We start from the raw sequence: 113,055 nt of genomic DNA, 5'->3' as shown, positions 1-113,055 counted from the left end.
GACGGACCGGTGGAGTTAAAATACTTAATTAATTAAACGTAACCGCCATCATTTCAATTCATCAGGCATATTAGTTTAATTAAGTGTAATTTGACAGACTGTTTCTAACCCACAGGCTGATCGAAACACACCAAAAGTCTCGTACGAAGGCGAGCGCAGAAGGTACCAGCATGAAGCATGATAAAATATTATAAAAATAGTAAATAATATTAAGGCTTTTACCAAACAGCTTTAAATTTAAAACTTACGAAAGAAAAGATAGCAGCGGAAGAGAATCTAACTTACAGAATATTTTTTACTAGAGAATAAATAAAACAAACTAAATAAGTTGAGAACTACTAAGACGTGAAGACAAGGCGCCACATCGAGCCTACCGATGTGAAACCTAGTTACCTCCTATACCTGAAATAGGGTAAACAACAAACCCTGAGCAACTAATACTCAGCAAGACTTACCCAACCAGCTAAACCCACATACCTAGACATGCAAGATATTTGGCTGGTGGTTATTTTGCAGAAAAACAACTAAAGTAATTCCTTACTTTCATTATTTTAGTCCCAGGTTCTATATAAATTAACTCTACCCTAATATTTGCATGAACCAACTATAGCGAACATGGTGGTGCAATAAAAAATAATTCATTGTGTCCATCATCTATAATTATCATTTCCATCATAAGACTACTATGTGACAAAGAGATCCAGGCTCTCATAACCGCGAGACACGGTGAATCGATTCGATTTAACCTTGCAAGGTGGACCTAACCAACACGGCACGTATAAGCCCCATCGGACCACACGCACCAACCCTTCCCCTCCCCGCCTCGAACTACAGGACCGCCCCACCATCATATGGTCAGCCGAGCTCAACATGAGACCACCAAAAATAATACATGCATCCATATTTCTCTGCGACTACTCGACTACCCCAGGAGGTGAGATGGAGTCATGTACTTTCGAAGCAAGGCACTACTAGGCTTACCGGTTTCGACTACCTCCTACTCCCGACATGCGGTTAGTACAATTCAATCTCCAATCAGCACTGCCGACAACGGGCGGTCCTTAATCGACACAGACGGGACTAAGACAACCAGGAACCCTGTCCTGCTGCCATACCTATATATCATCACCATTCCCGTCCGGTCTTCAATTTCCATATCAACTTCAATATCTCATGTACTGGAATATAAATATATCCTAATTCTCGCGAGTAACCGGAAATTACTCGACTTCTAAATATCATATATCTCGCGAGTGACAAGAAATCACTTGGCTTCTACCGAGAATTATTAAGCATATCATTTCTATCGTCATATACATATTAGTATAAACTCAAGGAAACCTAAGGATCATGCAATTAGGGTTCCAATCAACTCCTAAAACGTAATGCACAAGTAATAAATACATATATAGGTGTCATAATTTCAAATAATAGGAGGTGCACCGGGGCTTGCCTGAGGGTAACACTAAGTTAGTGTTAATATTAACAAGGCCTTTGGCCCTTCCAACTATTGGGTCGGGTCTTCACGAATCCCCTCTCAATCCTGCTTCACCGATGCTGAGCTTCACGATCCATCTATAGTCGACGTTCTCACCACGTATTCTATACGAATGCATATGAAATGCCAATTAATGTACATGCATATAAATAACGCGGATATTTTTTCACAAACACGAAGCAATTATCGACTCAGTATAAACGCTACGATTCTCTTATAATTACGACTGTCAGCCCTACTACTACCGGTCAGACCGGTATACCAAACCGGTCAGACCGATCTGGCCTGTGTGCGACTCGAGACTAAAAATCCGGAGTATCCGGAAGTATTCTCGGAGTATCCGGACTTCCAAGTCCGGAATATTCGGACATAAACTCGGAGTAGCTAAACCACTACAAACCCGGAGTATCCGGACAAATGGCCGGAGTCTCCGGACCCATACCGGTCAGACTGGTCCAAGCACCGGTCAGACCGGCTGGCCAAAAATAAACCCCAGCTAAGTCATATAACACTGGTTTAGCTCTCTAATTTAATTTAATCTGATTCTTCTTAATTGTAAGCTATTCTTTAATTTCCAAATAAACCAACACATGAAGAATTCACTAACACCTCAACTATGTTTTCTAGGCCGGAAACTTGTATAGTACTACACATGCCTAAACTAAACCACTGCCTCGGTTTTATAATTTTCGGACTAACATATTTGCCGAAACTAATTAAATGAGTCTAAACACCACTTAAACTCTACTATGGGCAAAAAGGACATTTCGCAAGAACAAACATTTTTCCCTTGTAGATACAGACGTAATCAATCTAACAAAACTAACTTTGTATTTTTATCATTTTTCCTTAATTTATTAGGCAACCTGCAAGTTTTCGCTGAAATAATAAAAATAAAAAACCAACCACCGGAGACTCCGGGTTTTACCCCAGATTCTCCGGACACAATGTCCGGAATTTCCAGACGCTCATCCGGAGTTTCCGGAACCCCTAATCCGGAGATTCCGGACTTATATCCAGAGTTTCCGGGCAAACCTAAACAAAAGGCCAACGATTGTGCACACCATGGTGGCCGACGACGCGAGCGACGCACGGCATAGAAAAAGGGCCGGGGAAAGGGTGGGGAAGATGGAGGAACTCACCACGAACCCATTTGTGCGGTCGATTTGGGCGGAGGAGGACCGAGGAAGCGGATCGACGAAAAAGGGCGGAGCTCGGACGGTGCTCCCATGGAGGTCAACGGTGGAGGGCCGATTCCAGCCGGAAAAAGCTCGAGCGAGGCTCATGGAGGTGTGGAGAAGGTGCGAGGTGTGGTTGGGAGGGCTCTCATGGAAGGGATCGACGAACGGCGGCCGAAGATGGCCGGGGCGCCGGCGTGAGCGAGCTCGCCTCAGCTTGAGTCGAGGAGGAGGAGGAGGAAACGAGAGGGAGAGAGTGAGAGGGTGAGATATTTAACGGTTGTGGGGCCCAGAGGACAAAATAAAATGAAATAGAAAAATTCAGATCCGGAGTATCCGGACAATACCGGACAGACCGTTTTCAAATAGATGGCGGACTGTCCGTGCCCCCTAGCGGACCGTCCGCGGAGAAGACAATCGGACATCCGATCGGCTGATCCGGAGTATCCGGACTATCCGAGCTAATACCCGGACTATCCGGGCCCAGGTTGATTCCGAGGAGAAAAATTGACATTGGGTTGATTTGGATTTCAAACGTGGCTCGAACCGTTATTGAAAATCATTTTAAAAGTTATTTCCTTCTCGCATAAGTTAACTTGCTAGCAAAAAATTTTATTTAGCGATCTTTTCAAGAGTGTTTAAGGCTAACAATCATGTTAATCGCGGATTTATCCTTAATTACGAGAAATTAACACCTGGGTTGTTGCAGTTACCAAACGAAAGCATAAACTCCGTAGGCACATCGCCTGTCGATCTGGTCTTGACGCTCTCTCGAACGCTTCACTTGGAAAAGCAGAACGGAATGTTACGCTTCACCGTACGATTCGGCCAGCTGACTGAACATGCGTGCGCAGGACGCGTCTTCCTCGACTATACCAGCCTTTGTTTCAACAAAAGATTCCTGAGGTTGTCGTATTTTAGTAGTAGTATTTTGCAGCTGTTCAGCGTGCATGTTTGGCAAGGGTTTTGATCAGAAAAGGGTTACTTTCCACATTGTTAGACCGCGATGACGGTACTACAACAAAAGCTGGAAAATGCAAGAGCTTTCCAAGAGTTTGTCATATTTTACTTGGCATATCTTTTATTTTCACAACTTCTAAAAAAATATGTCAAATAAAAAAAGAGTTTATCTCCAACAGTTTGGTATAATTCACTTGCCAAATTCAGATCTAATCTCCAGCAGTTTGGCAAATCGAGTTGTCATCTTTGATTTTTGGCAAAAACATTAAAAATACTCCTCCAACAGTTTGGCAAAAGACTTGGTAATTTTTGACAACTTGGGAAAAACCAGCCTCCAGCGCGCAAATATACGCACGCGGTACGCGGTTGGCATCGTGATTTCTAGTCAGGTGGGAGGGTGAAAAAAGAAATAAATAACAGATAAGTTGCTGATTTAAATTTTCAAGAGTTGGAAGGGCATAAATATAATTTTGTTTCTCTCTCAGGGTTCCTGATGTAAGTTAGATCTGAGTTTGGCAAGTGAATTATGCCAAACGGTTGGAGATAAGCTTTTTTTTATTTGGCATATCTTTTTAGAAATTGGCAAAATGCAAGATATGCCAAGTAAAATATGACAAACTGCTGAAAACTTACATCAGGAACCCTGAGAGAGAAACAAAATTATATTTATGCCCTTCCACCTCTTGGAAACTTAAATCAGGAACCCTTCTCTGTTATTTATTTCTTTTTTCATCCTCCCACCTGACTAGAAACCACGCTGCCAACCGCACGCCGCGCGCGTATATTTACGCGCTGGAGGCTGGTTTTTCCCAAGTTGCCAAAAATTGCCAAGTCTTTTGCCAAATTATTGGAGGAGTATTTTTAACGTTTTTGCCAAAAATCAAAGATGACAACTCGATTTGACAAACTGCTGGAGATGCTTACCATCGCATTTCTGATCGCGACTCAGGGCACACGACTCGCCAAGGGTTGCTTGCTTGTTAATCTTTTTTTTAAAAAAAAATACTTGCTTGTTTGCAGCTGAAGTCAGACAACGAAGAACGGAGCAAACTGAGTTATGCAATTCCGTAGGATGCAACTAAGGACCGGGCTCTAAAAGGACCGGTCTCTAATCTTTTATAATTTTGAATTAAATAATTTAAAAGTATTGTTGGGCTGTGAAAGGCCGTGAAAAGACTACTAGAGTCATGGCTCATTACTACCCCTAGGCTTGAGGGGGTGGGAAGACACATAGCTGTACAGTCACATTCTGGATCATCTCTCTTTGTTGCTTTATCTGAAACACATAAAGTTGGAGCAACCATAGAAACATGAGGGGGTGTTGTCCATTAGTTTGTGTAATGTAAAGCACCCCAACCAGTCTGCATTGGTTTATAAAAAGAAAAACAGTTGGCATTTTTGACTTTCTGTACTAGCAGCATATACCTGATAGCTGCAAACCAAACGATCACAAACAACAATGAATACAAACCGAGAATTGCAAAGGTACTAAAAGTAGCACCGCACAACATAACGCGGCCTACTGAATCTGTACAGGCGTACAGCATGAGCCATGAGGAGGCCTCTCCAAACAGCCGTAGGTGGCTCCGATCGAGTGATCGATCTTCCTTTGCCTAATGCCTACAAGAGCAAGATCAGGCCACTAGCAAAGCTGAAAGATCAGATGTTTGACCATACAGATGGCTGGCATCAGCTACCCCCCTCATCGCTCTCGGAGTTGTGGGCATCGCTGTCAAGAGTCACCCACCCCATGTTGCCTGTCGCCGTGACACATGGCTCATGAAGCTGGGAAGATCAGTAGGCTCTCGACGTCGGTGCCACTAGATTCTCTCACTGACCCTGCTCATTAGTATATTTGATTAAATTACCAGTGGCACAAAGCTCCAAGGATTTATAGGAAACGAACAAACCATATAAGAAATCACGGGCACAATGCCTGTCTGGCGGCCTCCTACTCACATTCAGGATTCTCACTGTAATTATTTTTTAGATACTAACGTCAATTGCTTTTAGCTTTGGAACTTTTGTGAATTGTGTTTATTCAAAAAAAACTTGTGAATTGTGGATACTTTCCTCAACCCTTGCTTCACTCAAGCGAAGTGGGAAAAAAGAAACGGGGACCACAATGGGGTTGTTTTTAGGAACACCCCAAGCTAAAGCAACTACACCGGGTGGGCAGCACCTCTGCTCTTGCTTTGTTTGGAACTTGCTTGTCACACAGCGAACAATGAAACGAAGGGAGTGGATGTCACACTAGAATTCATCTGGCCTGCTGAATATGGGCATCTATAGGTTAAATTGACCTACTTAGCCAGCGTGTACATTAAGCCTGTCTTTGTTGGAGCAAAAGATTCCTGGACCTGTCTTGCTATATATTTTTTTTACAGCCATCTGAAGTTATCTTGCATGTTGAGGCTTGAACTTTCAGTGGGAAACATTTGCTTTCTTCAGATTATACGATCACCACTACGGCGCTACCGCAACATTTTCAAAATGCGTAAGCTTGTAAATCACATTTCTGATGACAACTCTAGCACTCAAATTTGTTTCATGGTGAGGACTGTAGCTCAATTGGTCGGCTCGCCAGGTGAGCAAGCGGCCGAGCACGGGTTCGATTCCTGGGAATCGCAACCCGCGTGCCTCACCGGGTACCGAGGTGGTGTGAGTGTGTACTGGTGTGTGTGCGAGGTGGTGTGCATAAGCCTCAGCATGACGCGTTCTGAGACTTCTCAGGCAGTCTCGTCTGCACTGAGTCCGGTCAGCGTGGGCGCCCAAAATTCTTACATGACTCCCTAATGCTCCTGGGTGCTTTCAAAAAAAAAATTGTTTCATGGTCTGCCCTTTTCTGCTTATCACAGTTTTATGAACTAGACTCGTCTTCCACAAGAGAAAAGCCAGCCCTGATGTCTGAACAGACTGAGCTGCATACAAGAAAGGCACACCAGTTCATTACTGTTGCTTCACTCAAGAAAACACCACATGGAGCAAATACAGGAACACCTGAAGGCAATCCACCACCATACCGAATGTCTACTATACTCGCTTGTTTGCAGCTGAAGGCAGACAGAGAGCAATGAAACAAACTGTCACATTACACTTGCACGACCATATTGTACAATATGACCTACTCGGTTTGTGTAATGTACAATCTAGTCAAGTGAATTTCCTTATGCATTGAGCGGACCTCTTCATGAACCTGTCCTTGGCAATAATATGATGCTTTTATCATGTTGGTAAGAGTCTCAAACTTTAGATCAGAAAAGGTTACTTTCCAGATTATTAGACTGTGACAGCATCACAAAACTCCGAACAACACATAAGCTTTGCAATCATAATTTCCAATCACCACTCTTTGCACTCAAAAGTGATCCCACTGGCAGTCCTTTTCTGCTCACTACATGTTACTTTACCTAAAACACATGAAACTGGAGCACACGGGGATACATCTATCTCCAGCGCACTGCAGGAAGTTGGCATTTCTTTACCTAATAGTAGGCTAACCCACACAATCACAATGAAGATGGAACTGAACAAAACAGAATTACTAAGAAAGTAAACTAGCACCGAACAGAATCATTTGACCTACTGAATTTGCACAGCATAAAGCCTCCTCGAATAGTCGTGCAATATATTTACATGTACCTGATCTTCCTCGTAGGTAGCTCCGATCGATTTCTCAATCCTCCTTGCCTACTAGAGCAAGATCAGGCCAGTAGCATAGCTGAAAGATCAGATGTTTAAGAATACAAATTGCTTCAGCTAAACCCCCACTCGTCTCTCTTCCCACATCTGATGTACACATGAACTCTGCAACCGTGTATCTATATCTCATCTCGGTAAATTCAGCTCCCTAACCAGCCTAACTCTAGTTTACACAATTGAGCACCAGAAACTTACAGAGCATGGAACCAGCAATTCTCATCCATTGCAGATGGCATTGAGGAGCACATGGCCCAGCATCAGGTCCACGAAGTACTGGTGCCCAACCTTGCCATCCCGCCACACCAGCCTCGCCGGCGCGCGCCCGTAGTGCACACCGTCATTGCAGCGGTTATCATAGTGCCATGGGAATGTCATGTCGAAATTGTCGATCACCCCGCCGGTGAGCACCCCATGCCGCCTCATCTTCTCAACGAGCACGCCATTGAACACCTCCATCTTGCTCGGATTGAATGCCAGGTCCCTAGCATAACCCCCAGTCGCGATCGTAGTACGGTAGAACACCCTCGGCACGGCGTGGCCACGAGCGCGCACTTTAGCCATGACATCCGACCAGAACTGTGCCGCGAACTCGGCGCCCTGGGCATAGGCACGGACGCTGGTCCAGTAGCACCCGTCGTGCAGGCCGGAGTTGAGGATGACGACATCTGGGACACGGTCACCGGACACGAAGTAGGACCGGATCAGCTGCCGGAACCCCCTGTTCCGGAGGGAATGCAGGCCGAGGTAGTTCATGGTCATGTTCCAGTGGCCGTTGAAGATGCTCGTGATCCTCAGGGTCCCCGGACCGCCGCTGGGGTTCGTGAACACGGCGTCAAAGCGGCGCGTCACGACGGACGTGTCTGTGATGCCGAGGACGAAGGTGAGGAGGTTCCGGATGGTGTCGACGTGGTTGGAGTCGCCCCAGAAGAAGAGCCACTTGCCGTCGAGGCACCGCCACGCCGCGTCGGCCGCGAAGAGCCTGAAGGAGCAGTGCGCCGAGTACACCCACCCGTTACTCTCCAGCGCGCCGAGCGGGCCGTGGCACCACGGCGCCTCGCACGGGTGGTCCGGCTCCAGGCACCGGTACCGGCCCGCTGCGTCGACGTCCTCGCAGCCGTCGTTCCTGGCGAGCCGCGTCCACCGGCCGGACCAGGCGTCGCGCGCGAAGTCCGCGGAGCGGCACACCTCCAGCGCCGGGAGCGACGCGTTGCCGCCCGGCCGCCGGAACAGGAGCGGGATGCGGCGCAGCTCGGCGCGGTACTTGAACCTGGCGGAGGAGAACTTGAGCCCCTCGAAGCTGCGGAAGAGGACGACGACGGTGAGGCGGAACTCCCCCGCGGCGAAGCGGGGCGCGACCTGGAGGCGGACGGAGTAGGAGCCGTCGCCGCGGTCCACGACGGGCGGCCGCGACTTCCACGCGGCCCCGGAGAGGTCGACCTCGAAGTAGTCCCCGCCGAGGCAGCGCCGCCCGCCGGCGCCGTCGAGGGCCCAGAACGTGAACTCGTGGATCTCGCCCGCGCCGAGCTCCGCCGCCTCCCCCCTCGCCGCGGCGCCGTCGAGGGCCGGGACGGAGATGTTGGCCGTGCGCGCGTCCCGGCACGGGGAGCCCCCCGGCGCGAGCCACCGCGCGAGGAGGTCGTCGGTGAAGTTGGGGCGGTCCGGAACGGAGAGCCACGCGGGCGGAGAACCGGCGCTCGCGCCCCCGCCCCCGACCCCGACCCCGACCCCGATCCCGACGTAGCGCAGGTACTGGCGCCGTAGGCGCCGGTGCGCGCCCGCGCCGGCGAGGGAGGCGTCGGCGGCGAGGAGGACGATGACGCCGAGGAAGGACGCGAGCGCGAGCTTGGCCGCGGAGGGCCCGGGCTTCTTGGTGCTGCTGTGGTCGCCGCCGAAGCAGGAGGAGGTCCTCCTGCCGGGGTCGGCCCCGAGGTGCGGCTGCTTCTTGGCGTCCCCGGCGGCGAGGGATGGGTGGTGGGGCGGCGAGAGGTGCGCCGACATTGCCGGGGCGCGGGGGGGTGGAGGCGCTTACCTGGGGCCGGGCGCGGGGTGGCGTCGCATGCGCCCGCCCGCGTGTGCGAGCCTGGTCGCGCGGGGGGGAGGGGGAAGCAAGGCAAGGGCAAGGGGGCCGCGTCGGTTGGGAAGGGATTGCCGGATTGGGATTGGCGGCGAGGCTGGCGCGAGCGGGCGGCGGAGGATTTTCGCTCGGGTTTTGTTGGTTGGACACCTTGCTGCAATGCGGCTCGTCAAGAAGACAGGGTGGATGACGGCGTCGACACGAGTCAGCCCGGACGCGATGATAAAGGGCATGTGTTTTACCATCCGTCGTCTGATTGGAACTGATGGCGGGAGGATTGCAGTCGGGCCATAAATTCATCGCCTACCGAGAGTACCAACAGGCGTGATGGGCTGAGGGCAGGGAACGGACAGGTCCTCATAAAAATCATTAAAAGTACGAACAGTGACAGACGGTGCCATGATTTGTCATTTGTTGATGGATACGCGTATCCAGCGGGGAGCTAAATTTTAACAAAATCACATCACATATTTGAATGTACAATGATAATAAAACTAACTGTATAATCTCCGGACTAATTCGTGAGATGAATATTCTAAACCTAATTCATAATTAGCTCATGTGAATATGTGTGCTACAGTTAATATATATGCTAATTATAAATTAACTAGGCTTAAAAAGTAGCTCTAGATATTTGTAATTAGTTTTATAATTAATTAGTGTTAGTCCTTCCTAACATTTGATGTGACAGTAATATCAAAAAAAACTGATGTGACAGAGCTAAACATTACTCGTAGGAAATTGTCGTGTGACTTTTGTGGAATTACAATTCAGAATGGGTCTTAAGCAGCAGTATTTGGGCCTTGTTTAGATGCGTAAACTTTTAGATATAAAGTATTGTAGCACTTTTGTTTGTATTTGATAATTATTATTCTGTCATGGGTTAATTAGACTCAAAAGATTCGTCTTGCAAATTATAGATAAACTGTATAATTAGTTATTTTGTTTAGCTATATTTAATATTTTATGCATGCGTTGAAATATTTGATGTGATAAAAAATCTTGTAAAGTTTTAAAATTTTAAAGGCAACTAAACAGGACCTTGTTCTTCCATCCAATAATGCGCACATCATAAGAGATGGAATCGCACTTACTAAAGATGGTTTTTTCCCATTTCGCGTTGGTTCCACGTAGACCGGACCACCCAGCACCTACTTGTGAATTGTGATGTTGATGAATCGCGTTGGGCTGGCAAGCTACTCCTGACCAGGGTTTTTTATCCCGACCGGTTAACCCAAACCGCCGGCCACCGGTTCCGGTTTACCGAACCGGTTGGACCGGTAACCGGTGGAAACTGGTTGAATTCAAATCCAAATTCAAATAAATTCAAAAACTCCCGTGCAACCGGTTCCGACCGGTTTACCGGCCGGTTTTACCGGTTTACCGGTCGGTTTGACCTGTTTGAATTCGAATCCAAATTCAAAAGCTCCCGTGCAACCGGTTTAGCGGCCGGTTTGACCGGTTTACCGACCGGTTTCACCGGTTTAACGGCCGGTTTGACCGGTTTGACTGGTGGGCCTTAATGGGCCGGCCCATTTTTTCTTTTTCTTTTTTGATTTAACTTCAACTCCCCGCAAACTATACTAAATGAACGAATTTTTGAGAACATTTGACACCATTAAATTCGTTGCACCTTGAAATATTTTTAGGATTTTTTTTGAGATTTTTCCATTTTTTGAAATTCAAATTTAAAATTTGAATTTGGGCCGGTTAGAAACCGGCCGGAACCGGAACCGGTCCAGGCCGGTAAGACCGGTAACCACGGTAACCGGACCGGTTCCGGCCGGTTTTTTTAACCCTGCTCCTGACTCCTAGCAGCTCACCCGGTTGGCAATGATCCTTGGGCCCTGGCAAATCGCCCTGCCGCCGCGGGTACGGACGAGGGAATGATGAGCCGCTGCCGCCGCTTCTATCTGCGGCGGGGGGCGCAGAGGATCCTATGCCATCACGTGGCGGGCCCCTCTCCGCCGTTTAAGCCTTTCGAGGTGCACAGGTGGTGTTGGTCGGCCTGTCCAGTCAATCAATCCATGGAGAACCGCGCCGGGGGGGCGGGCCGACCCACCGGCTAGGATCCATCAATCCATGCCTTCCCTTCCGTCCTCGCCTCCCCGGCGGCGCGCTCGCGGCTACCCTGACATGGCAATTCCGGCGCGTGAATGGTGCGCGGCAGGGGATTTGCGGCGCCGGAGCGCGGCGGGTTGCGGCTGTGCTCGGGCCGCCACTTCCAAGACCAATAGGAGACGCGGTCGCTCCGAGTACTAGGGTGATGGTAGGGATGGCAACGGGGCTCCGATCCCCGATCCCGACGGGGATTTAATCTATTAGGGGATCTTAACGGGTCAAATTTGCTCCCCGTGGGGAGTTTAACGGGTCAAATATGATCCCCGTCGGGTGAAACGGGTGAGGAAACGTTTCATACGTCCCCGTCCCCGTTACCCGTTGGGGAACCCGAATAATCCCATAACAGACCGAAAAAAGCCCAATAGAGGCTATGAGCCCAGCCCAGCTCCTAGCAGATGTATATAAACTTCTTAAACCCTAGGTCGTCCATCCCATTCCCAGTTCCTCACTTCCTCTCCGCCCCCAACCCCAAATCCCGTCGGCGCGGGCGCCGCACAGCCGCACAGGCCCGAGACCGAGCGCCCGACGGCCCGAGCGTCCGCCCCCGAGGCCCCGACCGCCCGACGCCGCCCGAATCCAGCTCCGCCTCCCTCCGTCACACGGCACCGGACGCTGCCCGCCAGCTCCGCTTCCCTCGCTGTCGGACGCCGCTCGCCCGCCACACAGCTCCGCCTCCCTCGCCGCCCGCCGCCGCCCGCCCGCCACCCAGCTCCGCCTCCCTCGCCGCCGGACGCCGCCCGCCCTGCAGGCCGCCACCCAGCTCCGCCTCCCTCGGCAGCCGGCCGGCGCCCTCTCCCCTCGAATCGTCGGGGATATTTCGGGGACGGGGTACCCGTCGGGTGCTTGATCCCCGCACGGGGACGGGGGCGGGGAAAAATCCCCCCCGCGAGCGGGGGACGGGGATGGGGATGGGCCATTTTTCCACTATCGGGGAGCAGAACGTCTGCCCGTTCCCCGGCGGGGATAGCCCCGTTGCCATCCATAGGTGGTGGAATGGAGTAGGTTTGTGTGTGGCTGGCGGGCTTGACCGCACGACGAGCAGCCCGTTTGCGAAGTGGCTCCGGCTTTGTTTGTTTGGTTCCGGCACACCTAGAAATATAAGAGAATTTTGAATGCATGAAGTACTAAATAAAATTTATTTATAAAATTCTTTTACAAATAAATACAATATTGCGCGACGAATCTAATAATTCTAATTAATTTATAATTTATTATAATAATACTATAGTAATCATCCTTTAATTATACTCAAATATCTCATTTAATTCGCTCGCGAAATAGCACAGAGTTATGAATTGAGTTTTATAAACTGTTTTTATTTAATAATATAATTAATGGTCAAAATTTGCTACATTAGCCTAGCACTGCTACCAAACAGCGCCCGATTCTTTCGTCGTTCACATGCGAGCTCGACGACATTGGGTAGCTAGCTTTCTGCTTCCGCCGGTTGGTCCGCCATTCATGGGGGGTGGGAGCGGTAGGTCTGGGGTTGGTTGGCCCGGCTGGACGGTGGCGAGTTTCGGTGGCCGTGTACGTACGGTGACAGGCCGGTTGGCGAGCGTTTCTTCGTTTCTTGCATGCAGGCGGAATGGAAAAAGGATTGGAGCCAAGAGTTCGGCATATCGCAGCCGGTGAGTGGTGATCGCGGCCGGTCGTGCCTGTCTCGGCGGCCGGCCGTGCACAGGTACCACCACCGTACCAGGAGTTCTTTGCGCCGGAGCGTCGAGAAAAAACTAAGACTTTTTAAAAACAACTTACCGCCGTACCAGGAGTTCTTTGCACCGCAGCGTCGAGGAAAAAACTAAGGCGTTTTTTTTTAAAAAAAAATCTCTGCAAGCACAGATAGCACGCTTTGTGCCTCGGGGCGCAATTCTTGTTCTGGAGCCGGCCATTCGTAGAAAAAGGACGCTCGTATTTTCGTGTTGTCAAACAGAGAATGGCATCGGCCATCGGCATCGAGTGCCCCATCTCAGGGGAAAAAAAGAAGGGAGGCGGCAGCACCGAGTGCCGACGCTCCCTGTCTCAAATTAAAGTGTGAACCGAGGGAATGGCACCGGCTCCTGATGCCCTCCCTACTCGCGTGATCACGCCACTTGCGCGGGGATTACGGGACGGCTTTACGCGCAGGAGGGGAAAAAAGTGGCTTCTCCTCGCGAAAGAAGGGCAAGGGGATGACGGGTGACGCGATGTACCCGTCGAGGACCGGTACCGTGCTCTTTATGGCGCCGTTATACTCCCTCTATTCACTTTTGATAGCTGTATTTCAAAAACTTAAATGTTCAAAAATGATAGCTATATTTACTATTAGCATGGGTATTGGCAATAAATAGCACTAGTTACAAGGAGTTCCTAGTTAAAACATTGGAGGACCAACAAAAAAGTATGTGACATTTATTAGATTGATAAGCACACTTGTGATGTCCTTGGTCATTGTGTCATATGGAAATATATCTATTAAAACTGAATGGAGGGAGTAGTTTTTAGTTCCGGGACCTGCTCGCTGCGGGTGGACCACCTCCCCTCCCGGGTTAGTTTTTGTTCTCATGGGATTGGCTTTGCCTGTGTGGCAGTCCTGGCATGATATTCCTGTTCATGGTTCCACGAATATTACGGCGCTGGGTGGTGGATCTGCTGCCTGCGGGGGCAATAATGATTGTCCCTCCCCCGTAGTCCTCGCTGAGGCGAGCGAGATGTTTTTTTTTTTGAAAAACTAGCGAGATGCTTTCGTTGTCAACTCCTTAACGGACTGCACGGCGTGGCGTACCATGCCAGCGTCACATGGCCCCCGTACGTACCGCGTACCCGTGGAGTACTATGACTTGAGTAGACGAATACAACAACGCGGTACCGTACGGTACCACACATGTCACCACGTCATGTAGCCGCGAGTCATGGCGACGAGCACCCCGTGTTTGCGTGTAAAAGATACATACACACACACACACACACACACACACACACACACACACACACACACACACACACACACACACACATCTATTGTTTGAGATAAAAGAAATACTATACTAGTTATCATACGTTCACGCCGAACATAAAAAAAACGTGGATATATGTTGGAAAGAGACCTAACAATTCACTATTTTGTTAGAAATCGAGTTCTTCATTGCACCCAAACATACAACAGCAAGAACACAGATGTAGAGAGGAGTCTCTTCTGTATTGATTCTTTTTTTTTACTCAGTTACAACTTATATATGAAAGGGACCTCCTATTTATACAAGAGTTGATATGAATACAAATAAAGCTACAGCATTTGAACTTATTGATTTTTTTCATCCTCTCATTAATTTGGCCACCATTCAAATGGTCTGTTTGGGACGGCAGCTGTGTTACTTTTTCAAGAAAAATGGGAATTAAACCCGCCAAACGCTTTGCATTGGACGTGTGTTCGCTGCCCGCTTGCAACATTAGATCGCGGGATTTGAACTAGGCGATGAAAAATCGCAAAAGCGACCTCCGAATCGCGTTACGCTTGTAAGCGCCGCGTTTTTATTGGGCACGTGATCCGAAATAGGGCCAAAGTCTCTTATTCATATACTGTCTTTTTTAAATTTGAATTACATAATATTCCCCTCTCTAGGTTGTGCGCAAATATCGGCGCCAGATGCCGACCCCGACGATACCCTGAAAACGTGGAGATGTGGATCCACCAGGCCGGAAGAGCCCTTTTTTCATTTTTATATTTTTTAAAAATTAAAATTTCAAAAATATATGTCCGTTTTCAAATATTTCAAAAATATACCCCGGTCGCCCTCCCATAGGGCGACAGGCCCAAAGTGTAATTTTTTTTCTTCAAATTTGCAACGAAGTCCCTGGAGAAAAAAAAGGGGGGGCCTGTCGCCCCGCCCCCCCCCCAACGGGCGACAGGGGCCTGTCGCCCACCCCTCGGGCGACAGGACCCTGTCGCCCGTTGGGGGGGGGGCGACAGGCCCCCTCTTTTTTTTGACTTTTATTTTTCCAGGGACCTATTTTGAGCTATTCGAGCGTGTATTCGTCATCATCGTCGGCAAGATCTCGGCCGCTAACTCCTACCGCACGTAACTTGTCCTTCATTAAATCACGGGAAAAAATCGCAAGAACATCCCTTATTTCACGAGCATTATGGAACCCACAAACATAATAAGTTCACATCAATAATATCTATAGAAACAAATGACAAGTAACCTACCACAATCATAAACATCGGATACAAATAAGCGGTCCACAGCTATCTCATTACAAATAAACATCATATATATCTAACCACCCCTAGGGCGTCGGACCCTCTTAGCCCTCTGCTGGGCACGGACATGTCCCTCGGAGTAGGTGAGAACATCCGGAGACCTCACCTGTCGCTCAGGACGCGCAAGGGGCTGCGGTGTCTGCTGCTGAGAGATCCCAAGTGGTGCTCCTCCTAGCTGTGAATACCCCAAGACATCGGGGTCACCTTGCGCGGTAGGCTCTTCTGGACTCAAGCTGTCGAAGTCGTCTAAGGTGAATGTCTCGTTATCTGGTCGAAAGGAGGAAGAAGAAGGTCCGGCGCCCGCATCGGGGTAGAATCCTACGCAAAAAATGTGGATGTTAGCGTACGCTCGTATATTTCGTAATGACATGTAGAAACCGAAATACGAAACATAAATTAACCTGTGTACGCCGGTATCTGTGGCCCTGGTACCATCCCTGGATACGGTCCGCCAACTGGTGCTGTCCTTCTAAACATTCCAGTATGGCCGAACGCAGTAGCTGGATCGTATCCTGTATGTGATATTAGTAAATATGTAGGAACACTTGATGTAATTTTAAAGAGATATGTACGTTACCTGCACTTGGGAAGAACTGCGACGTCGGCCCGTGCATGGTCGACGGACACGGGAACGACGACGAGGCCTGAGACGACCCGTGGCCGTCTTCGTACTGCACACGGCTTCCGAAGCTGTGCGCTACCTGACGCAACTGATCACGTTGCCTCGACCATGCCTCTGTCTGCTCAAACTGGGTCATTCGGGATCCGGCACGTACCCTCGTCAGGTAAGTCGAGCAGTCCGTCTCCATCATGTTGCAAAGGCGAAGCTGCATCAATTCAGTAAAGTTACAAACACATGAATTATCTTATGAATATGATTATATATATATATATATATATATATATATATATATATATATATATATATGCAAATATGATCAAGAGACTCTCCGCGCCAGCTAGTGCCTCCACGTGGTGCCGGCCATAGCCATCCTGAGGACTCGCCTGGTGTGGATGCGGGTGAGTGTCAACAAAAACCAGACGAGCCCGAGTCCGGGGTAAGTACCAGGTGAGGTAAGCCCTAAATGAGCTGTCTGTGTGTGGTCCTGTTGGATGGACCAAGAGCTCGTCTGCCTGTTCCCATTGGTCCACCCACGGCTGGATCTTGGTGAGCCAATCATCAGAGCACGGCAAGCCACTCCTTGACAACCTACAAAGTGGATTACGAAGAATCGTTAGATTCGACACGAATGTATGAGCCAAGTTCATTCATAATTACCTGTGGTCCTGGCGACTGACACGCTCCAACGCGGTGGGCACTGGAAACTCCTGGCGCTGCCCAAACTGTCTCCTGACTCTCCAGGGGCAATATGTCTCAACCGCGATGTCATAAACCAGGACGGCGGAAGTAAGCCACAGGCTCGCATTCGCGGAGCAGTGCGAAGACAGGCCTGCTGGTGCACGTCTAGCCACAGCCTCTGGGCTGTAAGGCTCCCAGATAACGTCCTCGGGCGTCAGCATGTCGAGCTCCGAAACAAACTCAGGATATGCGCGTCTAACCCGCGCATGTGCCCAGGACCTCTGCATTCCGAATAAGTAAAATTAAAATTGCGCTAATACATCATGTAACAATGAATAACAAAATTAGATTTGATACGAACGTACCTGACGCCAGATTCAGATAGTTCCCATAGTGGGCCACTCGTCCTCCTCGTCGCCGTACATGCCTCCGTGGTAAGGCTCGTGGCTGACAAAGGGCCGACCAACGGCTAGCCTCTCGTAAGACCAAAGCTGTAGCAGTAGTGGGCACCCTGACAGGATAGCGTTCCCATGTGTCTTCATGCAGCCGTCACAGAGTCCACGGTAAGTGGCTGCAAGTACCGCCTCACCCCAGCTGTAGGGCGGTACGTCCTCGTCCCCATCCGCAATCTCCCGTGCATACGGAAGGAGAATCCTATCGACCGAGTTGCCATGAGTGTTGTTGAACATGATGTAACCAAACAACCAAAGTAGGTACGCCTCCAGCGATCTAGTCACACTGTACCCGTCGGCATCCGAGGCCAAAAGGGCAGGCTGCATAAACAATTAAGATTAATGGTTTCAACCATCAATGGAACATGTGAATTGTAACAATTAAATTTATATTTGGAATGAATACGTACTGTAAACTGTAGGAACCAGGTCTTCGAAGGACCTGCTGCTCGCGGGTCCGGGTTGATCGGACCTACTTCTTCCACGCGGTCAACCAGGGCAAAACGGGCCTCCAGCTCATCCTTCCATGAGGCCGCCACCACACGCGGACCTACAGCCTCCCCGACGATAGGGAGGCCGAGGAGGTAGGCCACGTCCTGCAGCGTAGGAGTTATCTCCCCACACGGGAGGTGGAACGTGTGTGTCTCCGGCCTCCATCTGTCAACGAGCGCCGTCAGGAGGGATCGGTCGAGCTGAATAGGCCCAACCTCGACAAGACGGCTCAGAGTCAGTAGGCCGGCCTCACGTAACCTGCAAAAAAACAAAAAATGTCGAAACAAAGGAATACCGGCGAATACATAAGTCATAAACAATAATATTTCATTACATACCGGTCACACCAATCGTGGTGTATAGAGATCGCCTCGCTGGGTGGACGAGGACGTAGCACCTCTAGGGCTCGGTGCTCAACAGCTGCAAAGTAAGACCTGTGGCTCGAGTCGATCACTGAGTCTAGCAAGGAGTCCATCTCCATACCTGCATTCAAAAATATATGAGAACACATAGGTAAATATATATTTCATACAAACTGGACACATAAATACAATAATACTTCATTACATACCTGCCATATTTCATTACTACATATTACAAATAATGAAATACAATTGTGGATCATGACACCGAATGCCTTCCACGAGCAATTCTCGCCGATGCTCGTCTGAACGTAGGAGGTGCTCCATCTCTGGGATTTCCGGAAGGACCGACGTCAGCAGCATCGTGAAGTGCATTCTGAGGACACTTCTTGTAGTTGTGACTCAATGATCCACATTGGCTGCAACGCTTTTGTGCCTTGCTTGCTTCCGACTCGTCCATACCATTCCGAATACGACGTGTCTGACAGCGGCCTTTGCCTTTCTTAGTGGCTGGATCAGGAATAAACATCTTATTCTCATTATCCTGAGTGAAAGGCCCCACAATTCCAATCCCGTATACCTCATGTCCCCATGTGAATACATCTGCTTCCTTGCTGAAGTACGGTGAAACAAATAGTCCTGGCTGTAACGCAGACTCTGCACATGCCGCAATGAGATGGGAGCATGGCATATGCAATAACTTAGGCTTCATGCAGGAGCAGAATGCTTTGCCATCAATTGTAATCAAACTCTCCTGTACCACTCTATCTCTACGGATACCACGACCACTTCTATCCTTACATAGAACCTCAAATCTATGCTCCATTGTACCTGTGGATATGACGCGGTGCAGTTTTGCCTTTTCAATCTTCTCTTGCATATATTGTGTCACTCTTTTGCAAAACTGAATTTGGGGGTTGCTGATGTTTATGCTTGCAGCCGTGTAACGCTCTCTGAAATACTTCATGCACCCATACATGATGAACTCAACAATTCCCACAAGAGGAAAGGCACGACAAGAACGCATAACCATATTGAAACACTCTGCATGGTTCGTTGTCTGAATACCATACCGTATTCCGTTGGTATCACAAAGGAATGACCATTTCTCCTTAGGTGCACCTCGAATCCAGTGTGAAAATGGCTTCTCAATTGAATCCCTAGCCTCTGCAGCCTGACTCGTGCCTGCTCCTGATGCCCTTACCTTCACTAGCTCTGCAGTCAACTGATTAAGCATCTGCCATAATGCATTGAATTTTCTCTGTTGATTTTGGGTGCACAATCTCTTAAACAGGTTCTTAAGATCCTTGTTCTTGAAGTGTTCATAGAAGTTTGTACCCATATGCCTAATGCACCACCTGTTTTGGACATCAGGCCATAATGGAGGCGTTGTCGCAGTTCCACGTTGCAATTTCAGTATTGATTGCAGGATACCTGCATGCCTATCACTAATAAGGCACACATCTGGACGTGCAGCAACAACATGATTCTTCACTCATTCAAGGAACCAATACCAACTGTCTATGTTCTCATTCTCAACAAATGAAAATGCGAGCGGAACAATTTGATTGTTGCAATCTACACCGATTGCGGTGAGTATCTGACCTTTATACCTTCCAGTCAAAAATGTGCCATCAATGCAGATCACCGGAAGACAAAACTGAAATGCTCTAACAGAAGCACCTATGCAAAAGAAGGCTCGTTGCATAATTCTTTGTCCCCTAGTCACGGCTGGTAAAAGGTATGTGTCATAAAAGCTTCCAGGATTTCTAGCAGCAACCTGGGATAACATACGAGGTAGGTTATCATATGATGCCTCGTATGTGCCGAACCGCATCTCGAACACCATTTGTTTAGCCCGCCATGCCTTCAAATAACTGATGGTGTACTGGTAAGTCTGCTCAATGTGTCGAACAATCATTTTTGGCTCATAATTTAGGTTGTCCATAATAAACCCATACATTTGCTTTGCAACAAAGTCGCATGATATATTGCGATGCGAGGGAAGAACTTCTGACAGCAAACAAGTGTGCTCTGTGACAATGGAACATTTCCAGTTTGACTTCCATTTTCCCTTGAATGCATGTACTCGCCATGGACATCCAGCATTCACACACTTCACCTCATATTCTTTACTGCCAGACTTTACGACTCTGAATTCTCGTTTCAATGAGATTGCCCATAGTCTCACAGCATCTTTTACGGCTTCAATGTTTGGATGTGTTGCACCTTGCACTACCTCATTCCCTCTGTACTCCCACTCCTGATTTCATACATCTTCTGCGACATGACTGCCAAAACCATGCTCTTTCCACTCTTTTGGCAATGAGTACTGCTCGTCATCAGATGAGTCATCATATTCTTCCATCTCTATTGCGGTTTGGTCTTCTGCCTCCATCTCGTCCACAATGCTATGCATCCTTTCTCCCTCATCAGCAAGGCCCTGTGGTCCCATGTTTTGGTTCTCTGTCTCTTCTGACTCATCTTGCTCGACATAATTGGTCTCTCTTCGAATACTCGGAGTTCCTTGATCTGCACAATGTTGGATTTCATTTTGTGTCTTCTCCTGAATTTGAACAAGAATGGCCAGAGGCCACCCACGCTCTAGAGCTGTTTGCATGTACTTCTGCCAGTCATCAGTGCTGTGTATCATCATTAATTCCCATAATTCACTTTCTACCTCCCAATTAACAAGAGACTGGACAGTGATCACATGTGTCAACGGATCAACATGGAACCCACGCTGCAGCCACTTACATATGGAACCAAAACTCCTTTCCAGAGGTTTATCTATGCCGCTAGATGTGTGCTTAAAGGCAGAAAGATCTACTCCATTTGGCCCATACATAACATTGTATTCACCATAAAATACTTGAAACTGCATCTTGCTCGACATATCTGTATATCACATAATACTTATCGAGTTATACTCTTTACTTCACTACCTTATTCAATAATCCGTAAAAACTATGTATGAAATTCAATTACAACGTATAAGTATTCATAACTACGTGATGACACTCAAATTCTATACTGCATAAATGGTTCTACTAATTTTCTACTACGTAACTACAAACTAAAGTATCATTGAACTCCTACTTAAATGGTTCTACTATAGCAATAATTAAATCAAATTACTCATATTAAAATACGTAGTACTTAAATATAACAATATTTAAACTAAATGTACTAACCTGCAGATCACAAGTGCTGAATCCGGCAGGGCTTCGCCGCTTTCCTTCTCCTCACTCCTCTTTTTTTCTGGATTTTTGGTGGAATTTTCGGACTCAAATGAGGAGGGAAGGGGAGGGCTTGAGCTTATATAGGGGGGACCCCCGGTCGCCCGCAGGGGGGGCGACAGGCCCCCCTGTCGCCCGCGGGGGGGGGGGGGGGGCGACAGGCCCCCTGCCGCGCCCGTGGGCTGGGCCCAGCGGCGGTCGCCCGTGGGCTGGGCGACAGGCCCCTGTCCACCCCCCAACGGGCGACAGGTTTTTTTTTTATTTCCAGGGACCTTATTGCGAATTTAAAAAAAAAATTCACTTAAGACCTGTCGCCCTATGGGGGGCGACCGGGGGTATTTTTGAAATATTTCAAAACGGACATATATTTTTGAAATTTTAATTTTTAAAAAATATAAAAATGTAAAAATTCCGCCGGAAGAGACGAGGCAGCAGCAGGTGGATGTCCCCTCAGTTTCTTTGTTTTCTTTAATGGTGATGTCACCTCAGTTGATATTGGGCCCGACACCAAAAAGGAAGCCTCGGCTGCGGTTGTATAGAGCAATCAACAAGACCAGCTCAGCCCAGCCCAGCCTAAGGCCTGCCTAAGCAGGCGGGCACCGGGCGGTCTGGTCTAGAAAGAAAAAAAATTCTTTTTGCCTTCCTAAACTTAGTCTGTTTTTCTTTCTAAATTTTGAAACCGACCGATCAGCTTCCTCGGACTCCCAAAACCGGTCACATGATCTCCTTGGGCGGGTTTGAGGGCAATTTTATTTTATTTTTTTATGTTTATTTTTTCTGAATTTTTAAAAATCATAGTAAATCACAAAAAAATCATAAATAGAAAATCCAATTTTGTTGGACTCCATATGAGTAAATATACGCAGTGAATATATTATATGGTATACTTTAGTACATTTTTTGACTTTAGCTTTAGATATACACATTTATGTAATTAATTTATAGCTTTTCGTCGTCCAATTATGGTGAAATTTTTATGGCGGACTAATCATTATATGATTGAGCTGTAGTAAAAAAATTATATTTATTGGATAATTTTTGACTGATCTATAGATTTATCTATATAAACTAGAAAAATCTATAGAAAAATCTAGATGGATCTATAGACAAACCTAGATAAATCTATAACTTAGTCATACATGTTCCAACAATCATAATTTTTTACTATTGCTCAATCATATGATTAGCCCGTCATAAAAATTTCACAATAATTGTATGATGGAAACTGTAGCTATAAATTAATTACAGAAAAATATATATCTAAAGATATAACAAAACATGTGTACTAAATTATAGCATATAATATATTCACTGGGTATATCTAGTAGTATGTGGAGTCCAAAAATTTTACACCCCGCAACTAATCGAGGCCAAAATTGACTTGTTTCGACTGAGGACACATAGGCCGACCACGTCAATTGGACTGGAACACCTAGTGGGCCAGAAAGAAGGTCGTGCTCACTTAAGGCCTGGCACAGCCCAACTGGAGGAAGACGCGACGAATAATGTGCGTCCCCAAGAAACCGACCCAATCACAACCACATCACACATGCCCTGCTTAGGAGACCGACCCAATCACCCAATCGCACATCACATGCGCCGAGCCACGAATCTTCTTTTCTCGCCCAGAGCCAGAGAAAAAGCCACGTACCCAAATCATATCTTGCTCACGGCGGGCTGGTTCTTTTTTTTCCTGGGCCCATTCTCTCATATCTCTGGTATATTGAAATGAGATTGGACGCAATTCTCGCGCACCATCATCAGTGGCAATCCTTGCGATGATAATGACCTGATCCCCAAAGCCACGTCGTCGATCCGACCGCTCAGGAGCCGCCCGTGACGATGCCCCTCTCCCGGCTTCCACCCATGAAGCGAGAGATCGACTCGATCCAGCTGCCGCCTGCCGCGATTGCCGGCCATAGCGGCGATCGATACGTGCCGCCGCGGTGCCGGCCATCCACAGCAGAAAAGTATCAGCCGCCGCCGAGGCCAAAGCGCGCGCGCGCGCGCGCCTCCACCTGTAGCACGTCGCGGCCCGCACGTAGTAACCAAGGCATGTCCCCGACACATGTTGACCTCGCTCGGATCCCGAGACCCCGCCGGGATCCCTGCCGCACCGGCACCGACGACCCGCCCCCGCAGCAGATCTACCATTCGTTCCATCATCCAACAACCTCTAGTAGGAGACTCCTAGACACACTGTGCCGTGCCCTCTCGCAGCTGGAGGTAGCCTGGAACTCGGCAGGCAGGTTGCCGCACGAGCTGTGGGGGAGGAGGGGGAGCCCAGGCGTGGGACAGCAGCCAGCGGACGTCACCAACTCTCAGGCTCTCTCTCCCATGTCGCGCAGGGGCGACAGGGACACGGCCCGGCAGGTCGCGGATTCCACTTCCAGATCTGGATGCGTACATACATGTCCCATCCCAAGAATCCACGCACGCACGCGCGCACGACCCGCGCGATTCCATTCCCTCCCCCACTCCTCGCGCCGGGCACAGAACAGAAATGGGATCAGCACGCAGGGCGAGGCATCTAGTAGCACCACCAATCATTTGTTCATTGACATTTCCACTCTCTTCCATCCAGCACTAGTACTAGTAGTACACCAATCGAATTCACTTCATCATCTTACAAAAATGGTTGGAAGAAAGAAATAGAAAATAATTAATAAATCGCCCGATTAAAAAAAAGGAAAGGAACTACGGCGCCACCAGCCACTATGCACACAGATTATTTGCGCGGCGGCGCCCCCGGCCCATGTTCCTCCCCCCCCCCCCTCCCTTGGCTTATTATTTACCATATAATACCAGTGGTAATAATAACTTAAATTAATAATTAATTAAACAGATTAACTAATCCGGCCCGGCCCGGTCCCGCTGGCACTGTTGTTGCACTGCATCTGGAGTTAGTTGTGCTTTTTTTTTTCTCGTTTTTGATTCATGCCGATGATGAAAGGTTCAGGTCTTCACATCAGGCGCGCTTCTTGGCGGGCCCGCCGGCGGCCAGGGCGTTGGCGCCGGCCTGCGCCGCCCGCGCGGCCTTGGCGGCGGCGGCGGCGGCGGCGCCCCTGTTCTTGCTCTTCTTCTTGGGGTGCGCGGCCCCGGGCGTGGACCGCGGGATGAACACGCCGGTGCCCTTGCTGCCGTGCTGCTGCCACGCCGCCGCCCTGGCGGCGCTGTCCCCGCCGTAGCTGGCGCCGTGGTGGTGGTGGTACAACGTGTAGGGCGGTGGCACCAGCAACGACGAGGCGCCCCCCTGCTGCTGCCGCGGCGGCACATGGCCGAGCGACGCGAACCCCTGCGCGGAGCCAGCCAATCAAGTCAGTCGAGATCGTTTTAGCTGGACTGGATGGTCGTGTCGAGGTGGTGCTCGCACATGACGCGATGTGATCACGGAAAAACTTTATCATAAGTCTATTAAAAAAACCCAGAAATAATGGAGTGGCCGATAGCTGTGAAGGATCATCGATGGAGCAACTAGGCAGGCAGGCAGGAACATGACTCATGGGCTCATGGCCACTTACGTGCGTGCCAAGGTCTCTCGGCGCCGGATCTTGCCACGGGTGGACGCCGGCCGGGCCCCGCCGGAGGGGGCTAACAATTCGCGCCGGCCGCCGGTGACAGCGCGCTGCTGGCTAGCAACTGCCAACAGCGACGGCCGGCCGGCCGGCACGGGTCGCATGCATGGCGATGCCATGATGACGGGCGGGGTGTTGTGTGCCAGCAATAATAAAAACGTCTGATCCAAGGCTCCAAGCAACGTCGATGGCTAACTCCCCGATCGGAAAAGGCTCAGGAAACAAAGAGAGAGAAAAAAAAGCAGGTGATTATTCTTTTCTTTTTCTGAAAGGAGCAAGTGATTATTCCTGGCAATCATGCAGGGAGGAGGCAGAGCAGCAGGGGGTACGTGACGACCAATAACAATTAACCTAATCGAGTGCCTGGGGCCCATGCTAATTGCAACCGGGCGCCGTGTCCGAACGGGAGTGTGAGAGAGGGGGCATGATTAAGCTGGGAGATTACTGACTAACTGGAGTTTTGGAGCCGCTAAGCACGGCGGTCGGGGGCCGCATGTGCGGCCGGCGAAGGGGATAGCCCGCGGCGACGCGGGCGGCGGGCAGCCACTGAGCCATGCGATGCGTCGCGGCGGCGGCGGCGCCGTGGTGGGAAGGCGTAGCTTGCAAGTTTCTAATTCAGGAACGGCAAAGGAAAGTGACACCGGCCGCTGGCTCCCAGCAAACGCCTGTGCACGTCACGGGCGTGCTGGGGACTTGGGGCCCGGCCTGGCTATAGCAATTAGCAAGCTCATGCCTGGGAGAAGATTAGCTGTGCCATTACGACTGCTGTCACTGACCCGTTGCGGCGTTGCGATCAATGATCAATCGGTGTCCACTTTGACAACACACTGTAGACAGCAGGCTTCTACTGTACTACTCAACTGGGAGAATTGCGCGTTGCTATTGCTATCCACGAACACGGCCGACAGAAACAGTTCTTTTTACACGGCCGACGCTGGGATTTCAAAGAATTTTGAAGATCCGCTCAAGATTCAGATGGAATTCGCGTGATTTCTGCTCAAAGGAATCTCCGCAGTTTCCATCCGGGGCCCTCGAGGCCACCAGCAGCAGCAGTTCACCAGCAGAGTGTAGCAGCAGCCTAGCACTGCTGCTGAGTGCTGACTGCAGAGGCCGGGCCGGTGGCGGGCGGCCCAGCTGAGTTTGGCGGTAGTTTTGGCGAATTTTTTTAATTTTTATATTATTTTTTCCGATTTATCAAAATATATGCTGAATTTTTTTTACAAAAAATATCATCGTGCCGCCAGTTGAACTATTTTTGTAAAAAAAAAATTGGCATATATTTTTGACAAATCGGAAAAAAATAATAAAAAAATCGCTTTTGGCAATGGTCAATTTTCACAGGAAAAAGGTGTTCTGTTTCCTCTCCCCAATTCGAAAGGCGCTCGCTGACGTACTACGACCACTGTGCTTGTTGCGAGTAGCTCTAGCTCCTACTACCCTGTGCTTATCTTCCCAAAATTCTACGCGCATGCGCAAGTGCCCCCGGAGATGCAGATACCCCAGATGCACGCGGTGTTCGGATGCTAATGGGTCGAGGCCGCTGGTACCACAAGCAGGCCATGATATCTTTCAAAAAAAAAAACAAGCAGGCCATGATCGAGATGCCCCCTCCTCTTTGTCTTGTTCTTGGTCCGCTGGCTGCGGATTGGGTGGGAGGAAGACGAGCGTCCATGGCGTTTCGTTGGGTTCGGTTTGGTGAGGTGGTGTGCAGGTGCGTGCGGGCATGTGTTGGGGGTGGTGGTGTGTGTGGTCTGCACTCCGCACCAACCAACTACCGAGAAGCTCCGGGAACGCAACAGAAGCTAGCTGGCCCGGGCGGCTGGGGTCTGGACCTGAACCGACCCTGACGAGTTACCACACGTGCATGCACGTGCCTGGTGATGGGAGGAGGAGCAGGGGCTCACCGTGAGGGGCGCGGCGGCGGCGGCGGCGGGGATGAACTGCGCGGCGGCGGCGAAGTCGGCGGCGCCCTCGTCGTCGTCGGTGATGAGCAGCGATATCCGCTTGCTGAGCTCGGCGAAGAACACGTCGTCCTCCAGCATCGCCTCCACCTCCATCGCCTTCGCCTTCGCCCTGATGCTGCCCGGCTTTTGTGCTGTGCCGGTGCCGTGCTGTGCTGAGGCGGCGGCGAGAAGCTCGGAGAGCAGCGGCACCAATGGACGACGAGGAGGAAGAGGGGCAGAGACGGAGGAGGAGCAGAGCTGAGGCTTTGTTGACTGCGGCTCTCTCGCGGCGGCCTCTGGGCGCTGTGTTCGGCCGGGGGGGGGGGGGGGGGGGGGGGGCGCTTTAAGGCCCTCCACAGCGTGGGAGTAAGACTGTCCACAACGGGGCACTCCAAACGACTCGGTACCTCAAATATAAAGGTTTGAAAGACCGGTATGTGCTCCAGCGTTGCCCGGTATCCGAGTCTGGATATTTTGGGGACCCCCGGTCGCCCTCTACATTCCCAGGATCCTCCATCGTCTCTTTCCCGTCTCTCGTGTCTCTCTCCATTTTTTTCTCCAGTTATTTTATAGTTTTGAGGGGAAGAGATAGTTGGAGAGGAAAATATAAAATATTGTATAGTGGGGTATAGGGGATGTGGTATGAAATGTATTGTTGGAGAAAATTTTAATATGGAGTGCGAAATCTGTTTAGAGGAATGAGAATATTTCTTTTAGAGGATGGGTTTTGGAGGAGACGGCTGGAGACAGTCTAATGCCATGAAAAATTGTGGACCCCATGACTAGAATGAGCATCGATGCTCCGCGAGCTACAGCGTGTGGAATACTGGCACCGGAGCTGAGGCCTTTGGTTTGAGGCAGCACAAGTAGCGCAAAAAAATTGACCAATAATTAGAGGTACTAAATAAAGTTAATTTATAAAACTAATTCCACAATCATGCGCTACTTCGCGAGACGAACCTAATGAGGCCTTTGACCGCACGATTAGAGCATGGTTACTGTAGCATCACTATAGCCAATCATCAATTAATTACTATCATTAGATTCGTCGTGAAAAGTTACACCCATCCGTGAAAAAGTTTTATAAATAAACTTCGTTTAGTACTCCATGTATGTAAATTTCTTTTTTCAAAAATCGTGTACGATAGGTATGATAGAAAAACCAAACAAGGCCTAACTAGTACTGCGGGACCTTACATAAAGGTCTGCACAGGTCATGGAGCATAGAGGAGTGTACCTGAGCAGCAACGAGTAAATTTATTGTTGTTTAAGGCCCTGTTTAGTTTCTAAAATTTTTCCTACAGTATCCGTCACATCGAATCTTTTAATATATGTATGAAGTATTAAATATAGTTGAAAAAAATAACTAATTACACAGTCTAACTGATTAGTACGAGATGAATCTTTTAAACCTAATTAGTTTATAATTGAACATTTTTTATCAAATAATAACGAAACGTGGTATAGTAACTTTTCGCCAACTTTTTGCGAACTAAACGGGGCCTAAGATTTGGCACCGGAGCCTCTACTTGCCCCGCTCCTATTTTTTCTAGCATCGCAAAGAGTTAGCATTGCCGGCTGCAGTGTGCATAGCGATGCCTAAATTGGAGGGCCTAATAGCGGCCGCCCTTTTCCTGGTGTCAGCTCGGCCGGGGCTGTGCGGTGGGGCCGCTCCCCCCCGGCGGAGCAGCTGGCCAATCCCCGCCCGGAAAGGTCGTGGGCCCCACGAATGTGGGGGCTCAGTCCCTGCACATGTTCGCAAATCGCAATCCGCTCCGCCCTCCCCGCGGCCTCGCCCCAGCCAGTGCGCGCCCTCATGACCTCATCGTATTCGTATCCCCCCGCCACCGGACGGCGAGAGCCCGCACGGCCCCGCCTGTCAGCAAATACTACTACTCTTGCGACCACCTTTTATTCCTTTTTTGTTTGCTCTCTATATAAGCTTATCCCGATACGACCGGGGCCTATAAGCGGCCCGACACGGGGTTGATAGGCCGGCTTGAACCGCAACCGCTCGATTGCCCGCTGCCGTCCGATCCTCCTCTCCGGCCGCGCCGCATGATCGTGATCGCATGATGACCGGACCCGTCCCGTTCGGCAACCTTCGCCGGGAAGTTAACACCGGCCGGACGCGTAGAGCGGCGGCATGAGTGCATGGCGGTGACCACTCGCCCCCTGACCCGAGAAATTTGCAAAAATAGGACCGCAAACATTGGCCTTTGTAGTTTTGCTATTGGCCCCACATTTTATAGGCACAGATGGTTCAACCGTGTCATTTACTGGGAGTGGCAAATTCACAAGTGGTCAGTGTTTGCAGTCTTAATATTGCAATTTTCTCCCCTGACCCGGCATTATCCATCCATCCATCCCCTGCGCGAGAAGAGGAGGAGCGGATGAGGCCGCTCCGGCGCGGAGCCGGCCACCGAAGCGGGCCGCCGACTCGTCGTGGATGGAACCCGCCGCGGTCGGGAGGGGGAGGGGGCCCCCGGGATCTCCGGTGCCCGCCCACATGGTGGCCCGGCGCCCGCCAGGGTGGCCGCCCCTCTCGGCGTCAGGCGGGCATGCTCGTGTAGGCCAGCGCGCTGGCAGGCACCCGTCGCCCGCCGCGGGCAGGGGAAAAGGGGCGCCGTGTCACGTCCAGCGAGCAGGTGGCGGCGGCGGCAGTACTAGCAGTACCAAGTACACCGCCAGGAATCGCATGCCGATGCGTGTCGCCCCGCCCGACCGCGGCGTCCTGATTGGCAGCCGAGGTGGTGCTCATTATTGGTGGCGAGGGATGGAAGAATCACCGCTAGGGAGAGGAGAGGGCATGTGCTTGCGGTGGTGAATCTTGGCTGGAATCGCCGGGATTAACCAACCAGTGGTCGCCATCACGGACCAGGGCGCGACTGGCTCCGCCGCCAGCCGGCTGGTTCCTATCCGGAACGGAATCCCGGATCGGTGGACCGGGGCGGGGGCGGGCAGAGGCCGCGCGCGCTCCACGTCGACCTGCTCGTCCGGTACTCCCCCCACTGGGGTCCGGGGGAGGTCAGCGTCGGAGGTGGTGGAGCCGCAGCCGCAGCCGCGCGCGGGGGCCGCCCACCCGCTTCCACCAGCCGGTGACCACTTCGGCGAGCCGGGTGTGTGTGTGGCTGCCCGCGCGTGCGCTGCCGGGGACGCTGGTTGGACAGCCGACGCGCCGGGGGCCGCTCGTTGTTCACGGCGGCGGGGCGGGTGCCGACGATGGACAAGTAGATAGCGCCCGGCGGGGTGGGGGTGGCGCGACCTGACCGACTGTGATCGGGCGATGGGTGGACGCGAGCCCGGCAGTTCAGAGCTGGCTGGCGCGAGTGGGGTGGGGGTGCCGTGCCGGCCTCCCGCGTACGGATCGCCGGTGTCGTCTGACAAGAAGAGCTGTCAGTGACGAGGTGACAGGGTGCGTGCTGCGCTGAGCCACTCGCCGACTCGCGCACGTCCTTCACCCGGCACCCGTGCGCTGGTGCTCCAGCTATCCACTGCAGTTCGTGGTGTTCCTCAGCGTCTCGTCGGCACACCCGGCGCAGCGGTCGGCGGCGCTGAATTCCGCCCAAGAACGCTGCCTTCGCCGACGGATGCGCATTTTTTATGTGCCGTGCCGTAGAGGAGTTTCGACATTTCGTCAGGTTGACTTGCGTGTGTGGACGGACGCCGTGTTTGCCGTGCAAACGCTCCCGATGAAGGGGTGCACCGCTTGGCGTCTGCAATTTCTTTTTTCTCGAGAGATACTTTCCCACACCATTTGCTAGTTTGCCGACACCCTGGAAGAGATGAAGCTCACTTCAAGAAAAAGAGCAACTTCTTTAATATGTCAAAAATGTGGGGGTATACTTTTTAGCTCATGGGTGTATGAGCTGCATGAGAAGAAGGAAATAAGGTTTAGTTTTTAGCCTAGGAAGTGCTGGTTTTCGATTCTGGCTGAAGAGCACTTGAGATCAAAGAGTAACGTTTGGAAAGTCAAGATAAGAAGTAAAAAAGCGGGATCGCTTCGTCTGTAAGAGGTTTTAATGCACTGATTCACCCGCGAGGCATATTTCCGAGTTGAGGAACATCTGTTTGTGTGTGTTCCGCTTTACATTTAGGCTTTAATAAGTTCGAGCCTAAAAAGCATGTAAATATAGGCTGTGAGTTATGCCCCGCTGTCTCCGACATGGACCCGGTGAAATTGAATTCTCCGTGAAGATGCGGAGTACCAACGGCTAGACGGTAAGACCCCGTGCATCTTCGCAGTGACAACCTTGATCGAATGTGTAGGATAGGTGGGAGGACATGCTACGACGACCTTTTGGTGCTTGATAATGGTATCACCAAATGGCTCTCTATTGAAACCAAAAGTACGAGGAGATGTTGCCGACAGTACCTGTTGTGGATGTTGCCATTTTTCTTAAGGTTGAAGGGTGTCTGGCCGTGTGTTGTGACTTTGTGATTAGCAAGTCTCTTGGATTGGATCTACGAAAAATTTGGACCAAGTTCCATTATACGAGCTTCCCAAAGGGATGCAAGTTAGTAGGTCGGTACAACCGTACAAGCCGATCCACTGAAACTGTTTGGTTCCCATTTATACTCCTATCTACATACAAGCAATCTGCATACATCAGAACACTGTGCAAGCGGCCTAATGACCATGAACTGTGCTATTTATGTGGTACAATCTGTTTATTTTCCCCCCGAAGACAGGCGATACGGCAATATGTCTGTACGATGAGCCTCCCACACACCATCTCAGCTCATTATTGAAACATCCACAACATGTCCAGCAACTGGAGAAGCAGAAACCAACGGCAAAAAGGAATTAAAATGTTGAGACGATTCAAATTTACTCAAATTTTTTCAATGTGAGTTATGGCCAGGCAATCTTGGGTTTTCCACATAGGCATAGGATAGGCTAAAAATAACATTAATTGTGCCAAAACTTTGGTGGTACTGAACTAATCAGACCTGATAGTTATATGCTTTGCAGGAGATATATTCCACTGCTCATCTGACTCTAGTAACTAAAACACCCAAAGCTTTGAGTTTAGATTCACTCAACGATACAAATTACTCAAGGATTGAATCACCTGATGAAATGTAATGAAAAGACAAAAACCAATGTACGTTCAAAAAAAAACAATGTTCATTGTACTTCACGAAGAGGTAGGTAAAACTTTACGGCAGAGTAATGTAATTGTATGGCACATCAAATGGCAAAATTTTGAGTGGTTTAGATCTTTCATGTTGTTTTTTTCATAGTTTAAACAATATAGGTATCTTGACTACTGGAGCAGTTCACCAATTTCATCCATAATTTTCAAATACGTACTAACTCTATTCCACAACCAAAAATAGGGGTGGGGTGGAGCTACTTACTGCACACAAACATCAACTCAGTGCGTAGATGGCACATAGCTTTTTAAGTTCATTACAAAATATGTGTACATATGCAACAGATCGCAAATGAAGTACCTTAACATATTTAAAGCTAGGTTCAGGAGCACTAGTGAACTTCACTCACCTTTTCACTCCATTAATCTCAGGACAGCAGAGGACCCTAAGCAGAAGCAATGCTTTAGTTCAAACTTACCTGGAACAGAGCACACCAATTTTAACTCCCAGATTCCATATCAATGGTCTACCACGTAGCATGAGTTCTACCCGGGTTGATATATCATGTATCATGTAAGCAGTACAAAGAAGGTCACAGTAATGTGGTAAAAATGTTTTGTTATGCGCACAGAACCATCAAGCAACTATTAGGCTTTGCTACCAGATAGATTGGACAGAAACATCACCAATGCTTTGGCAAAAGGAAAGGCAAGTGGTTGTGGAATATGGAAAGGCATGACAAAAGTCTGTCAAGCCAAGTATAAACAAGGTGTCAAAATTAGCTTCATCAAGATCCAAAACTACGCCAAGGATTGGTTTCAGATGCCATGTTATAGATATACTATAACAAACAGAAAAAAAAACAAGAAATCAAGTGCCAAGTGGCGATCTTCACAATTCATCACGAGACCACATCATCACAAGTTCACAACCATCAACAGAACTATACACTTCAAGACTCATGTTGTTTACAGGATTATGGACAATTAGATAATATAATGCAGCAGCAGCAGCCATACCATCAAAGTCTCCTTTATGGCTCAGGACTTCTAACTTTGATCTCCATTAGTTTTTCAACAGGCTGTCTGCATATGGGGCATTTATTTGACTGAAATCGTAGAGTTTTTGCACATTCACTGCACAAACACTGCACAAGAAAGGACCAATCAGACAAAACTTTTTAAGGTAATGAAAGCTAGATCTACCAGAGAAAAGTACGATACAGTAAGTTCTCACCAAATGTCTACAAGGCATAACAGCAGTGTCCCTTGGTTCTGTCAAGCAGATAACACATTCCTTTCCCGTGTCATCAGCATCAGCATCAGCAACATCCGCTTCTGTGGAGTTGACAAGACCGAAAATTTCCTGTAGCTCATACCTCACTCCATCAATCCACAAGATTTGCTTGATAACTTTGACTCGAAGGTCATTGTTATGCTTCTCCAAAACAGCAAGAGTAATCTGTGCACGAGTGGAGTTTACTGACGGGCCACCTTCATCTGGAGATGGATATGCTTCTGCATAAACTACCAGAGGGAATACTTCCCCTGATGGATTTGAAAGCTCATCAAGAGAAAAGAATCCCAAGTCAACACCAGATCCAGAGGGCTGGATGAACCTTTGGGCTAACCCTTTCTGGAAGGGTATCTTTGTTGGCGTCTGTAATTCTGGGTATACTGAAGAAAAACTACAGTCTTTTCCTTCCTTGGCAAAGTAATATATAGTCACACTGCAAAAGATAAGGAATTAAGGATATATTCAACTGTGGCCCCTGATCTATAACCTTACATCGTAATTAAGCACTCATATTAGCAGTATTGAGCCCTTGAACTTTTCCTAGCATAATGCCATTTTTAATAACAATTGTAAAAAAAATACCCCACTCGTATAAGTTTGAGAGGGAAATGATGCAATTTTGGTTTTGAAGAAAAATGTTTCTCTTACTCTCCTGAACCATGGCTGGGAGCTGGTTAACGGGCAGCTACATGTCCAATTTCCAATTTTCTTTTCTTTTTACATCAAAATTTCAACAATCTAACTGCCAACAAGATCCAGCAGCAGCTATATTTTTTCATAAAAAGAACATCAAAATGGCATACTTGGGGTTCCCCTGAACCCACTGGAATTTCTAATTCCCAGCAATAACACCAGAATTTTGAACACTGGTTGCAATAAATGTTGTACAGTTAATGGGGTTGAAAATGAAACAATAAGTGATCCGTAGTAGTATAACAAATAACACCTCCCATCATCAGAATATCCTTCTGGTTTAAGCATATGATAAAATTGAAGAAGATATATTCTACTACTCATTTAACATTACTAGCAAATCATTAACTTCAGGGAGTAGTACTTTAGTCACGCTTAACTATTTGTTGTCTTCTTTTTCTCCCAGTGATTTCTTATGAAAATGGAAAATAAGTTACCAATCTACAAGATTGAAAGTATAGTCATAAACCAAAAGTTGTAATGTCTAAGTCTCTGATTGCAATGAAGCGCCTATAATTTTCTAAATGAAAACATATCCATCTTCCATAACTCCAGTTTTGGTGTTCTCTTTGTAAAGCTGCTGGGTCTCTACTCAGCTACTCGTACTACTGGGCTTTCCACAAAAGGAAAGAGATGAGTCTTGTCTAACAAAAGTATATGCAGAACTTACTAAATTCTACTAATTTTTTGCTCCCGCGATGAACCCAACCCTACATCTCAACTTTCCGTAAGCAGTAGCTACACAATTCAGGTCAGCCCAAAAAATGCAACAGCGCCATTGCAGCAGAGAGCAACAGCAGCGCGACCCGAAAATCACCTGCCGTCGGTCACCGCGTCGAAGGTGAAGGCGACGAGGCGGCGGTCGGGGTCGGCGCCGTCGGGCTCGAGCCTGATGGTGTCCTTGTGCAGGTTGACGTAGTTCTTCACCTTCTGCGCCTGCTGGTGCTCCACGTACTCGGGCGGGGGGCCCGTCAGCGCGAGCGGCTGCGGCTGCGGCTGCTGCAGCGGCGGCGGCGGTGCGGGCGCCGGGTGCCACGGGCCGTGGTACGCGTGCGGGGGCGGCGGCTGGGGGTGGTAGTAGTACGAGGAGGCGGGCGGCGGCGGCGGAGGGGGAGCCCGGTGGTGCGGCGGGGGAGGAGGCGGGTGGTGGTGGTGATGGTGCGGCGGGGGCGGGTACGAGGAGTAGTGGTGAGGCGGCGGGGGCGGCGGCGGGTAGTAGTCGTCCCGGCGGCGGCGGCTCGACGAGGCGCCCATGGCGCAGCGCGGGCGAGGCGAGGCGAGGCGAGGCGCGCGGAGGAGTAACCGAGCAGGAGGCAGCGCGGCAGGATTCGAGCAACGTTTCCTGTCCGGGGGAGGAGGGAGACGAGGGGGGAGGTTAGTTACCTAGCCGCGTCGCGGGGGCGGGCAGAGCGCGTCGTCGTCGGGGTCCGTGCGGGCGGTGGCGCCGTCCGACGCGACGGGGGAGCGGAAGGGGAGGGGGAGGGGGAGGACGAGCAGGACTCGGATGGACTTTTTCACGGGTGTTTCCGGGAGCGTTTCCTCCAAGGTTGCGCGTCGCGCGCTGTGACCTGTGAGGACCCGCGGCGCGGAGGAAGGGACGAGGTGGGTGAACGAAACGAGAGCGGACCTCTGCTCCGGCGCACGCGCACGGCTACGGCGACCCGCCGGACCTGTCGTCGCAGACTCGCTGTTGCTGTTGGTTCGTCGCCGACGGCGACGGCTGACGTACGTGCGCTGGTTCGTTCAGCACGGTTCGCCTGAGATGTACTACCAACCACGCGGCTGCGCGTTTTCAGTTCGGCGAACCTAGGATAGCTTTGCATCGCACTAGACCGCTAGTATTAAACGAAGAGGACAGCCCCGCAACAAGACCTCAATTGTTTTTGACAGGAAACAAGACCTCAATTGTTAGGACACACTCCCTCATTTCCAAATTATTGATCCTCTTAGCTTTTTCTAGATGCATAGTTTTATAGCACATCTAGATATATAGCAAAAGCTATATACATCTAAAAATATCAAAACAATCTATAATTTAAAACGTATGAAGTATATAACATTGACTAGCCGCTAGTACAAAAGTAGCAATCTCCATAAAACCATAGATACAAGTGAGAATTTTTTTTTGAAAGGTTACAAGTGAGATATTGGCCATACGCAGACGCAGCAACCTTCACTGCTCCCTGTCGGGACCGATTCATCTGCTTCAGCCCTGGAGTACATGACCAACCGACAGCTACACGCCATTCGACAGTTTGTGTTCATGTCTACGATAAGCTAAGTTCAGAGTCTTAAATAAAAGATGGTCATTCCACCTGCCCGCAACATTTCTACCGTGGAGACTACAAGTACAAGCTGCCAGTGAACAGATTAGCATTTAGCAATGTGATACGGAAATTTGTGATTTTCTTTCATTTGGAGCAACGGCTCCGACTGTGGTGCACAAATACAGAAAAGCGCGGCCCTCACCACGGTTCATATTTGCTGCAATTGAAACAACAGCTGGACATCCTTGTTGCTTCTTCCGTACACTTTGTCAATGAAGCCCGATGTAGAACCATGATTCCTCGCTCAAATCCAATCAATGAATCTAACAGAAGCTGTATAAGCTACTCGTCATAAGGTGCTACCGCAAAGTGTTGGCACTGGCATCATTCGATGTTGCAACACCACGGGCTGTAACCCCAGGAAATTTACTCATGCTCCTCTCTAACAGACCAAGAGCAAATGTTATAGTTAACCTCAAATTTTGAAAAACCAATTGACAAAAAAATCGATAAATATCTGCAACAAAGTAAAAGAAGTACCTAGTGGTCTAGTGGATGGTGGCATCATCGCCAACATATGCCCTCACATACGATTAAGCACCATATCTCCTCAAAACTTTGCTTAGTGCTGGCATGACATTGTATGCTTGGTATGACCTTCTCAGCTCAATAATTGAGCCCACCTGAAATCAACATTTTTCGTATAACTTCATTGTCCTAAGTGCATGTCAATCATGTTAAAAATTATCAAATCCAAACTTAATCCTAAATGTCTAAGTGGAAGCATTACAGTTTTCGGTGCTATTGCAACAGTATCAGGTATTGGATCATTAAGAATTTTATAATCAGTTGCCAAAATGACAAGATCTGACCCAGGACAATGGCATCTAAAAGGTTAACATTGGACAAAATGGCTGACTAAGTCAGCATAAAAGCTGCAGTTCAACAACTAATTTTTATGCTAACAATTTACATGAAGAGTGTGCTAGAGTTGTACTCACAATAATCAAAACTGATGTGAATCCTATAGAGAACCCCTCATTTATTTGCCTGAGATATCGGTCAAGCAACAAAGAGGAAGTTGCAAGCAAACTCAGAAGTAGGCCACCTGGAATATAAGAGATGACTTTTCTCTTAGAAAAAAAAAGCATAAATGTGCAGAAGGGCAAATCAGAATAAATTTTGACAATTAGAAGAGCTTCCTTCAAGGACACCTACCCCAGAATCGTGTTGAGGTTTGTATCTTTGTAAGATAATCTACTGTTGCTCTTCCAGGCTTTATCCTTGGTATCCTCGCGCTCATCTTATTCAGGTAGTCAGATATCTCTTTGGGTAAGTTGGCCTGCAGCAAATATTTGCAGACAATGTGTAAATAAACACGCACTCTAATAGAAATGACTTATCTCCTGAAAAACGTTAAGACCCCGAGTTCAACTATGTAATTATAGACTATGATCATTATAAGTTAGGGCCTATAAGTTACTTCTCTGTGAATTGTCCTCTGCTGTTTCACATATAAGTTACTTCGTTGCCCAATTTCACCAGTAATTACAGATAAAAAGCAGCCATAAATGACAAACAGTGACTACAATGTATTATAAGGTACATTCTGTTTTATCTGATAAAGAAAGTGTCAGAACATTGAATATGTAAGTTCAATATTTGAAAACGGATGGCATTTCCGTAAGCATGCTGATATGGAAAACTACAGAAAATATTTCTGGATGTACATAGCCATTAGATGCATAACAGAACATGGAGCATCATAGCACCAAGAAATATTCAAAATTCAAATACCAAGCAACAAAGAGTCCTGTATGATACTATTGAAATATATGAGATCATCAACACAAGGTAGATAGATGTAAAATTTGTAAATCATGAATGGTGTACAGGATGTTTAGAAGTGAAAAGTAATCTTGTAAATAATAATATCATTTAAGTCGTAAGCGCATTCTCGGGTTAAATAGAACCTGCACAAGCAACACACCCTATTGACTGAAACACAATAATTAAGATGAGACATAGACTTACAATGTCAAAAATGTTGAAGACGAAGACAAGAAAAGCATATGTCAAATAATAAACCCAGGGACTACCATCAGCTGAAGTTCTTGGATTCAAAATTTCCTTCAAGTTTACCCAAAAGTGCGACCCAAAAATGCTGTGGATGTTTCAAAATTAGAATGTTAGGGGAAGTGAAAAGACAAGAAAAGAAATAGCTAATGGTTTACCTGGCCATGATGCTTGGAAAAGCTAGTAGGTATGAGGTTGTAAGCAAGGGCTGCATTCCAGTCGGATTGATGTTGAAGGGGATATATGGCTCAACCTCTGTAACTGGGGTGCTCTCGTTCCTACAAAATAAGGGGTGAAATGGATGCGTCAAATATTTAATTCTATCTGAACAAAGATATAGCACAAAGCATAAGACATAGCTCAACATTGAATTATTTACAGGTCGTGTGAAATACGAATAATCTTTTACTGTTACCTGAAATTCTTTTGCAAATTCATGCAGATCACATGTAGAAATAAATCACAAAAGAAAAAAGAATGTAAAATTTATATTTTCTATTACCCTGCACCAGAAGCCAATTTAAATCCATAGTACTGAAGCTTTATCTTCCTGCATCCTTCAGTCACAAGCACAGCCCCCATGGTGAGCATCATAAAAATACCAGCTACTCCCAAGATGTAAGGCCAACACTTGGAAAAATTCCCTGTTTCAAACGACAAGCTGGACTGTGACAAAATAACATAAACTAAGACTCTCAGTGTGCAGATAAAGAAGATATAGTCGAAAGCTTAGTGTATGACAATGTGGCTTCAGGATAGAGCCTTGAAAACATGTTCCAAAATATTTCCAGAAAGAATATAGCAAGACAAATGAAAAACAACCGAAGTCATTAGTCATAGTAAAAACAATTACTGAAACACATTCATTTGAAGCATAAAGTACTTAATGAGTTCTAGGTTGACATGCTCAAGTCTGGAGAAATAACCTGAAAATTGAGTTATCATCTTGTGTAGTGTATCTGTGTAACCAGTCAAAATCCCCACACAGATAATCAAAGATGAACCATGTCCTGGATGTCATAAAAGTGCTAACCAAGTATAAGAAGGTATACATATTGATAACAACAGACATTACATGCACCTAATGACATGGTTATCATTTCCAGAAAACATGTACTGTACACATTTCTCATGTTCGATAGCTGGGGCTAAAACCCATCAATCAAGCTGATGAAAACTCCAAAGTGAAACACATAACTTATTTTTTAATAAGAGCCCTAGGACGACCAGAAACAGTAGTTTTGAATGCAAAGACCTACTAGCAAAAAGAACAAAGTGGGGAATTTATTTATTTATTCCAGCGCTTCAGGAATGAGAAACTCTCTTGTAGTCTTGTAACATAAACGGAAGCCTCGATGAGCCCTTCCACATAATAAACTTGCAAACAATTTTTGCTTCCCCAACCAAATAGATTGCTCAAATGAATGAACTTCAATCAGCTAATGCGACCCGGGTTTGCGAACAAGATTCAGTTTATTTGGTACTGAATGAATGACCAAGACAAATATTTTAACAAATAAATTATTCAAACAAATAGACAAATGAGCCCATCAGAATGCTGATTTTGGATTGGATTGAGAACTAAACCTACAATAATTTTCGTTCTCTTTCTCGAGGTGCAGTGTTTTTTTCCTTTTTGTTGGGCTACTCCCCTTGTACAGTCTGTTCCTTTTATTGTTTTTAATATAATACCACAGCAGAGGACTCCCCCACTGTTTCTGCTAAAAAAATAGACAAATACAGTATGTAATCATGTATTGGTCTTTTACTACAGAAATAGGATATTCAGAGGAAAATCTAGGTTTGTGTGTGCCCATTGCGGTTTCGATATTTGCCATAGCTTTTGTAATATTTAGACTGCCATCAGTGTGTAAAACTTGTTAGTTGTTCCATGTATGCCACTGTCGTGTGTCAAAACTTGTTCATGGCACTGGAAATGGTGAGGTAGTGGCACAAATAGAACAAATTTTAAACAATGGTGGCACAGGTTTAAGTATTACAAAAGCAATGGCAAATATGGATACTGTAACTGACATAGTGGCACAAATCTAATTCTCCCATATTCAGAACAATTAATTAAACACAGGATCTACATATGATAGAATGTGTGTCGAACTTTATACAAAACACAAAACATTCAGAGCATGTGCAGGCGATAATAAATTACAAATAAGCATGAGGTAAAGTAATACCAAATCCAGATTCTGATATGGTGTCACAAATCCATGTCATCGACATTGCACCAAGAACAAGCAAAAGGCTTGTTATAATTATATGCTTAACCCTGTAACAAATGAAATAAAAATAAATTGAGCTGTAACACATACTAAATGAGTTTTCCACCCATTCAAACAAACTGGGATTTGCAACAACTTTGGTCCTTAGAATTTTTTATACCACCCTTTTTCAAGATGGTTCAATTAGTGCCACCCACTGCTAAAAACAGGTAATCACACAGATAAAATCAAATACATGGCGAAGTACGAAACTCCAATCACAGCATACACTTGCACCGAATCTAATCCTGAAGCACCCCACTAAATATCAGCTGATAAGGCATTGGAGTGAAAAACAAAGGAACAGGAATGGTGAGCTGATGATGGAGTATGCCTCGTGAGGAAAGGGTATTTCAAAGAATAGAAATCTTGCAGCAAAAAAAAGAAGTTTACCTGTAACTTGCGGCGTACACTGAATACTGTAGGGAATAGCATGAAACAGTAAAAGCTGCAACAGTTGCAAAACCCAAAGACAGCCACCATCTGAACACAAATAAAGGGATTCAAACTAGATGAAATTATATGTCAAAAGCCAATAATTTCCAGGAAAATGAAATCAGTCTCACTGCTCGAGATAGACAACTAGACACACATATAGCCTTTTAGCTTCTCATGCCCATCTAATCCTTCCTTGCGAAGCTTTTCAAGTGATGGAAGAACATGACAGAGAACCTAAAACAGATACCCCTTTTGTTATGTGTTTTTCAATAAAAAAAAGAAGATCAGTTGCAACAATGGGATTGAAAGAACAGGTTGCACTTGTTTATGGAAATCAAATGCAAAAAGAAAGATACTAGACTTGTAATGTTTCAGTTTGACCTATGAAAGTGAACATGAGTAGATCCAGTCTAATATCTGTTCTGCATAATGTTCTTACACCTAAACTTATTAGCTTATGTGACAGAGTGAGAGTGTCAAACATATCATAAAGTTTGGGGCCAAAAGGTTTCTTGAAACTTGAGCACACAGATCTAAATAGATAAACAACAGGTTACATGATTTATGGTACAATTTTCTCAAGGATTATAATGCAAGCAATTTTCCAAGCTTGACATAGCAATTTCCCAAGTCTGAATGCTGCCAAAAACAAACTTCTCTTTGAAAGTTCCAGCTTATGCTAAAATAAACTGTGCAACTTGGCCATCTATGATAACTGAACAATAACTTACTCATATGTTGAGCCAATACATGGGAATGAGACCATTGAAGTGGAGAAATTCAAAAGAATACAATAATTAACTCAAAACATGCACTTGCTGCCACTGGGAAACAAAAGCAACTTACTGGCCAAAGGATAAGAAGTACCGAACCTGTATGACAATAGATGCTGAAATTTGATGACTGATCCCGAGCTGGAAAAATGACAGTTTCAGTTCGGAGGAGAAATCGCCAATGTCATCTGCACGAAGGAAGGTGGCATTACAAACTATTACATCCTCTAAAAAACACTCCATCCACAACTCGCCAGCGAGAAATCAGAGGGGGCAACGACGAGTGGGACCTGCAGGGAGCGGGGCGAAGCTGAGGTAGGAGTCGGGGATGAGGCGACGGTCGAACCCGGGGAGCGGGATGAAGTAGCCCACGCGGCTGAGCACGATGAGCGCGGCGGTTACGGCAAGCCGCCGGCGGATCTCGCTGCGGAAGAACGTCTCCGCCGCGCCCTCCACCACCGCCCCTAGCCGCGCCAGGTCCAGGAACCGGTTCCGGTACCCCGGGCCCTTCCGCCCCGCCACCGAGACACCATCCCCATCTCTCGGCGCCGGTTCTACGTCTGACGCCGAGATCCTAGCGGCGGAAGCGAAGCAGCGAGGCGTGAGGAGCTGCCGCGGCGGCGTGCAGGCGATGTGGCGGCAGCGGGAGCGGAGGGGTGGGTGGCCTGGGGCGAGACGGCGTGGCAGCGTGACGAGCAGCGCACCGCGAGGCGGGAGAAGGAGCGAGGTGTGCGCTAGCGCGAGAGAGGGGAGCATGGCGGCGGCGGCGGCAGCCGTCGTGCCGTCGCGCGCGGCGGGGAACGGTGGGGATGGGATAGGAATTCGGGTGGAATCCTTCCTCCGGCGGCAACGTCGGGAAAAGCTCGGCTTTTCTCTCGCGGGTGACTTGCTCGATCAGAAGCGTCGGTTTCGTTGGGACCCCCGATCGCACGGTCCCAATCATAACTGTCTCTCGCGTCGCGTTTCGTCTTTATGTTATAGATAGAAATTTTGATTGAACGAATTTCAAAACATTTTGATGAACATGAAAAAACTTTGGTCAATGCAGCTATGTTAAATACTTCGACAAACAAAAGAGTTCACCAATTGTTTAGCTTGTTGGCACACAGTTACTACCTCAAATCAAACTCTAGATAACATTTGCATTTTTTTTTCAACTTGCCAAGAGCACTGGCTATCGTTTTTTTTTGGGAGAAAGCACTGGCTATCGTTTTTTTTTTTGGGAGAAAGCACTGGCTATCGTTAGGAGGTGAGGCACCTGCGTTGGCCAGCGCTCAGACGCGAGGGGTCGCAGTCACAGGCTACGCAGCCACGCAGCAGGCGGCAGCGACGAGCGCCTCACAGCCACGCGATGACGCGAGCCCGCGAAGCTGCGGGAGCCTCTCAGCTCAGAACAGTGCAATGTTGTCCGCCGCCGCACCGTCCTTCCCTTTCGGCTCGAGGGCACTGCTGCCGCCGCCGCCGCGACGCGGCGCGGCCCTCCGCCGGGCGCGCGTCTCGGCGCTCGGCGGGGGCGGCGAGGGGGAGGCGGGGAGGATACTGGACCCGCGCGCCACGCCCTTCCAGATCCTTGGCCTGGACGCTACCGCCTGCTACTCTGCCGCCCAGCTCAAGGCCGCCTTCCGCACCCGGGTAATGTGCCTCTTCCGCTTCCTCCGTCGCCTACGCGCTGCGGCAGCTTTTTTTTTTTTTAGCCCCGTAGCCGAACGCTCACTGTTTCATGGGATGCTGCTGCACAACTTTAGCTCTCGAGGCATACTAGAAATTACAGAGTAGTCGACTGTTAGTGTATCCAAAGAACTTGGCGGCGTACCCTCCAAGATCTCCATGAACTATTAATCTTCCATTTTGAGGGTTGATTACTTTGTGATTAGGAGGAAGAAGGCAGCGATGGCAAAGCATAAGAAAAACTCACAGATTCTCCGACCTATTTGTATTATGAAATCTTTTCATTGTTTTTTTAGAAGAAACAGTACCTCAAGAATTAGTAGCATTTTTTTAACTTGTAAACTGTGGGTGTGCAAGGAGGGCTTTTGCTAAGCTAAAGCTTCGTAGTACTATTTTCGTTTAACCACCATGCCACGACATAACATTGGGAGCTTTGTTACAGGTGAAGGAATTCCATCCTGATGTTTGCAAGAACCCAGAAAACGCAGATCTAATAATCAGACGAGTGATCGAGGCCTATCAGGTAATTCTGTGTACTATCCCTTTGTTCAGTACATGTGCTTATGGATTGAATCATAGTAACGGCAATCAAACATCATCAAACAATTACAATTCAAAATGCAAGTGTGGCCTCAAGGGTTTCAGAATCGTGAAGGAGCTTTTGAGAATCTAAAATTCAATAGAAATTAGAAACATCTATATGTAGCTAAAATTTTAGAAATCAGCCTTGATAGAACCCCCAACAGGTTGGTTGGTTTTACTAGAGGGAGTATATTTCGTTAATTTTTTTCACCTTCTGGTTACATATCACTATTAGTTACACTGTTTTGTTTCACACACAGATGTTATCTGGCAACCAAGAAATGATGGTTGAAAGGTAGATAATACATCCATCAGCTTGTATTATGGACATATCATGGATGCTGACCAGAACAACATTTTATATACACTTTTTTTTGGTAGCTAACACTAATAATAGCAGGGCTCCTCTCCTTTCATGAGTTTTCAGTGTAGATGATAGATCAGGTTGTAACAGCCATTTGTCATGGCAATCTTGAATATGTTTTGATCGTAACGAATTAAAGAGCTGTGATGATTCCTAGTAAACTTATCCTAGCTACCAATACATTGAAATTCTGGAACATGCATGGTTCAAAACATAGTTGGACAGTTGGTCAAAGAGGAAGATAATTCTGCACTAGGACTGGGGTTGCCTGAGGATAATTTATGAGAAAAATCGGAAAGAATAAGAATCACTTGACTTCAGATTTTGCCTATGGTATTACCTAATGAAAGGTTGATTATCATTATTTGGATTATGAGTTCCCATCGTTATTTCCTTTATAAGAATAGGGTAAGATAAAACCTAGCATGCATTACATTAAGTACTTTTATTGCTCAACAACAACAACAACATAGCCTTTTTTTCCTAAGCAAGTTGGGGTAGGCTAGAGATGAAACCCGAAAGAAATAAGTTCAAGGTTCAGGCACATTGATAGCTAGTCTCCAAGCGCTCCTATCCAAAGCTCTCTTTAGAGATATTTCAATCCTTAAGGTCTCTCTTAACCGACTCATCCCACGTCAGTTTAGGTCTACCTCTACCCCTCTTTACATTATCGACCCGCTCAAGAACCTCACTACGCACCGGCGCCTCAGGAGGCCTTCGTTGGACATGTCCAAACCATCTCAGCCGATGCTGGGTAAGTTTCTCCTCAATTGGTGCCACTCCGACCCTATCCCGAATAACTTCGTTCCGGACTCTATCCCTCCTTGTGTGCCCGCAAAACCACCGCAACATCCGCATCTCTGCTACACTCAGTTGCTGGACATGTCACCTTTTTGTAGGCCAACATTCAGCACCGTATAACATCGCCGGACGAATTGCTGCCAAACATTAAGTACTTTTGTTGCTCATTCTGAAAAAATCCTTTTAGTTTGATCCACTCAACAATCTGGTAATTAATCCCTGGGCTTAGTTACCAACTCCTCTCTCAATCCATATTCCAAAATCCAAACCCACTTAGGATTTATGTTCTTTGTCCACTTCTCAATTTCTTATGACACTATAATTTCTGCATTTGTGAATCCTTTTATAGTTTTATTGTGAGGTCTGATAGGTCTATCTAAAAAATACAGTAGGGATCTTTGTTTCAGTACAGTCTCAATAAAATCCAACTCGTGTGCTTCTGTTACGATATTGTGCAGGAACAATGTTGACCCATTTGATGAACCTGAGTGTGAAGCCCGTGACATATTTGTAAATGAACTTCTATGCATTGGCACTGGTACTTGTTGCACTTGTATTTCCTCAATGGTTAAGGGTGAGGGTTTTAGGCAGGGCACCAGTCTTTTTGTCAATCATAGTTTTGTTAAGAATGAGGTTTGCTGCCAAACATCAATTAGATATTAGTGTTAGAACTGGCACCAGAAGACTAAGTTTCACAAAATTTCATCATTTCTCTGATATCCTTAACTATAAGAGATTAATCACCATGTTGTGCTAATTTAATTGGTGAAACCAGATATCAATTTTTATTTGGACAATGCTGTAGTCCTTATTTTAGAATCAGAAAATATTATGCATAGGGTTGAATTCCTTCTGTTGATGCAACCGAACTCCTTCACTTTCCTTGTTTTTACAGAGTTATAGCATATACATAGAATGTAGGCCTTTCATGTAGTTGTTCATTATCAATCGTCTGGACATGTTTTGTCAACTTTATCTGACAGATTACAATTGTTGATGTCCACGTGCAGGATGCCCATATTCTTGTGTTAAAAGGGCACCTCATGTATTTTCATTTTCAGATGATATTGGTACCGCTCGTGCATTATCTCAAGGTAAGTTCACCACAGACACTTTGGCTTAATTTTGTAGAAATCTACATGGTATTTATATTAAGCAATATATGGTATGTCCGCACCTTTATCTTTTTCTAAAAAGAAGTTCAATACTTGTTAGTGACAAATGTGTTCTCTTTGAAACCAACACAACCTTTTATTTGCAGGTAATGGTGAAGATGACCTTGTTCAGCTCGCTGTTGGGCAGTGTCCAAGAAAGTGCATATACTATGTTACGCCTTGCCAACGCACAATTTTGGAGGATGTTCTTTCTAGGTACATATCCATTACCAAGACTCAAGATCTACTCTTTTTGTCAGTTAGCATGAGGGTAAAGATCTGAGTGAAAGAGATCACATTCAAATTTCAACACTATTAAATCTTATGGGGGGCAATATAGTTCTGACCAGTAGGAACTTGTTGACTCCATCTGTTGATAAGTAGAGAGGATTTACAAGCAAATTGAGGTTGAAGGAGTTCAGGCCTTATATACTGATTGGTACAAAAAATAATAAAAGGGCTTACACGGGATACAATTATAGTAGTCTCAAGTATTTTCTCACCATAAAAAATAGGACTGTATTATCCATGTATTATTACTTTCTGATTTAGCATTGACTATCCTGATCTTCTATTTCTCTTACCCCCACCCATGTGGATATTATGCCTGCAGTGTGTTGATGGCACCTTACGATCTTGCTGAAGCAGCAGTTCTGGATTCCCTCCTTACCAAAGCAAAGTTTGAGAATAACAGGTACATGAAGCCCAAACGAGGAGCAAAATCATCGTCTGATTATGTTGATTGGATGTGATCTGATCCTGAAGCACCAAGTTTTGCCAGTCTCAGCCTGGTAGTTCAGTAGATTTTTGGTGCCTTTTTCTGTGGTCCATGGGAAACTTGTTCCCACTCAGCCAGTGGAAGAGCATGATGCACAGATGTAGGGATGTTTGGATCCATGAGCCTTAGCCTACTTACATACCAAATAGTAGGACTAAACATGAGCTAATTGCTGATCTAATTAATGGCTAATTGATCGTCTGAGCCCATTAGCCCTTGATTAGCTCTCATTAGCTCATGTTTAGCCCCATTAGCATATCTAGGGCTAAACTTTGGCACCCCTGTTTTAGCACATCAAACACCTGTAGTGTGCATAAATACTCCTGCAGCGTGTAGGCCATTTCCTGTGTGGCCCCGACTGTTTAGATGCTTGTCTATATGTCACTCCTGAATTTGTAGGTGTACAGAATGCAACAGGTTCATGTGTGTGTGTGGGGGGGGGGGACCCACCTTTGTCTATTCACTACTGAACATCCATTTTTTTCATCCTGACAAGAGAATTTTGAAACATAAATCTTTTGTTCCGGACACGGGCACCTGAGAGCTTGCCTAATTTTGAAAAAAAAAAACAAAATATCTGGTAGCTCAACAAACGTCCCCGTTCTCGTTCACAAACCGCAACGGTAAAGCACCAAATCCAGGCCGCCCGTCGCAGGATCCACGGCTCCCACCGCAACGCCTTCCTCCCTCCCCAACGGTCATCTCCTCCCCCATAGCCAAACGCCCAAACCCCCCCCCCCCCCCATCCCCACGGACCCGTCCAATTCAAAAATCGAATCCGCCGCGGCTCCGCTTCTCCCCCAACCCGAATCCCATTTCCAAACCGCCCGCTCGTCTCCTCCTCGAGAACGCCCCCGGATCCCCAGCGAGCGGATCCCCTCCTCCCCGGACGGAGACCCCCCAGATCGCAGCCATGGAGCCGGATCCTGTCGCCGTGGGAGCGTCCTCCTCGCCGCCGGCCGCGTCTCCGCCGCGGCAGCTGCCACCGCCAGGTACGGTTTCCTAGTTCCGGGGCGAGGAGTAGGGTATCTCGCGGGTGGGTGGGTTGGCGTGGCGTGGCGTGGCGTGGTGTGCGCGCTCCTCTCACGCCGTCGGATGTTTGCTTGCCAGGTGACGACGAGCGCGGCGCGGGGGAGTGCGCGGATGCCGCGAGGCCAGATCAGCGCGCGTCCGGAGGAGACCCGAACGACGCGCCGCCGCCGTCGCCCGCATCGGCCGCGCCGCAGCCGTCGCCTCAGGAGCCCACAGGTTCGGCCTCTTGGTCTCGTAGCAAGTGTCGGATGGGAAGTAGGGTTCTGTCGTCGTCCGTCTCACGGTGGGGAACTTGTTTGTCAGGTGAGGACACGGCGGCGAGCTGCGAGGTGGAGCAGGAGCAGGAGAAGGAGAAGGAGAAGGAGGTGGTCCCCGGAGTAGGGGAGGCTCTCCGCATCTTCATGGAGGTGAGGATCTTGGATGCCAGTCCGTAGAATTCTGTAGATTTCTGCTCGTGCCTATCCTCGATGGGAAAATTTGACTATTCGGGGAATCGAAGTAGAAAACTAGCACATGAAAGGGAACAGCAAAATGTCAATTGTCCCCTTATTGATTACGGACTGTGGTTGAATTTTTTTTCAAGAGGTAAGATGCTCTGTTTGCTTCTGATTTTGTCAAGTCTTTTCTTCAGGAGTTTGGAGAAGAAGACAACACCCTTACCCTGTCACCGCTGCTTAAGGAGATCACTACTCCTGATGGCGCTGCTGCCCTCCGCTTCCTTGGTACACAAACAAACATGCACATGCCTTGCTTAAGCATTTGAGGCATTTTGGCTACTATAATTAATGATTTTTGGCCATTCTTTGCTTGTTTGTAGGGGGAAAGTATAACAGCATCTTGGAGAGGTACAAACAGCAGGTGGCCAAATGTGCTGATCAGTGCGAACCTAGATATGATGACCTGAAGAAGAAGTACACAGATGAGTGCGCTGAGAGGAAGCGTCTATACAATGAACTTATTGAGCTGAGGGGGAACATAAGGGTGTTCTGCAGATGCAGGCCTCTGAGCTCTGATGAGATCACCCGTGGGTGCTCGTCTGTGGTTGAGATTGACTCATCACAAGAGAACGAGCTGCAGTTCGTCCCCTCTGAAAAAGAAAGAAAAGCCTTCAAGTTTGATCATGTTTTTGGTCCAAAGGATGATCAAGGTATATTTGTGAATAGTTACATAAACTGTACCTAGCTGACTTGTCCTGTATGCTAGTAGTTTGCATGTAGTATTCCAGTAGCTTGAGTTTTCATGTATGCTAGTAGTATTCCAGTAGATGAGTTGTCCCATATGCTAGTAGTAGACATGTTTAAAGATACTGAACTTAACCGGTTGTATTCCAATCCTTTTTTTCAGAGACCGTATTTTCAGAGACCGTACCCGTTGTTAGGTCAGTGATGGACGGGTTCAATGTATGCATATTTGCTTACGGACAAACAGGAACCGGGAAAACCTTTACGATGGAAGGGGTTCCAGAAAATAGGGGTGTAAATTATAGGGCTTTGGAAGAATTGTTCAAAATATCAGAGGAGAGGACTACGTCTGTTGCATACACCTTCTTAGTAAGCATATTGGAAGTCTATAATGAAAAAATCAGAGATATGCTTGACGAGAGCAATGATCAATCAAAAAGGTACATTTCGTTTCTTTCTCCTTTTGATTTTTTTTCTTTCTTTTTTCTGAAGCATAATTTCTTGTTGCATTCCAAGGTTGGATGTTAAGCAAAGTGCCGATGGGACACAAGACGTTGCTGGTTTAGTTGAGGCTCCAGTTTATAACATAGATGGTGTGTGGGAGAAACTGAAATTTGGCTCCCGAAACAGATCTGTTGGATCAACCAATGCAAATGAACTCAGTAGCCGCTCCCACTGGTGAGGACTGTTGTGTTTTACCTCATGTTATGTCATTCTAATTAATTCTAGAATATGCTTCCATTTTCCAATAATCGATTGCTAGCAATTAGATTCAGTTTCTCAGCTTGGTATAGGCCTGTACAGCAATGAGATAAAAAATTTTGTCTCATGTTATGTACCCGAATTTGCATTCTATTTGCAGTTTGGTTAGGGTTACTGTTAAGAGCGAGCATTTGTTGACGGGTCAAAGGAGTAGAAGCCAAATGTGGTTGGTTGACCTTGCTGGAAGTGAGAGAGTAGGTAAAACTGGAGTAGAAGGTGATAGGCTGAAGGAGTCACAGTTTATCAACAAATCACTCTCTGCCTTGGGTGATGTCATATCAGCTTTGGCATCAAAACATTCTCATATCCCATACAGGTTAGTCCTATTAATACAACCTTGCTTAGCTACTTATATGATCTTGTTCTAACCACCTCTTTTTTATGTCAAATAGGAACTCCAAGCTGACTCATTTGCTCCAAAGTTCATTAGGTAAGTTTTCTCCTTGTATTACTTGTGTGGCAATTACATCGGTTTGAGCTAAATGATGGGGTTTCATATTTTGTTTCCTTCTACTGATTTGCATTCATGCACTATAATGTTGAAACCAAAAAAAAAAACTTGTTCATTCGACTTTTACTGAGATATACAATCTTACTGCACTGGTTTTTAGCTAAATGATGGATTACCTCTATCGATTTTCACTTGTGTACTAGAATGTCCAAACAAACAAACAAACAAAAAAATAGGGAGACAACCTTATTCGTTCAACATTTACAGGTGGAGATTGCAAGACACTAATGTTCATACAGATAAGTCCAAGCTCTACAGATTCAGGAGAAACTCTCTGTTCCCTAAATTTTGCTAGTAGAGTCCGGGCTGTAGAACATGGCCCTGCTCGTAAGCAAGCGGATCCAGCTGAAAGTTTGAAGTTCAAACATATGGTATTTTGATTCTTATATCACACTGAAAGTTATAACATGATATAAACTGTTAAATTACGTTACATGATATAAACTGTTATATTACCTTCTTAACTGTAAGTCCATTCCAGTCTGAAAAACTTCGGCATCAGGAAAAAGAAATCGCGCAGCTGAATCAAAGCTTGCAGTTGATGCAACTCAAGTATGCATCTCGTGAGAATGTGTTCAGGACACTAAATGAGAAGGTATCACCTCGAATCTCATTGTATTAATTTTTATCCTATTACATACCTACTGTCCTGGAATTACATGTTAAAGCAACAATTATTTTGTGACAGGTGAAGGATGCTGAACAAGCATGCAAAAATCATCAGCAGCGGGTGAGTAGGGGAACCAATTCATTTTTAATTCCTAAACAACCAAGCCTTCAGTGTATTCTAACTAGTGCTCATGACATGTACATTTTTCGTCTGCACAGATTAGAGAGCTGGAAAATGAATTAGGTAATGAGAAGAAGGCTGCTAAGGATTCTGCTAGATCTTCAAGGCCACCGCTTGTTCCTACGAGACAGAGACAACCTCAAGGAAGGAATAACAACTATGCACCACCTTCAGGTCCTTCTAGGTCAAGGTTCAGTAAAGCACCGACAATTCAAAACAAAGAGAACATTCCTGTGACGATGAGCAAAGCATATCCTGGGGCTGATCCTAATAAGGCTGTTGGCAAAGCAAGGCGTGTATCTCTGACTCCGATGATCCGGCAAATTCCTATCCAGCCTAAAAGGCGTTCCTCAATGGCGATATTACCATCTCTAAGAGAGCAGCTGTCTGTGCTCAATGAAAAGAGAGCAGGATCTCGACTTTCTCATGCCCATGTGCCTAGAAGATCAATTCCAGCAACACCCCTTCCTGGCCATGGGACAGTTGATGCAACCCCAGATGGAGCAAAGTTGAGGAGAATTGATTTTGGCAGCAGCAGCAAGTTCACAAGCCCTCCTCCAATGCCAGGCCTGTGGAACAAAATGGTGACACCGCAGCAGAAGCTGGGAATGGCGCCGGGAGGTCCAGAGAACACAAGCAGGCTGTGTTTCAGCATCCAGAAAAGACTTGTGGTTTCACCTCGTGGTCGGGTGAAACCCAGTGTGCCCTCTGGTCTGAACATCTTCAACCCCGCTCTGCGTGAGCAGATGGTGGTGGGGAGAACAGGAAATGCAATGCGGGTGCTCAATACCAAGAGAAGACAATCAGTTATTTAGCTCTGTTGTTCTGGAAGCAAAAGATACAGTGAATGTTTGGACGTTCAAACGGATCTGTAAGAGTCTGGGAGTGAGCTTTGTTGATAAGGAAACCGTGTTAGAACTCAAGATGTTCTTTTTATCATCATTATAATGATTGTGCTTAGCTATTACTAGTTGATAAGAAAACCGTGTTAGCATTTTCATGGAAATCTGTGATTGTATTAATTCGTTACCAAAGAAGCACTAGCCAGAATTTCCTGAATTTCGACTCTCGTCTGTTCATTTAATGATGTATTTGCCTTGATTCTACTGCCGATTGAATATTTCATAGATTTAGTTCAAAATAAAAAGGTATATTTCTTAGTTCATCGCAGGTTTAGCAGTCAGGCATCCATCCCTGATAATTTCCAAATAATCTGCAGGATTGGATTTGGATAGCGTGACCAGACTGAAACGCTTCCAGACTTCAGGAATGACGTTTTCAACGTGGCTCAAGAATTACAGTGTTGTAGAAAAGTAAAACAACTGCCTCACTAACTAAAAAGAAGATGATTTGAAGCCATCTGAGTGCACATTGTCAAATAAAAGAATTATCAGTCCTCAGACCCTCACACTTTTTCAAAACTGTCTGTTGTAAACCTGATTTACCAGCTACATCCTTGGAGAGCCTGACTGCTGTACCTTTGACACACGAGCTCATGCTTGCAAGTTTCATCAACACTGCTGTTACAAATCAGGGATTTAGTCCCGTTGGTGGCTTGGATTTGGATCGGTCTTTCTAGAACAAGAGCTAGCGCTTCTTTCTCCAACTGCAAGCAGTAGCTTCTGAAAGTCTCTAAATTGACTCTGAGCCTGAAGTCCAGACTGAACAACAAATCCAGTTCAAGCTTGTTCATCTCTCTTGTGCTAATTCCTCCAACTCTTCCATAGTATGCATTGTTGAAAAACCTGCAAAAATAAATTGCAGAAGTTACTGGAAAACCATTCTTCTGTTTATCTTATTTTTGGAATAAACAAAAGCATTAGTTAATATCTCTTCCCCTTTCCTCACCCCAATATTACTAACCTTGAATTCCTATTGCCTTTTACAACTGATTTATTAATGAATTCCTATTAACTTGCGGTTTAAATGGGCAGATAATCATGGAAAAAGTTATTCAGAGATAAAGATGATTCTTATGATACAAAGAAGGCATCATTGCCTCCATACCAATATATGTTATAAAGAAGGTAGCTGACCACAAAACATGTAAAGTTATTCCACATGGTAAAAGATCATGTGGGCATTCTGCTAATTTGAGTTAGCTAAAGTTGAGTTTGCATCACAGTGAAGACATAATATCAATCTAAGGCTAACATACTCAAAAGTATGTCAACAGTATGTAAGAGCATGCTTACAAACAAAGTAGATATGTGAAAAATTGTAACTGAAGCTGTGGTGGGTTCTTACGAATCATCTATGAATTTGGCAGCAACAACAACACTTGTAATCAGCAAGCGATGAACACTAAATGACGTCATGTAAATGTTTGGTTGCTGTAGATATCTCTCCATGTAGATGAGTCCCAGCACAAAGCAAGATGGGCTGCACTGTGCATACTTGAAGATACGTTCTGCATAGAGCTTTATGCTAAGTTCTGGCACCCTCTGACCATGAAAGATAGTGGTTGACTCCTTTATTTTACTGGAATCAAGTAACACTTCATTCTCCTTAACTATCTTGTCAAGATATGCTGACAGAAGCAAAAGAACCTTTGGAAATTTAGCATTGTCTTTCTGTGAGTATGATACTATCAAACCCAAGGACGAGTAGCTCCCCAGTTCATCACCAGCATCAGTTGTAGGTGGATCCATTGCCATAGGCAGACATTAGTGCTGTAAAAACAAAGCAATTTTTATTCAACAAACATTCTGTTTGAAGGAACTGTTGAAGGAAGGAGAAACATAAGTACAAAACTCAGATACTGATGAAACTACAACAACCTAATTGGGATGAACAACTTCAACATCCATGCAGAAGCTAGTCTTTCGAGTTGCAGAAAAACTTAGATTCCCTGCTTCCCGTAAGATGGAGAATCGAACCCCTGGTTTTGCGATAACATGCTCCTAAATGTTGCTGTGAGAAGGAACAAGGGTGTATGCAAGTTTGTTCCCTTTATATTGATCAGCTTGTAATGCCATTCTAAAGTCTTTGGTGTTCTGTATGAACCCATGTAAACACCACACAGACAAATAACAGCATGAGGTTAAATCAGCTTTGCCAATGCCAAGTAAGGAAGTACCAATCGTAGCAGGCAAATGAAAATATCATGTAACACAATTTAAGCATAGCACGCATGGTTCTGTACCCTAGCGCGCTGAACAACGGTTGCTATTCCCTTGTATGAAACAAGAAACAAAAAGGCAAAAGGTTCCAAATATGCACAAACCCTACTCCTGTTTTGGCATCTTCTACCGTCCTGAGGAATGTCAGGCCTCCTTGTTTACTAGTACAACTAGCAAATCTTCCATGAGAGGGGGGGGAAAAACAAATTAAACGGAGCACCAAAATGCGGTTGAGCTGCACAAATCTACACCATTTCCACCAGGAGCTGAGGGCGCGACAAGCCTCAAATCTAGAGTCCGAGTAAATCCCGATCTTTCCGCGGCCCCTAAATTTGGTCGAAAAAAACGACAGCACGTGCACCAAACTTGCTCGAAACCAGTCGGTGCCAGATTAACCCCCGAACACCGCACGAATCGAGCAAGTGCAAGCTCCCGCCAGCCGCCGCTAGTAGCATAGCACGTTCTAAAACCAGAGATCTAGAGAGAGATCTAGAGAGAGAGAGAGAGAGAGAGAGAGGTTTTCTTACATCTTGTTCTAGCTGTAGCTCTCGGGAGGTGGCATCCGGGCTCGAGGGTCCAGCTCCTCGCCGGCCGCCGTCGCCGGTGCCCTTCCCCCCTGGAGGAGGAGCCTAGTAGCAGCCGCCGCTCCGCAGATGCTGCTGAAGCGAAGGCAAAGAAGCGCAGTGCTACACACACAGTTCCCACCTAGAGAGAGAGAGAGAGAGAGACGTTTAATGTTCACTCGGAGTGGATATGATAGCGTGAGACATGTCATTATCGTATGGCAATTTTTTTTTTCCAAAAGAACATTATCGTGTGACAAGACACTCAATAATGTGGCTCTAGCAGCTTGTCTCTTACGACTAACAAAAGCCGCCTCGATCAATTAGGGCTGCCCGTACTAGTAATTAGGATTGGCGGTAATGAGTACTTGCTATTATTATTAGATTAGAGAAACGATTCAAGTGGCAGCAGTCGGATCCATGTCACCATGTGATGTAGCCACGCTTGGCAGCTTCATGGCTTCTTCAGCGTCAGCGCGGCCGCGAAATAATCGTGTCGGTGCCGCGAATCGGGACGCGAGAGAGACGAAAGGCAAAAGAGCATCGTGTACGTGTAGAGCCCGGCTAGAGCCTAGAGGCGAATCGACGACCAGCAGCAGAAGCTGGAACCGGAATCGGATGGGCTGCCTGATCTGAGGCCGGATCGTGGGGAGACTGGCAGGTGGGGCTCAAGCAAGCCTCTGGAGGCTAGAATCCGAATCCTGGATCCGACACGCTGGCCGGAGTACGGAAGGAGCACAAGAAGCTGGCGTGAGTCGCGGGTTGGCCGTTTGCGTCCATGTTTATACCTTGTGAACTGACCGGATAGAGTGCAACGGCAAAGTTTGTACGTTCAGAAATACCGTTTGCTCTGCGAATTTAACAAGCCAGGTAGCTTTTTTCTTTGCATTTGAATTTAACAAACTTGTTAGCAGATTTTCAAAAACAAAAGACCCTAGCTGCTGCGGCCCGTGCTCAGTTTTTTTTTTTTTTTTGAGGGAACGGCCCATGCTCAGTTTATCTTAGCCGCTACTGATACGAGCACCGAGTTCCATCCAGAGTAGACTAGGCTTGCTCGAGTTCCATCCAGAGTAGACAAGGCTTGCTTAGTCCAATCCTTGTCTCGTGTTTCCAATTTCCATCGTGCCAGTTGCCAGCCCGTGGCACAAACATGACAGCTCCACCGGCACTTGCGGGTCATCCTGATCCCCAGCGGCCCATCACTCACACCACGCCCCGCTGGTGCGTTGGAACAAGAATCAAACCAGATTACTACTACTAGTCCACTACATCTGCGGCATACCATCTTTTTCTCTACCCGCATTAGCATTATTGTCCTCAACAGTGCCAGAAATCAACAAAGGGGACGGATGCAAAAAGAGGCTCAAATGTTCAACACGACAAACAACACCATAGATGACTATTACACCGGACGCGGGGAATAACACTGAACTGGAAACGACCCTAAACTCAGGAAGCCAAGACCGACAAATTTTGGTCACGACTCAGGACCGTCCAACTAACCCTATCTTCCAGCAAGAGCTGGTTAACACATGACTAGAGGCACAGGTTCTCTTTAGCCATACCCTCTGTTAAATGAACAGAAGTTTGTTACATTATCGATGTTAATTTTAACGACCCGGCCACCATGTACCCACAATAGATACCATCGAACGCTCAGCGCCAGAAACTTTAGCTGTACAGGATCTCCAGCTGCATCGGTCAGATGACGGTAGCGATGTCAATGAATGTGAACGAACTCAAATCATATCTGCGCATTATTGTCACTTGGACTCGAACTCAGCGCCTTGGTTAGGAAATTGCGGAGCTCCGGGATAACACGCTGGATCAGCTGAGCCGAACTGCATGACAATATTGCACGTTAAGGTTCGAGCTACTTAAGTGCACTAGTTATGAGAGTGGTGGTCTCAGATCAAAGGTTATTAACAAGAGGAAGTACCCGGCTCTGGTGCAGATCTTGTTAAAATGCTCCAGAATGTACAGGATGCATTTATGTCTCAGTGACACGGCATGGAAGGCTTCGGACAAGTCATACATGTCGTATACATTATCTATATTCACATCCTGCAAGACAGCAAGAATATATAGTCAAATTGTATATAATCAGTTGTTTAAACACAAAACTAAGAATAGATTTCCAAATCACCTTTGCAATAGTATATTCGCATAGGCGTTTGAGGCCTTCTAAGAGATACTGATCAGCAGCTCTAAGTACATCCTGAGCAATTTCGCTGGTTACCTGCACAGACCCTGTATAGATAAATCTGCATAAACCAAATAGGATGATTTCAGACATTAATTGAGAAGACACTGATACAACTAAGAAAACAGAAAGAAAACGAGGCCAAAAACTTACTGACCTCATCATGAGTTCAAAAACATCCCATCTGATATTGGGAATTTCAATATCTCTTGCATCCTTTTCCTGGTTATAAGAAAATAGCCTTTTAATTAGACATGAGATTCAATGTTTATCCAAAACCAAAACACTATTTACAACTGCAGTAAGTCAACTAGGAAAAGAGACCTGCATATTCCAACCAGAAAAAGCACATAATGTTGTGCCAAACCTCAAAACTCACCCTGTAGCCACCATCAAACATTGCACGAAATGCATCTGAAGAAGCAAGCAAAGCAATTCTGTGTGCATAGAAGCGTTTTCCTGTAGAAGAAAGGATAAGATTATTAGGGACACAATAAAAAAGGGATTATTGAAATAACTGTTGATGACACCAGAGTACTGAAATAGTACCAACCTTCCACCAAGAAATTAACATCTGAAAGTGTTGAACTGTTCACGTATTGCTCGCCGAGGTAAACCTGAATGAAATGTATATTCAGTGACAGTGGCCAGTGGCTCAGCTGTTACCAGAGTTATGGATTGGAAATCCCTTAATGACATAATGTCATTGTTCAAGATTGCAAGAGAGTAAGGACTATTTGGAAACCTCACTACAGAAAAAAAAAAGGTAGGAACTACTAAATTCTGGCTACAACTGCAAACAAAAACTCGGCCTGCGAGGGGCAAGCCCCCCCCCCCCCCCCCCCCGAGCATTAATGTAAGAAGAAGACCTCTCACGCAGGTCGAGAAAATCCCGAACCCCTGCCCCACCCTTACACAGGAGTGTCGTAACCCATACCGTAACCCGTGTGTGAGCGAGCCGGGGTGAGCCGGGACCTATTTCCATGTGCTTTGGCGTGTAGGCAGGCGAAGGGATTTTTTTAACCTCAGCCTAAAATTCGCTCCCACCGGGAGTCGAACCCAGGACCTAAGGAGTGCTACTGAGGCCACCTAACCAATCAGGCTAGGCACCCTTTCGCGCTATAACTGCCAACTGACTGCCAAATAATCTAAAATATCCAACATAGTATTTGCCTCCAGCTAGGGGGTGGTAATGAGCCATGGCCTTAGTGGTCTCTTCACAATCCAAGTGGGACCTTATATATTTTTAGCTCAAAATTCTATAAGATTAGAGCCCGGCCTTTAGATAATCGAAGTCAAATTTTAATGCCCTTTACCATACATAGTGGCTCCAGCAGGTTGTACAAGCTATCCTGTGCTTGCAACCAGGTTGGACTAAAAGGGAAATTGGTTTGGGCCCACCTTATTTACTCAACATCATTTCCCACAATATTTTTATCAAACTAAATTCATGTGCATTCAAGAAAAAACACACTGAAAATCGTGGCATTGCGATACTAGTTTTAATCATCACACTCAGCTCATTATGTCATTGATACTCAACTTGCGCATATACTACAAGGTAAAGTCGAATTATATTTTTTCTGTTCGGCTGGTCTGATTTCGGCCAATTCAATAGTGTTCTGTGTGAGAGAATAAGCCAGAAGCAGACAAGCCGAACAGAGAGATAACTCCTTCACCTACCTGTGGTGTTGGAGATGGAGGGGCAGCATCCATGGGAGAAAGAGCTGCAGCTTTGTTGGCTAATTTGTACAATGCTGCCGAACCATCTTGTTGATGTTTCGAGCTCATGGAAATCAGAAGATCAAGAAGCAAGTCGAGACCTGTATTAAAGGAAAATTTATTCAATGCAGAACATCACAACATAGAATGAGGATGAAAGATACCATTTTTAGTGGGCGAAATTTGTTTATACCATTATTATCAATGAAAATTGTTCTTTGATCTCCTGGGGCACAAAGGTGTGCCAGAGCCAGAGCAACACGCCTCTGCACAGATTTCTCTCCTACTCGCATCATGTAAAGCAAGTGTTTCAGCACCTGTAAACCATCACATGGGAAGCAGCCGTATAAATACAAGTCTAATACACTGCAAACAGAGTAATATAAACCTTGTGAGCAAAGCTTACTCGCCCATTTATCTTCTCCTCTAACCTCTTCAATGTTTTTGCCACACAGTCCTTTGTTGCCTGAACGTAAACATAACTTAATCAAAAGCAGGCACAACAAAGTGAACAATTTGTTTTAGTACAAATCTGAGACTTGTTATCTCCAGTTGGTGCGGATTGGGTGAAGAAAGTAAGGGTGCAAATATTAAAGAGTGAGTTTGAGGCTCTAATGACAAAGAAAGTTGACTAGTTGATGTGTTTGCTGCGAAAATTAGGGCATGTTTGGCTCCTGGGCTGGCGTGTGTTGCCTTGCCAGGCCAGGTGAGCCAAAATCTCTATCCTGTGAAAGCAAGCAAAAAGCTTGCCAGCAAAGACACTGAGGAGAGCTCGCCTGGAAACTAAATGTGTGTTTCTGTCCAATTCCTGCCTCGGCAAGGCCAGGTGAACACTCGCTGAGCAAATAAACAAGCCCTTAGTAGCCTGGCATGCAAATTTGAAGCTCTAGGGGCTGCCTTGTGTCATTGTGTGGGTGTGGGTGTGTGGGTGGGGGGGGGGGGGGGTGCATCCTTGTCATGAAGTTGGTTGACTTCGCTCCTAACAAATATTTGCAGTTGCAGGTGGTCATGCAACTCAGGAATTCTGACTTCCAAGTCATGCCATTTGAGGAGGCAATAGGCCGACTAAAGGAATAGAGAGAGAGCGTGTGGATCCAAGGCGCAGGTGCTGATATCAGCTCCTTCTCACTCAAGCAGAGTGCCAAGCGTGTATGAAGTTCAGAGGCTCATTGTCTAGCAGCAGTGTAGGAGGAAATGATGGCTTGTATTCCTCCAACCCTAGAAGGGTGGGTATATATAATACCTATACATGGGCATCTAGATGGGCCTCTATACACATGGGCTCAATATACTCCAACCCCCCCCCCCCCCCGCAGTCTGAACTACCGGCGCAGCGGTGTTCAAGACTGGACAACAAGAAAGCTAACACTCCCCGCAGTCTGAACTACCGACGCAGCGGAGTTCAAAACTGGACAAGAAGATAGTACAAAGGGCAAATACCCCCCGCAGCCACAACTAGCCACCGGCTACGTTGAGGCTGGATCGAAACTCCGAGAAGGTCGAGGAGGGCAGACCCTTGGTGAAGATGTCAGCAAACTGGGAGGTAGTCGGGACATGGAGTACCCGAACGTCGCCGATTGCGACTCTGTTGCGCACGAAGTGTAGGTCGATCTCCACGTGCTTCGTCCGCTGATGCTGGACGGGGTTGGTGGAGAGATACACGGCGCTGACGTTGTCGCAGTAGACGAGCGTGCTCTTGGCAAGCGGGCTGTGGAGCTCCGCCAAGAGCTGTCGTAGCCAGGACGCCTCCGCCACGCCGTTAGCGACAGCCCGGTACTCCGCCTCGGCACTGGAGCGGGAGACAACCGGCTGCCGCTTGGACGACCAGGAGACCAGGTTGCCGCCCAGGAAGACGGCGTAGCCGGAGGTGGAGCGACGAGTGTCCGGGCTGCCAGCCCAGTCAGCGTCGGTGTAGACCACCAGCTCAGCAGAGGACGAGAGGTGAAGTACCAGGCCGAGGTCCACAGTGCCACGGACGTACCGGAGGAGACGCTTCAGCGCAGCAAGGTGTGACTCCCGGGGATCATGCATATGGAGACACCTGCTGCACAGCGTAGGTGAGGTCCGGCCTGGTGAAGGTGAGGTACTGCAAAGCACCGGCCAGACTCCGGTAGGCAGTAGGATCAGCCACCGGATCACCCAGATCAGCAGACAGCTTCGCCTGAGTGTCGACTGGAGTGGAGCAGGGCTTGCAATCAGTCATCCCAGCCCGCTCCAGAATATCGAGGGCGTACTGCCGCTGGTGAAGGAGAAGACCAGAAGGGCGAGGCTCAACAGTGACGCCCAAGAAGTGGTGAAGCTGACCGAGATCCTTCATAGCGAACTCCTGTTGCAGAGAGGAGATGACACTCTGAAGCAACTGCTGACTGGAAGTTGTGAGCACAATGTCATCGACATATAGCAGCAGATATGCAGTCTCATCCCCACGGCGGTAGATGAAGAGAGACGTGTCAGACTTGGCCTCGGTGAACCCCAGTGTCAGCAAGAACGTGGCGAACCGAGAGTACCAAGCCCGTGGAGCCTGCTTCAGTCCATAGAGAGACTTGTTGAGCCGGCAGACCATATCCGGACGACTCGAGTCCACAAATCCCGCAGGCTGAGAGCAGTAGACAGTCTCTGACAAGGTGCCGTGAAGAAACGCATTCTTCACGTCCAGCTGGAGCACAGGCCAAGTGCGCGTGAGCGCAAGCGAGAGGACCGTGCGCACCGTAGCGGGCTTCACGACCGGGCTAAAGGTCTCATCATAGTCCACACCAGGCCGCTGAGTGAACCCCCGGAGAACCCAGCGAGTCTTGTAGCGCTCCAGTGTGCCATTAGCCCGACGCTTATGCGTCCAGATCCACTTGCCAGTCACCACATTGCAACCAGACGGACGCGGCACGAGGTCCCACGTCTGGTTGGCAAGAAGAGCCGCGTACTCCTCTTCCATCGCGCGACGCCAGTGAGGATCCGCCAAGGCGTCGCGGACAGGGGAGGGTACCGGAGAGACCCGCGGCTCTCCCTTGGTGGCGGAGAGAGTCGCGGCCTGAGACGCCATCCGCCGAGTTACCATGGGATGGATATGCCGAGGATCCCGATGGATGACCGGCGGGTGGTACACCTCTGTCTCGGCTCGAGAGGGAGCCGGAGGAGGCGGTGGCGGCGACGGCTCCGGTGTCGGCGTCGCAGGAGCCTCCGGAGCAGGAGGCTGCGCCGGTATCGGCGCCGAACGATGCCGGTACACCTGCACCGGCTCAGCGTACCGCTGCGGCGCCGGGTTCGGTGCCGAGCGACGCCGGTACACCTGCACCGGCTGAGCGTACCGCTCAGGTGCAGGGGAAGGCACCGGGGCCGCGCGTGGCGCAGCGGGAGACACCGGGTCCGTGCGCGGCACGACCAGAGGTCCGGGGGCCGCGCGTGGCGCGACCGCGGGCACCGGTGCCACGCTCGGCGCAGCAGGGATCACCGGAAGCGGTGCCGGTGCGCCGGGAAAACCTGCAGGAAAAGGACAGACAGGTAATGATGGCTGAACCACCGGGTCAGTCGGAAACAGAGACGCCAGCTCGGGATCAGAAGGTGTGGAGAAAGTGGAGTAGGGGAAATCCGACTCGTCGAAGACGACGTGTCGGGAGATCAGAACGCGGCGAGAGGTGAGGTCAAAGCATCGGTACCCCTTGTGGTCAGGGGAGTACCCGAGGAACACACAACGAGTCGAGCGGGGCGCCAAATTGTGAGAAGCGGTGGCGGAGGTGTTAGGGTAACACGCACACCCGAAGACCCGAAGGTGGTCGTAGCGAGGAGGGGAACCGAAGAGAGCGTGGTGTGGAGTGGGAGCAGGAGAAACAGTGGACGGAAGGCGGTTGAGCAGGTAGGTGGCGGTGTGGAGGCTCTCAGCCCAGAAGCGCGGGGGCAGAGAAGCCTGGATCAGAAGGGTGCGCACGACGTCGTTCGTCGTGCGAATCATCCGCTCAGCCTTGCCGTTCTGAGGAGAGGTATACGGACAAGACATACGCAGCTGAACACCCCGAGACAGGAAGAAGGAACGGGAGGTGGAGTTGTCAAACTCCCACCCGTTGTCACACTGGACGGCCTTAACGGTGAGGCCGAACTGAGTGGACACCCAGGCAAAGAAGTGGAGGAGGGTGGGGAAGATCTCAGACTTGGCGCGCAAAGGAAACGTCCAAGAGTAGTGCGAGAAGTCGTCGACCACCACCAGATAGTACTTATAACCAGAAAGGCTAAGTACAGGAGAGGTCCACAGGTCACAGTGAACAAGGTCAAATGCATGCGTCGCATGCGAAGAATAGGAAAAGGGGAGCCGAACATGACGACCGAGCTGGCACGCATGGCAGAGGGGCTCAGCGGGAGCCCTAGTACCAGGAACATCGGTACTACGACTGAGCTGAGCCAGAACGTCGCGGACAGGGTGACCAAGACGGCGGTGCCAGGTGGTGGAAGACGGCGTCGTGGCCAAGGCGGCAGACCAAGACGGCAAGGGCGAAGAAGAAGACGAGTGGTGCAGCGGAAGAAGGAAGGCGAAGGGTGTAAAGGGGCCCTGTGCTGTCACACCGGAGTAGTGGACGCCGGGAGGCCGAATCCTTTACAGTGAGGCCAGAAGAATCAAACTCGATGGAACAAGAATTGTCAGCTGTAAACTGACGAATGGAAAGAATGTTATGAACCATCTGAGGAGCAACGAGGACATTGGGAAGACGAAAAGAGCCAAGAGCAGAACCCACGGCGGTGACAGTAAGAAAAGACCCGTCACCAACTATGATGGAAGAAGGACAAGAGGGGTGTGTGGGTCGGACAGAAGAGAGGATACTGCCATGTGGGGTGGTGTGGAAGGAGGCACCCGAGTCGGCGATCCACTCGGTGCCGACCGGCGGTGTCCGCCCCATGGCGCTGAAGGACTGCACCAGTGTGGCCTGGTCCCACCCCCCAGGCCAGGTCGGCTGCTGGCTGGGTGGAGCGGGCGGTGTCCAGAACGGCGCCAACAGGGGAGCAGCAGCGGCGAGCATTGCCGTCGGCTGGGGCAGAGGACGAGGGCCCGCGACGGCCTGGACCGGCGCGACGTGCTCGGCGGGCGCGACAGCCTGCGCAGCGGCGAGAGAGGCAGCGACCCGCGCGGGGTCCCTGGGCGTGCCGGCCTGGGCGGCGAGGGATGCGGCGGCCCGCGCAGCCTGCGCGGCGTGTGCGGCGGGCGCGACAGCGGCCACAAAGGCGGCGGTGGCGGCCAGGTCTGCAGGCGCGACGGCCTGAGCCTGCGCGGCGGGCGCGATGGCGGCGTGCGCGGCGGCGCGGCCCGCGCCCTGGAGCGGAGGCGCCTTGGCGGCGGCCTGGAACAGAGGCGCGCCCTGGAGGTGGCAGTGCTCGTCGAAGAGCCGCATGGCAGGGGCGGGGGCGAGGGCCGAGCCCGCACGCGCGCCCCCTGTGCCTTCCTCCGCCCCCCTGCTCCAATCGCGGTCGGGGCCAGCGCGTCCCCTGCTCCAGTCGCGCCGAGGATGGGAGGAGGCGCGAGCAGGGGTCGGGACGCGGCCCTCGCGGACGCGACGACGTCCTGGAGGTCGGCGGCGGCCTGGGCGGCGCCCTGGGCGGCGGCGGCTGCGGCAGGGGCTGGAGGCCGCCCGCAGCAGCAACAAAGGCCGGCGGCGAGGGCTGCGCTGGCTGCCGGCCAGGGAGTTGGCGGCGGCAGGGGCACCATGGGGGCCGCCCGCAGCAGCGGCAAAGGCGGCTGCAGGGTGACTCCACGCGCACGGCGCAGGAGCAGAGGAGGGAAGGGGAGGAAAGGGGAGAAGGGAAGGGGGCGCCGGTGGCCAGCCAGCCATGGCGGCGGCGGCTGCAGGAGGCAAGCCGGCGGCGGCCGCGCCCAGGGGAGGAGGGGTCCCGGCGGCCAGGGCCGCGAGGTGGTTGGCGGCGGCGGCGGCACACGCCGTGGCCGCGCCCCCCGCGGGTGGATCCGCACCGCCCGCGGGCGGATCCGCACCGAGGGCGGCCGGATCCGTCGCGGTGGCGGCCTGCGGCGGCCCAGCGTCGAGGGGGGCGATGGCGGCGGCTGCAGCGGCGGGCGCCCAAGGCGCGGCGGGCCATGGCGCCGGCGGCCAGGCTGCCAGCGTAGAGGGGGCGCCGCCGGGAGCAGGGGAGCCGCTAGGAGCAGAGGAGAGGGGAGGGGAGGGAGGGGCAGCTCCGGCGGCCGGCCGGCCATGGCGGCGGCGGCGGCGGCTGCTGCTGCAGAGGAGAGGAGAGAGAGACTAGTCTGATACCATGTAGGAGGAAATGATGGCTTGTATTCCTCCAACCCTAGAAGGGTGGGTATATATAATACCTATACATGGGCCTCTAGATGGGCTTCTATACACATGGGCTCAATATACTCCAACAAGCAGTCACTAGAAGTCTAGCGACAGCTGGGGTGGTGGAGAGTCCCACGGCTAGACATGAATGCAGCAAAGGAGGCCGCAGTGGCCAGGAAGATGATGTGGGTCGCAATTCCAGCACAAACCATGATAAGAGAAAGAAAGTGTTAGAAGTACGGGAAGTCTGGGCACTACCAGTTGTCGTTCCAGTACAAGACAGGACAAAACAAAAGTCAAATGTTTTAAGAGAGGGAATTTTGGCCACTGTCAATCTGGTTGTCATAGTAAACACCACAATGAGGTGCGCCTCAAGCATTCGCATGAAGAGGAACCAGCCTTCAGTATGGCTGTTGCATATGAGGGGAAAGAAACAGAGCTCATGCTCAAAGAGGAAGCTATGAAGCCTAACCCTCGTAGAGATGCGGAACTGCATTTCATTACTGACATGTTGTACCTTGATGGTGGCATGGTGCTAGCAATCACATGACAGGGGGTTTGCTAAGTGCTCTCAGAAACAAAAGGTTGTAACACCACCTACAAGTGAAGAAGAATTTATGTCGACAACAGCTGCTGCTTGACAAGCATTGTAGCTGAGGAGTTTGCGAAGTGCAGTGACTAGTTCTGAGCCCAATTAGTCAAGTTGTTTGTTGATAATAAGGCAGCCATTGCATTGATGAAGAATTTCGTGTTTCATGGCCGAAGCAAGCACGTTGGCACTCCCTATCATTTCATTTGTGAGTGTGTGGAGAAGAGGGCAGATTAAGATTGATTATGTATGCACTGGTGAGCAGCAGCAAACATTCCTATGAAGTTTCTTGCAAATATCAAATCTGCTGACATGCGGCATTTACATGGTACAAAAGATCTCAGGAGTCAGGCCAAGTATAAATTAGAGGGGAGAATGTCAGTATTAATCTGAGAATTTGTTAGTTGGTTAAATGCATGTCAGTCAGAGTCCAAATGCATGTGAGCTCGATATTTTCTGAGGCCAAAAGGTAGGGTCTATTAACTGCATAAGTAGTACAAGGAGTCCATATGAACTCGTTGGGTTCTGCTGGCCATGCGAATATGAGTAGAAAGGCAGCCGGTTAAATACGCATATAGACACAACTCTTGTAAGTTGTTATTGAATTGAGAAGAAAGAATACAGTATTCATCTCCTGCGTGTTGTGTTGGCATGTTTAAATCTTGAACTCAAAAACCAACAATTTATACTACAACCATCAACTTACCTGGACAATAAATTCCCCATCTTGCAACTTTTGGACACCTCCAACTTTGATGAAGTCGGAGACATAGTCCTACAATGAAATAGAATGAGAAATAGAAAACAAACATGCTCCTTTCCGTCTAACCAAGATTTTCAGAAATATGGGCACCCTTCTTTTGAAAGAAAATCGTGAATTACCTCATTGTCCGCAACTCCATAAAGGGCAAATGCAGCATTATGTTGCAGAGATCCATTTTTTGAATCAAGAAGTTTTAACAAAGGCAACAAACCGCCATTATATGCAATACCTGCTTGGTTATGTTTGTCCTGGAAAAGATCTCGAGATCAAATTACAAGTAACAACGAAAATAAAAAACAAACAAACAACCAGTAACACATAAGGCAAATGTGCATGAGTGTATCCAGATTTTTATCCCTTTATTATATAATAAACTAGTCAAACAATCTCACAAGGAAGTTATGTGCTATGGCCTATGACTAGGAAGTTTGGTATGACACATTTTTACATGGCTGACTTCAACATGCATGCAGAAAGCACAAATGTTATGATTGCAATGTTCGCCTAAACGGCTTAAACGGCCGTTTAAACAGTTTAAAAAACGGAAACAGGACCCCTCCGTTTTGTTTAGGACATAAACGGTCATCTAAACGGCTGGGCCGTTTAAACGGTCGTAGACGTTGAAAAACGGGTGAAACGGGCAAAACAGAACGGTGCTACACGGATTTTAGCGGCCTAAACGGGCCGTTTAGGGTATACTGTGTCGTGCGCGGGCTAAGAAAATTGTGGCCCAGTTCCCAGCACAGCCCAATTAGCTGCGTTTTGGGGTTTCCTTTCTATTCCACCAGCAGCCTGCTCCTCCGGCCGCCGCAGCCGCCGCCGCTGCAATCCCTCCTCCGGTCAACAGGTCCTCCCTCACGGCGCATCCTTTCCTCTAGAGCACCTCAGCCATGTGAATCCGTGGACTTGTGGGAGCCCCTGCTTGTCAGAACGGGAAGGCCGCCGGTCGCCGCGGGGATTCTCACAGTGTGCGACCTGGGCTGCACCGGCACCAGCTACAGACCTGCGGTGATGGATCCTCCAACATCTCCAACCCCAAGTTGCCGGCGACGTTAGCAACTGGGTGCTGCCTGCTACCACCCCCAATCTCCACTAACTCTACTCTCTCCGTCCCATACTTCCTTCATGCCTGTTTGTCACATCTGAGATTCTGAATTTTTTCTCTCTATGAACGTTATGCTTAGTTGCTCCTTAGCTAGTAGCTACTGGATGTTCCCTAGCGTGTACATTGGTTATGCTGGGCACTAGTATTTGGTACTCTGTTTTGTGTTACGATTTGTGAACTTGTGAGGCTGTGGCTAATTCTGTAATGCATTTGTCCTGTGCCCTATGTTCATTTTCATTAGTAATTTGTGATACTGATAACTAATCCTTTTGCTGTAAACTTTGAACAGTGGTGAAGTAGGAACTGTAATGATGTGGAGAATTTGTGAGAGTCATCATCTTATCTGTATGTGTCATTTCTCATGCTAGTCATGTAAGAAAACAAGAAATGTTGTCTCATTTGTCATTGCTCATGCTAGAATAGTTGAACGTTTACATGTACAAATATGTATTTTCTAGTGGCAATATACAAATCCGTTTAGACAGTTTAATTCCGATTAAACGCCGTCTAAACCGTGTAAACGTAAACGAAGGGTGACCGACTGTTTAGCGTTTACGAAAACATTGTATGATTGTTATCTACCACTGACAAATTGGGTCTTTCCCAATGCTCCACTTGGCGCTAGCTGGGTGATAGAGCAGCTTCTAGCAACTAATCCGCGATTAGGCGGATCTAAGGAGGATAAATCAGCTAGGCATCTAGGCGGTACAGTGTCACCTAGGACCTAGCATCTAGCCAGATGCCAATGAGTACGCTGATCTACCCCTTCAAACCACATTTAGGCCTTACACTGGTTTAAAAGTTCTGCTAAGATAGTAGGGTTAGTTGTCAGAGCATATGGAGCAAATACCAAAAGACGGTACTATGTGCAGCTAACATTCAGGTTCTTGAAGCTCTGCCATTTGTGGACAAGAGCTGCATAACTTCAGTTTTCCAAGGTGCACTACACCTAACCCGCAGTCAAACTTATTTTGATTCTTTCAAGAATGAACACACAGGCTACAATTTTTGGCCTAAACATATCATAATATTGGCTTCCCCACTAGTAGTTTCAATCAACCCAAAGGAGCAAGGCGACAAATTTGACAAAGTTATGTGGTTTTTATGAGAGGACAAAAATTGGCTGCATTGTTTTACTTTCACTGCTACACTGATTCCCCAGAATAGATAACAGTAAGCTGACAAACTTAAAAAAAAAAAGTTAACTTAAAATGGAAATGAAACCTGGGCAAGCCTCCCAAGTGCAAAAGCAGACATTTCTCTCAGTTGGACATCAGACGACTGTAGCATTTCAATTAATGGTCGGACTGCACCCCTTTGCACAATATGGACCTGTAAATCAAATATGTCTATAAAGTTAAGAAAGGACAACTAAAAACCATCCAAATTCTGATTAAATCCTGGCCCATTCCTTGAGATATATTATTCCAGATTTCTTTATATTAGATTTCACTTAGTCAGTTCTTTCTTTTTCTATATTTTGATCCCTCAAAGAAAATATGATCAACAATCTGCAGTTTCTGTAATTCACATAAATTAAGCTAAGTATGCAAAATGCCGATTGTCTCCACAAACTACCAGTGGTTTTCTGTTGAAAATTTTATCTCCACCACAATTTGTCATTCTCCCACTCAAAAAAAAAACGATCAGCACCTCACAGACATGTAATTGCCAATAGTGTTGATTAACAACCAGTAGATTTGTAAAATGAACTTAGGATTTGTAAACAATGGGTGAAGCATTTGTCAAGCACCTTGCAATCAGACTCGGCAGAAGCAAATTGCCCTAGCAACAAAGCGGCTTCTCGTTGGCTTTCTGTACAACAAGAACTGAAAAAAAAGAAGTGTTTCATCCATCAACCAGATATTCTTGAGATGATTTGGACCAGCATAGATTCCAAACTATAGATAATCATAGAAATACCCTTCAGAAACTTAAAGAATAATGAAGGAAACCTTCTCAGTTGAATAAGATGGTGTTCTAGACTATGAACGATAAGGATATGGAACAGGAGAAGACTAGGAATGTCCAATCTTATAATTAAGGTTTTTTAAAAGAACGTATAATAATTAGCATTTTAGCTGGCTTAAATCAGTAGACTTCATTAGAATTCAGAAAAATCATGTACACTGATGTCCGAACAGTAATTAACAATCTGTAAAGTATATTCAACTGAGCAATTAGTCTATCTATATTATAATAATTCAAAAGTTCCATGCGCAACTAAAAAATCAATCATATTAACAGAACCCGTCCGATATGGTAAAATGTTTCTGTGTCATAAAGGTGCACCTTATCATGACCATACCTTAATAATCCAATCACAGGTTGCAGTGCCCCGGCATTAAGAACCTCCTTCTTGATGTTTGGCGAAGAATGAACCAAATTTCCAATGACACCAACCTAACATTTCAGCAGAGAGTATTTATTAGAGTGCATCACCATAAAGAGATCATGAATAGAATAGTTACAGCACTATGGTCATACTCCATGTAAGATTGTCAACCATGGATTCTGAATTATTAAAATGTTGGTATAGACAAGTAATCTTGCACTGTGTAGAAGTATAATGTATAAATGAGCATGGAAGTGACCTTATGGGTAAATGAGCATAGAATATTATGTTTGAAATTTAAGCAGATAACTCTGGCCTGTTTCATGCAAAATTATTGTTTTGCACAAGCTCAGAGGTGAGATTGATATTTCCAAACATAATCCAACTAGCTGGTGCCAAATGGTTTTTGCAATATTCCATGAAACAAGTAGATAGCTTCATCCTAACATGTAACAATCCACACCCCATCAAATTAGTATCCTGTTAGCACTTAGCAGCGGTATTATTGACTTGGTGTGGTGGCTTACTACCTTGGAAATTTAGATAGGTGAGGAACATGTTATCAACCTTGATGCTCCAAACTAGCACCTCTGGGTTAACCCTTTTACACGAAGCAAGAAGTGTTATGCAGATTCATGAGCCCACTCCAAGCGGGGGTTGGGCAGTAAGCGAATTTTGGACATAACACTGCTTGCCAAAAATTAAATGCATTCAATAATTAATTAATTTTTCAAGTAATCCATGTATGTGCACCATGACAAATACTAGCCTGCGCCAGAGGTCCCAAAATTACTTAGTTGTGTTGCTAAGGCTCCTAATCTTCAATTTTAGCTTCAGAGATCTCTGAACTAGCTTGATTCAGCCACTAAGGCATATCACAATTTGAGACCTCGAAGATGCTTACCTCTGTCGATTCGATAAGCTCTACTAGTTTGGCTAAGGTGGCTCTATGTTATATATCAATATCAGTGCATGAACCAAATTAATATAATATCATGGATGATGATCAGAGAAAGATTAATCAAATGGCACCTTATACACAAGAAACTCTTAATAAATTATGCAGTGTCCCTGGTGAAAATGCGTTGTTAGCAACATACAATCTGGAAGGGCAACAGCCAACTAAATTAAGTTTCATTCAGACTTCAGAAATGCACCAAGAAATTTTCCAGGCAACCAAGGATGTAGTCCAGCAAGAAATTTTTCAAAATAGCACAATGCTATGGTCCCAGTATTAAGCTCTCAGTATGGTTTGTAAAAATTTAAATTCCACGGGGCCTTAAAATAAAATGTTGATTAAGAATTGTACAGAACCGGAGAAATAGCACCAGATAGAAGCATAAGACCATTTCCCTATAACAACCTAACTCTGATAGATGGATAAAATCTCGATGGTATAAAAAGCACTGTCAGAGAAGTGGAGTTCACAATAAATCAGAGTATTCAAGCACTCTGTCAGAGAAGTGGAGTTCATGTTGGTGTATATGTGAGCCCATGTATAGAGGCCCATCTAGAGGCCCATGTATAGGATCTATATATCCCACACTTCTAAGATTTGGAGGAATACAAGGCAATTATTCTCTCCAATATGGTATCTAGCCTTCTTCTTACTCTCCCTCCCACCCTCTAGCCGCCGCCGGCCCCACCGGCCGCCGCCGCCGCCGCCGCTGCCATGGCCGGCTGGCCGCCGGCGCAACCTCTCCTCTCTTCCTTCCCTGCCTTCTCCTCCTCTCCGGCTGCCGCGACTGCTGCCGGTGCGCGTCGCCCTTGGGGCCATGCCGCCGCCGCCGCGGGCGCGCCGCACAGCACCACCGCCGGCGCGGATCTGCTGCACCCGCCGCCGACACCGGCCCGTGTGAGCGCAGATCCCGCGCCGGCCGCCGCCTGGGGGCGTCGATCCCGCACCGCGGCCACCTCCAACCGCCCCTGCGGGCGCGCCCCGGCCGCCACTGCCGCCCCCGCCGCCTCTGCTCTCGCTCTGAGCGCGGGGGGCGCATGAGCCTCTGGCGCTCTGCCTGACCCGGCCGACGCCGCGCTGGGCGCAGCCGTCGCATCTGCTGCCGCGGCCGGGCCCGCGGACGCCCGCCGGCGCCGCGTTGGGCGCGGACGGCGCCGCCTGGCGCGCGCATCGCTCGCTGCAACCCGTCGCCGCGGGAGCCTCGCCGCCCCTGTCCCGCGCCCTCCTGCACGCGGCGCAGCGCCCACGCGCGCTCCTGCACGGCCGGTGCCGGCATCGCTCGGCCTCGTGTGACGCACGTGCCACTGCTACGTTGGCGCTGCCTCCTAGTGGCCCCGCGCGCCGCCGTCGCCCTGGGAGGGCGCAGGCCGAGCCCTACAGCTGGCCTGGCCGCGCGCAGCTGGCGGCCTTGGCCGCATGCGCCGGCCACCGCGGACCCTACGCCGCCGCTGCCCTGCACGGGGGCGCGGGCGCCGCGCGCGGCGCGGGTACCGCCGCCCAGGCAGCCGCCGCCCTCCGCGCCGGTGTCGCCGCCGCCCTCCGTGGGCAGTAGGACGACGCCTCGGCCCTCCTTGCCGCCAAGTCCGAGTTTTCGGCGGCTCAGGAGCGGGTCCATGCGGCGGCCCTCGCTTGGGAGCGCGAGCGCTCCGCGGCCGATGCTCTCACTCGTCGGATCGCCGAGGCGGAACACTACCTCCTGGCCTCCACCGGCAAGCCGCCTGTCATCCTCTTCCCCGAGCACGGCGCTTCGTCCTACCACCAGACTCCGCCCTCTGGATCTAGAACCCGGATCAACCCGCCCGACCCCCTCCTTGGTGCTCCTCTCACCGGCCAGACCGGGGGTGGGGGAGGCCGCAGGCGTCGGCGGCGGGGGGGGGGGGGTGGTAGTGGTGCTGACGGCACTACTCCGGCTCCGGGTTGTGTTGGTGGAGGCCGTCGGGGCACTCCAGACCCGACTCCGGCTCCCACTCCTGCTCCTGCCCCTGGAGGTTCGCCCTGGCCATCCTTCAGCGCCCCATGGTCAGGGCGCAACCCGATGTGGCCGCTTCAGGGTCAGGAGGGGGCCCCTCTTCCTCAACCCCAGCCGGCGGCCATGTTCGCCTGTGCTGCTCCCCTGTTCGCGCCGTTCTGGAACCCGCCCGCTCAGCCAAGCCAACAGCCGACCTGGCCTGGGGGGTGGGGACCAGGCCGCACTGGCGCAGTCCTTCAGCGCCATGGGGCAGACGCCGCCAGTCAGCACCGAGTGGATCGCCGACTCGGGTGCCTCTTTCCACACCACCCCTGATGCCGGTATCCTCTCTTCTGTCCGGCCCCCACACCCTTGTCCTTCATCCATCATGGTTGGTGATGGGTCTTGCCTTCCTGTCACCGCCGTGGGTTCTGCTCCTGGTTCTTTTGGTCTTCCCAATGTCCTTGTTGCTCCTCGATGGTTCATAACCTTCTTTCCATTCGTCAGTTTACAGCTGACAACTCTTGTTCCATCGAGTTTGACTCTTCTGGCCTCACTGTAAAGGATTCGGCCTCCCGGCGTCCGCTACTCCGGTGTGACAGCACAGGGCCCCTTTACACCCTTCGTCTTTCGTCTTCCGCTGCACCACTCTCGCCTTCTTCGTCTACCGCTTTTGCCGCGACGCCGTCTTCCACCACCTGGCACCGCCGTCTTGGTCACCCTGGCCACGACGTTCTGGCTCCGCTTAGTCGTAGTACCGATGTTCCTGGTACTAGGGCTCCTGCTGAGCACCTCTGCCATGTGTGCCAGCTTGGTCGTCATGTTCGGCTTCCTTTTTCCTCTTCTTCGCATGCGACGCATGCCTTCGACCTTGTTCACTGTGACCTGTGTTCCTCCCCTGTTCTCAGCCTCTCTGGATACAAATACTATCTGGTGGTGGTCGATGATTTCTCACACTGCTCTTGGACTTTTCCTCTGCGCGCCAAGTATGAGACCTTCCCCACCCTCCTCCACTTCTTTGCATGGGTGTCCACTCAGTTCGGCCTCACCATTAAGGCCGTCCAGTGTGACAACGGGCGTGAGTTCGACAACTCCACCTCCCGTTCTTTCTTCCTATCTCGGGGTGTTCCGCTGCGTATGTCTTGTCCGTATACCTCTCCCCAGAACGGCAAGGCTGAGCGGATGCTTCGCACGACGAACGACTTCGTGCGCACCTTTCTGATCCAAGCCTCTGCCCCCGCGCTTCTGGGCCGAGGGCCTCCACACCGCCACCTACTTGTTTAACCGTCTTCCGTCCACTGCTTCCCCTGCTCCCACTCCACACCACGCTCTCTTCGGTACCCCTCCTCGCTACGACCACCTTCGGGTCTTCGGGTGTGCGTGTTACCCTAACACCTCCGCCACCGCTCCTCACAAGCTGGCGCCCCGCTGGACTCGTTGTATGTTCCTTGGGTACTCCCCTGACCACAAGGGGTACCGATGCTTTGACCTCACCTCTCGCCGCGTCCTAATCTCCCGACACGTCGTGTTTAACGAGTCGGATTTTTCCTACTCCACCTCCACAACTTCTCCTGACCCCGAGTTGGAGTCGCTGTTTCCGACTGACCCGGTGGTTCAACCACCTTTACCTGTCTATCCTTTCCCTGCAGGTTTCTCCGGTGCACCGGCACCGCTTCCGGTGACCCCTGCTGCGCCACGTGCGGCCCCGGTGCCGCCCCCTGCACCTATGCGGTACGCTCAACCAGTGCAGGTGTACCAGCGTCGATCAGCGCCGGCACCGGCGCCACCGCGGTACGCTCAGCCGGTGCAGGTGTACACCTGCACCGGCTGAGCGTACCGCGGTGGAGGCTCCTGCGACCCCTCCACCGGAGCCGTCGCCGCCGCTGCCGCCGCCTCCGCCGCCTCGCTCTCGAGTCGAGCCGGCGGTGTACCACCCGCCAGTCGTCCATCGAGATCCTCGGCACATCCATCCCATGGTGACTCGGCGGATGGCGTCTCAGGCCGCGACTCTCTCCGCCACCGAGGGAGAGCCGCGGGTCTCTCCGGTACCCTCCTCTGTCCGCGTCGCCCTGGCGAACCCTCACTGGCGTCGCGCGGTGGAAGAGGAGTACGCGGCTCTTCTCACCAACCAGACATGGGACCTCGTGCCGCGTCCGTCTGGTGGCAATGTGGTCACAGGCAAGTGGATCTGGACGCATAAGCGTCGGGCTGACGGCACACTGGAGCGCTACAAGGCTCGCTGGGTTCTCCGGGGTTTCACTCAGCGGCCTGGTGTGGACTATGATAAGACCTTCAGCCCAATGGTGAAGCCTGCTACTGTGTGCACGGTCCTCTCGCTTGCGCTCTCACGCTCCTGGCCTGTGCACCAGCTGGACGTGAAGAATGCCTTTCTTCACGGCACTCTGTCAGAGACAGTATACTGCTCTCAGCCGGCGGGATTTGTGGACTCGAGTCGTCCGGATATGGTCTGCCGGCTGAACAAGTCCCTCTATGGTCTGAAGCAGGCTCCTCGGGCTTGGTACTCTCGGTTTGCCACGTTCTTGCTGACTTTGGGGTTCACCGAGGCCAAGTCTGACACGTCTCTCTTCATCTACCGCCGTGAGGATGAGACTGCATATCTCCTGCTCTATGTCGATGACATTGTGCTCACAGCCTCCAGTCAGCAGTTGCTTCAGAGTGTCATCTCCTCTCTGCAGCAGGAGTTTGCTATGAAGGATCTGGGTCAGCTCCACCACTTCTTGGGCATCACTGTTGAGTCTCGCTCGTCTGGTCTTCTCCTTCACCAGTGGCAGTACGCACTCGATATTCTGGAGTGGGCTGGAATGACTGATTGCAAGCCCTGCTCCACTCCTGTCGACACTCGGGCGAAGCTGTCTGCTGATCTGGGTGATTCGGTGGCTGATCCTACTGCCTACCGGAGTCTGGCTGGCGCTTTGCAGTACCTCACCTTCACCAGACCGGACCTCACCTACGCTGTTCAGCAGGTCTGTCTCCATATGCATGATCCCCGGGAGTCACACCTTGCTGCGCTGAAGCGTCTCCTCCGCTACGTCCGTGGCACTGTGGACCTCGGCCTGGTGCTTCACCGCTCGTCTTCTGCTGAGCTGGTGGTCTACACCGACGTTGACTGGGCTGGCTGCCCGGACACTCGTCGCTCCACTTCCGGCTATGCCGTCTTCCAGAGTAGCAACCTAGTCTCCTGGTCGTTCAAGCGGCAGCCAGTTGTCTCCCGCTCCAGTACTGAGGCGGAGTACCGGGCTGTCGCTGACGGCGTGGCGGAGGCGTCCTGGCTACGACAGCTCTTGGCGGAGCTCCACAGCCCGCTCGCCAAGAGCACGCTCATCTACTGCGACAACGTCAGCGCCGTGTATCTCTCCACCAACCCCGTCCAGCATCAGCGGACGAAGCATGTGGAGATCGACCTACACTTCGTGCGCGACAGAGTCGCCATCGGCGATGTTCGGGGACTCCATGTCCCGACTACCTCCCAGTTTGCTGACATCTTCACCAAGGGACTGTCCTTTTCGACCTTCTCGGAGTTTCGCTCAAGCCTCAACGTAGCCGGTGGCTAGTTGTGGCTGCGGGGGGTATTTGCCCTTTGTACTCTATTTGTACTCTCTTCTTGTCCAGTCTTGAACACCGCTGCGCCGGTAGTTCAGACTGCGGGGGGGTGTTGGCTTTCTTGTTGTCCAGTCTTGAACACCGTTGCGCCGGTAGTTCAGACTGCGGGGGGGTGTTGGTGTATATGTGAGCCCATGTCTAGAGGCCCATGTATAGGATCTATATATCCCACCCTTCTAGGGTTTGGAGGAATACAAGACAATTATTCTCTCCAATAGTTCACAATAAATCAGAGTATTCAGTTCCTTACTGCTTCATAGTGAATTGCAGCATCCTCTGATCGCAGCATTAAGATCAAAGTTGGCAAAGCGTTGCATTGAACAATCTGCATAACAGGGAAATTTTACCATGATATATATGTATAAAAGCATGTGCAAGTTCAAATGTAAAAATCTAACATAAATATTGACTTCATTTATTTTTATGTCTCACCTGGGCTTTGTTCTCATCATTTTTAAAAGCTAGAGTTCGCAAGGCCCCTGCAGCTGCTCCCTGCACATTAAGATCCTGTGATTCTAGCAATTCAACAAGTGGCGGTATTCCACCTTCCATTCTGCAGTGGGAAAAAAAAACATCAGCAACAATTGAAAACTTTCCAAAGAGCATCAAAGATCAAAGAGGCATAGAACAAAAACCTGACGACAGTTTTGATGTTGCTATTTTCATGAGCGAGATTGGTAATTGCATCAGCTGCTCTCTTGATGAGACGGTTAACTACCCTCGAGTTTGTCTTATTGTTATGCCTTCTCAAGAGGTTCACAAGCGGAGGTAGAGCACCAGCATCAACAATAAGTTGTTGATGTTCAGGCTGTTGCAGCGAGACAACAAGTAAATAAATGACTAAATTGCTCAAAGTAACTTGATGACAACTGTAACAGTGAAGCATACACACTCAAAGCACAATTATTCAAGTATTCATATAGGGTACTGGAGTTTTTTTTTTTTGGGAACAATATAAGGTACTGGAGTAGGACATGAGTTTTCTACGTTCCTAAGTTTCTATGCAAACTGTATTAGAGATGAGTTCCTAAGTTTCTATGCAAACTGTATTAGAGATGACTAACTGATATGCTTAGTAAGGAACACTCTTAAGTTGCTAGGTCTAGGTTGGATCTTAGTACAGTTTTACAAGAAATACGGGCATATAAGGATGTGAGTTAGGAGGTTCAGGATTACTGTATATGTGGCAGCTGAAGTTCCTAACGTATTATGCCACAGGAAACTTGAACTTAAAGTAACAGCCCTATGTAGAACACAAATTTTGACAGTAATACAAGCAATTGCAGTAAAGGGAACAGAATTTCCACTAGAACTCAATTAGGAAATCAAAAAAAATTCGCGAACGTGCCTGAGCACGTATTTCATTAAGAGGGAAATTTTTACAGCTAGGAAATTAATGATGGGACCTTTACAGCTAGGAGACCCAGAGCGAAGGCAGCGCCCTTCTCGACCTCATGCTCGAACGGCCGCAGCTGCTGATCCTCCTGCGCCGCCGCCGCAGCAGCAGGAGGCTCCTCTAGGTGGCGCACCAAGGCCGGCACAGCGCCTCCCTCTACGATCGCGTTGACAACCTCCTCTGCGCAATTGGCAACCACCAGATCCGCCTCAGTAAGGGTGCGGTCGCACGGATCGGGGCGGCCGGCGTGCGATTGGGCGAAGGGAGGTTACCATTTTTTGCGAGCTCGGTGAGGACGTGGGTAGCGCGCTTAGCGGCGGCGCGGTCGGCACGGCGCCATGAGGAGGCGCAGCGGAGGAGGACGTCGACCTGCGTGCGGACCTCGCGGGCAAGCGCCGCGTGGGAGTGGCGGCAGCAGATCTCGGGGGGCGCCGCCGAGCCGGAGTCCTCCTCCTCGTTGTCGTCGTCGGCGCCCGCGCTGCCGAGCGAGGACGCCGCCGCCGCTGCCGCCGCGGCGATGGCGGCGGCGGCCGCCTCGTCCTCCAACTTCCGCTTCTGCCCCTTGCGGCGCGGACGCTGGGGCTGCTGCTTCTGCTGCTCCGCCTCCATTCGAGCGGTCGACGGCGGCGGGGAGAGCGTGTCGGAGGTTGAGGAGGAGGAAAAGGCGGAAGGAAAGAGTATGCGGCCCGCGCGATAGGGATTTATTTCTTGTTCGATAGGAAACTAGAAATGAACCTTTGTTGTTTGGTTTTTGCTAAACCATACCCGAGCATTTTGTTTGCCACTCCCGACTCTTTTCGTTTTCTTCTTCCTATAGAATAGACACCTTGAGTAGCATGCATAGATAAAGGAAACAAAATTCAACCCGCAAAAAAAAGAAACAAAATTCAGATGTTAAAATAGACCGCAGCATTTAAATTTCCAATTACAGTCAATTTATACTAGCTTTACAATTATGATACATTGAAGTTACAATTTGTTTGGTGTAGCTTCTATGTTGATTTGGTGTAAGTAAAAATTGGGATATGAAGCTCCCTTAAATCATTTGAGTGTTGCAATCCTTTAATTAATCTAGCAGTTAGACACTTGAAAAATAGCTAAGTTTTTCTAAAATGAAGTTGCATGCCTGCTATAAAATTTAGGTGTGACTAAGCTAATACCTAGGTGTGCTATAGATATTCTTATGTTCAATTTTACTTTGGACATATTTATGCATTATTCATGTTTCCTCAAGAGGTGTGTATATATATTGAAGTAAGATTTAAAGGGTGTGTTATTATGTGATTGAGTAAGTTATATGTATAGTTCTTGAACTGTTTCGATCTTCTAATCTATGTAAGTGGATCATGCATGTTCATATTAGATATGGCATGGGATCCTATCTAAAGTGGCACGTTCACCTCGGATTTTGAACATTAAAATGAATGGTTACTTCAATAAACTCCTCAGCCTTCCTCCAATTTCTTTTGCCACCCCTTCCACCGTCATTATTGTGCCTCAGCTCTCCCTTAGAACTTAGCTCCTACATTCAATGGCACAATCCTCAATCAGTCAATCCTCCCCTTACTAGCCCACGAATTTCGTTTTGCACAAGAAGCTCTCAGTTGGTCTAGTCGCTTCTAGGCATCAAGATAGCAAGTCTATTCCTGGTGCTATATTCTTTAATTGTTTTCCACAAGGGCTCAATTGTAAATTGTTTCAAATATTTGACATACTTTGAATATATAACTCTTTAAGACCTCTTGCTTAAAGTATTTGAGTCTCTTACTACTAGGTTGTCAAGCATTTTACTATGGAAGCTGCATCCCTCGTCTATAGAAATGTTATTCCCATTTTTCGACATTGTCTGGCTAGTAACTTGCTACTTGAGTTTACTCGTAGTTGTATTCTTGTGCCGGTAAATTTTCTTGCCTCGAGCAACACCTTCACCAAACGCTTGTTTTTCCACATTGTCTACAGATAGGTCATCAACTTCATCATTAATATCGTAGTCAATTTCTACAAAATCATAATTATCATCATTGCCGTTGAAGCTGAAGTCCATGCTTGTGTAGACGGTATACGTCTAGCCTCTCAATGGGTTTAGCTGCCTGTAACTTTAGAAGCAGATTGTTCTCGTGTGGTTTGTAGCTTCAAAATCTTGAAGGATGACCAGACTGAGATTGCATTTCATATTAGGAAAAGGGAAGGATCTGATGCAAGTTCTTTAAGAGGTGGAGATAGTATAGGTAAATCCTAAGTGAAATTATATATGCAACACATTTGTTAGCGCAACTAGCTAGGATAAATATGCATTCTTCTGTTTGGTTGAAGCAAATGCCTACTTGTATACTAACTAATTGAACTTAATTATAATGTCAATAAAGCTCATATTTTACCTTAAAAAGTCATTATTTCCATCATCAATCAACTTGTGACTCGATTTCAACTTCTTCAAGCTGCATATAATATGTCATTCAGTTCATGTCGTGATAAAACTATGGTATTTTCTCTCCAACCTTCTTTTCCTATAGTTCAACTTCGTTGAGCTTAAGACCTTTGTCAACCTTACAACAGAGTTGGTAACTATGTCATTCTAGTTTAACATACAAACTAAAAAATGGTTGATTTGGATTTGGATGACTCACTTAAATAGATTAAGAAGCTAAAAATGCAATTCCAGAGTTTGAAGGCCTGGATGGGAATAATGTAATAGTTTAGGATCACTCATGCACCACTCAAAGAAAAAAAACTATAAAAGGGTATGGAAAAACATATAAAATAATTAGGACCTAAAATGTGTCGCAAATATATAATAGACTAGAAATTATCAATGTAAGTATTATTTTTAGAAAATAAAAAAGTGAAAGCAATGATATGCAATTTTAGTTAACTTGGGCCACAAAATTGTCAACAAACTTCTAACATGCACACATGTCTCCTTAACTAGGCAGTACCGAGCACGAGGTGATGGATTAGTTTAAACCAACATATAAAGAAATTTCATCGTGTGTTATATATTATTATCTCATGCCATTCTCTTAAAATGCAATGGAGAGAGGATAGGGAGGCACAAGAGAGCATATTGGCAAGGGAACCAAACAAGGACTCCTCTGCATGCCTCTCCTAGCTCAGCTAGGCGAGGAACCCATGCGCATGCCCACCACTTCTCCATTCCGGCCAAAAATTTATCCTAAATATTTTTTACTTGAGTAAAATGGTATCTAACCCCATATATAAAAGCATATATAGATCCTCTTATATCCCCATCAAAGTGGCTATAAACTTAAGAAATCTTGATGTGACGCCAGTAGTTACTTCTCACGCCGGATAAAGCTCACAACAAATTAAGGGCACAAAAGAAAGAACAAGAACATTTTATTGGTTGTGTGAATATTCTGAGAATAATACAAGCAGACAAGTGAAAAAAATTATAAAAAATACAAGAAGTGAACCAGGCGGTTTATGTTTACTTGAGGTAAAATAAGATGCAAATTTGACAGCAACATGTCACATCGATCTATAGAGGTTAAGTGGATATAAAAAATGAAATAATATAGTATATTTAAGTGAACAGATAAGGTTGCTAATAAGACTTCCCGAAGAAAATTACACATGACAGTAATACAAAATAACAAATCCTTTTGGTGTATATAAGACCTTGCTCCTCCATGAGTCACGAGGGTTTTTGACCCTTAATTTCGAAACATGGACTCAATCGTAGGTGAATAAGTAACAGTGTCACAAAAAAAACCTGGTCAACTAGGCTATGTCAATTTCATCTATAGTGCATTCTCTATAGCTGTGTACGGGTCACTGTGTACAGGTGGAGCAAGAGTTTGAAGGTTTTCTTGACCTGTGTGAGAAAGTTTTCTTTTTAATACAATGCCGTGGGGCGGTTTTTTCCTCCGCAGGTCAAGTTTTTTGTGTAGCTGTCGTGAGCTGAAACCGTATCTTGTCATGGTGTTAGAGGCGTCACAGTGGTCTCAAAAGGGGCTCCGGCATTAAAAATGGATACACATGGGTAGGGTCCTGGTGGTAATGTGGTATACGGTCGGCATTCCGGCAATCCGGCAGACCGGCACTCTATTTTTCTGCAGTTCATGGGCTGGGACAACGCGAGATCTGTGTAATATTATGTGTGTATGTACTTGCTCGCAGGTATACCCCAAATTAACTGCGGAGCACCATTTATTTGTCCGTAACCCTTCCGCGCAGATCTATCTACCAAACGCGACAACCAAGCACAAACAGAGCCGAAAAGCGCTTGGCTTTCCCTCGAGAACCACTTCCCGTACGATGCTCGCACGTATATACTCGGAGTGCTCCTGCGTAAGCCTAACGCCCACCGAAAAGATGCGTCGTCCTACGAACCGGGACGCATGGCTTTAAGATTTTGCGTCCAGAACTCGCTCCAATCCCAAGATGCGGCTACCAAGTTCAGCAGGTAGCTAGCCCCGTGCACTGCGTCACCGCCGCGAGCCTGTACAAAATTCCCACCTGGCTACGGGAATCTGCAGCCAGAGAATGCCCAGTACGCTCTCTACCCTCCCTCCTGCGCCGTGTTTAGTTGCAAAAAATTTAGGGTGTAAAACACTGTAGTACTTTTGTTTATATTTGGTAATTATTGTCCCGTCATAGATTAATTAGACTTATTAGATTCGTCTCGTGATTTACAAGCAAACTATGTAATTAGTTTTTTATTTCGTGTAGATTTAATACTTCATGCATGTGTTGAAAAATTCGATGTGACAGAAAATCTTGTAAAGTTTTGGAATTTTGGATGCAACTAAACAGGGCCCTGGACCCAGTGGTGTTTTCTTCTCCCCGCGAGCCGCGAGAACGAGACCCCGGCGCGCGCAAGCAGACGAACCTCGCGGAGTCGGGTCACGTCTCACGAGCCGGAGAGCGGGGCCGCATGTGATTTCTGCCGTTTTGGCGCCTCTCCCCGCCCGGATTTGAGATTTCCCCCCACACCGGTTGGCTTGTCCCTCGCAGTAGCTCTCGCCGAGTCGCCGTGTCGCGGAGGCTGCTGCCTCTGGCTCTCAGGCTCTGGCTGCATTGTAGTACTCCGCCCGTAGAAGCCGTCACGCGCCGTAACAAACATTGGTCGCGCATTTACTATTCTACTGTCAGAAGACGAAGCCCTCCCAAGCTAGTTTTACCTGCCAGTTTTGGCACCGGGCGTCAGCTCGTGTCTTTGTGGTCCATCTCGACGACGACGACGACGACGACAGAAGAAGCGTCCGAGAGCGCGATCATTGCCAGCGGACAGCCCATGGCGTTAAACCGAGCAGGAACCTGCGGGAGCGAGTCCGTCACATCGACGGCGGCACAGAGACTCTTGCCCGACGCTGTTCCATTGGTACATTCCTCTGCGAGCACTGCAGCCTGCAGGCGCAGGGGGATGCAGGTTCATGCCTGAGCAAGCCGAACAGCAGCTACGGTGTCCACAGTAGATTCAGCTAGCTTCGACTCCACGCTAGTAGTTCCCAAGTTCCCAACCCCAGCTAGTAGTATATCTGTACGCCCGTTGCCTTCCCTTATCTCCCCTGTGCACGCGCGCGCCGTCTCCCGCGACCGCGCCCGTCCTGACTGGCTACGTACCCGGCGGTCCGTCTGTCCTCGAGGGCCGGGATGGCGGACGCGTCCTCCCCGCCGGCGCCGGCGCCGGCGCCTTTCGCCGCGGAGGACCTCGCGGACGCGCGCCTCGCGCCGTGGCCGGCGCCCCACCGCCGGGACGGCGGCGGCGGGCGGACGAACCCCCTGTTCACCATACTGCCGGTCTCGGCGCTGGCGATAGGCCTGGTGCTGCTCGTCGCCGTGGCGGTCATCCTGGTGGCGACCCGCCGCGCGAGGCCGCGGAAGGTGGACGCCGGCGGGAGCTGCAGCGGCGACGGCAAGCCGGGCGCGCCCACGTCCAGCTGCGGCAGCCACAACGCCAGGTGCGGCTACGCCGCCGCCGCCGCCGCCGGTAAGTGCCACGCGCCTAGCTGACGAAGCCTACGAGAACGAGCGAGCGAGCGAGCTCGCCGTCTCGCCACGCACGTAATTCTGACGGCTCGATCGTTTTCATTCCGGTTCCGCGCGCAGCAGGCGTCGGGTGCATCTACGCCGGGCGGCTGGGGTTCGCGGCGGCGGCGCCGGCGCGGCGGCGGGGCGCGCAGGTGTTCACGTACCGGGAGCTGGAGCGCGCGACGGACGGGTTCAGCGAGGGCAACGTGGTGGGGCGGGGCGCCTCCGGCGACGTCTTCCGCGGCCGGCTCGCCGACGGCACCCCCGCCGCCATCAAGCGGCTGCGGCTGGACCAGCGGCGCCAGGGCGAGCGCGAGTTCCGCATCGAGGTACGCCCGCCCAAGCAACCGCACCCCGCACACACGCACGTCGCCGTCGCCTCACGCCACCGTCCATGTGCAGTTGTGCACCCGTGCACGTACGTCGCGCTCCGCTCCGCGTACGGCGCACCAAACCTTACCTGTTGGGGGGGGGGGGGGGCAGAGCTTTGCCGAGCTGGAGCAGAGCAGCGGGGTGGTTCGAGCTCCTGATCCTGCGGTTGGTGCCTGCCGTGCCCGCCTGGGCTCGGCCGTTGGAGCGAACTGGCGCCGGGACGTAACCTGGAAGGCAAAAAAACAGGGCCTGCGTGACAGACTGTTCCATCTTTGGCTGCAGCCAGGCGGATGGGCCGGAGCTCAGCCCCAGCCAAGAGAGAGACACGCCGAGCGAGGCGTCGCGACGCGGCGCGCGCTTGCAGTCTCGCGGTGGGTGAGCCCGAGCTTGGCTTCGCCTCCGGTTGCTGGTTCTGGTTGGTTGCGGCCGTTTGGCGGGCGGGCGGGCGGGCGCGTGAGCCACGCCGACCCGATCCTGTCGAGCCGCCGCCGCTTGCCTAGTTGCCTGCTCCCGCACACCGTCCCGGTACGGCCAGCGCGTGTGGTCTCCCGGGCGGTTGGGCGCGCTCACGCGCGGCGTGTGCGCTAACGAACAGTGTCCGTGGCGTGGCGTTGCGTCCCGGCTCGCTCATTAGAGGGCTTGGCTTTTCGCCTTTTTCACATTTGTGGTGGGCACGGGACAAACGTCACGAGCGTCATCTAGGTTTGCATTGGGTCTATGATCCATCTTGGAAGCTCGTGTGCACGGGGCAATCATTGGTGACATGGGCCGACCCTTCCTTTGTTTGGCATCGCGTTTCGGATCCCGAACGAGCCGGCAGACGCAATCACATTCCCTGTTAAGGCCAAGGCACTACTACTAGGACCCTAGCATGGCAGCTTAGTTTACTGTGTGCTGGTGTTTGCTTGTGCCTCCGATGGCGTAAGCTCCTTAGACTTTTTCGAGCTAGTAGACGTAGACTTCGTTCAGGTTGACACGGGCGCGGCGACGTCGCGAGCAGCAGCAGATCGTCAACGGAGACGTTCTGTCCTCTGCCATGCGCCCATGCTGGCATTGCTGCTGCTGCTACGGCGAGTGTGGGACTGCCGGATGGGGTCTGATCTCTGCCGGCAATGCTCTGCACCAGGGTGGCCGTGGACCGCTGCTGCCTGTCCGGCCGGCCAAGCAGCCATTTTTGACCCAAGCACCTCGTCTGGCAGCGCCGGCCCGGATGCCCGGATCCACCAGACCACCACGCCGCGCCGTGCTCGGGAGCCCGACACCTGCACGGCCGCGCTGCAAACGTCGATCTGCTCGCGGCTTGATTGCCGGACACGTCCTGGTCCCGTTCCCCGACGGCCCGAACAGGCGATCCCCTCACCATTCGCCACTGCGCCGGCAATAAAGCCCGGTGGTGGCCACTGTGCCGACACGTAACGGGGTACGGTGCTCCAGTGCTCCTAGCTAGCCGTATCGGTGCGTGCCTGGGTGCCGGTGCACGCAAAGCTCACATAGTACGCTGGTGTGTAACTGAGGATCGTGCACCGTACCGTACCGGCTGCTTTGAGATCCGATCGATCGATCGAGCCGGTGAATTGTGGTCGGGTCGGATCGCCGGTCGATGCTGCGTGCTTTGCTTTTGCTTAGCTCTCACTCACATCTCCCCGGATCGGATGGGGCACAGTACCTGCGTCTGCGTACCCTGCAAACCGAACTTGACTTTGGCGATGGCCTTGCTGCTGGTTGGTTGCAGCAGTAACTGATGAGAGGAAACCGAAATAACTGCGAGAGAGATGCATGCCAATGCAGGTGGACCTGCTCAGCCGGATGGACTCGCCGTACTTGGTGGGGCTGCTGGGCTACTGCGCCGACCAGAGCCACCGGCTGCTGGTGTTCGAGCTCATGCCCAACGGCAGCCTGAGGAGCCACCTCCACCCGCCGGCCGGCGGCGCCGGCGCCGGCGCGCGGCAGCCGCCGCTGGGCTGGGCGACGCGGCTGGGCATCGCGCTGGACTGCGCGCGCGCGCTCGAGTACCTGCACGAGCACAGCACCCCCGCCGTGATCCACCGCGACTTCAACTGCGGCAACGTCCTGCTCGACCACGACCTCCGCGCCCGCGTCTCCGACTTCGGCACGGCCAAGCTCGGCTCCAACAAGGCCGACGGCCAGGTCGTCACCCGCGTGCTCGGCACCACCGGCTACCTCGCGCCGGAGTACGCGTCCACGGGGAAGCTCACCACCAAGTCCGACGTGTACAGCTACGGGGTCGTGCTCCTGGAGCTGCTCACCGGCCGGGTGCCGGTCGACACGCGGCGCCCGCCCGGCCAGCACGTCCTCGTCTCATGGGTCAGTACTCAGTAGTCTGCTCCGATCCTTCTTCAGTAACCACGCATGAAATGATTCGTGTTGGCTGAGCTGAGTCTTGAATTGGCACGGGCAGGCCCTCCCGCGGCTCACGAACCGCCAGAAGCTCGTGCAGATGGTGGACCCTGCCCTGCGAGGCCAGTTCGCCCTCAAGGATCTCATCCAGGTCTCTGTTTTTTTTCCCTTTTGTTTTTCTAATAACAACCCTTCGTCTATGCAACTCAAATGCATCTGCGCAAGAAAAAAAATTAAATGGTTGAGCTGCAGGTGGCCGCCATCGCGGCGATGTGCGTCCAGACGAAGGCGGAGTACCGGCCGCTGATGACGGACGTGGTGCAGTCGCTGATCCCGATCGCCAAGCCCACCCCGGCCATGTCCTGCTCCTCCACGCCGGTCAGGGCGGTCCTGGAGCACGTCATCTTCATGGGCTCATCCAAGTGCGGCGGCAAGACCTCCTCCTAGATCTGGCTGCTGTCGCGTTACAGCCTTACAGGGTTGTTCTCGTTCCTTGATTGATGTCTAGAGCTCTCGCCTCTTCCTCAGGCTCAGGGTGTATTATTGTTTTTTTTGTACGAGCTACGTACTTTTTTACAAGATAAGATGAAAATAGAAATAAAAAATGTTTCCCTCCTCTTCTCATGAGCATGAGCTCTCGGGGTAAAAAAAAATGGTTACCTACTGAAATCTGCAACCAATGTAACATAATCGAGTCGATCAATACCCGGCCTATCATATATTTCTTTGAAATTTTCTTTGAAGGGACTGCTCCTATGCATTTTTCTTTGAAGAGACTGCTCCTATGCAATGCAGTTTCTCTAGTCCAGCGTTCTCTCCGTAGTCGATCAAAGTGAGCAAGATTGACTGAAGAGCAAACAGTTTTTTTTTGAGGAAATGAAGAACAAAGAGTTTTTTTTAATTTGTTTTTGAGAGGAGGAAGAACAAACAGTAACCAACTTAGCACATCCATGTGGACTTTTCATCGCCAACAGCCCAACACCCAACAACTTTTTCTTCCTCGCCAACAGCCCAACATTTGGGCCCGCTCGTGAAGAGGACGAGGGCCCAATACGCGGGAAGGGTGGGAATGGGCTGCCGAGTGAGCCGCCTCCGCCGCTTCGGAGACGTTCGTTTTCCTCCTCCGATTTCCGCAAAGCCCAACAAACACGTGCACTGTGCCACATCGTTGTCCTTATCCAAAAAAAAAAAACCTGCACACGTCGCGTATGCGCATCGGCCCTGGTCCCTTGGGAGGCGAAAAAGGTAAGTATGCCCCACCGGAATTCACCGCGCCAGTCAGCAATTTCCGTGCCCGGAGTAATCACCGCAGCAGTCAACCGGGATGGATCATCAGTGACGTCTTTTTTGAAAGAAAAGATCAGGCAGCAGTGATGTTTTTTTTGAAAGAAAAGCCTTTCAAAAAAAAAGGAACAGATCAGCAGTGATGTCAACGTGCCGTTGGCCCCCGGAGTACCCCCCATCGGCGCAGGACCCGGCCACGTCTTCCTGCAGACCGCACGACTGGCCACGAGCCAGCTGCACGTCTGCGCTGACCCTCCCGCTGGCAGCCGCGACCCAAACCCCACGCGACACTCCGTTCGCATGCAAATGTGTTTTTTTTTCACACTAAATCAGCACCAGCCATTAGTCAGCAGTATTTTTTTCTCGCAATAAAATAGTGCCAGCCACCAGTCACAACACAACGAACAGAGTGGAGTCGCAATTTGACATTCCTCGCTGTCGCTCGATCAAGACCCCCACACGGGAACAACTCTTCTGCAATACTGCCCCCTCACTAACATGTGGGGTCGGGTCCACGCGTCAGTGACTCAACTGCAGAGGGCAGTATCCTTTCGGCACGCGACCACGACGCTTTCCAGTCTCTTCCAGTCCCCAACTCACCATTTAATTAATGGAAAAAGTCTAAATTACTCCCCTCAATATAGTCAAAGTCTGAATAATCTCTTAAACTATTGTTTGGTTCATTTTACCCCTCAAACTATCCCATTTTGTTCAAATTACCCCCTACTGTAATTCGTCTTTTTCATTTCTTCATGTCTAGGTGGAGTTTTAAGTTGAAATTTTACAACATGATAGTACACACCATAACATATGTTAGAAAAATAAATCATAATTTTTTATCATAATTTTGATAGATTAGGATATTTAATAATAAATTAATCGTTGGAGTTCAAAATTATATGAAAATTAATGGGCAAAAATTATAAAACTTTTTCTAAATATGCATTGTGATGTCCACTACTATCCTACAAAATTTGAAATTAAAATTCAATTTGTGTAACGAGAAACAAAAAAGATAAATTGTGTTATGGGGTAAAATAAACTAAATGACATAGATTAAGAGATAAATTGAATTAAGTTATAATTTAGAGAGTTATTAAAATTTTGTTTATAGTCGAGGGGAGTAAATTGATTTTTTTCTTTATTAATACCCGTCCTCCGTCCGTTGCTGCCGTCTCGTGTCTCGTCCCTTCCGCGCGCATCTAGCCTTGCCGCCAACCGCCACCACCGCAGCCGGGGAGAGAGAGAGAGAGCGGAGCACGAGGGCGGGGGGGACGGATGGCGAGCCCCCAGTGCTGCGAGAACCCGCCGACGCTGAACCCGGCCGGCGGGGCGGGCAAGGTCGTGGACAGCTTCGGCGGGCTCAAGGCCTACGTCGCCGGCCCCGAGGACTCCAAGGCCGCCGTCGTCCTCGTCGCCGACGTCTTCGGTATTTCCGTTTTCCCCACCTCAAATCTGGCTCGCTCCCCGGACCCGGACCGTTCGCTTGGGACGGTGACAATTAACAGGCGCTGGCCCCTTTTCCTCTTGCAGGGTTTGAAGCGCCGAATCTGAGGTGTGGATCATCGTGACAAGTGACACTTGATTTCCTTTTGCGCTCTTTGTTTTCTGATTCTTTTTTTTTTGGGGTGGGGGGCGGGCAAAAAACCGGGCATCGATAGTTCTGCAGAATCACTGGGGTTGGTGGAGACGAATCGTGGGGGGGAGTTTTAGGGGATGTGTGATATCATGATGGGTGATTATGTGCTACTGGGGTGGTAGAGTGCCACTGCCAGTGAATCCTGATGGTGAAACTTGTATTCTTTTGCTTAGTTGCTGCCTTCAAGTTAGCGTTATTTATTTAGGATTCAGGGATTCAGGTTTTATGCCAGTGGGTGCTCAGTCTGTCAGTCATCATCTCCTGCTGGTCCCGTGTGGAAATTCGTTGCCACGAGATTGAAGAAGGCCCTGTAAATCACAGTAACCGTACTTTTTCCTGCAAACTACTACTTAGTACTAAACAACAAACTTATATAAGCTAAATTGCTTATAGTATACTACTCCCTTTATTGAACTATCCAACATCATGTATTAAAAGTAGGAGGGAGTATTAGATGCGTGCATTTTTCCTGTGTATTTTGACAAATGGATCATTGGAATGTTATTAACAAACTTTGGGATTGGGTGGCCATGCGCCTCGTTAGTGTGTTGGGTTTTCAAAGTTTCCCAAATGCCAGTTCTTTTTTCTCGAACACACAGGAGGGCTGCGCATCTTTATATTAAGAGAGAAATAGTAGTCCAAATACAAGGAAAGATTCCACATCTTGGACCAAATGCCAGTACTAGAGTTTAATGATGGCCTCTGGTCGGGGCCTCTTTTGAATACTACCAAAGTTTTATCGCAGACGTCACCTGTAAAGAGATGTCTGATGGTAATGCTTGTCTTATCTCATGAAGGAAGATAGCCGACAAGGTTGCTCTGTCAGGATACTTTGTTGTGGTACCAGATTTCTTCCATGGGGATCCTTACGTACCTGAGAATACTGAGAGGCCCATTCCTGAGTGGCTAAAGTCGCATACTCCGGTTTGTTGTCACCAGCTCCTTTTTTAAACTATTTCAGTAAATATTTGGGTGTACCTTATTTCTAATTATGCTGATTCAGATGAGAAATCAAATTAAGGTGAAGAAGGTAATAGGTAGTCAAAGAATGTTTCTAACTCCTAAGAGTAAATATCTATATGGAACTATATATAAGATGACTTTCTAACAACATGCATTATTATTGGTAGTGATCCTCATTTCGATTTCTTTTAGTGAAGCTCTCTCTGAACCTTGAATTTGCTGTCTCTAATGTTATTGCCTACCAATATATGTTCTGATGATGCCTCTTTTCATATAAATGATGACTAAAACTAAGATTGCACACCTACATACTAACTGTTCAATGACAAATTGACAATAGTCTTTGTGGTGCTATGAGATTTTCATCTCTGGTTCAAAACCTCTAGGTTGACTAACTGTGCCTGCTTTGGAATTTTCTGTAAAGAAGTATGTTTATGTGGTGACTGGTGATAGGAGTAAAAGACAAATTATATTACAACTGTTAGGAAGGCTATGTCGGTTGTCAGTATGTCTAATCACCTCTGCTTTGGTATCATTTTCTCTTACCCTATTTCTTGCAAAAGCATGGATCCGGTTGGAACTGTTACACATTGGTTTCTTTCCTTGCTTTCTTTTGATGCACAAATTTCATCAATAATGAGTTATTCCTTTGCTAGGAAAAAGGGTTTGAAGATGCAAAACCAGTTATTGCTGCTCTAAAGGAGAAGGGAGTGTCTGCTGTTGGAGCTGCAGGTTATTGCTGGGGTGGTAAGTAGCATTTTTCAACGTACCTGTTCTGTAATAGTCTTATTAAAATCTGAAGTTTTGGCTCGCTGAGTATTTTCTTTCCCTCACATTCAGCTAAGGTTGTTGTGGAGTTGGCAAAAGCTAAGGAGATCCAGGCTGCTGTAATGTTGCACCCTTCGTTTGTTTCAGTTGACGATATCAAAGGTGAAGATGCTTTCTTGTGAATTCTGGGGATGCACAAACATTGTTCTATTGCAAATGTTTCATTTGTTAACTCTTTAATATTTTCATCAGAGGTCAAATGCCCTATTTCTGTACTGGGAGCTGAGATTGACAAAACGTCCCCGCCAGAATTAGTCAAGCAATTTGAGCAGGTTCTTTCTGCCAACTCAGGGGTAAGTTTTCATTTTCAGCAAATTATCCGCAAGCTATACCATCGGCTTGAGTTTCAGAAATACAGAATCAGCAAAAATAGAATTATTCTAGTGCCAAACTGTCTCATTCGTGTATATGCACTACTACCTTCACAGACACTTTCCAAATCATGCTGGAGCTGGACACGTCTTTTTCGGTTTTCATTGGATAAGGGCATATCCAATGATTCTTTTCTGATGCCGGCATGGTGTTTATGTTTCTGTGGAGCTTCTGGTCTTGAATTGTTTTTCTCCTTGTGGTCTGCAGGTTGGTCACTTCGTCAAGATTTTCCCTGGTGTGTCTCATGGATGGAGCGTGAGGTACAGCGAAGATGATGCAGCTGCCGTGAAGAGTGCCGAGGAAGCCCTGGCGGACATGATCGACTGGTTCAACAAGAACCTGAAATGAACTATGTAGTTGCATCCTGCCTTGTAATGAAGCACATTCTAGTGCGGTCGTCATTGGAGTATTGTGGGATTATCAGCTATCTTAGGGCCTTCTTCGTCAGGTCGTTGTAGTTCTCACGGTCTGTGCTTGTACACGTTTGCCGTAGACTGGTTGTGCTCATTCCGTAATAAAAAGAGGTAAATTGTGTCCATAACAAATGTTTTTTTGGATTTTTATTGAAAATTTATTTCATGCTTGAGAGCAGAATATATGTCCTGTACTGGACTAAAATGGATGTCGCCGAGGCCCCAGGCACTAGGCCAGTCGCACCAAAACGGCCTGTAATTTGAAATTGATGGAGTGACTGGAATCAAATGTGTTAAAAAATAAAAAAAATACTTTAATGTTTTCCAGGATATTTGCAGTCTTCAATTTTCAAATTACGGGCCCACCGCAACTGCAGCTCAGCGCCGGTTGGGGTGCAACAGCAAATCTTCAGGTCCAGTCCAGCCTACGTGCTCACTGGTGGGCGGGTGCCGGGTGGGATGTTGCCGTGTGTTGGGTTTTCCGGCGGTTGAACATTCAGCACACTAGCAGGCTAGCAGCCTTGAAAAAGGAGAGCGTGCGCAACTGCGAGAGCGACAGAGAGACAGGAAATGGCGAGCGCGCAGTGCTGCGATAACCCTCCGGCGCTGAACCCCGGCGGCGGGGAGGGCAAGGTCGTTGAGAGCTTCGGCGGGCTCAAGGCCTACCTCGCAGGCTCCGATGAGTCCAAGGCTGCCGTCATCCTCATCTCCGACGTCTTCGGTAATTGCTGATCTGTTTTTTTAGAATAATGGGTAACTGCTCCTCTCCGTTCCCCCCACTGCAAAATCTATCAATCGCCAGCTCTCTGCCCCCACAACTCTTTTGCTCGGGATAGGTACAAGTTGCAAGTGACCGCCCTTCTCCTTTTGCAGGGTTCGAGTCGCCGAATCGGAGGTATAAATCTCTGTGCCAAGCGACAGTTGACTTTTTTTCTTGGTCATAATCTGTGGTTTTTTTTATAAAAAGAGTCCTCGCCACTGGAGAACTGTAAAATCGCTAGGATAGTTGGAAATAATTTTACTATGATTTCCTTTAATATATTTGAGTGATGTGTGCTACTGAATACTGAATAGTACTGATGTTACTTGTATCACGTTGCTGCGTTCCAGTTGGACAGTAAATGTTTGGAGTTTAGGCCAGTGGGTGATCATTCACCGTGTTCTAGTTATCTGTGGAAATTCATCACAGTGACTGGTACACGACTACACGGTACATATTCCGTATTCGGATAATCAGATATTCCTTGTTCTCTACTTTTGTGAAACAACCATTTATACAACACTATCTTTTTTAGGGAAAATATGCAACACAATCTATTGATTGTTCCCGTTCACTTTGGATAAATAATGTTTCATCTAAATGTTTTCACAGACTGCAACTTGATGCCACATACTCCCTCCGTTCCAAAATGTAGGTCGTTTTGGATTTTTTAGATTCATAGTGTTTGCTATGCACCTAGATATAACATATGGATATGAATCTAGAAAAGTCAAAACGACCTACATTTTGGAACGGAGGGAGTATTTTGTTACTGTTTTAGAACTGAACCTGGTTATTAAATCTCGTCGTAAAGTCTATCGGTACTTCCAAGTTTGTTCTAGGCACTAATAAGTGTCAGTTATAAATGGACTCAGATAGTAATCTGATCGGTGATCTCATGACTTATTGAACACTTATCTTCTGAAGGAAAATAGCCGACAAGGTTGCTTTGTCCGGTTACTTTGTTGTGGTACCAGATTTCCTACATGGGGATCCTTACACACCTGAGAATGCTGAGAGGCCTCTACCTGTGTCGAGAAAATCACATGCTCCGGTTCGTTCTCCTCTGACCTCTGGCCATTTTGTCGTTTTCATTTTTTGGTGCTAACCTAAATATTTCAACTTTTATGCAAGCGAAGAAACCAAGTTGAGAGAATAATAAATAAAAGAGTGAAAATGGTAGCAAATAATGATCTACCTCATGTATGTAGACATCTAGATGGCAAAACAATGGCCGATGACTTTCCAATAACATGTACTGTAGAAGGTTGTTCGGTCCTATCTGTTATTGCCTGCTCACAATATTCTGCTTAGTATGCTTCTTATTGACTAAAAGTTTCCTTAATTGCATATGCGCAAATGGTTTAGTGAGAAATATGAAATTTTCGTACCAGATTCAAAATCAACTGAGTATAAAGTTCACTGATTCTAATTTCTAGTATGCTTTGGAGGTTTTTAGATTTAGGTAGCCATGTATAAAGAGATATAGGACATATAATCTTGATTACGATGTTTTAGGTAGCTAGATGTACACATATCTTACTCTGCTGCCCTTATATCATCTTAAACTTCACACACACTATGAACTGTGGGCAATTATTTTGCATTGGTTTCTTCGCGCCTCTTTTTTTTGTTAAAATTATTTTATGGAATAAATTCATGAACACAAATATGTATCTTTTGCTAGAAAAAAGGGTTCGAAGAAGCAAAACCAGTTATTGCTGCTCTAAAGGAGAAGGGAGTGTCTGCTGTTGGGGCTGCAGGTTACTGCTGGGGAGGTAAATAACATCTTTCGTTTGTACTGTGCTTTAGTTGTCAACTTAAAATATTGCTTGCTGAGCATCGTGTCTTCTCTCACATTTAGGAGTTGTCGTTGTGGAGTTGGCAAAAGCTCATGAGATCCAGGCTGCTGTAATATTGCACCCTGGGCCTGTTACAGTTGAAGATATCAAAGGTCAATCTTCTTCCTCTTTAATTTTGGAGGCGCTCTAACACTTCTCTATAATTCTATTGCAAATGACTCAGAACCTAACTAGAGCACCTGCTACTTAACATCAGAGGTCAAGTGCCCGATTTCGATACTTGGAGCTGAGATCGATCATATTTCTCCAGCAGAATTAATCAAGCAATTCGAGCAGGTCCTTTCAGCAAACTCAGGAGTAAGTTCTCACTTTTCAGCAGCTTAATCCACAAGCTAGACCATTTCCTAGAGTTACAGAATCAGTAAAAATTGAATTATTCTAGTGCTAAAATGTGCCACAACTCACAAACTCCATCTAAATCATGGCAGCCATGCCTTTGATTCTTTTCTAGCTGTTGGTATTGCTTCTGTGCAGCTTCTGATCCTGGATCGATTTCGCTCTTTCGGTCTGCAGGTTGCTCACTTTGTAAAGATTTTCCCTGGTGTGTCACATGGGTGGAGCGTGAGATACAGTCATGATGATGCGGCTGCCGTGAAGAGTGCTGAGGAAGCAATGGGGGACACAATCGACTGGTTCAACAAGAACCTAAAATGAACTCTGAAGTCGCAGCTTTAATTGCAATATGTTGTTCCTACTCATCGCTGCAAATATTCTTGGTTTTCTTCTGCTGTCCAGGACCTGCATCTTCAGTTGATTTGGTGTATCCCGCTGTTTTCTGGTTGTATTGTTGTATACTTTAGCACAGGCTGGTTCAGCTGAATGCCTGAATCTGTAATAGAACTAGCAAGTTCATATATTACAAGTATACGTGTATATGTAACGAATGGGCTCTATGTTTCGGTCCAATCAATGAATCTGGGTTGATTTAAGTTGAGGGATCAGAAAAGTGTATTTGAATGAATCTGAAGTAAAATTATATTGAAGTTATGGTGAAAATTAAGCTGGGACGTGGGAAAGTTTAGGAGCCAAAGTTGTGTAACGGCTGGCAGAAATTTTTCATAACTGTCAAGCTACTGGAATTGCTGTCAGAGATGGACTTGCAGAACTGAAAGAAAAGTAGCATCGAGCAAAGCACAATGTCTCATGTATTCATGTGCTTTCGGCACATTGTATTGGCATTGGAGTGTCCTGAATCCTCAATTTATGAAATTCAGCCGAATTCATCAGTTTTTTTCAGTAACATGCCTTAAAAGTTTCCTGATCCAGATTACAAGTTTTTTTTTAAATAAAACCTCTCAGTCAGACAGAATACAAAGTGAAGTTGCAGGAAACAGCGTTCATCCAAAAAGACCATGCTTCAGACTTTCAGAATTCAGAGCTCGTTGCCTACAATCCTCCTAGCTAGGCGGCTACTCCTACTACCAGCTCGATCCACGCCTTCACCGCCGCCAAATCATCAGCACGTTGCTGCGGAGAGATCCTGCGCCAGCGCCTGGCTCCTGGTCCGGGTCACGGCGTACTCGAACGCGATGCCGAGCTCCTCCAGCTCGTGGGGGTACACCGTCTCGTCGGGTAGCGCCGTCCTCTCCGCCTCCAGCACCTGCTGGCGGCACTCCTCCCTCGCGCGCGCGATCTCGTAGTCCACCCGCCGCCTCTTCCGAGCATCTTCCTTGGCGGCGCGCTGGACCGGGGCCTTCTGCTGCTTCACTGCTGGTTCCTTCTGATGCGCCGTCTGCGTCGCCGCCGCTGGTTTCGACGGGCACGTCTCGCTCCTCTTCGCTGCCGCCTCCCGTCGTAATCCGGCGGCAGAGAACCGCGCGGCGCCGCTGTTGGCAGCGCCACGGCACAAGAGCACCGCCTTCCTGCGGAGAGCGCGGACGGCGTCGAGCTCCGCCCTCATCCGCTCCTGGAGGCGCTGCTGCCCCGGCGCGGGGACGGCGGGCACCCCGCCGGCGGCGGCGAAGCCCTCCCCGGCCCCGGTCTTCCCGTCCGAGCCGTCGCGGGTGCGCTTCTTCTGGTTCTGGGCGCGCGCGGCGGAGGACGCCGCGGCGCCGACGCGGCGGGCCTGCCCCCTTGCCATCGCGCCGCAGCCCGCGGGCGCGGCTGCGGCTGCGGCGACGCCGCGACGCCTGTCGGGGAACGCGGTGGCGTCGAAGCCGAGAGCGGCGGGGGGAGCGAGGCTGCACATGGTTCGCCGGGAGCAAGCGCGCAACAGCTGCTAGCTAGGTCTTGCCAGAGAAGCTAGCGGATCGGCGGAGGGGGAGGAGAACTGGGGAAGAGCGGCGATGGATGGATGGAAGGATGGCGAGTTTGGAGATGGCGACGGAGGGAGGCCAATATTTATGGCGGTTTGGTGAGACGGGCGGCTCCGACTCCGACTTGAATTCGAATCGGTGTCAGCTGGCAGCGGCAAGGCGCGCGGGTTGGTTGCCCGATGCTCCGATTGGGGGAGTCCGACTTCGAGTGGTTGCTTGCGAATTGCGAAACAGCTGGGAAGTTAACCTTTCCAAGTTTCCAGTCGGATTCAAGCACAAGCATACATTTTGGATCTGTAAAATTTATAATAAAATTCAGATAAATAATGGTACAAGTAAACTTAGCTGGGTTATTTATTTTGAAAATGTCCAGAGATAGTTGGGCCTATGTGTCGAGCACAAGCATACATTTTGGATCTTTTCTTTCTTTTTTGCAGGTACATCAAGAACATATCCATTTTCCAAAGGGAGATGCTAGCGACCGGATGTTCGATGGGCTTCCCATTGGACGCTCCGGTAGTCCGTCTAGCATTCGCAACATATAAAATGAACATTTGCAACACCAGAAATTAACATTTGTGACATCAAAAATATGTTGAAAAATTGTTGTTAGCCATCCTTTGGTTGAGAAAAAAAATATGTTGCAACATCTATTTCATGTTTCATGAAACATTTAAAATTCACATGAAACATCTCGATGAAAATGCAACATCTAAGAACACTTGCAACATATCTGCGAAGCATATGCAACCTGTGAAGCATATGCAATATTGCAACATTTTTCTGAAACATCCTAAACACGTGGAATATACGCTTGTAATGTGCAGCAAAACCTGCCTGATGCCCGCCATGGACGTGTTATCGCCATAAATTAACAGATGGGCTTAAAGCAAAAGATGAGGAAGGCTTGTAAATCGGCTCCTGCGTGAGCATATGGGCCACATTGCCCGTGTATCCTTAGATTTAGTTTAAGGTTAGAGATAGAGTCCAATCGGGACAATATTAGTTTAGATTGTTTCCCAAGTCTCCGGATTATAAATATGTATCCTTTGTTATTCGTAAAGAGAGCGTCATCACGACTCGCAAAACAACAACTCTCGGCGCATCGCCACCCCTAAATCCTAGGGTTTCATCCAAGTAAGTGCCATGCTGCCCTGATCGCTTCTTGCGATCAGGGCAGTATTGTTCTTGCTTTTACCTTGGTATTACTCGTACTGAAGCGTTTTTGATGGCGAGTAGTACTAGTTATCTTGATGTTCGTAGCATGGCTATTAGTAGATCCATTGTGCTTTGTTGCTTATCATCTACGAATATCATGGTGTCTCTGTGCAATCACGTTCCGATCTCATGCTAGTTCTTATTGCATAGAATTAGTCGCACAGGGGCAACACCCTGCTTCTTTCGTATTTAGTAGATCCGATCTGTTATGGTTTGCTCTTATCTTAAGAGTTGGCATAATATCTGCTAGGTTAGGCCTTGCAAACGGATTGGATGATCCGGTGGCGTAGTAGATGCTTTATCTTAGCCTTGATAGGGATTGTTCCGGGAATCGGCTCTTGCTAGTTCTTAGGCCTCTGTTTTAGGTTGTGGTTTAGTTGTTTGTTACGTTCGCTAGGCCTAGTCACGTGTAGGATGTTCCGATCTAGCAGTGAAGCTGTTACCATCGTGGATTAGATCAACTAGATTTGACGGAAGCAGTTTTATAGTGATTTGCTCTATTTATCATATCTGGATACAATCAGATCCCGTCTGACACCGGGACTCGATCGGCTCTTCAAAGCCGATGCAAGAGTCGTCCCGGGGAGCCGACCACGGCTCGGACTTACGTTTACACGTGTCTTTGTATGCAGGAAACTGTTCGGAGCACGTCTGCACCCTCCTGATCGGGTATAGGTCAGGTGGCACGCCCGGTTTTCCACAAAACCTCCGGGCGCGTGACGGAAATTGCGGGCCGTCGACGAGGGAGCAGTGCCTCTAGCGCCCTAGCAACCTCCCGGCTCTTCGTGTTGCCCGTCGTTGCTCGCCGGTGGGTTTCGGTCGACAACACATTCTGGCACGCTCGGTGGGACCTTCGGCAACAACATCCACCGCAATGATGACCGGAGCTCAAGATCAAGAACCCGCTCCCAAGCCCGTCACATATGATGAGCTTCCTCCTGAACACAAGAAGAAGTACGATGAGATTAAAGCTCTGCTGGAAGCCGATCTCATCGGCTCTTTTGAGAGGACTCGCAACCATGGCATCAAGTGGAAGGGGTTCTCACCAGAAGGTGCTCTGGACAATGTAGATCTGTCTGTACCATCTGAAGAACGCACCAGAGCCCTGTGTCAGGAGATGAACTACATGGTGGCCCATGCGCTTCATCGGCACTCTCAGAGCTTGATGAACGAGCTTGAGCGCATGGCGCACCGCGTCATCCAGGAGATAATCAAGAACCAGTACTCTCCGTCGGGGCCAACACTGGGGAGTCACACAGAGGAAGCTGCACTGCATTCTAGGCCGCAACTGCCATTCTCATTTGTAGCTCCCAGACCGCAGAGCTCGCCGATCTACGTCGTCCACAAGATCGGCGGTGATCCTGGAGAAGGCCAATTCCTCACCGAGCCACCCAAGGAGATCCCGCACGGCTGCACGTGCGCCTACATCCCAGACAGCGTCAGTCCAGCACGCTCGGTGCAGATGGTGAACCCAGGAGCTTCTGGAGCAGACGCAGAGAAACAAGCATGGCTGGCAAAGTACGCTACTGGGCCGAGTGCTGAGCCATCGGCCCCAGGAGTTCTTAGTGTGGAGCAGGTCAGTGCAATACTCAGAGACCAGTTCGGCATCCTGCCCAAGAGGAAAGCGATCGGCTATTCCAAGCCGTATCCAAGTGACTATGACTTGATCCCACTGCCACCCAAGTATCGGCTTCCTGAGTTCACCAAGTTCAACGGATCAGAGGGAGCCAGCTCCATCGAGCATGTGAGCCGATACTTAACGCAGCTTGGGATGATCTCAGTGTCGGATCCATTGAGGGTCCGGTTCTTCGGCCAATCCCTTAAAGGTCCAGCCTTTGGATGGTACGCGTCGCTAGCTCCGGATTCGATTCGGACTTGGAGGCAGCTTGAAGATCAATTCCATACCCAGTACCACTCGGAAGCTGCAGAAGCCGGAATTGCCGACCTCGCCCAAGTCAGGCAGAAGCGAGGAGAGACCGTGTCAGAGTACATACAGCGCTTCAGGGAGGTCAAGAACCGATGCTACTCGTCACGCATCACAGAGAAAGAGGCAGTCGATCTGGCTGTCCTGGGACTTGCTAAGCCGATCAAGGATGCGGCTTTCCAGTTGGAGTTCACATCTCTGGCTCACCTTGTGCAAAAGCTTACCGCATATGAGCATTATCATCCTGAGCTGTACCAGGACAAGTTCAAGCGCCATGTAAACATGGCACAAGCTGAAGAATCTGACGACTCGGGTGAAGAGCAAGAAGTGGCCGTGGCAGAGTGGACTCGGGGGGCAAATCCTGTCCCATGCAAGTGGATCAAGCAGCAGGGGCTTGTGAAGGGCTTCGACTTCGACATAACCAAAACAGAGCATATATTCGACCTGCTCCTCAAAGAAAAACAGCTGAAGCTCCCAGAAAATCACAAGCTGCCGACGGCACAAGAGCTGCAGGGAAGGCTGTACTGCAAGTGGCACCACTCGTTTACTCATGCCACGGGTGAATGCAAGCAGCTGCGTCTTCAGATCCAATCGGCTATCGAGCAAGGCCGATTAATCCTGGCTCAACACACTATGAAGGTGGACACAAAGCCCTTCCCACAAGCTAACGTGGTGGAGTTGTCAGACTTCGGATCCGAAGGCCAGGATCTAGCATTCCAGATCAACATGGTGGGACCTATGCGCCGCCATGACAAGCAGAGGAGAGAGGCCGCTTCTAGCAAGCGGCCGCAGAATGAACACGAGTTGGAACAGCAGCATGTGACTGAAGAGCAAGTACGTCACATCCGCAATCAGCTTCCAGCTTCTAATCGGCTCCTGGAAAAATATCAGTACCAATACAACCTGCGCCGCCGACGCGAATCGGAAGAAGACGAGTACAAGCACCGCACAGGAAGGACATTGGGAAGGCGCCAGGCTATACGCGACCACTGGCATTGCCCGTTCTTCAGGTACTGTTGGAATTCTGGCATGAGCCGATTACCTACTATAGATGATTGCTTGGAGTGCAGGCCTCGAGGGCACCAACAGGACAAGACATCGGTGTTCCGGCGTCTGGGGCCCAGAACTCGTCAGGACGACCATGTGGGGCTCCCATCCGGAGGTGATGCAGAGCTAGAGGAAGAAGACAGGTACCATCGCCCACGGTGGTGTCCTGATGGGCTCAATCGGTCGCAGAAGCGCAGAGTACAGCGCTTGCGCAACCTCGAAGACGCAGAAGCAAAGTACCTCGACGTGCTGAGGAAGACGCGTCCGGATCTCGCGGAGCAAGTCAGGCAACCGCAGAGGGAAGAGAGGCGCCCTCCAAGAAAAGAGTGGCGCCCCAAGTAGACAAAAGCCGATGAGAAGCCATCGGCTGACGTGAACATGGTGTTCGTGCTCCCGTCGGAGTTTCGAGCACCCCAACCGGAGGAATTGGCCATCGCGCAGCTGGATCTCGGCCCACGGCCAATCATTTTCGAGAAGCCCAAGGAGAAGAGCTACAAACACTTGAAGGGGTTATATCTCAAGGGCTTCATCGACGGCAAACCTGTGAACAGGATGTTGGTCGACACTGGTGCTGCAGTTAACCTGATGCCATATTCTGTGCTGCGCCGATTGGGTCGTTCTTCTGCCGATTTGATCAAGACCAATGTGATGCTCAACGACTTTAATGGATAGCCATCAGAGGCGATGGGCGTTCTTAATGTGGAACTGACAGTGGGCCGCAAGACTGTACCGACATCGTTCTTCATCGTTAACAGCAAGAGCACATACACGGTGCTGCTTGGAAGAGACTGGATTCATGCCAACTGTTGTATCCCTTCCACAATGCACCAGTACCTCGTCCAATGGGATGACGATGAAGTAGAGGTGGTCCCTGCAGATGATTCCAGCGAGGTCTCGGTCGCAGACATGAACGCCTGGGATGCGGAAGGACAAGAGCCGATTTCCGGGATCGCCCTGGAAGACTGTGATCGGATTGAGGCGACAAAAAATGGACTGAGGCTGGTCTTATCCACTGGCCTCACAGAATAGATGCACTCTGGCTAGCTACGGGGTGTAAGGAAAATAGAGAGGCTGATCCCCCCCGAAAAATAGAAAAATTCTATTTTTGGTCGGAATTGTTACATCATGTACGCATGAAGGCATCCTGTAGCAGTTGGCTATCTTTTGACTATTGGGTTCTGAGAAATAATAGAAGTATAGAAGCGGCCAGCCCGTGCGGTTGGCCAAATAATTTTTCTTGTCATCTCCCTGTGTTTGCTGCTGACATTGTGGATAGTGAAGACTCACTCGCATTCGCGGTCAATTTTTTAGATGACGGCAAACTCGGATATGGATTCACATCAGCTGATGATTTGGAAGAGGTTGACATCGGTCCTGGGGATAAGCCACGACCGACATTTATCAGCAGTAAGTTGGATCCGGCTTTGCGAGAGGAGATGATCACATTGCTAGAAGAATACCGGGATTGCTTTGCATGGGACTACACGGAGATGCCTGGATTGGATAGAAGCATAGTCGAGCATCGGCTCCCGCTCAAGAAAGGGTTTCGGCCGTTTCAGCAACGGGCACGTCAGATGAAGGCCGAAGTCCTAGAAGAAGTTAAGAAAGAGGTGGAAAAGATGCTGGATGCTGGGTTCATCAGGCCGTGCCGGTATGCAGAATGGATCTCCAGTGTGGTGCCGGTACAAAAGAAAGATGGCCGATGGCGTGTCTGCGTCGATTTTAGAGATCTCAACAGAGCAACTCCAAAGGATGAATACCCAATGCCTGTTGCAGAGACGTTGATCAACGCCGCTGCTGGCCACAAAATGATGAGTTTTATGGATGGTAACGCCGGTTACAACCAGATCTTCATGGCCCCAGAGGACGTGAACAAGACTGCGTTCAGAGTACCAGGTGCAGTTGGCTTGTTTGAGTACTTGGTTATGACCTTCGGACTGAAAAATGCCGGTGCAACGTACCAACGTGCTATGAATTACATTTTTCATGATCTCATCGGTAGATTGGTAGAAATCTACATTGATGACGTTGTGGTCAAGTCCAAGTAAGCTGCGGGGCATTTAGAAGATTTGCGCAAAGTTTTAGAACGAACTCGAAGGTTTGGGCTCAAAATGAACCCAAAGAAGTGCGCCTTCGGTGTATCGGCCGGTCAGTTTCTGGGATTCCTAGTGCATGAAAGGGGAATCGAGATTGGCCTAAAAAGTCAAGAAGCCGTGAAGATGATGAAGCCACCTACTACAAAGAAGGAGTTATTGAAACTCATCGGTAAAATTAACTTTGTCAGGCGATTTATTTCTAATCTGTCCGGACGCATTGAGCCGTTTATGGGCTTAGTAAAGATCAAATCCGATGATGAGTTTCGCTGGGGGGCAGAATAGCAGCAAGCTTTCGATGAAATCAAAGAATATTTGTCAAAGCCTCCAGTGTTGGTTCCTCCTCAGCAAGATAGGCCGTTCTATGTGTACCTATCTGTCGGTGACACTTCTATTGCTTCGGTGCTAGTCCAGAAGCATGACGGCCAAGAAAGGGTGGTTTTCTACCTCAGCAGACGCATGTTAGACGCCGAGACCAGGTATCCTGAAATCGAGAAGCTTTGTCTTTGCTTATACTTTACATGTACAAAGCTTTGCCATATTTTGCTCTCGGCGGAAACAATTGTCATATGCAAATCAGATGTCATAAAACATATGCTGTCGGCTCCTGTCCTGAAAGGCCGACTTGGAAAATGGATGTTTGCATTGTCAGAGTTTGATATCCGATACCAGCCTGCAAAAGCAGTCAAGGGACAAGCACTGGCGGATCTTGTTGCGGACAGGATCATCACTGATATTGCTGCAGTATTTATTCGTACTTGGGCTATGTTCTTTGATGGATCGGCTTGTGATGATGGGTGCGGTGTGGGAATTCTGTTGGTCTCGCCTCGTGGGGCGACATATTCTTTTTCCATCAGAATGACTGCCTCATGCACCAATAATTTGGTGGAATATGAAGCCGTTCGCAAAGGGATGGAACTTCTCCTTGAAGCTGGAGCAGAGGCGGTGGAAATTTTTGGGGACTCAAAATTGGTGATTTCTCAGCTCACGGAGGAATATAGATGTGAGAGCGAGGCTCTTTTCCCGATATGGATGCAATGCCGTGAGTTGATGTCACAATTTAGATACATCAATTTCCACTGGATACGCAGGACTCTGAACAATGAAGCCAATGATTTGGCATAGATGGCTTCCGGGTACAGGGGGACAGCCGATGGAGTCGAGGTGGAAGTCCAGTTTCTAGAATCCGGAGACTGAGAGCCGATATCTTCAATTACTTGAAGGATTCGGCTCGGGGGGCACCCAGAAGGATAAGACTCAAGGCCATGAAGTACGTTCTGATAGGGGATGACATGTTCTACAGGACCTTGGAAGGACTACTGCTCAAATGCCTGGGACATTCAGAGTCAAATCGGCTCTTGCATGAGGTTCATGAAGGAGCCTGCGGTACTCACCAATCGGCTCATAAGATGAAATGGCTGATTAGGCGATCGGGTTATTACTGGCCCACTATGCTTGAAGATTGTTTCAAATATTACAAGGGATGTCAAGCATGTCAGAGGTTTGGTAAAATTCAGATAGTGCCAGCATCAGTGATGAATCCTATCATCAAACCCTGGCCATTCAGAGGATGGGGCATGGACATGATTGGACAGATCAACCCGTCGTCTAGCAAGGGTCACCAATGGGTCTTAGCTGCCACAGATTATTTCACAAAGTGGGTAGAGGCAGTGCCCATGAGGTCAGTAGCATCGAGAGATGTGATCAGCTTTGTCAAAGAACACATCATTCATAGATTTGGGATCCCTCAGACCATTACGACCGATGGAGGATCGGTCTTTATATCAGAGGAGTTCAGAAAGTTTGCCGATGACATGGGGATTAAGCTGATCAGATCATCTCCGTATTATGCCCAAGCTAATGGACAAGATGAAGCATCCAACCAGAGCCTTATCAAGCTCATAAAAAGAAAGATTGATGAATACCCTAGGCGCTGGCATGAGGTGTTATCAGAAGCTTTGTGGGCATATCGTATTTCGTGTCATGGGTCCACCAAGACGTCGCCGTACCATCTAGTCTACGGCCAGGATGCTATGCTACCATGGGAAATCACGGCTGGATCAAGGCGTGTTGAGTTTCAGAATGATCTATCTGCTGAACAGTATGCAGCCTTGATGAACGATAATGTGGAGGACCTGACAGAGCTAAGGCTTTCGTCGCTGGAAAAAATCAAAGAGAACAAAGCTAAAGTTGCCCGTGCATACAATAAGAAGGTCAAGCCTAAAGATTTTCGAGTTGGAGATTTGGTTTGGGAGGCGGTATTGCCATTGGGAACTAAAGACAAAAAGTTTGGTAAATGGTCTCCGACTTGGCATGGGCCGTATAAGGTTGATCAGGTTTTGCCTGGGAATGCATACATGCTCAAAGAATTGGACGGCGTCAAGTTTCCTGTTACTATCAATGGTCAGCATCTCAAGAAGTATTTCCCGAGCATGTGGGAAGGCGAGTAACGAAAAGCCGATAAGATCCATCTGGCTGCAGTATAATAGGCCAACACGTTGAGTTGGCCGCGCAAAAAAAAAAACAGAGAGTCATGAAAGGCCAACACGTTGAGTTGGCCGGTAAAAAAAATCATCATGACAGGCCAACACTTTGAGCTGGCTAGTGAAATATCTGAAAAGCAAACAGCCGATGTGTGACCATCGACTTAAGATGTTTTTAAAGGACAGTTACAAATCTCAAGTTAACAGGCGATACTAATTCTCTCTTGAGCCTATCTATTGGTTCAGGAACTCTTCTATGGCATGGATGGCTTCAGTTCGGACAGAGTCTGCTCGTGCTATAATTGCTTCGTCATCCTTGTCGTCTCCTATGACTATCTGCCGACTCAAGGTGCTGATCTCTGCAAACTCTGCTTGTATCTGCTCGGCAATTTCCTGGGTTTCTTGCTTGGAGTTTGCAATGGAGGTTTCCTCGGCCTGGATGAGTTCTTTGGTGGTGCGGACCTTTTCTTCGAATTCTGCCAGTTCTTTCTTCAGGAGGTTGAGTCGGTTCGTGTTGGCAGACACGTCAGCTTTGATATCTAGAGTTGCTTTCTTCTGGTTCAGAGCCTTGCATTTTTGGGCGATGTCAGCTTTCAGAGAAGCTTGAGAACGACGTGCTTCCATCCTTTGTTGTGCTTTACTGACTTCTATCCGAAAGAATGGGAGGTTGCTGGCTGACCAGAGCTTGATTTGCAATGGCTCCGGGAGTTGGGGTTCTATTTGCTCAAAGATGTTCTTTATGTTGCTGGAATCATCAACCAGAGCGGTCATTGGAGCAGATAGAAAATCCTTGATGAGTCGAAGCTGATGTGATAAGTTAGCCGATTGCTGCAGAGGTAATGCTTTTGCTCCAGGGACAATCAGACCCATTGATGCCGGGTCGAAGGAGAGTAAACCTGGAATGTCAAAGCTCTATGGACATCTCTGGAGTTAGAACAATATACATTTATGAAGTTATCGGCTGGTTCAAAATTGGTTTCATGATGTTACCTGTTCTGAAGAAGAAGTGTTGGTCGGTTCGGGAGTAATCGTCCTATCAGAGCTGGTGTTAGCGTCAAGAGCCTCGACTGTATCAGTTTGTTCTTCGCTTGTATCCATCAGTGCATCGGGAGTTGCAGCCGTCTCATGTTGATTCAGGCCTTCTACATTGGAGGTTTCTTCAGCTGCATCTTGGAAATAGAATTATAGTCAACCAGAGCATATATGTCTAAAATAAAGAAGAAGGTTTTGAAAGATGAGTTACCTAGTTGGTGTTGAACTCTGATGGACTCGGAGATGCTGGTGCTGGTTTCTTGATCACTCGCCTTGTGATCATCTTCCTTTTCTTGGTCAAGACTCGGGGGGCAACTACTGCAGAAGCTTGTCTTCACCTGGAAGCCGACTGAAGTAAGTCTGGCTGAACAGACATTATCACTTTCTTCATTGGTGGTGATCCTTTGCAGAAAAGTACATCAGGAGTAGTTGGAAGAAAGTGAAATGGTTCCCCAGTGCTGGTCATGGGTTCTGGGCCATCTTGTTGCTGCTGACAGGATGAGCAGGTTAAGCCAAGAGAAAGGAGTAGAGGACTTAGGAGGAATAAAATGCATAAATTCAGTACCTCTTCCTCGAGGATTACATATTCAGGATCGATTTGCTGCAGTCGAGGACCTAGAGCTTTTCTGAAAACATGAGTTTTCCACATGTTCCACCAAGTATCGAAGCCGATTGATGAGGAGGTGAGAGACAAATCGGCTGGTATTGAAATGTGGAGATTGTCAAACATGCTGTAGCATCTCGAGCTGGTGAGACCATCAGGCAGATCGGCTCTGCTCTCCACCAAGTGGTAAATATGGAAGTGGGGAGGGACCTGTCCTAGGCCAAATTGCCGAGCTGCTATGACTGGCTGGTAAGATTCATAGCCTGGCTTGATAATTCTGTTAGAAGTGCTGATGCCAACAGGAAGGAAGCTAGGTCGAATCATTAGAGAATATAGGTGCCGAGTGCTGTCGTCATCGGCAAAGTTATCTAATCTGAAGGCAGTTGGGTTCTCAAAGGATTCAGATTCAGTAAAAGGGAAGTAGAGTGGATTATCTAATCCTTTGTAGAAGACCCTGAACCAGTTTACTGCATCTGCCGAATTCAGTTTACTGCCAGGGAGACTGAATAAAGCTTGGCCATAACTAGTACATCTGATTGGTTTGCCATTTTCATCAGGAAAGGAGTTCTTGGTTAGGCTTTGGAAGTTGGGAATATGGTGCTGGAAGTACAGTTGTGCCCACAACTGGATAAACCACCAAGGGCCTCCAGTTCTCAGTTTCTTGTGGTTGAGCAAGTTAGATGTCATCAGATGGAGATATCTGTATGTTTCTCCAAGAAAAAGTTTGCCTAGGCCGGTGTGATTACCATGGGCCAGGTGATAGGCCAAGGGGAGATAGTTCTTAGTTGGAGCTAAGGAAGGGCCACAGAAGATGAAGTGCTCTAGCCAAAGATTTAAGAAGGCTGTGTGTTCCTTCTCAGTCACTGGACCTTTTATTTTCATGTGCTGACTCATGTAAGTACCCCAATTTGTGCAGTTGACTTTGGAAGAAAGTTTAAAGGGGACTTCTGTCATTTTGTGAGCAGCAGGATTAGGAGAACTAATGTCTAGTCCAGTGATCATGACAACATCTAGCAGAGTAGGAGTCATGGGTCCATGACCAAAGAGGAAACAATTCAGAGCATCAGACCAGAAATAGCCGATGGTTTTCAGAAGATTTTCATCTTTGTCAAGGGGTGACAGTGATAAGCTAAGTGCATCGGCTATGTTCAAATCCTGCCATAAGGGCATGTGAGCTTTTGCTACTCTGCTGTACCATGTAATCCAGCTCTCAGGTGGATTAGGCCAGGCTCTTAAGCAGTCGGCCCAGAGGTTCAAATCGATGTTTTGACTCACAAAAGGAATCCTATTTGCTTCACAAGAGATCAAATCTATGGGGTTTTCATGAGTTTGTGGGCCAAGACAGAAAGATTTTGGATTAGAGGGATGCGGCAAGAGGATGTCTGGCACCTGAAGTTCAGAAGTTCAGAAATATGCGTTTGGTGTCATGTTTCAGAGTTTCAGTTTCAGAAGCTTGGTAAGCTGAAGAAAATTAAAAGATTAGGCCGAATATTACCTTCAGGCCGCAGATTGCCGTATCATCAGTTGCAGAGCTTGTTGTTTGAGTTGCAGAATCTGCCATGGTACAGATCTGTCGACTTAGGGTTTGCTTGCTGTGGGCTCTGATTCGAATTCCGGCTGCTTGGAGAGTTCTTGTTCAGATTTGTAGAGCTTGGTTTTCGAATTGCACTCGAATTTGAGGGTTCGTCGAGTTCGGTTCAAGCTGGGAGCGATATTCTACTCTTGTGCGGGTTGCTTCTAGTTTGAATTTCGTCGGCTCTTGGATATTTATGGAAGCCTGATGCGTTGCCATCGGCTTTTTGGAAGGTAGATGAAGACACGAAATTGGGGAAACTCGATTTCATTAAAAGGAAAGTTCATTACAAGGAAAGCCGATTTTACAAAGGAATCAATCCTTCGGCTTTTGATCCTACTCCTACAATATCACTACTACTGTTCGTAGGTACCTAGTACCTACGACGCTTGGGGCTTCGGGCCGGTACATCTCCGCTACCGTCGTCGTCGCTGCCGTCGTCGTCGTCATCGTCGCTGCTGAAGGCGCTGCTGCCGCCTTCAGACCCGGACTCGCTCCAGCCGCCGCCATCGCCACTGTTCTCTTCTTCGCTGTCCTCCTCGGAGGACCCGAGGAACCGGAAGGGCTTTCCGCCCATCGGCTCGTCGTTATCGGAAGGGGAGTCGATCTCCTCTTCCGAGGAAGAGTCGACTCCGTCCGACGAGGGGTCTTCTTCCTCGTCCTTCTCCGACTCCTCTTGGAACAGGAGCCGGAGGTCCTCTCCTTCAGTTTCAGGCTCGTCCTCCTCGGAGGCGACCCCGAAGTCGAACTCTTCTGCATCCCAGTGCAGAGGAGCCAGCGTTTCGTACGCTGCGGATGAGTCCCACTCTGGCGTCGGCTCCCGACTCTCTGGGATGGAGTCGACGGAAGAAGCAGGAAGTGGGGAAGAAGAAGAGGAAGAGGAAGAAAAAGAAGAGTCTCCAAAGGAGTTGGAGTCAGAAGAAGAAGAGATCACCATTGCTGCTGGAGGATTGGGGTGGTTTCTGTGCTACTGGCTTTGGGAGGAAGAAGAAGTTTTGTTGTGAAGAAGAGCCGATGCAGAGGGAGGTTAAATAGTGAAAAGGTAGAAGATGGATCGGCAGTTTTCACGTTCTACGAGGAGCCAGTTGCAGAGACGTTGCTTCTTCCTTGGTGGTTGCAATGAGGTTAATGAACATTAACAGGAAGATGAAGCGACGGATTGGTTTTGGAACTATCATCGCCAAAACCAGGGGGGCATGTGTTATCGCCATAAATTAATTAATTTATGGGCCGAAATCAAGATGGGCTTAAAGCAAAAGATGAGGAAGGCTTGTAAATCGGCTCCTGCGTGAGCATATGGGCCACATTGCCCGTGTATCCTTAGATTTAGTTTAAGGTTAGAGATAGAGTCCAATCGGGACAAGATTAGTTTAGATTGTTTCCCAAGTCTCCGGACTATAAATATGTATCCTTTGTTATTCGTAAAGAGAGCGTCATCACGACTCGCAAAACAACAACTCTCGGCGCATCGCCACCCCTAAATCCTAGGGTTTCATCCAAGTAAGTGCCATGTTGCCCTGATTGCTTCTTGCGATCAGGGCAGTATTGTTCTTGCTTTTACCTTGGTATTACTCGTACTGAAGCGTTTTTGATGGCGAGTAGTACTAGTTATCTTGATGTTCGTAGCATGGATATTAGTAGATCCATTGTGCTTTGTTGCTTATCATCTACGAATATCATGTTGTCTCTGTGCAATCACGTTCCGATCTCATGCTAGTTCTTATTGCATAGAATTAGTCGCACAGGGGCAACACCCTACTTCTTTCGTATTTAGTAGATCCGATCTGTTATGGTTTGCTCTTATCTTAAGAGTTGGCATAATATCTGCTAGGTTAGGCCTTGCAAACGGATTGGATGATCCGGTGGCGTAGTAGATGCTTTATCTTAGCCTTGATAGGGATTGTTCCGGGAATCGGCTCTTGCTAGTTCTTAGGCCTCTGTTTTAGGTTGTGGTTTAGTTGTTTGTTACGTTCGCTAGGCCTAGTCACGTGTAGGATGTTCCGATCTAGCAGTGAAGCTGTTACCATTGTGGATTAGATCAACTAGATTTGACGGAAGCAGTTTTATAGTGATTTGCTCTATTTATCATATCCTGATACAATCAGATCCCGTCTGACACCGGGACTCGATCGGCTCTTCAAAGCCGATGCAAGAGTCGTCCCGGGGAGCCGACCACGGCTCGGACTTACGTTTACACGTGTCTTTGTATGCAGGAAACTGTTCGGAGCACGTCTGCACCCTCCTGATCGGGTATAGGTCAGGTGGCACGCCCGGTTTTCCACAAAACCTCCGGGCGCGTGACGGAAATTGCGGGCCGTCGACGAGGGAGCAGTGCCTCTAGCGCCCTAGCAACCTCCCGGCTCTTCGTGTTGCCCGTCGTTGCTCGCCGGTGGGTTTCGGTCGACAATAGGACGCCGCCCCAAACTCCTCCGTCGACCAACGTGAGGGAAGCCATGGGGAGCGAAGGCCCATGGCCGGCCGTGCTGCCGGCGAACTCCGCCCCTAGGCGCGGGGAGCTCTTCCCCTAGCCGCCGTGCAAGCTCCACTATTTCACCCCGCTCCCTGCTGCTCCAGCTCTACTGCCCCGTGCCCGGTGCGCCCCTGCCATGGAGGTTGTGGCGGCCCGTGCTGCCGACGCGCATCCTGCCGCCAGTTGGCATCTTTCCCGCAGCGCCTCGTGCGCCGCCGGTCATGGCATGGGGGCCCAGGATGTGAAGGACTGGGCGGTGCTGGAGCCATTGGCTGTAGCGTGGGGGATGGGGAGTGTGCGTGGAAGTCAAGCTGAAAGACCATAAGATTAGGCCTCCTCTAGAGGCCGATGATATCGTTAGCTTGTATTGACCTAGCAGAGAGAGAAATGGTAGAAAACCTCACGCTATCAAGTATCCTATCGCTAGCCAGTGGCCCGCTTCCCCATGTATTGAGTGAGTCGGCCTGCAAATCGAAGTAGCTTTTACTTTTCTCTTTTGTATTGTCTCTCACAGCCATGTCGACTAATGATTTCGTTAGTGTCTTTGGACAAGGCCTTAGGCTGTCCGCAGTGGGGACGGTACTCCGCATTGCAGTACGCATTTAGCGTAAAAACAGCTACAACGGGGTTCCCTATCCCATAAGGAAGTGTTGCGGATGAGCATCCCGTCCGCCCAGCGCAATACAGGAGCAACGCCACCGGCCCGCGTGGCGCGGGCCCCGCGCGCTCTCCGTTCTGCCGCGCCGCCCAAGCAGGGGAGGGGAAAGGTGGGGAGCAAGGAGGCGGCGGCGTGTTAAGATAAGTCAGATAAGTATGTTAGCATTTTGTTAGTGGAGTTTTCTTCACGATAACTCTTGGCTCTCGCGGCCCTCTTTCTCGCCTGTAATCTAGGCCTAGGATGTTGTTGTTTGTTGTTGGTCTTCTTGTCTTGTACTCCAAGATGTATATGCCACGTTGAGGGATGTTCTCAACCTATATTAACATGCAACCGTGAGAGCCGAAAGGCATCACGTTCAACCTATTTCACATGGTATCAGAGCTATCTTCCTTCACAGGATCAGCCATGGCACTCCCCTCATCCTCCGCTGCGTCTGCGTCTCCTTCCTTCGGCTATCCGGTCACGAAGAAGCTGACCAGGAACAACTTCCGCGAGTGGAGGGCGCAGATCCTGTCCGCCCTGCGAGGAGCGCAGCTGGCGGGCTATCTTGACGGCACCATCGACAAACCTGCGGC

General features: G+C 48.7%; 11 protein-coding genes across 18 annotated transcripts; 5 read left to right on the top strand and 6 right to left on the bottom strand.

Annotated features, from left to right (window-relative positions):
• Nucleotides 1–7,194: 7,194 nt before the first annotated feature.
• Nucleotides 7,195–9,646, bottom strand: LOC120698797. The gene has a single exon (XM_039982534.1). The coding sequence runs from the start codon at nt 9,334–9,336 to the stop codon at nt 7,555–7,557; it is 1,782 nt and encodes a 593-aa protein (XP_039838468.1). The 5' UTR covers nt 9,337–9,646; the 3' UTR covers nt 7,195–7,554.
• Nucleotides 9,647–24,152: 14,506 nt separating this feature from the next.
• LOC120698796 lies at nt 24,153–27,507 on the bottom strand. Its single transcript, XM_039982533.1, has 2 exons — nt 27,101–27,507; nt 24,153–24,916 (listed from the first exon to the last, which is right to left on the bottom strand). The coding sequence occupies exons 1-2, from the start codon at nt 27,251–27,253 to the stop codon at nt 24,590–24,592; spliced, it is 480 nt and encodes a 159-aa protein (XP_039838467.1). The 5' UTR covers nt 27,254–27,507; the 3' UTR covers nt 24,153–24,589.
• A 4,090-nt stretch (nt 27,508–31,597) lies between these two features.
• Nucleotides 31,598–35,497, bottom strand: LOC120698795 (probable E3 ubiquitin-protein ligase LUL4). Of its 4 annotated transcripts, none has more exons than XR_005685014.1 (5): nt 35,046–35,497; nt 33,476–33,968; nt 33,259–33,386; nt 32,649–32,717; nt 31,612–31,914 (listed from the first exon to the last, which is right to left on the bottom strand). XR_005685014.1 is itself a non-coding variant. In XM_039982531.1 (4 exons), the coding sequence occupies exons 1-3, from the start codon at nt 35,480–35,482 to the stop codon at nt 33,273–33,275; spliced, it is 1,044 nt and encodes a 347-aa protein (XP_039838465.1). In that variant the 5' UTR covers nt 35,483–35,497; the 3' UTR covers nt 31,598–31,914; nt 33,259–33,272. The 4 variants fall into 4 exon arrangements, 2 of the variants coding, with proteins under 2 accessions (XP_039838465.1, XP_039838464.1); XR_005685015.1 differs by having other exon boundaries at nt 32,649–32,684; XM_039982531.1 differs by lacking the exon at nt 32,649–32,717 and having other exon boundaries at nt 31,598–31,914.
• Nucleotides 35,498–36,299: 802 nt separating this feature from the next.
• LOC120698794 (preprotein translocase subunit SCY2, chloroplastic-like) lies at nt 36,300–42,899 on the bottom strand. The gene is made up of 13 exons (XM_039982529.1): nt 42,349–42,899; nt 42,158–42,246; nt 41,440–41,519; nt 41,241–41,330; nt 40,764–40,855; nt 39,498–39,581; nt 39,074–39,215; nt 38,730–38,849; nt 38,530–38,659; nt 37,714–37,837; nt 37,497–37,603; nt 37,036–37,178; nt 36,300–36,937 (listed from the first exon to the last, which is right to left on the bottom strand). The coding sequence occupies exons 1-12, from the start codon at nt 42,812–42,814 to the stop codon at nt 37,089–37,091; spliced, it is 1,614 nt and encodes a 537-aa protein (XP_039838463.1). The 5' UTR covers nt 42,815–42,899; the 3' UTR covers nt 36,300–36,937; nt 37,036–37,088.
• Nucleotides 42,900–43,448: 549 nt separating this feature from the next.
• On the top strand, nt 43,449–52,740 carry LOC120698792 (kinesin-like protein KIN-14J). 2 transcript variants are annotated; one of them, XM_039982525.1, is made up of 18 exons: nt 43,472–43,690; nt 44,169–44,249; nt 45,932–46,011; nt 46,484–46,567; nt 46,735–46,843; nt 47,241–48,397; nt 48,516–48,653; nt 48,741–48,844; nt 49,069–49,159; nt 49,255–49,584; nt 49,782–50,058; nt 50,135–50,296; nt 50,481–50,696; nt 50,773–50,810; nt 51,099–51,262; nt 51,373–51,486; nt 51,580–51,621; nt 51,720–52,740. In XM_039982525.1, the coding sequence occupies exons 6-18, from the start codon at nt 48,319–48,321 to the stop codon at nt 52,494–52,496; spliced, it is 2,532 nt and encodes an 843-aa protein (XP_039838459.1). In that variant the 5' UTR covers nt 43,472–43,690; nt 44,169–44,249; nt 45,932–46,011; nt 46,484–46,567; nt 46,735–46,843; nt 47,241–48,318; the 3' UTR covers nt 52,497–52,740. The 2 variants fall into 2 exon arrangements, with proteins under 2 accessions (XP_039838460.1, XP_039838459.1); XM_039982526.1 differs by lacking the exon at nt 45,932–46,011 and having other exon boundaries at nt 43,449–43,690.
• LOC120700794 lies at nt 43,460–47,379 on the top strand. The gene is made up of 8 exons (XM_039985018.1): nt 43,460–43,690; nt 44,169–44,249; nt 44,569–44,603; nt 45,823–45,834; nt 45,932–46,011; nt 46,484–46,567; nt 46,735–46,786; nt 47,241–47,379. Exons 1-8 carry the CDS (start codon nt 43,460–43,462, stop codon nt 47,377–47,379), a joined length of 714 nt encoding a protein of 237 aa, XP_039840952.1.
• Nucleotides 52,741–52,876: 136 nt separating the features above from the next.
• Nucleotides 52,877–55,551, bottom strand: LOC120698793 (cyclin-P3-1-like). 2 transcript variants are annotated; one of them, XM_039982528.1, is made up of 4 exons: nt 55,331–55,528; nt 54,462–54,677; nt 53,929–54,353; nt 52,877–53,426 (listed from the first exon to the last, which is right to left on the bottom strand). In XM_039982528.1, the coding sequence occupies exons 3-4, from the start codon at nt 54,336–54,338 to the stop codon at nt 53,123–53,125; spliced, it is 714 nt and encodes a 237-aa protein (XP_039838462.1). In that variant the 5' UTR covers nt 54,339–54,353; nt 54,462–54,677; nt 55,331–55,528; the 3' UTR covers nt 52,877–53,122. The 2 variants fall into 2 exon arrangements, with proteins under 2 accessions (XP_039838462.1, XP_039838461.1); XM_039982527.1 differs by lacking the exon at nt 54,462–54,677 and having other exon boundaries at nt 55,331–55,551.
• A 1,144-nt stretch (nt 55,552–56,695) lies between these two features.
• On the bottom strand, nt 56,696–78,997 carry LOC120698791 (ARM REPEAT PROTEIN INTERACTING WITH ABF2-like). 2 transcript variants are annotated; one of them, XM_039982522.1, is made up of 19 exons: nt 78,551–78,997; nt 78,289–78,458; nt 77,518–77,690; nt 77,315–77,435; nt 77,133–77,207; nt 70,329–70,423; nt 69,774–69,849; nt 69,245–69,352; nt 67,035–67,163; nt 66,859–66,927; nt 59,698–59,757; nt 59,485–59,608; nt 59,253–59,392; nt 58,123–58,186; nt 57,949–58,028; nt 57,727–57,791; nt 57,513–57,630; nt 57,306–57,430; nt 56,696–57,207 (listed from the first exon to the last, which is right to left on the bottom strand). In XM_039982522.1, exons 1-19 carry the CDS (start codon nt 78,885–78,887, stop codon nt 57,111–57,113), a joined length of 2,226 nt encoding a protein of 741 aa, XP_039838456.1. In that variant the 5' UTR covers nt 78,888–78,997; the 3' UTR covers nt 56,696–57,110. The 2 variants fall into 2 exon arrangements, with proteins under 2 accessions (XP_039838456.1, XP_039838457.1); XM_039982523.1 differs by having other exon boundaries at nt 78,295–78,458; nt 78,551–78,973.
• A 4,559-nt stretch (nt 78,998–83,556) lies between these two features.
• LOC120698790 (probable serine/threonine-protein kinase PBL7) lies at nt 83,557–87,619 on the top strand. Of its 2 annotated transcripts, none has more exons than XM_039982520.1 (5): nt 83,557–84,231; nt 84,351–84,601; nt 86,433–86,969; nt 87,064–87,153; nt 87,255–87,619. In XM_039982520.1, exons 1-5 carry the CDS (start codon nt 83,895–83,897, stop codon nt 87,447–87,449), a joined length of 1,410 nt encoding a protein of 469 aa, XP_039838454.1. In that variant the 5' UTR covers nt 83,557–83,894; the 3' UTR covers nt 87,450–87,619. The 2 variants fall into 2 exon arrangements, with proteins under 2 accessions (XP_039838454.1, XP_039838455.1); XM_039982521.1 differs by having other exon boundaries at nt 83,558–84,231; nt 84,354–84,601.
• Nucleotides 87,620–89,449: 1,830 nt separating this feature from the next.
• On the top strand, nt 89,450–92,633 carry LOC120698788 (endo-1,3;1,4-beta-D-glucanase-like). The gene is made up of 7 exons (XM_039982519.1): nt 89,450–89,715; nt 89,820–89,841; nt 90,723–90,849; nt 91,545–91,635; nt 91,729–91,818; nt 91,909–92,009; nt 92,296–92,633. The coding sequence occupies exons 1-7, from the start codon at nt 89,565–89,567 to the stop codon at nt 92,434–92,436; spliced, it is 723 nt and encodes a 240-aa protein (XP_039838453.1). The 5' UTR covers nt 89,450–89,564; the 3' UTR covers nt 92,437–92,633.
• Nucleotides 92,634–92,973: 340 nt separating this feature from the next.
• LOC120698787 (endo-1,3;1,4-beta-D-glucanase-like) lies at nt 92,974–96,123 on the top strand. Its single transcript, XM_039982518.1, has 7 exons — nt 92,974–93,222; nt 93,375–93,396; nt 94,189–94,315; nt 94,949–95,039; nt 95,126–95,215; nt 95,320–95,420; nt 95,637–96,123. Exons 1-7 carry the CDS (start codon nt 93,072–93,074, stop codon nt 95,775–95,777), a joined length of 723 nt encoding a protein of 240 aa, XP_039838452.1. The 5' UTR covers nt 92,974–93,071; the 3' UTR covers nt 95,778–96,123.
• The last annotated feature ends 16,932 nt before the right edge of the window (nt 96,124–113,055 follow it).

The sequence above is a fragment of the Panicum virgatum genome, chromosome 3K (assembly GCF_016808335.1).
Source record: "Panicum virgatum strain AP13 chromosome 3K, P.virgatum_v5, whole genome shotgun sequence".
NCBI lineage: Eukaryota > Viridiplantae > Streptophyta > Magnoliopsida > Poales > Poaceae > Panicum > Panicum virgatum.
The sequence above is the reverse complement of the archived record's forward strand: the minus strand, read 5'-3'. Positions and strand labels throughout refer to the sequence as shown.

Excerpts from the sequence above, each read along its gene's own strand:
- LOC120700794 (XM_039985018.1), top strand. The coding sequence starts at position 43,460 with ATGTTGTCCGCCGCCGCACCGTCCTTCCCTTTCGGCTCGAGGGCACTG. Across the intron at positions 43,691-44,168 it reads AGGCCGCCTTCCGCACCCGG|GTGAAGGAATTCCATCCTGA; the intron begins GTAATGTGCCTC and ends GCTTTGTTACAG. Across the intron at positions 44,250-44,568 it reads GAGTGATCGAGGCCTATCAG|ATGTTATCTGGCAACCAAGA; the intron begins GTAATTCTGTGT and ends TTTCACACACAG.
- LOC120698797 (XM_039982534.1), bottom strand. The coding sequence starts at position 9,336 with ATGTCGGCGCACCTCTCGCCGCCCCACCACCCATCCCTCGCCGCCGGG.
- LOC120698791 (XM_039982522.1), bottom strand. The coding sequence starts at position 78,887 with ATGGAGGCGGAGCAGCAGAAGCAGCAGCCCCAGCGTCCGCGCCGCAAG. Across the intron at positions 58,029-58,122 it reads TGTTAATTTCTTGGTGGAAG|GAAAACGCTTCTATGCACAC; the intron begins GTTGGTACTATT and ends TTTCTTCTACAG. Across the intron at positions 57,792-57,948 it reads TGTTTGATGGTGGCTACAGG|GAAAAGGATGCAAGAGATAT; the intron begins GTGAGTTTTGAG and ends TCTTATAACCAG.
- LOC120698794 (XM_039982529.1), bottom strand. The coding sequence starts at position 42,814 with ATGCTCCCCTCTCTCGCGCTAGCGCACACCTCGCTCCTTCTCCCGCCT. Across the intron at positions 37,838-38,529 it reads TCTTCAACATTTTTGACATT|GCCAACTTACCCAAAGAGAT; the intron begins GTAAGTCTATGT and ends TATTTGCTGCAG. Across the intron at positions 37,179-37,496 it reads TCACATCAGTTTTGATTATT|GTGGGCTCAATTATTGAGCT; the intron begins GTGAGTACAACT and ends TGTTGATTTCAG.
- LOC120698792 (XM_039982526.1), top strand. The coding sequence starts at position 48,319 with ATGGAGCCGGATCCTGTCGCCGTGGGAGCGTCCTCCTCGCCGCCGGCC. Across the intron at positions 50,811-51,098 it reads TTTGCTCCAAAGTTCATTAG|GTGGAGATTGCAAGACACTA; the intron begins GTAAGTTTTCTC and ends CAACATTTACAG. Across the intron at positions 51,487-51,579 it reads TCAGGACACTAAATGAGAAG|GTGAAGGATGCTGAACAAGC; the intron begins GTATCACCTCGA and ends ATTTTGTGACAG.
- LOC120698793 (XM_039982527.1), bottom strand. The coding sequence starts at position 54,338 with ATGGCAATGGATCCACCTACAACTGATGCTGGTGATGAACTGGGGAGC. Across the intron at positions 53,427-53,928 it reads GCCAAATTCATAGATGATTC|GTTTTTCAACAATGCATACT; the intron begins GTAAGAACCCAC and ends TTATTTTTGCAG.
- LOC120698790 (XM_039982520.1), top strand. The coding sequence starts at position 83,895 with ATGGCGGACGCGTCCTCCCCGCCGGCGCCGGCGCCGGCGCCTTTCGCC. Across the intron at positions 84,232-84,350 it reads CGCCGCCGCCGCCGCCGCCG|CAGGCGTCGGGTGCATCTAC; the intron begins GTAAGTGCCACG and ends TTCCGCGCGCAG. Across the intron at positions 86,970-87,063 it reads AGCACGTCCTCGTCTCATGG|GCCCTCCCGCGGCTCACGAA; the intron begins GTCAGTACTCAG and ends TGGCACGGGCAG.
- LOC120698788 (XM_039982519.1), top strand. The coding sequence starts at position 89,565 with ATGGCGAGCCCCCAGTGCTGCGAGAACCCGCCGACGCTGAACCCGGCC. Across the intron at positions 89,716-89,819 it reads CCTCGTCGCCGACGTCTTCG|GGTTTGAAGCGCCGAATCTG; the intron begins GTATTTCCGTTT and ends TTCCTCTTGCAG. Across the intron at positions 90,850-91,544 it reads GGCTAAAGTCGCATACTCCG|GAAAAAGGGTTTGAAGATGC; the intron begins GTTTGTTGTCAC and ends TTCCTTTGCTAG.
- LOC120698796 (XM_039982533.1), bottom strand. The coding sequence starts at position 27,253 with ATGGAGGTGGAGGCGATGCTGGAGGACGACGTGTTCTTCGCCGAGCTC. Across the intron at positions 24,917-27,100 it reads CCGCCGCCGCGCCCCTCACG|GGGTTCGCGTCGCTCGGCCA; the intron begins GTGAGCCCCTGC and ends GGCTCCGCGCAG.
- LOC120698787 (XM_039982518.1), top strand. The coding sequence starts at position 93,072 with ATGGCGAGCGCGCAGTGCTGCGATAACCCTCCGGCGCTGAACCCCGGC. Across the intron at positions 95,040-95,125 it reads TGCAGGTTACTGCTGGGGAG|GAGTTGTCGTTGTGGAGTTG; the intron begins GTAAATAACATC and ends TCTCACATTTAG. Across the intron at positions 95,421-95,636 it reads TCCTTTCAGCAAACTCAGGA|GTTGCTCACTTTGTAAAGAT; the intron begins GTAAGTTCTCAC and ends TTCGGTCTGCAG.
- LOC120698795 (XM_039982531.1), bottom strand. The coding sequence starts at position 35,482 with ATGGGCGCCTCGTCGAGCCGCCGCCGCCGGGACGACTACTACCCGCCG. Across the intron at positions 33,969-35,045 it reads GACGCGGTGACCGACGGCAG|TGTGACTATATATTACTTTG; the intron begins GTGATTTTCGGG and ends TATCTTTTGCAG. Across the intron at positions 33,387-33,475 it reads TTATGCCTTGTAGACATTTG|TGTTTGTGCAGTGAATGTGC; the intron begins GTGAGAACTTAC and ends TTTCTTGTGCAG.